The sequence below is a fragment of the Rosa chinensis genome, chromosome 7 (genome assembly GCF_002994745.2).
Source record: "Rosa chinensis cultivar Old Blush chromosome 7, RchiOBHm-V2, whole genome shotgun sequence".
Taxonomy (NCBI): Eukaryota; Viridiplantae; Streptophyta; class Magnoliopsida; order Rosales; family Rosaceae; genus Rosa; species Rosa chinensis.
Window position 1 is genome coordinate 5235846 of NC_037094.1, and position 133934 is coordinate 5369779.

The 133934-nt window shown below is 39.4% G+C and overlaps 12 protein-coding genes, 1 long non-coding RNA gene and 3 pseudogenes across 15 annotated transcripts; 10 read left to right on the forward strand and 6 right to left on the reverse strand.

Annotated features, from left to right (window-relative positions):
• The first annotated feature begins 4299 nt into the window (after positions 1–4299).
• Positions 4300–5324, forward strand: LOC112180516. The gene is made up of 4 exons (XR_002928342.2): positions 4300–4539; positions 4735–4863; positions 4960–5191; positions 5297–5324. It is a non-coding gene; the product is annotated as an uncharacterized LOC112180516 (long non-coding RNA).
• Positions 5325–7125: 1801 nt separating this feature from the next.
• On the forward strand, positions 7126–9298 carry LOC121050585. Its single transcript, XM_040511259.1, has 2 exons — positions 7126–9198; positions 9281–9298. Exons 1-2 carry the CDS (start codon positions 7126–7128, stop codon positions 9296–9298), a joined length of 2091 nt encoding a protein of 696 aa, XP_040367193.1.
• A 2280-nt stretch (positions 9299–11578) lies between these two features.
• Positions 11579–16556, forward strand: LOC121050399. The gene is made up of 7 exons (XM_040510153.1): positions 11579–11583; positions 13267–13282; positions 13619–14101; positions 14187–14411; positions 14524–14616; positions 15564–15683; positions 15793–16556. Exons 3-7 carry the CDS (start codon positions 13619–13621, stop codon positions 16261–16263), a joined length of 1392 nt encoding a protein of 463 aa, XP_040366087.1. The 5' UTR covers positions 11579–11583; positions 13267–13282; the 3' UTR covers positions 16264–16556.
• A 3094-nt stretch (positions 16557–19650) lies between these two features.
• On the forward strand, positions 19651–20897 carry LOC112179569 (protease Do-like 1, chloroplastic). The gene is made up of 2 exons (XM_024318029.2): positions 19651–19851; positions 19956–20897. Exon 2 carries the CDS (start codon positions 19963–19965, stop codon positions 20707–20709), a length of 747 nt encoding a protein of 248 aa, XP_024173797.1. The 5' UTR covers positions 19651–19851; positions 19956–19962; the 3' UTR covers positions 20710–20897.
• A 13075-nt stretch (positions 20898–33972) lies between these two features.
• On the reverse strand, positions 33973–36029 carry LOC112175163. The gene has a single exon (XM_024312826.2). It carries the CDS (start codon positions 35979–35981, stop codon positions 34032–34034), a length of 1950 nt encoding a protein of 649 aa, XP_024168594.1. The 5' UTR covers positions 35982–36029; the 3' UTR covers positions 33973–34031.
• A 2691-nt stretch (positions 36030–38720) lies between these two features.
• Positions 38721–40928, reverse strand: LOC112179557. The gene has a single exon (XM_024318015.2). It carries the CDS (start codon positions 40880–40882, stop codon positions 38867–38869), a length of 2016 nt encoding a protein of 671 aa, XP_024173783.1. The 5' UTR covers positions 40883–40928; the 3' UTR covers positions 38721–38866.
• Positions 40929–42537: 1609 nt separating this feature from the next.
• Positions 42538–45261, reverse strand: LOC112177292. The gene is made up of 2 exons (XM_024315594.2): positions 44387–45261; positions 42538–44102 (listed from the first exon to the last, which is right to left on the reverse strand). The coding sequence occupies exons 1-2, from the start codon at positions 45259–45261 to the stop codon at positions 42656–42658; spliced, it is 2322 nt and encodes a 773-aa protein (XP_024171362.1). The 3' UTR covers positions 42538–42655.
• A 3256-nt stretch (positions 45262–48517) lies between these two features.
• LOC112176406 (proline-rich protein HaeIII subfamily 1-like) lies at positions 48518–50599 on the forward strand. The gene is made up of 3 exons (XM_024314311.2): positions 48518–49670; positions 49803–49874; positions 50033–50599. Exons 1-3 carry the CDS (start codon positions 48719–48721, stop codon positions 50326–50328), a joined length of 1320 nt encoding a protein of 439 aa, XP_024170079.1. The 5' UTR covers positions 48518–48718; the 3' UTR covers positions 50329–50599.
• A 198-nt stretch (positions 50600–50797) lies between these two features.
• LOC112176407 (developmental and secondary metabolism regulator ve-1-like) lies at positions 50798–52459 on the forward strand. Its single transcript, XM_024314312.2, has 4 exons — positions 50798–51621; positions 51763–51834; positions 51950–52162; positions 52269–52459. Exons 1-4 carry the CDS (start codon positions 50886–50888, stop codon positions 52364–52366), a joined length of 1119 nt encoding a protein of 372 aa, XP_024170080.1. The 5' UTR covers positions 50798–50885; the 3' UTR covers positions 52367–52459.
• A 203-nt stretch (positions 52460–52662) lies between these two features.
• On the reverse strand, positions 52663–64957 carry LOC112176408 (DENN domain and WD repeat-containing protein SCD1). Of its 3 annotated transcripts, none has more exons than XM_040510718.1 (31): positions 64599–64955; positions 64418–64511; positions 63861–64062; positions 63644–63785; positions 63418–63518; positions 63267–63330; positions 62817–62930; positions 61941–62161; positions 61356–61410; positions 61166–61249; positions 60670–60865; positions 60443–60551; positions 59895–59958; positions 59754–59798; positions 58728–58803; positions 58526–58599; positions 58380–58430; positions 57940–58097; positions 57313–57360; positions 56611–56668; positions 56409–56492; positions 55996–56254; positions 55721–55875; positions 55560–55624; positions 55205–55328; positions 54537–54718; positions 54355–54426; positions 54093–54253; positions 53905–53946; positions 53188–53396; positions 52663–52988 (listed from the first exon to the last, which is right to left on the reverse strand). In XM_040510718.1, the coding sequence occupies exons 1-31, from the start codon at positions 64770–64772 to the stop codon at positions 52893–52895; spliced, it is 3579 nt and encodes a 1192-aa protein (XP_040366652.1). In that variant the 5' UTR covers positions 64773–64955; the 3' UTR covers positions 52663–52892. The 3 variants fall into 3 exon arrangements, with proteins under 3 accessions (XP_040366652.1, XP_024170082.1, XP_040366653.1); XM_024314314.2 differs by having other exon boundaries at positions 55721–55920; positions 64599–64952; XM_040510719.1 differs by lacking the exons at positions 52663–52988; positions 53188–53396; positions 53905–53946; ... (1 more) ...; positions 54355–54426; positions 54537–54718 and adding an exon at positions 54940–55105 and having other exon boundaries at positions 55721–55920; positions 64599–64957.
• An 8930-nt stretch (positions 64958–73887) lies between these two features.
• On the forward strand, positions 73888–78924 carry LOC112180123 (cytochrome P450 CYP736A12). The gene is made up of 2 exons (XM_024318628.2): positions 73888–74804; positions 77967–78924. Exons 1-2 carry the CDS (start codon positions 73992–73994, stop codon positions 78795–78797), a joined length of 1644 nt encoding a protein of 547 aa, XP_024174396.1. The 5' UTR covers positions 73888–73991; the 3' UTR covers positions 78798–78924.
• Positions 76232–77745, forward strand: LOC121050449 (cytochrome P450 CYP736A12-like). The gene has a single exon (XM_040510409.1). It carries the CDS (start codon positions 76503–76505, stop codon positions 77064–77066), a length of 564 nt encoding a protein of 187 aa, XP_040366343.1. The 5' UTR covers positions 76232–76502; the 3' UTR covers positions 77067–77745.
• Positions 78925–82747: 3823 nt separating the features above from the next.
• Positions 82748–86313, forward strand: LOC112177293 (annotated as a pseudogene).
• Positions 86314–92078: 5765 nt separating this feature from the next.
• On the reverse strand, positions 92079–94421 carry LOC112176619 (annotated as a pseudogene).
• Positions 94422–105753: 11332 nt separating this feature from the next.
• Positions 105754–108032, forward strand: LOC112178918 (cytochrome P450 CYP736A12). Its single transcript, XM_024317190.2, has 2 exons — positions 105754–106547; positions 107109–108032. The coding sequence occupies exons 1-2, from the start codon at positions 105867–105869 to the stop codon at positions 107940–107942; spliced, it is 1515 nt and encodes a 504-aa protein (XP_024172958.1). The 5' UTR covers positions 105754–105866; the 3' UTR covers positions 107943–108032.
• A 13307-nt stretch (positions 108033–121339) lies between these two features.
• LOC112177294 lies at positions 121340–123475 on the reverse strand (annotated as a pseudogene).
• Between the last annotated feature and the right edge of the window lie 10459 nt (positions 123476–133934).

A 133934-nucleotide genomic window follows, 5' to 3' on the forward strand; every position in this document is an offset into this window, starting at 1 on the left:
CTTTGGAATCATATATTCATAATCAGAAACAATATACAATTAGTTTCATTACTTGCATAATTGAAGTGGGGTTTAATTTATTCATATTTAATTACGGTCAGAAACTGCGAAAAAATTGTCAAGTTAATATAGTATAGGCAAGTAGCTAAATTTCCCAGTGGATTCGTATGGATGAATGCATCTGCTACAGCCTGTCAAGCTTTTCTATTTCTTTTTAGGTGTGAAGCCTGCCAAGTTATGGTAAGTTGCAATTACAAGTCCCAAGGACATGGATTCATATTACCAATCTATCCTTCACCAGTAACCTCCAGGTTGAAAGAAAGAAATTACTGGAAGCAAAGATAGTACCTAAATGGAGCTACAAAAAGTAACTTTTCATGAGATGATGAAGCAAATTGGTTGTCAAAGAGAGCAAGACTGGTTGTACCAAAAATAAGTGAGCAAAGGGTGTGATGCACTCAGTCCAGGCTTTCTTCTTCTGCCTGTCAGTAAAATCATACTCCATTAATGCTGGAATGAGCACACTGTACTCAAGAAAGAACACCATGTGGGAGAACTTAATGCATTGAATTGAGGTAACTATTGATCAGCAGCAAGAAAAACACACAGCTGATCAACACCAACATCACACTGATGCCACTCCTGATCAACGCCAGCACAAGCAAGAAAAACGTGATTCACAGTCTAGAGAATAACCGTCTCAAATTTGTTACAGAAACCTTCTAGAATCCGGTAGATATTTGTTAGAATCGAGCTAAACTTCCGCTCTTGATTATTGTACCTCATGTATATATATATAAAGGTGCCTTGTATCTGTAATTATGTGGAGGAAAATAAAATTGCTATTCTGTTAAGAAAATTCTCTCTCCAGTTTTTCATCAGTAACCCCACTTTCTCATTTCTTTTACACCAAACTATGCCAGCAGGAAAAGAAAGTTCTTTTTATTTTCCTCTGTTCGGTGTTTATTGGACATGCTACTAAAATGGATGTTCGTTTCTCATCTCTCTTGGCTTTTGCTTATTTTCATTGAAATAAAAGTTCATGCATCGAGGCCTCTCTATTTCTGTTCTGCTTCATGTATTGAGAAATTTCAGGTCTTTTGGTTTATGGGGGACCTTACATTTTCTCAGAAGTTTCAGTTTTCTGTCACAACTATTCCCTGCGTCTTTGATCTTTAATGAGTAGTCTCCTGTTTCAAATCTGTTTGACTAGTAATTGTTAGCCGTAATATTTCTATTTAATGACAGGTTCATGAAGCATTTCTAAATAAAGGGTGTTCTTCATGGGGTGTTGTAGATAATTTCTTCTACTCTTTTTTGCATTGAGTAGTCACCAGCTACCATCTTCTCAAACCCAAGTGCTTCTACAGCTAAGGAAGCATTTAAAGTATCCAAATCAATTGGAAATTTGGAAGGATCATACTATAGATTTCTGCTTTATATCTTCATATGCACAAGTAGACATCACATGCTTGGATAACCTTGTAATTGACTCAGAATCAAGGGTGATAAGCCAGCTAAAGTTAGTGGGTTTAATGGGTTTTCAGTTCCAGGCCAGACTTTATCAGAGGCCTTCTTATTGGATTATTTTGTTACTGTGGCAAGACTAAGCAGCTTGGAAGTCCTCAGTAGTCTTGTCTATTTGGGAATCTGGGTTTCAGACAAAATTCATAGGTTGACTTCCCTTGAATATCTGGATTTGAGTTCAGTCCCTCCTTGGATTGCTGCAATGGTGAAGCTTCAAATTCTGGTAATGGATAACAATTTCTTGAATGGCACTGTTCCCAATTGGTTTGGTTCACTATCCAATCTTTCAACTCTAAGCTCTAGAAATAGCCAGTTGAAAGGTCCATGCTACATCTCAGTAGCATAGGTAGCTTACAAGTAATTGATTTAAGCGTGAACAATTTCAATGCTGTATCACCTTCAATGCCAAAACGGTTGGTCGTGCTTTCCCTCAGCAAGAATTCCTTCTCTGGTGAGATTCCTCGCAACATTGAAAACTAAGCGCACTTCAACACCTTGACATGTCATTCAACACACTTACAGGCATACCTCTTGCTTCATTGTTTTCATTGCCAAACATCAGCTATTTGAATCTGGCTTCAAATTTGTTAAGTGGTTCACTTCCGGGCCATTTAAGCTGTGGCATTAAACTTGATTACATTCATATATCGAACAATAGGTTCACAGCTGACTTGCCTTCTTGTTTGGGACCTGAATCAGAAGAGAGAGTTGTGAATTTTGGTGGGAGTTGCTTATCTGTTAGTACGCAAAATCAGGAACCAGAGTCATTGATGCGCTTTTAGCAAGCGCGCAATTTAACCCTGAAATATCGTTAGTAGTATAAGCAAATAGGGATCGTTCTATTCCGGGGATTGAGGGTACACCTGTCATTGTGAAACAAATAAAGAAAAGTATTATTTATAAAAATAAAATAAAGAATAAATATATACAAGTGAACAAAATAAGGGGGGTTTAGGATTCTTAAAATTAAAATTAAAATAAATAAAATAAAGAAAACGTAAAAACATATATACAAGGGTGGAACGCAAGGAACAAAGATCAAAATCAATTCCATGTAATCAAATTCGATTCAAACCCTATAATTGTTCTTCCAAGTCATGAGAGAGGAGTTGATCATGTGAAACATTCGAAAGCAAATGATTTCCCATATTTTACTTTTCAATGCTAATTAACCTAAGCGAAAACACATAGATTAATCCTATCAAACATGCAATCAAGCCCTAGAAACCTAGTCAATCATGACATGTTCAACGCATTAGACATAGAGAAAGGCTATCAACTCAAGTGTACAACTTAGTTATGGAAAAGTCCACCTAATTGCAATCCTCTTCAATTAAATTCGATTCTTGTCCAGAACCTTTACTACTTTTGATTCAAGTTTACACAAAACGAAAAGTCGATTTCATGTTCTTAAACCTAGCACCAATTATATCAAAACCCTAAGTGTTTGCAACCACATAAGATTAAAATACAAAAGTTTTCTATCATGCAAATTTAATTAAACAAACCCACATAAGCAACATAAAAATCAACATATAGAAATCACAACTTTATCTCAAAACATATAAACGGGCTTTAAACTTTGCCCTTAACATTATTTGTTAACTAGAATTCATAGTTCTACAAATCTAAACAAAGAAAACCAAAAGAAATTACAAGGAAAAAGATAGAATTACACCATGAAGGGAGTGGATGATGAAGAGCTTGAGACGTTGATCTTGAATCTTTAAAGCAAGACTTCACTATCACGGCACAAGGTGGATGATGACGGCTAGGAGGCTTCATGGTTTCTTCTTCTCTTCTTCTCTTTGCTTAAAAATGCAGAAACTTAAAACTAGAGAATGGAGAGAAAAATGGAAAGGAAATGGAGAGACAAAGAAGATGAGATGGATGAAGGAAGATGTTTTAGAATGAGAGGAGAAAGTGTTTATATAGGGAAGAAAAAGAAGAGTGAAATGATGAGTGGAAGAAAAATAATGAAAGTGGAGTATGAAAGTGATTTGTAAAATATGGAAAAGAAAGAGAAATGATGAAATGAAAGCAAAACATGAAGGTGCAGCAACATGGAAGTGATGATGATCTATTAAAGAGATTGTAGAAAAAATATATCCAAGGAAAAAGAGAAAAACATCTAGCTTTCTTCATGTGGGTGGGAAACATGAATATGTGGTGTTGAGCTGTTTTCAGGTCAGTTTCTTCCCCTTTATTCCTTCAATTATTTCTCCAACAAGACTTCATTATATGCCTTCGACTTCTTCATATGAAATGTTCCACTATGAGTGTAGATCATCCTGACAAATTTTCAGAGCTTCAATCCATGTGGTTGGGCCCGAAATGCTGCTGGACCTCTTACAGGTCCAGTTTTCCGGTTTTGCTTCTGTAGAAAATTGGGCTGATTGTTTGAAGGCCTTCCACTCATATTTTTCTCTGGAACTCTTCATAAGAAATGATCCTTTGGGTGTCTAGAATGGATCTGGAAGGTTTCAGCTCATTTGAAGTTCATTTGGTCAGGCGGCCGCTCCTTCTTCTTTGCTTGGCTTGGTTTCTCCTAGCCGGAGTAGGAATATGTGTAAAATTGATCTTTTAGTACATTTCCATTTTTCTCCATCATTTCCAGGTAATTATGGACCTAACGCTCATTTCACCTTCATTTACTCCAATGTACCTAAAAATAGAAATTGAATTAAAAATCAATTCAGTTAAGGAATTAACTAAGCAAAATGTGAGGAATTAACTATTAAAATATCACATTAAAATGCTCCTATCAGTCATATTGCAATGTAGTAGTCACTAGTCAGTCCAAAGAAGAAACAATCTGGAGGAAAAGAGTAGGAATCTTGGTGGGTGTGGTTGTTGGAATATTTGTGCCTTTTAGTGCTTTTGGTTTGAGCTGTATCATTTTGTGTAGAAAATATCTCCCTCGGGGAGTATCGGAGCAGCATTTGCTGTATTAATCAGAGCAAGATCACCCAGTAGCAGTAGGGTTCTCCAATGAGATTCTAACAAATGCGGGTAGGTCATTCACTAACAAAAATGTTGGTCATTTTTCAGATTTTTTTTTTTTTTTTTTTTTTTTTTTTTTTTTTTTTTTAAGGAGAAAGGGATTAGACGATATTAGTTTCTCGGAGACAGACAATGCAGGGCACTCATTTTTCAGATTGATTAACATGTAGGCTAACCAAGTTGGCTTTTTGTCTATCCTATAAGGTTTCTTTCATAAGCAGCAAAGGCAAGCATGCTAGGTCTCCCAGGATGCCGATCACATTTTCATTAGAGGAGTTGGTGGATGTTACCAGAAATTTTGACAGCCTTTTTGGGCTTCGTTCATACGGGAAGGTATAGTATCAATTCAGAAATTGATGTATTATTATGCTCAGTTTGATGTGGACTTGACTGAAAACAATAGAAGCTTTAATTTTGATAGATATCCAGCTCTACAAAGGTAGATTAGAGAATGGGATCCAAGTTGTTATTAGGCGCCTACGTGTGTCAAACAAATATACAATTTGAAATCTTAAACTCCGGTTGGATTTGCTTGCCAAGCTTCGTCACCCGCATGCCTTTTAGGACACCGCCTTGATGGTGGTGGATATGATTACAGTGTGAACAAGGTGTGTCTTGTATCTGAGTATGTGCCAAATGGGACATTTCGTGCTAAACTCTGGTAAGTTGGGAAATTAAACAAGCAATATGTAATCTTCTCACTGAAATTCAGACCCTTATTTTCCAAAATTGTTACCAATATTACTTCCTCTTGATGTATGTGTAGGTAGATCTGAAAAGGTTCTCAACTGGCCACGGAGATTGTTAGTCTCATCGGTGTGGCCAAGGCTGTGCACTTCCTACATACTGGAATTATTCCTGGTTTCTTGAGCAACCAGCTGAAGATGAACAATATCTTGCTCAATGAGCATGATAATGCAAAATTGAGCGACTACGGACTGTCTATTGTCTCAGAAGAAACTGATATGTCTATGGTAGATCTCCCCCCACTGCAATTGGTCCTGATGTGCTTATGAACTTTGTTCTTGGTATTTTGTAGGCAAATGAAGGCCGTAAGTCATGGTAAGGTTTCCCTTTATTGAAGCAGTGTTGTCACTAGAGTCATTTTGTTTTTGAGAGTTAACCACTACTAGAAAAAGGCCCTAAGGGCACACATAAAATTGGGACAAATGAAAGATGTGTGCCTTTAAGTGAGCAATAGGCACATAAGAAGATATGTATGCCTTTTGTTAGAAAAGGAACACATGAAGTGTCCCCATTTGATCAAAATACCACATACACTTGCAAATATGTAATTTTAATCACCACATTCTCTCTCCTTTGTGAAAAGGGACAGAAGAAGTGTGCCTATATGATACAAATACCACATACCCACTCAAATACCTATTTTATCTCAGTCTCTCTCCCTTTCCATTGTGTATTGCGTCAAGCCTCAGAAGACAGAGAAAAGGGAGCGTATATTGACCTGAACTCTCTCCACTTCTTCACAACCTTTGGCGCCAACACACACATCTCTTCCCTCCATTTCTCTCTCATTCTTACCCAGATCTATTTCTCTCTCATTCTTCTCCCTCCACCCAAATTGTTCTTCTTAATCAATAATCAATTTTTTTCTCATCGCAACCAGCACCATGTGTCCTTGTTTCTAGTATTCTATCAAGTTCCCAGGTTATCTGAGTCTCCGGAATCGATCCCGTTCCAAACTGCCATCTCACCAATTTGTTCGTGGGTATGCAAAGAGCACCAAGCCTCACTTCCGTGGCCACTTCTTCTATGCGTTCAAGGTGCTTATCATTCCTCAATGACACCATAAGTTTGAAAGTAGGAAAATTAATTCTCATGCTTAATGGGTTTATTGGGTTTCAGTTATTGATGAAAACTAGTAATTAAATTTCAGAGTTTGGGACATTTCAGAGCAAAATTTTGCTTCAGTTCTTCCAAAGCTTGATATCTCTTATTTGTGGCCACCAACTCTATATTTAAGTTTATCAATGTTTCTTTGATGTTGTGCAGTGAAAGTAATAATTCCTTTGTTCATTTATAATTGGACTTGTAATCTGAGTGGAATACTTATTGTAGCTCAAAATTTGGGTTCTATTATCAATTGTCAATTCATACATTGTGTTTTTCAATACTATTGTGAATTTGAAATGTGAGTTCAGTACAATGAAATTTGAAGGTTGAATAAAGCTATGGTAATGTGATTTATGATTTACGTTATTAGGTTGTCAACAAGTTTCTTCGTCCTAAGTTTGAAAGGCATTTCAGTTGTTGAGCTGATTTCTTTTCTCATTTATGTTTCTGATTTGATTAGATTCATATTCAGTAATGCTTTTCATTGTTATGTTGAAATTTCTTCCACTTATGCCACTGTGGAAATTGTTTGAAAGTTTTGCTTTTCTATAGGTTGTAGATTTGTGGGTTGATTGGCAACTTTGTCTCTATATAATTCAAGGTCTCAGGCTTCTCAAGAGTGGATGTCATTTACACTACACATTAGAGCTACGACAGCGAGGGTGTTGCACAATCATTCTTACTGAAAACCATTGCAGCTGAAAGGTGCCCTTTTTCTTGTGCTGCCTCATTTTCAGTATTATGGATAAAGAATGGGTATTTTTGCACAGGCGTAGTGATGAATATTTGCTTGGTCTACGAGCTTTCATCTCCCATGCAGTGGCTGTTGCTGGGATTGATGGAAACATCAAGTGTCCATGTAAAGTTTGTGGTAATAGACATCAGAGATCAGCTACAGATGTTGAAGATCATCTACAGATAAGTGGAATGGATGATATTTATGCTAATGGTATCTGGGACAAGCACGGCGAGACGGTGCCTAATGTAACTGATGAAATTCACCATATGTTTCAGAATGAGGATATGTCCAGCTTGTTGGCTGATGCCTTTGGGATACATAATTATATGGCTGAACCTAATGTTGTTGATGAACAGTCCTCTCCTCCACAAGGGCCAACTCCCTATGCTGCCAAGTTCTTCAAAATGGTCGAGGAGGCCCAAACAGAATTGTATCCAGGTTGTGGCAAGTCAAAACTATTATTTTTGGTGCGTTTGTACCAAGTCAAAACTATGTTTGGTATGACTGATTCATGCTTGAATGCAATGTTGACCCTCATAAAACAGTGGTTCCCAAATGTGGATTTGCCTGAATCCTTTTACAAGGTGAAGAAGTTCATTACTGACTTGGGTTTGACATATGAAAAAATTGATGCTTGCCCAAATGATTGTATGTTGTACTACAAAGAACACGCTAATGATACGTCCTGCCATGTCTGTGGATCTTCTCGTTACAAGAGAGTTGCAGATTATGAGAATCCAAGTCGTTCTCGAGTTCCTCAAAAGGTATTACGGTACTTCCCATTGGGCCCAAGACTTCAAAGACTTTACCTGTCACGATATACAGCTGAGTCCATGATTTGGCATGTTGAACATAGACCGAAAGATGATGTTTTGAGACACCCGGCAGATTCCAAGGCATGGGAGCAGCTTGATAGTATTGACCCAACATTTGGAAGTGAAGCACGCAATGTTCGCCTTGGTTTGGCTAGTGATGGTTTTAATCCATTTGGCACAATGAGTCAATCTCACAGTACTTGGCCAGTTGTAATGTCAGTATACAACCTTCCACCTTGGCTCTGCATGAAGAAACCATACCTTATGTTGTCTTTGTTTATTCCTGGCCCTACAAGCCCTGGTAATAATATAGATGTCTACCTTCGGCCTTTGGTGGATGAGTTGAAAATTCTATGGGAAGAAGGGATACCAACCTATGATGCATTTAAGAAGGAAGAATTCAACATGCGGGCTGCCGTTATGTGGACCATTAATGACTTCCCAGCATACGCTATGCTTTCCGGTTGGAGTACTAAGGGATATAAAGCATGCCCTCATTGTGGCCATAGTACCAAGTCTTATTGGTTACCTAATAGTCAAAAATGTTGCTACCTAGGACATCGAAGATGGATTCCAATTCTGCATAGGTTTCGGAGATGGACAGTAGCATTCGACGGCCACCAAGAACATCATTTACCCCCCATTACCATGACAGGTGCACAATGTTTGCAAGAATTAAGCAGTTTGAGATTTCAGTTTGGCAAAAACAAAAAACAATCAGAGAAAAACCCAAAGCGAAAGCGATCAGCTGTGGAAAAGCCCTATGATGGACCATGGAAAAAGCAAAGTATATTTTATGAGCTGCCATACTGGAAAGATCTACTATTGAGACACAATCTTGATGTGATGCACATCGAGAAAAATGTCACCGACAGTGTGTTGGGGACCTTGTTGGCTATTGATGGAAAAAGCAAGGATACCTATAATGCTCGTATGGATTGTGTGAATCTTGGGATAAAAAAAAAATTGCATCCAGAGAGTGAAGGGGCTAGACCTCCGAAGGCAGCCTTCAACATGAAGACTGAGAACATGACCATGATTTGTGAAGTATTGGCTTCAAGTAAGCTTCCTGATGGGATGGCCTCTAACATTGCTAGATGTGTTAGAGTTGGAGAGAGAAAGTTAATAGGCCTTAAAAGCCATGATAGCCATATTATAATGCAGTATTTTCTTCCCTTGGCTATCCGATATGCTCTCCCTAAATATGTTGCAAGGATCTTTATAGAGTTAAGCTCATTTTTTCGCAACTTGTGTACTAAGGTGGGAACTGTTGCCACTTTCAATTCTTTGTCAAAACGGATTGCAATAGTCTTGTGCTTGTTAGAGCATTTAATGCCTCCAGCCTTCTTTGACGTCATGATTCACTTGCCAATCCACCTAGCTGATGAAGCTGCCATTGCTGGTCCAGTACATTTCAGATGGATGTTCCCAATTGAGAGGTGATCTATTATGCTACTTTCAGCTTAGCTTTATATTTGCATTAAATTAATTTGCAAGTATAGTTCACTTGTTTTAGACTTACACAACTTATTGTTTGAATCGGAGTTAAATGCCTCCTGCCATTTTGGTTTCCTAGAACTGCAAATCAGTCGATGCTTTATGGTAGAAGATAAAGGATGTAGATAAATATGTTTATCTCATTAGGTATTCTGTTATGACATGTAATGCCTCTGGTGATTATTCAAAACTATAGTTAAGCACACAGAAAATGCAAGCTTGCTGTTTACATGAATTAGCTGTAAAGATATTCCTTATTCATATCTCAAAAACAATGTTTCATCTTTTCTTTGCCTTCCAAGGAATTTGTAAATTTCCTTTGGGCTATCCCAAGCCCTCATATTAATAATTGGTTTCTCATTAACACGTCTCACCATAATATATTGATGTAATATTACAATGCAGATTTTTAGGAACACTGAAGAAATATGTTCTAAACAAAGCTAGGCCTGAGGGCAGCATTGCAGAAGGCTACATTGTGGAAGAATGCCTATCATTTTGCGGCATGTATCTTGGTGATACAACAGTGGGACGTATAAATCGGCCGGGGCGGAATGCTGATTCAACTGACAGTGGAAAACGCGTTGGGCTATCTGTGTTTGCAAATCCTGGAAGATCACTTGGTAACTTTAAATTATTCCAGCTAGATGATGCGGAATGGAATAGGGCACATCGTCATGTCTTGGACAATACACCTGAAGTTTGGCCATATAAACGGTGAGATTAATGTATTTGATATATCTGAATTAGATATTTTGTGGTCATTCCTCAAAATTATTTCCATTCCAAGCTATATATTTTTGTTATCTGGAAGTTCAATTTGGTATAGTCCAGTGAATTTTCAAAATGAATTTTAAATTAGATAATTATCAAATGATGTCGAGTAATAGGCTTACTTTTGGTACAGAGTTGTGGCTCTGCTGAATATTGTTCCAATGTATTGTAAATATGAGGATATGTATTCAAGTGTTTCAATTAGGGAATGTACTACAAGATGGGCTCCAAACAGCACGCAAACTTTTGGTCATAATGGTCTGTAATGTTTGATGTTATTTCTATCTAAAGTAGAATTCCAAGTCTTATACATGCATATGACTGATACTTTTGTTATAGGACCATCTACCTTCCTTAATGTACTTTTTGAATAGGGTTGTTCTTTCTTGGCTTGTTTAGTTTCCATATTGTGAACACTTTCCTTTATATCTCAGTTCATAAAAACAATATTTTGGAGTTGCTAGGGAGTATGTTGAACGTGAGACAAGCAATATAGGCCCACGTGTGAGTGCAATGGCTGCAGCTAATCAAGCAAATTGCTCTTTCCCTGCATACTTTGGTGACCTGGTAAGTGATTTTCACAGATAGCACGAGTTAATTGTTTGTTAGTTGACAACATCCCTCATTAGTTCTTGTATCACATAGTAATATTGGAGTATTTATTAACACAGATTGATGACGATTACATGAATGGAGTTGGTGATATTAGTGAGGATTTTTTAGCCCTAGCTAGAGGTCCTACCCGGTGGGCTAGGCATTGGACCAAGTATATTATGAATGGATATAGGTTTCATGTTAAATCTGTTGACGATGGTAAAACACAGAATAGTGGTGTGTTTGTCGAAATGGAGACAGATAATTATGCTACTGTCAATGATCCTAATCCTAAGTCTGATATGGTGGAATACTATGGCATATTAAAAGATATAATAGAACTGAACTATCGGAATGGCCGTAAAGTAGTGTTATTTGATTGTGATTGGGTGAACGGAAGGCTTCGTCGAAGTGGAATTAAGAAGGATGATTTTGGATTCACCATGGTAAACTTTGAACGGTTGCTACCACCTCCGGACACTTTGGTTTTTGGTGGACAAGCACAGCAGGTGTTTTATGTGCAAGATCCAATTGAGAAAGAGTGGCATATTGCGGTGAATACAACGCCTAGAGATTACTTTGCTATGGGGATGACAGCAGATCATGACCTAGTACCGCCACAAGAGTTAGACAATTCAATGATGGAGGATGATGAAGTAGAGGGAAGATGGGATATGACAGATATTCCGACAGCCGAAGAGCAGATGTGGTCTGAAGGTGAACCATGAATTTCCAGTTTCTAGGTGCTTATGTCTTGTAAAATTATGTCTCATTTTGTGTGTATTGAATGAGCCTGATTCAATTTGTAGACATCAATTAGTTTCACCTTATATCAGTGGGTTGATCAAGCTGGTGCAATGTGTACAATGTGTAATGTAATGAAGCCTTTTGGTACGTTTACCAAATCTAGTTATTATAATAGACATTTCAGTTTTTTTTTTTTTTGTATGAGTTATTCCAAATAAGGATGATAGACTCTTTTGCAAGTTATTAAGTGTCGATTGATCAAGGTGGATCCTAAGAGCAATAGATTCACAAGCACAACATGATTTTAAATATTCACAACATGATTTAGACTACCCTTAACGTTACAAACCAAAAAAAGTAAGAAAAAAAAAATGGCATACACTATCCTAAGTTGAAAAGGTGAACATAAACTGACATTATTTCTAAAATACATTAAACGACTCTTACTTTACATGTGTTCACCACGACCAACCATCTTTTTCGTACCAATCTCTTTCACTAGCTTCTTCTTTAACCCTACCTTCATCAATTGTAGTTCCAGCCTTCTTAGATGTCATGCTACAGACTTCTCCCTCACTTTCAGCATATTGGTCTCCATGATAATGAGCAGTACTAATAATCTCAGTTTCACCACTATTTGAATCCGTTTTCAGTTGTAGGTGTGCAGATGGAGTTAAATGAGGGCCGGTGCGTGGAATATTTGAAGCCGCACGCGGTGGCGTTCCAAATTGAAACACACAATTATTTGGTCGAGGCCTTGCATGTTCTCTACGAGCAACATCGATAGCTTGTTCGATACGCTCTTGTGATGTTGGTAGTGTGGGGACTAAGATTCTTAACATGTCTCGTGCATCGATGTGTGGCGGATTAGGAAGGGCCGCACTAGACGAGTTTGCAGGAGAGTGTTGACGTTGATTTTTCTCATTCGGTGCATCATCATAATATAGACGGCGAGATGATTTAGCACCGCGCTTCATTTTTTCACTATATTAATAAAACGAAAAAAAAAAAAAGTTCAGTTCAAATTTAGAAGAGATTTATAAATGAAAAGTATATATTAAAAAATTAGTAGTATTATCAAAATCATGATGAAGACTTCGGAATGAAATTTAAAGCCTTAATACATCCACTAGTAACCAATTACTACTAACCTTCAAAGAAATTGTTGATGCCCTCGATCCAAAGACTGATTTCTAATGTGTGGAATTTCTTGTGGGTTGGGACTTGGGAATGTTATTTATAGATACATTGGCCACTGATACTTTAACTAGAAAAAATAAAAGATAATTTAATAATTTTTCTGTTCACCGTTTAACAATTATAAATATAAGGAATGAGGCTTATTGGAATCTCTTTTTAATAAAGAGATGAGAATATTGCAGCCTTACAGTATCACAAGCCAAACAGTTCCAAAGCTAGGTCTTTTCATTGTTTGCGATAAGGGCGGGATAGTGCAACATTCCGCCACAAATTTGCCTTCCCGCATATAATTTTCGTTTCAAAAATGAAAAGATGGACACGCGTGCTTAATTGCTTATCATTCTGTCAATCAAACGAAAGGTGGACTTTCAACATCTGCACACGAGGATTGGTTTCTTTGTTTTGGGCGAAACCACTTTTTCAGAAAATTAATCTTCATCAAGTCGTCAATCTTGGAAGGCAATAGGCAAATTGAAAAGCTGGAAAAAGCATCTACAATCGTGCTTATCTTCAGAGGTGTCGGCTGGTAGAGGTACCGTTTACATATATTTTAGATTTACCTCTTTATATATGGTTTGTCTGATCTATCTGCCTAAAATTTTAATTAACTTGTGCAATTACATCTTTATGGAGTTAATGGGTTAGATGTAATGGACGTTGTGCACTGAGAATCTTGATGATTGTTGGTGGAATAGTTGAATAACAGGACATGATGTCTTAATAGTTAACCAATCTTTATTTGGTGTGTTGCTGTTGGTTACTTTTGAATCATATGGCCATAGGGTTTATTCATTCATCTGGAACCATATATGAATATATGCACATAACGATTGCAGGTTTGAGTAATCCAATTAATTGTTATGTGCAGATGAGTGATTATAACTTGCAATTCTTAGGCAACGTATCTGAAGTCAATGATAGGCAAGATGTTAGCCAACACACACAAAATGATGATGAAGGTGAAGAAATTCTTATGAGGATGATTAGGGGAGATCATAACATGACACCAAACCATGCTGATCGCGCGGTGAATGAGATGAATGCATCTAGAGGATCTATTAATAGAAATATCGGAGATATGAGATCAAAAACTGGACATGGGACCAGGAAGAGGGCTGGAAAAATCAAGAAAAAGAGGGGTAAAAATAAGGTTAACTTTGCTCCTTATGGCCCTGAGAAGATGTTGTTTAACAAGTTTGGGCAGCCGGTTGCGCCAGCTGAAACTGTTGCAAGGTTTTCAAGGTATGTAGGATCACTTGCAAGAGAACCTTCTATGTTTCCAATCAATGTACCTGACTTCAGGAATTTTAAAGGGACCGGAAGGGTTGAAAGTGCATGGGCAGAAATAAAGGTAATATGCATGATCTCTTACTGTGGTCTGAAATATGTACTGAATTTTATGAGGATGATTATTTACTTGTGGAGTTTGTATGTAGGCAAAAATAGATTGGTCTGAGCCACAAACTTTGGCAATAATGAAAAGAATTCAGAAGGTTGTGAAGAAGAAATTAAATGCGCGTTGGAGAAAACACAAGCACAGACTTTATGTTGACTACTATATGGAAGACAAAGGACATGCTGAACGATTTGTATGTCCAGATGGGGATGTGAATCAACTACAATGGCGTGAATTGGTACTTCATTGGGACAAATTTGGTGAGGTACAGTTTTCCCCATAACCATGATAGCCATATTTGAGTTTCGATCTCTATAGTTTTCAGCTTATAAATATAATGACAACTAAAAGTGAATGTGGTGGTTTGACAACAATAGAAAAAATCAGTCACTACCAAGAAGAATAGAAGTCAGTTGAAGGTGGCTGCAAACACCGGAACAAAGACATTTGCCCAAATACGATATGAATGGGTGAGATTTTAATATTGGTCGATCATCTGATATGGATCTTTTCATTGAAAACCTGATAGTACTACTGGATATATAGGCATACTAGTAGTTAAGTTGTAACAATTATTATCAGTTCATCACATTTGAAAGCATGCTGCTATATAATTATGGTGCATTTCATTTTCAATTAAATATATGCAAAATCATCTTCAGAAAGAGTTCCGGGATCATGAAAATCAATAATGCTATTTAACTTATGGATATATGTGTGTGTGTGTGTTCATACAAAATTAATCATGTCTCTGCATTTAAGGGCCGGAAGTAGGAGTAGTTTCTTGTTAAGCATGAATATTGGACTAATCATTTCAGTTCAAATGGATCAAGTTCAGACCATCAACATGATAATGGTCTCTTGTAGAGTAAAAGTCTGAATCTTAAAACTTTTGGCCTATTCCCAGATTTTAGTATTGACTATGTGCGGTTTGGAAAGAGTTGTTTTTGGCACAAACTTATTTAGTTACTTCTCCCATCAATTATGAAGTTCAAAAATGTAAAAATATGGCATTGCTTTTTGGTACAATCTTCTCAAAATTTTTGACAACATGGTATAATAGAGTTAAAATGTGTATTCATAGTTGCCTTCTGATCGTAAAATAAATTCATTGTGCTTTCTTATCCTATTGCAACTGATTGAAAAGTGTATTCATAGCTCGATATGAGATCTCTTTACATCATAAGGTCCCGGTTTAGTTTACCTATTGTCGCTGCACTTACAATGACTTTCATTTTAAACATAAATGTTAAAAGCATGCCTTCAGCTTTTACGGATCATTGTTCAAACAATCTGTTCAGGAGAAAACACATTTTCAAGAACCACTGGGGCACATTTTCAATTGATTGTACTTGGTTTTGCATCTATAGTTCTGGATTACATTTGTGGTTGATTATACAACATCATGAATTGGTAGGAACTTGCAAACGAAGGGAAAGAAATAGATCGCTGCACATTCTGGAGATTGATTCACAGCAAACCAAAGAAAGATGGTACTGGGACCGTGCCAATTAATGACGAAGCAGAAAAAATCTTTGTAAGTGTTGTGATCTTGGTTGTAGCTTAGTATACATGGTAGCTTAGTATACATGGTTGCTTATTTATGTAATTAGCTTACTTTAAATTAGTTTCTGATTTTGCTGCAGTTGGAATTGGATAAGCTTGAGCAAAGGGAGCACTTAAATGGTAGGGAGCTCACTATAGACTTATTGAATGAATTGTTTTGTGAGCAATTTGGACCAGAGACATATAATGCAGTTCGAGGGTATGGAGTGGGAGTAGAGTGGGTTGATGTTCCTGGAATACAAACTGCAAAGCCAGCAGTTTCTTGTGATGTAGCATCACTTCAGTATGAACTTGAAGCCTCACTTGCTGAGATCACGAGGTTGACAGAGGTAGCAGCCAAAAAGGATGAGCAATTGCAAGTTGTCCAAACTCAATTGAATAGCATTGAAACTCGTATTGGCAATCCCTTGCATAGTATAATAAGTGCTGGACCTGATACCATTAAGAAGCTAATAGCAGCACTTTCTGATATCGCAGAGAAACAACCTCAATCGATCCAAGAAATGCAATCAACTCCAATGGAAGGGTATGTGACTTTACTTGGACAGTAGGATGGAAACTGTAGGAAGTTTGTTTTGAAGCATATTGCTAGTATCTATGATTCATCTCAAAATTAGTATATATTGGGTCATTTTATTGACATATTGGAGATGAACTATATATATTTTGGGTAATGGCTTCTACCATATTAGATATAGCAATACTAGCTTGGGTTAGAGCGGAGATGAACTAATCATGTAATTATTATGGTCTGGGAGAACAATGACCACTTTTGTATATTGCTCTTGGATGAATGAAATCTGTGTAGGAAAGCTACTATTTGGATTTATGTTTGAAAAGTTTATTGAATGTACAAATGTGATTGTGTATTGTACAGCACCATATGTTTGCTCATGTTGGAGATATACAGGCACAGATGTTACATGTGTCCCCAATTGAAATAATAGGTATTTGTATTTATGTAAAAGGTGGTATACAAGGACCCACTATAATATGTATTTGTATTTGTGAACAGTACAAGTACATTAAGTTCAATATGTATTTGGATGAAGTTAGAATACAAGGGGTCTACATTATTATATGGGGACACTTGAGCTTGAGATATGTGTGCCATTTAGCAATAGGAACACAAGCAATAGGCACACACATGATATATGTCTCTATAGCTCAATGGGGACACATATTTGTCCCTATAGGTATCAAAAGGCACACATAATATTAGTCCCCTTAGGCCCTTTTTCTAGTAGTGAACCATGAGGATATATGCTATGTTCTTCAGGCAAATGAAAAGTATAGAGGATGATGCTTATAGCTTCGGATATATATTGCTCGAGGCTATTGTTGGAGCTTCCGTCTCTGTTAGAAGATCGAGAGGCATTCCTGCTAAATGATATGGTAATTGTAATTGATTAAATTCTGGCTCGTGATGCAAAGCTATCATCATGTCCCTCTATATTCCACATATTTTTGAAATTCGGTTGCCCGTGTAACTATGTAAGAATTGATTGATCATGATTCTGTAATTTGCAGGCATCTCTTAACAGCCAGGACGGCCGAAAGCAGCTGGTAGAACCGATAGTTCTAGCAACTTGTTCACAACAATCTTTATCAATTGAGATCTCCATAATGAACAAGTGCATTTCTCCAGAGGCAAGCCGGCCATCTTTTAAGGACATTCTTTGGAACTTACATCGTTGCGTTGAAATTTTGTGGTTTTCATTTTGTTCTTGGCAAAGTATAGCACTCTCTTGAGGCTACTACATCACCAAGAAATGTGCCTCAATACGGGGAAGTTTAATTGGATTAGTACTTGCAATACAAATCTTCTTTACTACTCTATATAATTCTTCTGTTAGTATGCAAAAAGGAGAATAAAAAAACCCAAAGTTTCCGGAAGCTTGAATCCATCTCAACAAAGAATAGGTAACATGTATTCTGAGAATCCTTATCATGGACTTGATCATCAGAGTAGGGTTTAGTTAGAAAATTACGTGTAAAATTTTATATTGAAAATTACCCATAACGTCTTATTGAAACTTATATTATCAATTTAGGAAGACAAATCAGACTGAAAGCAATTTAGGATACTTAATTAACCAGGGGAGTCTCACTAGCTCAGAGTTTCATTTCGGTGCAATGCCAGAAGATGATATGCGCTAGAATTAACCCTCAAAAATCGAAAACCGAAAACTGAAAAACGAAAAACGAAAAACGAAAACCGAAAACCGAAAACCGAAAACCGAATCACTGTTTACTAAGGCCAAAACATCGTCGTTTTGTTATAGGGTTCGGGACCTAGTCACATAATTGCCAAATCGTAGTGTCAATTTACTGCCCTAAGTTTTTAAAGTTAGCCAATTGCTACTCTAAGTTTTATTTTAGCCAATTTACCACCCTTTCATTAAATTTATTATTCTAAACTTTCAAGATTAACCAATTAACTTCATTATATTTTCAAAATTATTCATTTGGTACTTTATATTTTCAAAATTAATCTTTATTTGGACGAAGAAATAAACAAATTAATATGACGAAAAGGTAGCAAGCTAGTTAATTTTGAAAACATAAAGATAGCAAATTGGTATAAATAATATTTAGAGTAGCAAATTGACTAAATGTGAAAATTTAGAATAACTAAACTTAATGTAGCAAATTGACACCAAGATGGATAATTGACATTTTCCTTTCTTTCGTTTCTACTGCTACTATTCAGTGCACTTTGGGACTCGCCGCGGCCGGAGCCCTGACCGTCCGTCCGCCGTCGCCACTCAATTTCGAAGACATGAAGCCTCACGCAGTCAGCCGCTCTCCTTCTTTCGGTCTCTGAAAGGTAAGTTGAATTCCGCCTCGCGTCTATTTGATTTTCAACGATCTGAGCTGATGTTTAAAATCTATGTCTGTGTATGTAGCTGCCGGAGCTCCGACCGTCCGCCGCCACTCAATTTCGAAGCAAAGTACCAACCCCTAGATCTTTGAGCTTCTCCCAATTCCAGCTAAAATTACCGAAAGTCGGAAACAGGTGCCTCTCAATCTCTCATGCTTAGCCTGGCAATCTTGAGAATGAATGTTTAGACTGGTTGTGGAATAATGAGTGGCTGTAGGACTACTAGAGCTGAAGATTTGGGTGATAGGTTTTTGGGAGCAAGACCATTTTTTCTGTAGACTCTGTTTTGGAATTTGATAACTGATGTGGGATCGATTTGAATTAGTGTTATCACTGAGTGTTCTGTTTCAGATTCTATATGTTATCATTGGCTTAGAATTGTCATGTTATTGGATATATAAATCTGTAGATACTTTTGTACGTTGCTGTAGAGGATGTGCTCAAGTTCTTTTTGCTATTGAAGGGTCAAGCTAGCTCTGTTTTCCTAGGAATATGAGTGAATTGAGCACCATAAAGTGCCAGTTATTTTGTCCAGTGCTTGAGCTGATATATGAAAATTCAGATTATGTTCTTAGTAGCTCACTAGATTGTAGTTTTCCTTTGCTCCTTTTGGGTCTGAACTCTGTTTTGGATAGTACATTTTGATACTTGCTGAGTGGTTAATAGATTGACATTTAATTCTGTCCCATTAGAGCAGCTATGAATTTGAATGCTTCTCTCTGTTAATTCTGTCCTTAACAGATCACATAATTGGTATGGAATGACGAAATGTGCTGCTGGTATATTAGTTTAAGTGCTGCACTTCGAAGTGACTGCTTGCTGCACTTGTTTTGCTGTTTCTTTTTTCTGTTTTGCTTTTTCAATCTGCATTCTGCATTCTGTCTTCTTTGCTGCTGCACCATATAAGGGAGATCAACTGAACATTTAATTGTTGCTGCACTTCAAATTTAGTTTGCTGCTGCAATCTGTCTTCATTCTGCATTCTGTTTTGTTTTGTTTACAGATAATCAGCTATTAAGCCTCAAGGTTTTGTGTATTTCTGATATTCATTGGAAGTCGGTTTGTTTTGGGAATTTGATATTGATGCTGCGAATGCTTGTTCTGATAATCATTGGAAGTCGGTAGCCAAACCCTTAAGGGTCTCTCTCTCTCTCTCTCTCTCGCTGGACTTGAACCCTAAAATTAAGCACCGTGCCACAGTCACCTCTTTTGTCTCTCTCCTCTCTCTCTACTGGTTGGTCGACAGCTCTGTGAGGTATGCCTTCTAGCCTTCTGCTTTTACTCCTAATCTATTTAATCTTCTTATGCGAGAAATGATTTTTTCACTTTTAGATTTTAAGTGGGTATTTGTCATCTCAGGTGTGAGATGGCCACCACTTTCGCGAGAGCACAAGATGTCCCTCCATTCTCTCCCCTTTTAGAAACAGAGAAACCACCCTTCTTCAAAAAGATGAGAAATTCAGTTGTCGTTACTTTTCAAGTTATTTCAAAAAAGAGGGTTGGTGTTGGTAGTCGGGCTCGGGCTGGTGAGGATGAAAATGACATCCGATATGGGTCAGGTTTTGTGTTTAGTAGTGAAGGTCATATTTTGACTTGGGGGGATAACATCAAAGGAAACAAGAGCTCAAAGATACAGGTTCAATTTTTTCAGCAAAATGAACCGATAGATGCCAGTGTTGTTTATAGCCATCCAACAAAAAATGTGGCTATTTTGAAGCCAAAAGATTGTCTCCACCGGCCGGTTGCTTACGCTGAATTAGCTGATAATGAAGCTGAAGTTGGTATGGAAGTGTATTGCATAGGACACCCTCTTGGGCTGACCTACAATATGCTTATAGGTCAAGTGGGTTTTCCTGGTGCTAGGCAGTATGGCGAGTTTGTGGAATTAGATAATAACAGAATTTTGAGGGGCAAAGCAGGATTGGATGACAAGCTGGCCCTAATTCAATTGAATAACATTCATGGCAGTGATGCTATAGAAGGGGCACCAGTTTTCGATGCAAGTGGGAGAGTCCTTGGAATGCTAGCTTTTTGTCTTACGCTGTTCGACTTTGCTATTCATCACAAGGAATTAAAGGCAGTCATTGGAGAATTCAAAGGCAACAAAGGATGATTGTGGATTATGAAGAGGAAGACTGCCACTAGAAGATTTAATGTAATTTGAATATTTGGACTGCAAACTAATATGTTATGTAATTTATTTGATTATCAACTCAGAGGTTATATGTATGACAGTAAGACTGATATTTATGATATTTAATTTAATTTGCTTATTATTCTGCCTTTGTTAACATCCATAAATGGACTGTTATTTACATATGCCTTTGCTCTGATCGCCGAATGAGGTAAGCACTAAAACTTATCTCAGCCACAAACAACCTTCATGTATTGACAGTATGTTGTGAGAAGGCTCTCTCATAACCAGAGGACTACTTGCACCAGAGACTCAATGTAATGAAATGTAAGTGTTTAAAAACCCACGTCTTCTTTAATTGCTCCTTTCCAATTGTCTTTTCTTTTCATGAGGTGGAATTTTATGAATTGCAGGTTATTTTGGTTGGAGGTTAGTACTATATGACGATTCAGGGAACTACCTTTCAAACCAATTTCCCAATCAAACATCTTTGTATTTCTAGCTTTTTAAATTTATTCTTTGTATTTCTGTATTTCAGTTTACAGTTTATTGCACATATTTGGGCTAGAATTCTCAGTAGTCTAGTACAACATTTATGTTATGCAAAGGGAACTTGCTAACTTCCTCTGATGCCTTTTCAGCATGTGGAGCAAAAATGGCAGGATCTACTACAGTTGCTTTGAAAACAAATTTGCACCTTGGATTCCATTGCTCCCAGGAGATAAAGATGTGATATGCACTTTGCACCACTGCGCTTGCCATTTCCAGCAAGTGAGTATCTAAGCAACCAATTGTTGAAAAATATGATGGATTTTAAATATTTTGTAGTTTTTAGCATATATGGAAACACCCCAATTGGGCCTATGCGAACAATATGCTTCACCATTTCTTGAACTTGTCACACATTGGATAGATAGGGTAGTGAAGGATCTTGTTGTGTTTTTGGCTCATTGATACAATCTGAAAATTAGGGTTCAGAATTCAAATCCTAGTCTAGAAAGGAAAGAGGTTTGCGCGCAGCTTTTCTATAAGTTCTAGGAAAGTTAGTCTTTCAAGTTCTATTAGGATTTGTATTAAAAGCTTAGTCTATTAGGGTTAGGAATCCTAAACCCATGTTGTATCAGCAGCCTCCATGCCCTATAAATAGGGGCTGCAGTCAGTTTTCTGGAATAAGAAGACAGAAAGTGCAGAAAACTGAGAGTCAAGGTGATAGAGAGATAAGAACTAGTCTGAGGGGTTTGAGGGATCTGCAATAAGTACTTGTAAACTCCTAAATTCTTCATAGTGCTAGTGAATCTCTCAAGAGAGATCACGAAGTGGACGTAGGCTAAAGTTTTGGCTGAACCACTCTAAAATCTGCTGTGTTGTTTCTGTTTTCAGTTCATCTATTTTCTGATTTTGCTTAAGTAAAACACAAAGATCCTAAAGGGGGCTTACACAATAAGTGGTATCAGAGCTTAGGCTCAAGGTGTTTTGCGATGGTGAACGGCAAAGTCATTGTCGAAGCAGGAGATGTGAAACCGTCCATTAAGCCCTTTAATGGCAAGGACAACTTCACGCTTTGGCAGAGGAAGATGAAGAACGTTCTGGTTCAGCAAGAAGTTGATGAGGCAATTGGAAGTAAGCCTGCAACAATGACTGAAGCAGATTATACAAAGAAGAATAAGAAAGCAAAGAGCTCAATTGAGTTGCATCTTGCTGATAATGTCTTGCTTCATATTGGTGAGAATATGACTGCAAAGGAAGCATGGGAGAAGCTTGAAAGCGTCTACAGGGGTAAAACTATCAGCAGCAAGTTACTCTTGAAGGAACAGCTCTTTGGCCTCAAGATGGAGGAAGGAGATGATCTTAATGATCACATATGCAATTTTCAGAATTGCATATCAAACTTGGAGAAGGTTGGAGCAAAGATGGATGACGAAGACACGGCTGTCATGTTACTTCATTCGCTTCCACCTTCATTCAAGCACTTCAAAACCACCATGATATTCAAAGATACTATCACACTTTCTAAAGTGTGTGAGAACCTGGAATCATATGTCAAAATGGACAAAAATGAAGAAAGTTCTCAAGCACGGGGACTTTATGTCAGAGGCAAGGAGCGAGGAAGGTCCAGGAATAGAGGTGGTGGATTTGAAGAAAGAGGCAGGTCAAAATCCAAGGGAAAAGGCAAAGAAAAGAAGAATGGTTGCTTCGAATGTGGTTCACTTGACCACTGGAAAAGGAATTGCAAACAATGGAAGGAGAGAAAAGCGCAGATGTTAGGCGAAAGTTCCAAGTCAGCCAATGTCGTTGCTGGAAATTATAGTGACGATGGAGAACTTCTCGCAGTAACAACCAGCTCCAACGCGCTTAAATATTGGACCTTGGATACAGCCTGCACATTTCATATGTGTGCACACAGAGATTGGTACGACACATATGAAGAGAGGAACACCGGGGAAGTGTTGATGGGAGATGATTCACCTTGTAGAATCATGGGAATCGGAACAGTAAAGATCAAGATGCATGATGGAATTGTCAGAACGCTGGGAAACGTCCGACATGTCCCAAAATTGAGCAGAAATCTGATTTCATTGAGCACTTTGGATAGGGCTGGATTTTGGTATAAATCTGAAAAAGGACAGCTCAAAGTAGGAAAGGGACAAATGGTCTACATGAGGAGTGTGATGCAACCAGATAACATGTATAAACTTACGGGTTCTACGGTGGTAGGTGGAGCTGCAGTTTGTACGGAGGAAGACAAGACTGAGCTTTGGCATAAACAGCTAGGGCACATGAGTCAGAGAGGGTTGCAAGAATTACACAAAAGGGATCAGCTGGAAGGTGTAATGAGCTGCAATCTTGAATTTTGCAAGTATTGCACACTCGGAAAGCAGACCAAGGTGACGTTCAATGTGGGCAGCAGTGAGAACAAATCCAAAGGAGTATTGGACTATATTCACACAGATGTTTGGGGGCCTACACCAACAAAATCAAAGGGTGGAGCCAAATACTTTGTCTCTTTCATAGATGATTTTTCAAGGAAGGTCTGGGTATACTTTATGAAAACTAAAGACCAAGTTTTCACTAAGTTCAAGGAGTGGAAAGCTGAAGTTGAAAACCAAACAGGCAGAAAAATTAAGTGTTTGAGAAGCGACAATGGAGGTGAATATAGAGATAATCAGTTCTTACAGCTGTGCAAGGATGCAGGCATCACAAGACACTTTACTGTTAAGAAGACTCCTCAACAAAACGGTGTTGCAGAAAGGATGAACAGAACTCTCATGGAGAGAGAAAGAAGCATGAGACTTCATGCGGGGTTGCCTGAAATTTTTTGGGCAGAAGCGGTTAATCATGCATGTTATTTGATTAATCGATCACCTTCTAGGGCTATTAATTTCAAGTGTGCAGAGGAGGTATGGTCTGGAAAGCCCGTTGATTATTCCAACTTGAGAGTGTTTGGTTGCAGTGCTTATGCACATATTCCCAGCGATGAAAGAACCAAACTGAAACCAAAGTCCCATGAGTGCTTGTTCATCGGCTTTGAAAAAGGGGTGAAAGGTTATAAGTTGTGGGATATAGTCAACGACAAAAAGGTGATCAGCAGGGATGTAATCTTTGATGAGAAGACTATGCCATTGAATGAGGAGGTTAATAGCAAGAAGGAGAAGATGGCTGTTGTTGAAGAAGAAGCAATCAAGATTTCATTAGCTAGACCATCGGATGAAGATTCCCAAGTTTAGGTGGAGCAAATTGAGCGAGTAGGGAATGATCAAGGAGCTATTGAAGAAACAGAGCAGCAACAACAGTCACCAGTTAGGGCTCAGGTGGAGCAATCCCCACAGAGGGGTCGAAATTCCCCTATCCCACAAGCACCTGAGACATTTAAAAGAAGCATAGCACTTGACAAACCTAAGAGGAATCCAAGAAAGATACAAAGGTTAGGATTCGAACCGGAAGAAGATGTGAGTCATGCTCTGAGTATAAGTCAAGGAGATCCAACTACTTATCAAGATGCCATAGAAAGCGAAGAACGGGCAGGTTGGATTGGTGCTATGATAGAAGAGATGGAATCTTTGCATAAGAATTCCGTGTGGGAGTTGGTTCCTAAACCCAAAGAAAGAAAACTTGTTGGCTGCAAGTGGGTGTTTAGGAAGAAAGAAGGAGTACATGATGCTGATGCCATAAAGTACAAAGCACGTTTGGTGGCAAAAGGGTATTCGCAGAAAGAGGGAGTGGATTATGACGAGATTTTCTCTCCGGTCGTCAAACACACTTCAATTCGGTTATTGTTGTCTATAGCAGCTCAGTATGATATGGAGATTGAGCAGATGGATGTGAAAACTGCGTTTCTTCATGGGGACCTCGAAGAAGACATTTATATGTCGCAGCCGGAGGGTTTTGTTGAAACAGGAAAAGAGGATCTGGTTTGTCAGTTAAGGAAGTCCCTATATGGACTTAAGCAATCACCAAGGCAGTGGTACAAGCGTTTCGACACATACATGCTGAAAATAGGCTACACAAGGTGTCTATATGACTGCTGCGTTTACTACCATGTATTCGAAGATGGGGAGATTATTCTACTACTTTTGTATGTAGATGACATGCTAATTGCATGCAAGGATATGTCGAAAATTGAAGAGCTTAAGAAGAAATTGGGAGCTGAATTCGACATGAAGGATCTAGGAGCTGCACAAAAGATCCTTGGAATTGAAATAAGGCGGGATAGAAAAGCTGGGAAAATTTGGCTGTCACAAGAAAAGTACATTCTGAGGGTACTTGAACGCTTCAACATGGATGGAGCTAAGGTTGTTTCTATCCCATTGGCTGCACATTATCAGTTAAGTGCAAAGCAAAGGCCATCAAGTCAAAAAGAGATTGATGCGATGAAGGATGTTCCATATGCTAGTGCAGTAGGGTGTCTCATGTATGCGATGATTTGCACAAGACCAGATTTAGCTCAAGCATTGAGCGTTGTCTCTAAGTACATGTCAAATCCGGGTAAGCCCCATTGGGAAACAGTGAAGTGGATTTTGAGGTATTTAAAAGGGACTAGGCAGCTTGGAATCATGTTTGAGAGGAAACAAGAAGTAGCATATGTGGCTGGTTTTGTGGATGCAGATTATGCAGGAGACTTAGATAAAAGGAGGTCCACAACAGGTTATGTTTTTACTTGTGGAGGAGGACCTGTGAGCTGGAAATCAACTCTTCAAACAGTCACAGCTCTATCTACTACTGAGGCAGAATATATGGCATTAACAGAAGCTTCAAAGGAAGCTATTTGGTTGAATGGGCTGGCAAGTGAATTTGGAATTCACCAAGAAGGCGTGGTAGTGAAGTGTGACAATCAAAGTGCCATTCACTTGGCAAAGAATCAAGTGTTTCATGCAAGGACGAAACACATTGATGTTCGCTATCACAGGATCAGAGATTGGGTAGAATCTGGAAATATTATTGTGGAGAAGGTTCACACAAATGACAATGCTGCAGATTGTCTTACCAAGCCCGTTGCTGTAGAGAAGTTCAAGCATTGCTTGAACTTGCTCAGTGTCACAACATGCTGAGTTGTGGTGGAGCACCTCCTCACTTGAGGTGCGTTGAGGCAAGAAGAGTCTTGCCAAGGTGAAGGTTCTTGAAGGTTTGTTCGGGATTACTTCAAGAAGTTCAAGACATCCTGAAGGTTGCAGCAATTGTTTTGGTATCAACTCACCAAGGTGGAGATTGTTGTGTTTTTGGCTCATTGATACAATCTGAAAATTAGGGTTCAGAATTCAAATCCTAGTCTAGAAAGGAAAGAGGTTTGCGCGCAGCTTTTCTATAAGTTCTAGGAAAGTTAGTCTTTCAAGTTCTATTAGGATTTGTATTAAAAGCTTAGTCTATTAGGGTTAGGAATCCTAAACCCATGTTGTATCAGCAGCCTCCATGCCCTATAAATAGGGGCTGCAGTCAGTTTTCTGGAATAAGAAGACAGAAAGTGCAGAAAACTGAGAGTCAAGGTGATAGAGAGATAAGAACTAGTCTGAGGGGTTTGAGGGATCTGCAATAAGTACTTGTAAACTCCTAAATTCTTCATAGTGCTAGTGAATCTCTCAAGAGAGATCACGAAGTGGACGTAGGCTAAAGTTTTGGCTGAACCACTCTAAAATCTGCTGTGTTGTTTCTGTTTTCAGTTCATCTATTTTCTGATTTTGCTTAAGTAAAACACAAAGATCCTAAAGGGGGCTTACACAATAGATCTTCCTCTTAAAAAAATAAAAAAAATAAAAAAATTGACTTGAGTGGGTAGTGCATTTGATACTACCTACCTTCAGTAAGTTCCTTTCTCTAGAAGTAATCTTAGATCCCAAATACAGTTCCAAACCTTCTCAGGAACTTGGCACGATAAATAGACCAAGTGACCTGTTCCTTTAAGGGAACATTCCCCTCCTTAGAAGTAGGGCATTAGCCTATCTTCTGGATCTCGATTGTCAACAAGAGTTCCTTCTATGTATCAGATTGCAATCGTCTGGATATAGTAAATTGTTGATGGGTCAGGTAACATGAAAAGGGTGGGCAATGTATTAGAGGATATCCAGCTTCCAACATTGAATTTCATCTCCAAGTCAGACCTTGTTGTAGGAAAATTAGTCCTATACTGCTCCACAGGGTAGGCTCAGCCTATTCATTTCCAGGTTTGGTAGTTGCTGGAACATTTAGGACAGTGCTTAACTGAGACAATAGATCTGTAGGGGTGTTGGGAGAGCAATATAGACTACATATATCGAGGTTGACTAGCTGAACTGATGCACTGTAAATTACAATTGCAATTAGTGATCGTGATCATCTCCTCCAAATCTTGCTGTGTAATCCTTAGGATTATGAGAGTTGTCTCCAAAGAAAGATGTGAAACTTGGGGGCAAGACCTTAAGTAGAAGCCATGAAGGCTACCCCCATCACAAGACTGTTGGATTAAGGATGAGAAGACTTCTGTGCTGAATAAGGGGAGTCACCTTGTCTTAATCCTCTTGAAAAATTAAAAAATGAGAGGCAAAAGGAACTTTTCTATGCTCAGCTCTTGAAGAAAAGACGAGTGGTTGAGAAACCAAAGCCACCTCACACTTGCTGCTGCTATGTAGTATAGTAAATCCTAAGGGGCCTGATTAGAGTCAGACTTACAAAAACTGAGGAAGATAGAGAAAAATTGGCCACACAAGAGAACAGAATCAGACACATGGCAACAATTGGGACAGATATAGGCCTAGTGGTGCTCTTTCTCGAAGTCATCCTGGAGCTCTGGTACTGATTGCGCTACCAGCTCCTTGAATAGCCTGTGATGTTCTAGGATTTGGTGCCTGTCATCATGATGCCCGTAGTCTAGAACCAAATTTTAAATGGCTGTTTTGTATGTTGGTTATTTTAAGCTGTGTTTCAAGAAAATTATATTTCCATAAGCTACGAAACTCCCACTTGTAGTCAGGTTCTCGTAAAATTGAATTGTCAGATATATCATCATTGAGGTTCCGAAGCCAATTTGAAGAGTGGTTATCTGCTGTCTCTTGTGGATATTGATGCATTTGAGTAGGTCAAGAATGTGTGTTCTGAAGTTTTGCAAGTTTGCCTCCTTTCTTTATTTCTCTAAATTGTTTAGTAACAAATGGCAAAGCTAGTAAATATTTTCATGTTATTGGCAATTTGTAGTTGCTTGAATTTGTCAGCTGGAGATACTTTGAAATAATTGAGTTTAACCACTTCTTACTTGCCGGTGCAAATGTATTGATGGATGGTACAATTTTAGGAACCCAGAGGATCAATTCGGAGATGTTCAAATTTGTTTTATTATTTCTATAATTCTATATATCCATGGCATTCGCCACTCGCATTAGCTGAAGAAGTAAGTTTGAAAGGTGCTCTTGGTACTTCTTGCTAGTAGTCAGGTTATTGTATGTTGTGCAATGATTTGGCTTGTGATAGGTTTTCTAAGATAATCTCATTTGCTTGCACTAAATACAATACAAATTAACTTGAAAAAAGCTGTGCTCATTAATTTGCTTATTTATTGTGCTGGTTTCCTCCTTCCCTAGCAGGAAAAAGAGCAGAGGTTGTTTCAGAAGTGCAAAAGGAACTTCCAACAACTCCAGAACTGTTGAAAGCTAGGCCAATTAAATCAGGACGGTATGCGCAGCAGGAGGCTCAACGTACTGCACAAAGGTTGCTGCCCTTCTAAAGGTTTAGACATGGTTTTTGCTCCTTTTTCATATTTTGGAAGTGTATGTGATCTAGTCATCTAGTGTGGCCAATTTCTTGAACAATCCTAATGGCATTGGTTATACTAGCACCAGCACCACACAATGTGGAGATAGATGTAATTTCCGTGGCTTCAGTTCATAACTAATAGATAGAGATATGTTCAACCGTGACTATTGAATGACTCCAGTGAAATGTTTCAAGTTATAACTAAAGATTAACATAAATAAGTTTAAATTGTCTTATTAGTTTTACTAACTATGTGTGTGGAGTTTCCTTTAATGGCATATGAAAATTACTTTTATGATTTTATTAGGTGTAAAATTGTAGGAGAGGGAGAGAAAACTGCTGCTCATGAACCTGTAAAGCAGTGTTCAAAATAGAAAGATACTCCTGCAGTTGCTTCTTTAGTGGTTTCTTCCGACAAGAAGGTGGGAGTGATAGGGCAGCAGATGGGAGGAATGATGTTATTCCTCCTCTTTGCAGTGATAATAAGAGTCGAGTGAAGGTATTAGTTGTAAATCAAACTGAAGCTATAGATAGAGTTGAAACAATTCAGCATCTGCCCCCTTATGAATTATGAACAAGGAACTAAGCATCTGGCATCTGCAATCTATTAGGTGTTCATGATTGAAACTGAAGTTTGTGCTTGTTTGATCAGGCTTTCAATTCAAATGCTAAGAATGTCAATTAGTATTTCAAAACATTAATATTGAATAGGGTGAGGCCATTGCCACCCTGTCATCTTACTCAGTTCAACCCACCCCACATCTTGTGAGTATTTCCTTGTTGCCCTTGTGTACAAAGCAATCAAACAAAAAGAAAAATAGAACAAACCAAATGATAAGTATGTACAACACCAGAACTACAGCAGCCATAGCCAGCACACGCACGTACTTTGTGGCCTGTGGTGGAGGATGTAATCAACTCCTTGGGCTAGGAGGAGTCGTCGAGGCACATGCTAAAGATGGCCTATGAATGACTGCGTTGAATCCATTTTCTATCGCCTATAGTTTTGTCCAAAAGCTCTAAAAAGAACTTGATGCTGTCATTGTTAATTTCATCCACTATGCCTACAATGACTCAACAAAAGCAACACCATAGGTGAATTTGAAAATTTAATCGAATATGACTCTCGGATAAGGTCTATGGATCTTGAATTCTTGATCATCACATGGTACAATTATTCTCATTGCTGCAAGTTTAAGTTATATAATCTTCCGGTCTTCCCATTCATGTAGTTTTACATAATTAATATTGATTGTCATAACCCTATTGAAAATTAGTACTTCACTCATGATATCAGTGTGATTTAAACTCATACTCTCTACTATGTTAGTTAAGTTAGCTAACCAATAGGTCATGACTCATTGACAAATATTAGTTTCGTTTGTATTACTATTAATAGATGAAAATAGTAAAAACTGGGATTGTTAAGTAGTCTATACTTAAATTATTGTAAATATGTCACCAAGTTGGCACATCCATATAAACGCACATATACACCAAAGTGTTGCGTATATGCTTAGAAAATAACTAGTATCTCAAATCTTCTATACCCAGTTAAAAGAATAATAGACAGATTTCATGAGATTTGATTTGGTATCGAACAACGCACATGGATCTCATCATTCTAATGTGGAAGAAAGCATGAAAACATTAGAAAGAACACTTTCAGTGGGGAATATATGTAACCATGTAATACAGATCCAGGTTAAACCCCAAATTAGATGAAAAGGTACAAAGGTGGGAACAGAACCTGCAATATATGCTGATTGATATTTGAAAATGCAATATGTTATATGAAATTCACAAGAGAACTTGCAATATATGACAATATGATGATTTACATTCAGAAGTTTAGAATTTTCCTAAAGAAGATTTTGTCTGTTTCCAATAATAGTTTCCAGGCACATGACGTACATTGAATGGTCCTAAAGTGCCTGCCCTTTTCTTTTTTATCTCTCTTCAATTTCTGACTGGAACTGGAAACTATCAGTAGTCCTGCAAAATTCACAATGAAATTTTTTTTTTTTTTTTTTTTTTAGCAAACCTCGTCAAGGCGAGGTAAAAATATTATAAGAAAAAGAACATCTAGTACATCAAGACGGTGCAAGGGGAAGACAACAAACTTGCCCCTCAAATTCAAGACATGCCTCTTGAAGAACAACTAAAGCACTACAAACTAGCTAAAACGAAAATTAGGAAGACCTAAACGGTCTCGGGCACAAAAAGAAAGTGCAAATTGAGGAATAGAATCCCACCAAATCATCTCAGACAAAGCATCACCAAAATTAGCTAAAGCATCAGCAACTTGATTACCCTCTCTATAAATGTGTGAAGAACGAAAGTGCATATGAGAAATCCAATGAAGACAGTTACCCCACTCCACTCGAAGTTGCCAAGGCACCATATGAGGAGAGCGAAGGAATGTGAGAACAAGAGATGAATCAACTTCTAGCCAAACATGCTTCCAGTCCCAAACCCAAGCCAACTCAATAGCTTTGATTACCGCCATTACTTCAGCTGCAACAGAGCTTGGGATATCTAAACTGGAGGAGAAAGCACCAAGAACCTCACCCTTGTAGTCACGAAAAACTCCACCATAACCCGCACTCGGTGAGTTCATTTTCCATGCTCCATCCGTATTAATTTTAACCCAACCAATTAAAGGAGGATGCCAATTTACCTCTATGATACGGGGAGCAGGACGAGGTTTACAAGGAACCCCAAAGCGCTTAACTACAGAAAGATCTTGAATAGAGTTGAACATGCATCCAGTGGCTATGCGGCCGGAAGTATTTACATAACCTGAGATCATCCTACAAGCATGCATAGTATTGGGCACAATACCGTCAAACTTACACCTATTTCTTGTTCGCCAAATGAACCACAGGGTTGAGCAAAAACAAGCTATCCATAACTCCTTTAGTTGAGGGCTGCGACCAACTCTATGGCCCTTAAACAACAGCTCCAATAATGTGCCCGGAAGACCACCCAATTCAAATCTGCCCATCATGCAAGTCCATAGTGTCGCAGCAAAAGGACAATTAAGAAATATGTGCTCTAATGACTCACCCTGTTTCCTACAAAGCAAGCAAATTGAACCAAGAGAGACTCCACGTTTTTGCAAAAAATCATCACAAATGACCCGGCCTCGTAATACTTTCCAGACCAAAAGAGACATACGTGGAGGAACATACTTGCACCAAATTAATTTACACCACTCAATTGAAGCAAGTTTAGGCCTTATGAAGGTAAAGGCTTCTTTAGTACTAAGCGTACCTGATGAAGAAGGCATCCAAACTAAAGTATCTACTGCATGAGCATCCCTTGATATAGGAATATGTTGCTGCAAAAAATCACATAAGCCTGGGAGGTGGAGTTGAAGCAAATGTGGAAAGTTCCAAGCTCCATCTTCAATATACTCGGCAACAGTACCATTAAGATGATTGACGCTTCCAGCATGCAATCCAATTAAATCAACTAATGGTTTGCCAACAAAATTATCTCTCCAAAAATTAATATTTGAACCATCCCCAATTAGCCACCTGCTATTCTCAATTATGCTTGGCCAAAAGCGCCTCAACCCAGGCCAAATAGAAGAAATAGCATAGGAGCTCCGCAACCTCCCATCACGCCAAAACCGAGCACGAAGAAGAGTACAACCGTCAGAGGTAGAAGTAAAAATATCCCATGCTTTTTTGAGAAGAAAAGAGCGATTTAAAGCCACCAATTGCTTAAGACCCAAACCACCTTCTTCCACTGGATAACAACAATTCTTCCAAGCAATTAAGGGAACTCCACGTGAATCAATGGAACCTGACCATAAGAAATTTCGGCACCAAACTTCCAGCCGTCTAAGTAAAGTAATTGGCCATTCATAAACCTGAAAGCTGTAAGTCAGCATGCTATAAATCACAGACTTGATTAATTGTAAACGGCCGGCCATTGAAAGAAGAGAACCCATCCAACTAGAAAACCGAAGGCGAATCTTGTCAACAATTACTTGAAAATGAGATGTGCGAGGTTTACCACGAAATATAGGCACACCCAAATAGTGGTAAATTCGAATATATAAACTCTGAAAACAGCAGCATGAACCATGCACTACAAGCAAAGCCTTTTTGCACTTCTCTAGCCTCTGCCTTTAGCACAAATGAAACTCCTCAAAAGAGAGCAGCATTGTGATATCTAATGACAGCACCAATACCAATCCCGTACCCCATCTACATCGAATTTGCCCAAGACCAGCCTCGGAAGGGAACTCGAAAATCCCTCATCAAAGTACGAAACTAAGCCTGAAGGTTATACACCTCTACAATGATGATTACATATTTACATGTCAAAATAAACTCTGTGTTTCTGTTTCCAATACTCCAGCACAAAGATAGTTTTGGTTGGAAGATAAGTATATTTTCCATCTGCACAACCTGATAAGAACTAAGTCAACTTGAGAAATTCCAGAAAGCTTGCACCATTTTCATCATCTGCTTTTTTGTCCTTCAAATCAATCATTCTCAAGCATTAAAAGAAATATGTCATATCACACGAACGCAAGTCAATACTATACTGGAGATCAAGTTCTTTTGCTTCGGTATATGCATCCCTTTGAAGTTCATATGAACTTGCCCATCTACAAAAACAAATTGCCCGCGTGCGTGGACTTAAACTACATCATGATTCATTATATATTGTTTAAGAAATGTCAAGGGGTAACTCGGAGTTCTTAATTGGTATGATGGGGCTGCTTAGAAGTGTTCTGTTTCTGAATACACAAGTTTAAAGTTGCACATCCACATAAAGTTTATTTTCCCCTAGTAAGTAGTAACTGCCAAATAAGATTTGACCCAGAGTCCAACTTACTTACTCCCAAAGAACCCACGGCCCACCCCCCCCCCCCCCCCCCCCCCCCCCCCCCCCCTTAATTCAGTACCACATAACACCTAAATCAAAATAATTATCATGTTAATTATTTACATAATAGAAATGGAGCAAAAACATATGATTTTATTTCAATTCACTTGCTTTACACAATGCAAAAAACTTCAAAGTCTAGCATTATTGCCAACTCATATTTACAGGAGGATGTCAAACTAATCAACCAACACCAGCCTTTGATACTCCTCGCCGGAGATGGCAGCTTCCATGACAATATCCGGCTGAATTTGCTCAATATCATCATTCAAGAACATCTTGAGGGCATTCTTGGAGAAGCCACTCAACAGAGCCACCCCTGGTGTTGTTGCAGTCACCGGTGTAGACCCTGAGTCCCTGAGATTCCAAAACACGATCTGAGGCACCGCATCACCATACCCATTTTCCTTATACTTTCTCTGTATCACCTCATAATCGGTCTCCCAGCTCTGGGGCTCATTATCCTCCCTTCCATAATACCCATATCCATATCCCCTATGCCCCGAAGCCTCATCAAACTCCATGTCGCTGAACACAAACACCCTCTTTATCATCTGCTCCGGCTTCAACTTCCCCTTCACAGCCACTTGGAGAATCAGATCAAACACCTTTTGTAAATCAGTGTTCATCCCCCATTCCATCCTCCTCACAAACTCGCACTTGGAGCTAAGATCGTCGCCTTGAATCAAATGCAACTGAGGGTTCTGACTGAAAGTGATCACCTTTCCTTTCCATGGCTCTTCACTCAATTCCGACACCAACAGCCCCAAAGCCACACACACCTCCATAGGAGTCCCTTCCATGCTTCCGGACACGTCACACACAGCCATGCAATTCCTCAACTTGCCAAGCTCCACCAGGTCCTCCACCATTCTCTTCCACTGAAGCTCACCCACTTCCCCACCATCCTCATCGTTCAGAGAGGCTATGATCTCATGTGGAAGCAGAGCACCAGCGGCAATAGTGGCCTTCCCGGCTTTCACATCCTCCAAATACTTCTTAAACCTCTCTTCATCGTGCTTCAAGAACTTCCCCTTGTAAAGCTTCATGGCCACTGAGGCCACTCTCTTGTAGGGAATCTCCCCCCACTTGTTGGCACCCATATAAACCTCCGGCAGCTGCAACACCTTCCTCAATGGCACCAACACCTCCTTCCTCAGCCGGTCTCGGACTCTGTAAGCATAATGTGCATCCTCAACTCCTTCATATTCCGGATACAATTCTCGGGTGAAAATCTTCCTCGCAATGCTTTCGCAGAGCAATGTGGCTCGATCAAACGAAGAATCAAGCGAAGGACACCACTTTGCCGCCAGGCCTATCGTGTTAGTATTGTTGTTCTTGAGACTCTCCATATCATATTTCAAGCAGTCAGCGAAAAGATCCGAAACCCTGTCATGCAAGAATCTGTAATCCGGGTCACGCTGGTACCTTGCAACCGCCTTCTTAGCCATCGCAATCTTCTTCTCCAGCCTCGCTGCACTCACTTTCTCCTTCTCCAATCTCCGCTTCTCTGCCGCCATCTTTTCCCTTACATCCTTAGGCAACTTCTGCCGGCTGACAGCTTTGGGCTTGCCGACCTGCTTTGATTTATTCAATTTAGCACAACCGCCACGTCTGACCCTCCGGCGTCCAATACTAACTCGGCCAACCAGCCTCCGAATAGTCCGTTTTCGGCACTGCCAATCCATCTTTTGCTTCTCCCTCACGTCCTGGCCTTCTAGAAGGCGGTACAGAATCTCCGGCAAATCCTTGAAGTAACCGAATTCAGCCAAAGACGCAGCGTTGCACGCTAGGGTTTTGGGGTGATTCTTGTGGAGCCAAAGCGCCGCCGTGTAGAACCCTTCTTTATCGGACTTCCCCGTGCCACGTACGCCTCTCAGGTTGCAGATGAGCTTTAGGGTGGTCAGGGGATTGTAGGCCCAGGCGAGAGGGAGCTGTTTGTTGAGATAGGATGCCGGAGTATCCGGTACGACTTGGAAGAAGAGATCAAGGCAGGGGCTGCCGGAGGTCAAGAAGGTTGGGGAACAATTCTCGGTCAAGCCCATCGGGGGTCTTGCGCCGGAGTCGGGTTGGGCCGGTGGGACGGGATTGGTGACCTGTGGAGGGCCAAGAAGACTAGGAGGAGCCATTGGCAGATTGTGATTTGGTTTGAGATTTTTGGGGTGTTAGGGTTTTGCAGTGAATTCGGGGTTTAGGGTGGAATAGAGAGACGCCTGACCTGATATGCCCTTTTTATAGGATCTCATTAGTCATTACTTGAGCACCACGGTTTGTTCTCATTAATTTGTCACTACAATTATGACCGACTACTAGGGAAGTCTTGTAACAGACTTGGGTGAATTTCCGGTGTAATATGTTTAAGTAATTAAATTACGTAAATTCACACGAGGCATAGCCACTTCTTTCTTTCTACAAATTTTTCTTCATTAAAGGTCTAAGGAAAAAAAAAAAAAGTTGTTAAATATTATGGCTAATCTTTCAGACCAAGTTGAAAATTAAGACTTTGCCTATTTACAAATAAAATCCTCATGAGAAGCGATTCTTCTACTATCAGGCGGTTATACCAATAGATTAGTCGACCGTTCAATAGAATATGAAGATGACTGTATGTTTAAGTGTATATGTTTATAAGAAATTAAGTATAGTTCAGATTTTTCGCAAGCAACATCTATATCGATCAATTTTATGTTTTTGAATTGTGTTCTTCAAACCTCACTGTGAATAACATTGACAAGCCAGACAATAAGGTTTGAAACCAACTCTATGGACAAACAAAATTTGGTAATGAGCAAGTTTCAGAAGTATGAGTTCATGCTCCATTTTCTGGTCATTACAAAGACGAAGTGGCTCTCTTTTTTATTGCTTGCTTGTATACTGAGCGACTTTGATCTTGTAAAATCCACCAAAGCACTAAGAAGCCGTGGTGGAGCCTGCTCAAATTCATCAGTCAGAAACTTGACCACGATTGCATTCCTGCCCTATTTCTCTCTCTCAAGCCACTAGACAAAACATGAGATCATGAGATGCTTCAAGAAAATTCATTATCTTCACTGAAGGGAGATTTGAGCTTTAAAAGATCGATGAAGTGTGTGTGTGTGTATATATATATATTCTCTTTAGCTACATTCTATTTCTATTTGACCCTGAAATAAAATTCATTCAAACTACTATAAGAGCAAATTAGCAGAAACATAAACAAAACAACAATAGAACAATCTGCCCCAAAACACGACCATCTGCCAAGAGGGCAATAGGCAGGACACATCCTACTCTTCTCAAGACTATAAAGATGATGATGTTCATCTTACTTACACCAATGACACACAAGAAGCTTATTCAACTATCAAAAAGTTAGTAGAAAATCAAACAACAAGGATATTTTGTAGATCATGAGAAACCCCAATCTCCCATTTTCAGTGTAACTCTTATCTGCAATAGCTCAGGATTCAGTAGTGGACTTTTTGTATGCCTTGGCTATTTTGTCTGTAGGGTTCAGTAGTTCAGAAGGTTTTACAAGATCCATAGTCCTCAACTTAGACAAGAAACAAAACTAGACACTACACTCTAAAACCTCTCAAAATGGTAAAAAGAAAATCAATACCAGTCAAAACATATCCACAGAAATCTGTGATTTCACTACAGCAGCCAGAGGAATTACTTCCATAAACCCACAGGATCGATGCAATAAGAAAAATATAAAAAAAGTAAAAATTAATTTTCAAATCAAACAGAGTTACAGGCCGGAGCTACTATATGTCACGACTCAAACCGGTAAACCGATATGGATAGCCACCAAGTCCAGCAGATCTACTAGGCTTCCCATACCAAAACTGAAATGAAATAGGGTAGACACGTACACATCCTAACCACATCACCCAACCGTTATCAAAACCGAGCACCAAGATCTCTCAAGAAATCTCCTTCCCTATACGCTTTTGCAACAATTTCTAACTGCATGTAAAAGGTGAAGAATTCATAAAATTAAGGTGAATACAGACAAAGCAAGACCATCAAGAGATCAAATGCAGTTTACCCTGACATCTCTATAATTCTAAATTTATTAGAGTAATTGGTATCATTCGGTCTTTTATCTTATTTGGTTAATGGATTATCAAATACTCCAGGGATAACATTAAAGGAAAACAAATAAAACAACAATGATCCAGAAAGCATGCAGAATATACAAGAGCACAGACATTAGACTATGATATAAATGAAAGGTATTGATCAATTCTTCTTAAGTAGACAATGACAAAATTCCAGATCGAGTCAAGGTACTCACTTTACAACCGACTCCAAGTATCCTGCCTTGAACAGGGACATTAGAAGCATCGATCCCTAGGATACAGCATGCTAATAGGGGATAATAGCATGCCCATCAGGCAATCATGAAAACAAAGTATTTAACATGACCACAAGGATCCAAATTCAATTTAGCAGCGAAAAGCTGGACAAAGTCATAAACTAAGTTATAGAGGACATACTATCATAGCCTATTTACTAAGAACTGATAGGAAAATAAAGCAACAAAAGCAAAAACAGAACTAAATCATATATCCAAAAGCTGAACAATAACATCAAATTAAGAACAAAACAGAGAAAGCTATCTACATATCTCCAAAACCTAAATAGTGAGTATCTGAAGCAGTAGATAGAAAACTAATAAGGTTTATGGTGTCGAGGAAATTATTGCTGTTAACAAAAGGTAATGATCTCATTCACAAGATAAAGCAAATTTACATGCCTGAAGTTCCAAACAGAGCCAAATTAGATAAAGCAAATTTACATACCTGAAGTTCAAACAGAAGAAAGGGATAAAGGAAAAAAAAGATGCTTTTTTCATTTCACTTTCAGTTTTCTTGTACAAATGAAACTACTACTACCACTATCTATCCAACAAAAAAAAAAAAAACTACTAACTACTATCTATCCAAAAAAAAGAAACTACTACTACTACTATTTTTTTGGGTTTTTTTTTACACATGGACCTAAAAGATGGTGATGTTCCAACTAATCAATCCAGCACAACCAGCTTCTGATACTCTGGACCCGAGATTGCTGCTTCCATGGTTGTGTCAGGGCGAATCTCCCCATCATTATCCAAGAAGAGCTTGAGCAAATTCTTGGAGAAGCCACTCAGTAGCGCCACTCCTGGTTGAGTCCCAGGCACGGGAGTAGCCTTCGAGTCCCTCAGATTCCAAAACACTATCTGTGGCACCGCATCACCATACCCTTTCTCCCTGTACTTCCTCTGAATCACCTCATAATCAGTCTCCCATCCCCTTGGAACATCATTACTTCCGAACCGCCCATATCCATATCCTCCATAACCATAACCATAACCCGAAGCCTGATCAAATTCCATGTCACTGAAAACAAACACCCTCTTAATCATTTGCTCCGGCTTCAGATTCCCCTTCACAGCCACTTGGAGGATCAAATCAAACACCTTCTGAAAATCAGTGTTGCCTCCCCAGTCCATTCGCTTCACAAACTCAGACTTGGACCTTAGATCATTGCCTTGTATCAAGTGAAGCTGAGGATTGGCACTGAATGTGATCACCTTCCCTTTCCATGGCTCCTCATTCAACTCAGCCACCAACATTCCCAAAGCAACACACACATCCATAGGAGTCCCATCCATGCTTCCGGACACATCACACACAGCCAAGCAGTTCTTCATCGTGCCCTCCTTCAACAAGTCATCCACCACTCTCTTCCACTGAAGCTCGGCCACCTGCCCTCCATCCCCATCATTCAGAGAGGCTATGATCTCATGCGGAAGCAGAGCACCGGCCGCAATAGTAGACTTCCCGGCCTTGACATCCTCCAAATACTTCTTAAACCTCTCCTCATCATGCTTCAAGAACTTCTCCTTGTAAAGCTTCATCGCCACAGAGGCCACTCTGTTGTAAGGAATGGCACCCCACAGATTGGCACCCATATAAACCTCCGGCAACTCCAACACTATCCTCAATGGCACCAACACATCCTTCCTCAGCCGGTCTCGGACTCTATAAGCATAATGTGCATCCTCAATTCCTTCATATTCCGGATGCGATTCTCTTGCGAAAACCTTCCTGGCAATGCTCTCACAGAGCAGAGTGGCTCGATCAAAAGACGAGTCCAGAGAAGGACACCATTTCGCCGCAAGGCTAATCTTCTTGTACTGATTGGACTTCAAATTCTCCATATCCGATTTCAAGCACTCTGCGAAAAGATCCGAAACCCGTTCGTGCAAGAATCTGTAGTCCGGGTCACGCTGGTACCTCTCAACAGCCTTCTTGGCCATGGCTGCGAACTTCTCCTTCCGCAAAGCAGAGGCCTTTTCCTTTTCCGATTTTGCCCTCTCCATTGAGTTCAGCACCCTCACCTCCCTAGCCACACGGCTGTTGTTTCCTCTCCGGCCACCGCTCTTGGTTCTCTTTTTAGCACCGCCGCCGCCGCGACCTCCTCTGGAGAATGGAACCGCCGCCGTCAGAACCCTACCCCTGCCGGACTTCCTCTGCAGCCACTCGGACTTCAGCTTCTTCCTCACATCCTCACCTTCTAGAAGGCGGTACAGAATCTCCGGCAGGTCCTTGAAATACCCGAACTCGGCGAGGGAGGCGACGTTGCAGGCTAGGGTTTTGGGGTGGTTCTTGTGGAGCCAAAACGCCGCCGTGTAGAATCCTTCTTTGTCAGACTTGCCGGTGCCACGTACGCCGCGGAGGTTGCAGATGAGCTTGAGGGTGGTGAGGGCGTTGTGGGCCCAGGCCAGAGGGAGCTGCTGGTTCAGATACGACGCCGGAGTGTTGGGGACGACGTGGAAGAAGAGATCGAGGCAAGGATCGCCGGTGGTGACGAATGTGGCTGAGCCGTTCTCGGTGAAGCCCATTTGAGGCCTGGTGATCGGAGGCTGGGCCAGGTTGTTGTAATCGGCGACCATGAGGTCGATGAATGGGTCGCCGGAGGGGGCTTGGGCCTGTGGTTGTTGGGCCGCCGGGGTTGGGGATTGCCTGAGGGATGGAGGACCGAGAAGAAGAGCCATTGGAAATTTTGGGGTTTAGGGTTTTGGGGTTCAGAGAGAGGGGGTTTTGCCTTGTGGTAGTGAGAAGGAGAGCGGCGTCGTATGGTTTTTATATGAGTACGTTACTTGGAGCATATGAGTGCGTTACTTGGAGCTCAAGGAACAGTCTCATTTTTACTTTTCGAAAAACCGACTATTCAATTGCAAATGATTTTTCTAACCAATTGTTTTTGCAAATGGCTTTTTCAGCCAATAGACTTCTAATTTCTCAAAGGAGTTTTTTCAGAAAGAAGTCAACGGTCCCAAAGTCGGTTTTCAATTGAATTAAGCAGTTAGCCAGCTTTCGGTCTGGCCCAATTACCTAGGGACTCATTTTAAATTTTCAACATCGAATCTTGTTGGAGAACTCATTTTTATCTCGAATAACATCTCAAAAAAGAAATGTATTGTGGGTTGGATGATCGAAATCAATTTTATAAGCAAGATATTTCAATTTGATGCGACAACCTACTAGATGATCAGTAGTGATTGTCTTGCATGATCAGATAATTGATAAAGCAAACCCTACCTAGTTAGTTTCTTGTATTAGTAAATTGTTTATAAGGCTAAAAAATAAAGAAAAAATATATTCAACTAAATTGTTGTATAAAAATGATCCAGTCGGGTCGGTTCTTGTCAGAGAAAACCTTGAAACTGTAACCGAGTATGGCTATCCGTTTAATATTGTTGGCCCGACAAGCCCAAACAGCTTCCCATCAATTGGTTCTTCCTGACGTACGTAACAAGGAAAAAAAGAGAGGGGAATAAGAAGATAGAAACCCTCCAAGAAGAAAATTGAATTACATCTCCATGTCTATATTCAACTAACTTGTCAATGCGTATGCCAAATTATCATATGTCAAAATCCCAACTTCAGAAACAAAAAGTTGATCCATTCTCTATCAATGTTCAGAAACAAAGTACACGCAAGCATGTTGAGAGCCAAACCCTGGTTCATGAAGAAGTAATCTGTCAAATATTTCTGGAATTTTATTTATCCATTCGAGTATCTATACTATTATTCTTTGTTAGCCAAAGTAGACATGAAAAGACGACTAATTCCTTAGACCATAGATTATCTAAAAATATCTTTTAATAAATAGAGGACAAAATAACAAAATAAAATTTTAATTTATTTTCCCCTAAAATCTCTCTCTATAAGTTATAACTTCCCACTTCCACAGCAAAAGAGGTTTGTATTCCAAAACTCCTCACGTTTTCTCAAATGATTATTTTTTATTTTTTATTTTTAAAAATTAAACTCACACACAGAGAGTGTGTGTTTTGATCTAGTATGTATTGAAAATAACTCTTAAATCTTCGTCGGGAATTGTCAATTTGGAATCCGGCTAATATCGGTTGAAGCCATCCATGAACAAAGAATTGTACGTTTTCCATGGGGAAACAGTCACCCGAAGCCTCTTCATAAGAAGCTAATTATGTGATCCATAACCATCATAGTTCTTGTCAAATATCAATAACATCAACCGACTTGGAAATAACATCAAAATACACCCTAAAAGAAACACAAAAGTTACTTGAACAAACCCCAAAACAGAACAGAGAGAAAAAAAGAAACAGCATATTACATACCCAACTCTATTGAAGAACAGTTCAAACTATCTCAAAGACCTAAAGAAACAATGTGTAATTCAACATGATCAGAAACGAAGGAATTGATTCTTTCTTTTCTTTAATTTAAGAAAAATTAAGAAACACGAAAACAAGATCAGAGATGATGACGACGACGACCAATTAATCCACAACAACTAGATGCTGATACTCTTTCCCAGAGATAGCTTTTTCCATGATAAGGTCCGGCCGAATTTGGCCATCATTGTCCAAGAACAGCTTGAGTAGATTCTTGGAGAAGCCACTCACCAGCGCCACTCCATTTTGTGTCTCCGTTACCGGCGTAGACCTAGAGTCCCTCAGATTCCAAAACACTATCTGTGGCACTGCATCCCCGTACCCTTTCTCCCTAAACTTCCTCTGTATCACCTCATAATCAGTCTCCCAACTATTGCTTTTCTCCCTTTGACCACAATGATGATACCCCCAATAACTATCATAGAACTGTGATATATGCCCTGAAGCCTGATCAAACTCCATGTCGCTAAACACAAACACCCTCTTTATCATTTGCTCCGGCTTCAAGTTCCCATTCACAGCCACTTGGAGAATCAGATCAAACACCTTTTGAAAATCAGTGTTCATCCCCCATTCCATCCTCCTCACAAACTCGCACTTGGAGCTAAGATCCTCGCCTTGAATCAAATGCAACTGAGGGTTCTGACTGAAAGTGATCACCTTTCCTTTCCATGGCTCTTCAATCAATTCCGACACCAACAGACCCAAAGCCACACACACCTCCATAGGAGTCCCTTCCATGCTTCCGGACACGTCACACACAGCCAAGCAATTCCTCAGCTTGCCAAGCTCCACCAGGTCCTCCACCATTCTCTTCCACTGAAGCTCAGCCACTTGCCCTCCATCCCCATCATTCAGAGAGGCTATGATCTCATGTGGAAGCAGAGCACCGGCCGCAATCTTGGCCACACCTTCTTTCACTTCCGCCAAATATTTTTCAAACCTCTCACAGTCCTTCTCAATGAACCTATGTTTGTAGAGCTTCATTGCCACAGAGGCCACCCTGTTGTAAGGAAGTGAATTCCACTCTCTGTCAGTCATATAAAGTTCCGGCAATTCCAATGCCCTCCTCAACGGCACATAAACCTCCTTCCTCAGCCGGTCTCTCACTCTGTAAGCATAGTGTGCCTCCTCAAGTCCCTGATACTCCGGGTACAATTCACGCGGGAAAACCTTCCTGGCAATGCTTTCGCAGAGCAAAGTGGCCTTGTCGAAGGAGGAGTCGAGGGAAGGGCACCATTTCGCTGCGAGGCTTATCTTGTTTCTCTGGTGCTTCTTCAAGCATTCCATGTCAGATCTCAAGCACTCGGCGAAAACATCAGAAATCTGCTCGTGAAGCAACTGAAAATTGGAGTCTTGCTGATACTTGGAAACCACCTTCCTGGCCATGTCATAGATTCTTTCATACCTCAATTCCCTGACTTTTTCTTTTTTCAATCGGATCATCTCGTTCCTCTCAGCCTCCGTGTCCGCCTCCATGGACTTCAAGCAATCCCCAAACACATCCCAAATTTGTTCGTATAGGAACTTCAAATCCGAGTCTTGCTCATACCTTATTTTTAACAAGGACAAAACAAACAAAGTTAACAAACAAAAGGATATATTAGAGCATAATATAGGCAAAAATTACAAACAAATGTTTGTTAACCTGTAGCCTCATTTTCCTTTACGTTTTCCAAATTGTTCTTGTTTAGAGCATATTGTGAATAATGTAAACTTTTATTGACTGTTTGAATTATGAAAATACAATGTAAAAATTCACGCAGTTAGAGAATGGAGTGGTAAACTTAAATTATATTTTAAAATGAAGTACGGTGATTATCTTTTAAAACTTACCTAGCCACGGCATTCTTGGTCTTGTCTATGATCTTTTGATGCATCAGTTCTCTAGCTTCATCACTTTTCAGTTCGTCTCTATCCGCTGCCCATTCTGCTTGAACAGTTTTATACTCCTCCTTCTCGAGTTTTTTCTTGTTAGATTTGACGGCGATGAGTTTCTCCCAAAGCCTCAGCAGTTTAACATCTCTAGGTGGATGATCCGCCGGACCCATTAAATGCCCAAGCTTTAGTGACCTTAACCCGTCTACCTTACCCGGCCCCTTATAGAAATAGCGCTTGATCCTTTGCCACTCTTCCTTTTGGGTCTTCCTGATGTCTTGGCCTTCTAGAAGGCGGTATAGAATCTCCGGCAGATCTTTGAAATACCCAAAAGCGGCAACCGACGCTACATTGTAAGCTAGGGTTTTAGGGTGGTGGTTGTAGAGCCAATACGCTGCTGTGTAGAACCCTTCTTTGTCACACTTTCCGGTGCCACGTACACCTCGCAGGTTGCAGATGAGCTTGAGAGCGGTTACGGCATCGTTGGACCAAGCCAATGGGAGCTGTTGGTTGAAATATTCAGGCTTGGTGTCAGGCACCACGTGGAAGAAAAAATCAAGGCAGGGGTTGCCGGAGGTGAGAAAAGTAGGCGAACTGTTCTCGGTCAAACCCATTGGGGGTCGGGGGGAAGTTGACGTGGTGTTGTTGTAATTGGAGACCATGAGATCCATGAAGGGGTCGCCGTAATTGACTTGTGGTGGAGCATTGGTGGTGGGTACTGTTCCGATCTCTGGAGGACCGAGAAGAAGAGTAGGAGTTTGGGTTCTTGCCAAGTTGACATGGTTTTGGTTTGGTTTGGCGCCTTTGAGAATTGAGAGGATTTGTGGCTTCATGGAGGAGTTACAGCGTTGTGACGGCTTGAATCGTACGTGACCACCAAGGGTTTAAGGGTTTATAAGAAATGGTATTTTTTTTTTTTTTTTTTGGATCAAATAAGAAATGGTATCTTGGCCACCAAGGGTTTAAGGGTTTTAAGACATTTTAGTTACTTGCTCTCCAATTTTTTGGTTTTCTGATAAGTGCGGCTTTGGTACTTCTAATTTTGATGTAGAGCTTCGCCGTTTTAATTAGGAAATGGAATAATTGGCTCAAAAAAAGAAAAAAAAATTGGAATATTGTTTGTGATTAATTAGAGTATCAAGCTTCCTTTTCAAAACCAATCTACTATAAAATTTTTTTAATTATCACGGATAAGTACCCATTAATGTAGATCAGTTGGGTTAACAGGAAAGGATGATTAAACCTATATAATATATTTGTAGTAGATAGTATCTATATCAACTAAATTAGTGCGGGTTTTCTCAAGATAAAATAGTTAGAGGGATGAAGCAATGAAGATTCATCATACATCTATATAGACTATAGAGGAGATCAAGGAGAGTTCAGATAAGATTATCAGAAAGGATATTGATACCATGGGAAGCTATGTGTCCCTCTATGAAATTATATATATATATATTCCTGATGAATGTATTTTCATAGAGATTGATGTTAAGTTGACGAAGTCTAGCTAGTAGTGTACATATACTTTTCATTCAACCCTGAAACAGCGTTTGAGAACTGTGGGAAAGAGGAGGTAATGGCTTGAATCATAAGTTAATACTTACGTGGCATATAAATATAAATATAGAGGGTTTATAGAAAATGGTAACTTGGCTACCAAGGTTTTTAAGGGTTTTAGAATTTTGAATAGATTTCCTTTTAATCAGGGCATTCTTATGTCCATTATTTTTCCTTTCTGGTATCAACTTCCTAAGGAAGATATATATACATAAATGAGTGTCGTAACTGATTTCCAAACTAATCGTTTTATTTTCAGTCATCAAAAAAAAAAAAAAAAAACTGATATCCAAACTTGAAATCTATTGTGCAACATCTGAATTACATTCCTTAACCCTCATTTCTAATAAGCCGCGTCTCTTATTATAGATTAACTAATTAGGTTTTATGTAATAAGCCCGCACCATTATATGCCGCTTGTGGGTGTGGAGGCACTGCCCCGGCCTATCGATAAGTGTCATTATATACTGCTTAATTAATTGTCGGGTTGACGATGCAGCAATGGCCTGTTGATAACCTATGCTGCTTGTAAATGGAGCGGTTATTGGAGCCGATCTAGAGTTAGTGTTATAAGGATATATTACTTGTGCTCATCAAAGTAACAAGACCTAGCATGCAAGAGGGTTCAAATTTCAAAAGCTAGTGATGAAATCAATAGAGAGCTATACTCTCTGCTTAAAGCCATCTACTCTTACAACTATATATATATATATATATATATATATATATATATATATATATATTTCGAAGATAGAAGAGCACAATTGCTCCCTGTCCCCTCCTTACAACTATGTTAACTAGTTATAAGCGCTATATATATATATATATATATTTTTTTTTTTTGACTTTGTAAAGGGAACTTAAAGGCTTCATAAGCTCAAGATATACCTTTTTGGCATCGGAGTTCAAACCTAGGTTAGGGAGCACACTCAATTAGACAAGAACCACTAGGCCACTTGCAGTGATTATATATATATATATATATATATATATATAAGTTTTCAATATTGCTTTACGAGGGGTCTTCATCAAGTGGCGGTTTAGTTTCTTAATTAGCAATACTCGAGTTAAACTCTAGAAGTTGACTTGCCAGAGGTAAGTTGCTCGGTAATTAGCTAATGACTGTTTTGATAATGAAACACAGGCCAATTGGATATATATAATTATCTCAATGACTAAGCAAGTTCGTAGAAGTAGTTGAGTACGTAAATTAATATTGTGACTTCTCAAAATACTTTTTTGGGTCAAATTCTGGATTTTGTTTGATGGTTTGCTAGCTCATCAAAATCTCTCTCTGTTTTCAAAGGCAGAGAGCGGGTTACGAGTTTTGCTTTTCCTATGGGAATAATTATAAGTCACACCCTTTCCCCTGTATTTAGAAGATCAATTTAACCTTAAGTCTTACTCATTGTTAACAAGCCTCACATATAAGGTCTGACATTAAAGAATATAGATGGAAATAGTGGATCAGAAATGAACAAAAAAAAAAGAAAAAAAAATTAATGTCAAAGATATATCGATGTGTGTACAGATCTTTTAATTAAGAGATCAAGTGGCCAATTGAGGCAGCAAAGGCTGAAAATGTGTATGAACGGTACATCACGTTCTCATCACAACTTTCTTCCATGCAGTATTGGATCCAAAACTATCCCTATTGTCCAATACTAAAGCATATAACCACATAATGCACCTCAAATTTCATTGATAGATAGAAATAATGAAATGTGGCCGGAATAATGTCAACTAATATGGAATCAGTCAAATATTAAATCCCACTTGGGTAGGGTTGCGGCTAATGATTGATCGATTAGATAATAAGTCAACTGGTCCTGAGCCGCTTCTTGAGCCTAAAAAGAATTTAACTAATACAAAGTAAACCCTACAAACTAGATAAACACCCTAAACTTAGCTAATATCTGAGTTCCAACCCAAATTTAGGTAATAGGTCTCAACCCGACTTTAAGTTCTTTTTCAAAAAAAAAAAAAAAAAAAAACGACTTTAAGTCGAGTCTGGCTTAACTCCCATACCGGAAATTTGATCAAGGGTTTAAACCTATTATGCCTACCAAATAAGTAAATAAGCCAGAGTCTAATCGAGGGGCGGAGCCTATTAGCTAATGCATCCAACCAAGTTTTGTCACACTTCGAATCATTATTAGGTCAAGTTCCAATTTCCTGCCTTACTAAATAAGCCAGAGCTAATCAAGGGCGGTGCTAAATAAGCCAGAGTCTACCCTATGCAGCATGCAAAATATCAATCAATGGAGCTAGGTAGATACGTGACAGCCTTTTGCTGTTTGATTTTTTCCAAAGAATCTAATGACATTCTGGTCAAAGTAAACCCTTCCCATCCGCAATATATTCCATGAACATAATTATCACACACTACCACTACTACTCACCACGACTTTCCCTCCAGAAATTGAAGTAGTCAAACAATTAATCCCATCCTCGATCTCAGACAGATATACATGTATATAGTTAATTTTGTCGAGTGTTACTTTAGATTCCTTAGTTTTTGATTTGTAATAACAGATCGTTTGACTACAATTAATCCCCACAAAAACTAAAAATCGTAGCCAGCGAATGTTAATCACTTGCTGTTACATAACCCTAGTATTGGTAGTATATAATTAAGTTGTATGGTGCACTAGTCTTTTCATCCCGCAGCTAGCTAGCTCAATCTTCCTCTCTCGAGCTCTCAATAAACAAAGAGTACGGTAGAGGATAATGGAGGATGATCATCACACTCCAAATTACGAAGACCACCCCCACGATAATCAACCTGAAGCTCATGTGGAGGTACAAGTCGAACAATATCAATATCAACAAGTAGCGCTTGAAATTAGCGACAATAGTGGAAACTACGACCAAAACCAGCAGCAGCAGCAGCAACAACAACAGCAGCAGCCACCTCAGTATCAGCCACAACCTCCACCACAAGGAGGCCAACAACAACAACAGTTCTTCCAGCAGCAGCAGCCGCCGCCGCCGCGTCAACCATCTCATCAGCCGCCTGTACAATTCCCACCACAACAACCACCACCGCGGCCGATCCAATACTTGGCTCCACAGCCGCCTCGCCCTGTGCCATTCCCTCTTCAGAGCCCACAAAACCAAAAGTACGCAAACCAGCCTCCTCCTCCAGGACCTACACAACAGTTCCCACCGCAAAACCCTCAGTTTCAAGCTCAACAGCCGCCTTATCAGCCACAGCCACCTCAACAGTTTCCACCACAGAATGCGACCCCTAACCAACAAAACAACCCTTTTGGACAACCACCTTCTCCGGCAAAATATCCTCCGCAACCACCTTCTCCGGTGAAATATCCTCCACAACCACCATCTCCGGTACAATATCCTCCTGCAGCAGGTTCGTCTCAGCCTCCTCAAGGCTACAATGACATTCCCCAACCTTCAAAGCAGCATCAAGCGCCGCCTCCGGTGCAAGTGGGCTATAATAAGCCTCAGCCACCCCAACAGTACCACCAGCAGCAACAATACCAACCACAACCACCACAGCAGAATCATTATGCAGCTGCTCCTTCTCCGGCTCAAGGAGTTCCGATGCAGGCCCCTTACGGGCCGCAGGGAACGCCTATGACTATGAATATGATGAACCCAATTGGCACTGAGGCTTGGAAAACCGGGCTCTTTGATTGCATGGATGATCCTAATAATGGTAATTATCATCTTAGTTCCTCTAACCCTGTCCATTACTTATCTAACCACGTGCACTACTTCCTCACGATCATTGATATTTACTTATCTACCCAGTCAGGTTTATGACTCCAAATGTGTTGTGACATTTCAGCTCTCATAACGTTATTCGTACCATGCTTGACTTTCGGCCAGATAGCAGAAGTTGTGGATAATGGCACTACCTGTAAGAGAAATTCCATCAAATATAGTCATGAATGCTTCTTTTACTTACAACATTAAGGTCTTCTTGTATCATTTCACAAGATTTCAAGTGGGATATATACACTACTAATTAATTAATTACTGCCTGAATTAATTCACTAATTGTGTGACGTACTGCAGCATGTGGTACGAGCGCATTGCTGTACGGCTTGGTTGGAGCGTTCATCGGAGTGCCATTCATAATGTCATGCACTTATCGCACGAAGATTCGGAGCAAGTATGGGCTAGTTGAGACCCCTGCACCTGACTGGGTCACCCATTTGTTTTGCGAGCCATGTTCTCTTTGCCAAGAGTACAGAGAACTTAATTTGAGAGGCCTAGACCCTTCTATAGGATGGCAAGGAAATGTGGCAAGGGCCATGCAGCAGCAACAACCTAAGATGATGACGCCTCCAGTGAACCAAATGATGAGGTGATCAATCAGTTGATACTGATCGAGTGATCCGTTCAGAAAGTTTTTAATTTCAGCAAATGTTCATGCCTTTTTCTGTTTTTTTTTTCATGTGATGTTTTCAATTACTAATAAGGTGGATGCCATGTATGAAAATGCAGTGGTTCATCCTTGTAATATCCTGAACGGTTTGCCATTTTTCATTTACTTGAATATTATAGAGTGAAGGTTTTGTTTTGGTAATGTATAATTTGTTTACAAAATGCTGAATAGATAAGTTCATTGAATGATTCAAATTTGCAAGGCTGGGACATTAGTATCTCTCTTTGGGCAACAGGTTGGATATTGCTAATATTTTTTCCTATTATATTCTAATTATTGAAGTCTTCGGTGGAGTCTTTGCACTGGTTCTCACCGCACAAAGTTGCGATTGTGGGTTAACTTTACCGTGTAGAAAGCGAGGGGCTGTCCTTAGATCTCTCTTTTGTATATAAAAGAGGTGCTGGGGTTGTTGACCTTTGGGTCTATTGATGCTGTAACCCCTCTTCCATCCACAGCATAGGACGTCCTGGGGTTGAACTCATGGGACGTCCTGAGGCAGATCATGATCATCAAGCATCAAGTTCGAACCAGGCATTTCATCAAACAGATTGCGAACAACATTCCGAGAAGCCTGAACACCAAGTTTTGCCTCCAAACCCCACTCATTGCCAGACCTATGTTTTAGGGCGTCCGTCTGGGGCAGAGAATGAAGATCATCATCAACAACAAGAACAAGTCCAGCCTACAGAGCACATTGCACCTCGAAACTCGCCCGCTGATTCCCAAGAAACTCAAGCAAATCAAACGCATCAACAAGAGCCGCAGTCGCCTTATCACCACAATGTGCACTACTATTTCCCAACGCCCAACCCCCATCATGGTACTAATTTGACATTGCATAATTTTCCTAACCAATATGCACCACGGGGCCAAGTACCCCAATTCCAAGCAATGCCTCCAGGTTTACGGCCATATCCGACCTTATATCCTTCTCCTCCTCCTCCTCCTCCTCTTTATCATTCTCAACCTTTAAACAATTATAGTGGATCACAGCATGTACAACAAGTAGTACTGCACCCTCCTCCGGCTGCCTACAATTATCCTTCTAGTTCTAGGAACCCCCAGCCCTGTGTAAATTACAACAATTTTGCAGCAACTGGTATACCCATGATGCAAAATGTACAATACCTACCGCTGCTGATGCCTCAGTCCGCTACCGGCGAGGGTACTACTTGGAAAACAGGGCTCTTTGATTGCTTACTTGACCCCCCAAATGGTAATATTTCTATCAATGGATTACTTCATTAGCGGTTTTTTTTTTTCCTAGCTATATATATATGTCCAGGAATAAGACTCATGAATGTTTCTTTGTCGAAAAAAAAAAAAAAGACTCATGAATGTTCGTTGTATATTTCAGCTATAATGACAACGTTATGCCCATGTTGGACGTTCGGTCAGATTGCAGAGATTGTTGATAACGGTCAAACCTGTAAGTCTTTTGCATTTGAAATCATCTCCATTGCTTAACTAGTGCAATTACAATGAGTAATATTCAGATTGATCTAATTCATGGCTCATGTTCATCTGTTGTGCTACGCATACAGCCTGTAGTTGCAATGCTCTGATATACATGGTGATCTGGTGTTTCATCATGGTGCCATGCTTGTTGTCATGTACATACCGAAGAAAACTAAGGAACAAACTTGACCTGCCCGAGAGCCCCGGTCCCGACTGCATCATCCACTGCTTATGCGAGCTGTGTGCTCTCTGCCAAGAACATAGGGAGCTTGAGCTCAGAGGCCTCGACCCTTCATTAGGTATGCGAATTACTACGTTTTTATTAGCCTTCATATATAAGTTGTAACCCGCTTTGCATACAGAAACCGACCGGAGGTGTTTCATATGATAATATTGTATGTGCAGGATGGGTAGGAAACATGGAGCAACTTCAGAGGATGCAACAAAAGAGACAAGGTACAGTGGTTGTTCCACCAATGACTCAAAGAATGACGGGCTATTGAGAAAGGCAAATTTTGTGATAGGTTTCTGCTCATATCAGCATTATCAACATTATACATGGTCTTTTTGGTATATTATTTGCATGCTTTACGTTATGGGATGCTTTTTTGGTAACACATGCACTTATTTCCTAAGTAGGAGTGTTAGTGAACCCTCGAATGTGAATACAAGATATTTTGTTCCAGTTATCTCCTGTTCTACTTTCGGTCATAGTTTGCAGTCGGCAAAATATGTGAGCTGTTTCCGGTTCCAAACCTAAACACATCAAATACCTGAGAAGAAAAAAAAAAGGTTCACGGGAATGAAAGATATCATACTGACATGAATATACACTATCAAGCAAGAATACACCATTCATATACAACAGTACAGGGGGCAACATTGCCCCCTTGTTCTTCCGTTTTTGGAAATTCCGTAAGTAGGTACAACCAGACAACTTTGATCTATTTCCACATATTGTTTTTTTGTTTTCAAAATTACCTATGACATTCACTATTCATATTCAAACAAAATACACAAATGCAAGACTTAGATGTTTATGGTGGCTTCCCATAGCCGAAGCTGGCCCTTGCGATCACCACTGCATATCCTTTTTCTCTCAAGGTCTGTAGCAACGCATCTTACCTGGATAGCAAAAGAAAGGGGGGAGAAACTAATCATCAACCACCAAATCAATAAACTATCTGCCTAATCATTTATCACCAAATACATAATGCTAAAGGAACCGACTATTATGATCAGAAAGAAATCAAAAAGCATATTTGCTTCTAAGAATGATGTTGCCCCAGTGCAGCAAAAGCAAAGCACTGAGTATATTGCGTACCACAGCAGCTGTTCTTTGTGGTGTTCGGTATAGTTGCCACCCAGCCATTTTTGATCCCGTACTAGAGAAGCCGCCAAGTTTCTCTTGAGGCCGATGAAAAAGAGACATGGAATTATCAGCTGCTCCGATTCCTAACCAATGTTCCGCAGCATTGATGGACAATATAGCAGCAGTGTGAACAGTAACATTTTTTACACATCTTATACCTCCTGCATATACATAACAGTTAGTTGCACGCAGAAAAATAAACCGAATCTAGCATAATGTTCAATGTTGGTTGAATCATCCCCAAACATAGCAATAGCTTTATGAATATGCATAAATATCAATTGACTTGTTCAAAAGTCCACATCCATATACAAGCATAAAATAATACTGAGTATTCACTCAAATTCATTCATAAACTTTTATATTTTTAATTAGTATATTATATCAACTTACAATAGTGGTAAGTCAAAAACACAGTTTAGGGCTAAATAAAAAATCGATTACCAAGGTAGACTGAACTTATTAGTTTGCTGATTTATTTTTACCTACTGAAGTGAATATTAATCATCCCTTGACTTTTCAGTGAAGTCTCTGCCTCTGATTATTGAAAAACTAAATATCTATACATTTTTTCTTTGAAGTGGGAGAAGATAAATACTTAGACTAAACCCATAGAAAATTAATATCAAAGAATAAGAGAAAACAAGGGTCAAGAGACTGCTAATGTACCTTCCACATTTTCCCAAAAGCGAAGTAAGCCATCCGTTGAACCTGGAATCAGAGATCAGATATTACAGTTCTTATTCATATTGGCTGAAGTGTGAAAAGTTAGCTACCAAAAAGGAACCTAGAAAATTAATGATAAATCATGCAAACCAGAGTAGCGTGCATAAACGAGTTTTACATACAATACATACCTGTGATTATTCCTCTGTCAAGTGTGGAGTACTCAACGGATAATATTGGGCCAGCATGGCATGCAAGAACAGCATCACATGTTCCTCTGGAAATGGACCACATTCTTGCAGTCCAATCGTCACTACCAGTAACCACTGTGTCCCCCACCATTCTAATTGACCTATATTGGCATACATATTTGGCTTACTTAATGCTAATCAAGAATAAACAGGCTTAAGAAGAAGAAGAAGGAAAAAAAAATGGTAAGCTTCTTTAGCTCACCGGATCCATTTTGTGTGCCCTAGAAGCTTGTGCATTTGCCTACCGGCACGAATGTCCCAAATGTTAGCAATGCTGATAAAAAAAGAACTCAAATGGATTAATTTCAAGGATTTAGTTGGACAAATTATTTTATTTCAAAATTTAAAGAAGCAATGGATCATTGTGAATTTCAATGTACATACGCATCTCTACCACCAGCAGCTAGGATTCCTGTGGAGTCATCATATTCCATGCATAGGACGGCACTAGAGCAACGACCAACAGTTGCCACACAAGTATCAGTTCTAACATCCCACATTTTAACAGTTCCATCATGAGCAGCAGTAAGGACACGTTCCCCTGACAGCATGCGAGCACAGCTAATCTACAAGGCCCGACAACATCTACTAAGTTTTCATGTATTCCTAGTATGAAATATCAATGCTGATGGAAATAATGGTCATTTTCTTGTGGCATATACCCCTAAACCCAACACTCTAAACCTTTCATCACATATAGTGACAACTATGATCACAAAAGTTATCTCACCACCAAAGTGATAACAAAAAAGGTAAAAAAACAATACAAAGATAAACTGAGAGCGCATGGTAAATATAAGAGGACACCTCTTCAGCCAGTTCATGTTTTATGTTTCAACTTCATTGGTACACGTTCCAGATGAAACAATTGAGTATGTCTGTTTGATTATCTTTGGAGTCTATGCTTTCCTTCTTGGTTTAAGGATAGAACTATAACAGTGATTAAATTGCGCCTACAAAATATGTTGCCTACTGTCAATTAAACTCTCCGCTCTGCAGAAACCTCTGTGGTCAGACAACTAGTAACGTAAGAAGCAAATAAGTAAGCTAACCTGTGCATCATGGCCTTTCAACTCTTCTAGAAGCTGAGTAGTTTGCTTATCCCATACTAAAACAGATTGATCATCTGATCCAGATACCACCTTTCCTCGATCCGAACTTATTGCACGGATGGTTCTACAAATAAGGCCAAAACCAAAAGAATGAGAGAAAGGAAACAAAGCTAACTCTGATTAGTCATTACAGCAAATGGTACAGCCGTTAAAAAGAAAGTGTAAAATGGAACCCACTGGCATTAACAATAATTTATACTATTGTTATTTGTTTTATTTGTTGTGTTTAAATTGGTTATCTTATCTGTACAATAATGATAGCAATAACAACAAGAATAGTAAAAAGAGAACCTACCTTGTGTGTCCTTTCAGGGTTGCCCGGAGTTCGTTACCACGAAAACTAGGATCCCAGATCTTAACCTGAAAGATTGCTGAAAGAATTAATATAACTCTTTATAGGATAGACTCTTGTGAATGGAGTAATATGATAGAAGCAACAAAAAATGCGAAGCTCACTGTGCAGTCTGTGCTCCCACTGATGAAAAAACCTGCGTCTTCACGGTCACCCACTAGATCCCAAACTTCCCTCCTTGTTACACAATGTAGAGCAGTGATAGGACCAGTATGGCCTCTAAGTACTCGAACATTGGTTTGGGTTTTCTTCTGTCCAGCTGCAGATAATTCTCGTTTACGAGATGTCCCATTTTCATTTGTAGCTTCATGACAAGAAATTATGGTGATGAATCGAAAAAACATAAAATGCAAGCAACTAATTTTAGCAACTGAAATACCTGAAGAGCCACCATCAGAAGTCCATTTGCGAACACGACTGAAAGAGTTTAATCTGGTTGAATTATCCCTGCTGAACATGCTCTGAACCCAGCTCCTCCCAACACCGGAGGCCTCGGCAGGTTGCTGACTCTCAACTGCGGCATCTTTTGAACGTGGAGATGCTAATCCATGAGACATGGATTGGGCCTTGAAAGAACTGATTCCCCAGTAACCAATTCGTAGTTGTTGAACATGCGACAATAACCCCCTCAGCTTTATCTGAAAACCAGTGAAAAAGTTAAGAAACATCATCAGTTTATGAATTCAAGTGGAAAAGTGAAAGAAGAGGAAGGGGCAATAAAATAAAATAAAAAACACAAGGATACTACTGTAACTTGAGTAGAAACCAAAAGGAAACAAAAAATTTACTTACAAATTGTGTGTATCCAATGTTGTTCTTCTCAGCTATTGTTTCAATCATGTACCATGCATCAAGATCAGGAAGTCCTAGTCCAGCCTTCATGATGATATAAACCAAATTTGTTATTATTAGTCTTTTATGCTCATATTACAGAAAGTAAAGGAAATAATTAAGAGGTGCCAGGAAAAGTATAAATAGAGAAGAAATACAGAACCATGTGTAATTCCACCAAAGATAGCTGATCAGTCACCAAAGAGGCATAGTTGGCCGACCTGTAACAACAATAGATGATAACAGTAAGCAAATACTACTTTGCAACAGATAACATTTCACATGGCACCCTAGAAGTTTCTTGTTTCTTGTGCACTAAGCAGGAGAGTAAATAATATTGTGGCATAGTGATCTAAATGACAACAAAAGAAAAAGAAATACTTATATAGTATCCTCAGCTTCAATGGTACATTTTAATGTCAAAATTCTTAGTAACTAGATTCTTGATGTTTGTAAATAATGGTATTTTCAAGACAAATAATGAATTATTCACTGTTTTTCTGATTAGTCTTGGTTTTCCTAACAATCTACCCAAAAAAAAAAAGTGTATGGGAGTAGGAATTGACAGATATTGGGACCAAATTGTACTGTGTCAATTTCAATTTAATTGGTTGAATAAAAAAATTTCATTGAACAAATCAAACATGACTAACTACGCAGTGGGGCAAGACCACCTTAAGGCTATGAACATTTAATCGCTATAATTTGCATTATGTGCACCCAAAAGCCCGTCCAATTTATGAGATGTTTAAACTTACAGACACCGCATAAGTGTGCACTCATGCAATCACAAAATATCGGATAGATCATAAGTGCAGAACACAGGATGGAGTAGTCTAAAAAATAAATAGTCTAAAATTCTTACTTGTTTGAAGACCGTTCCATTAGACAGTCAAAGTAGCTTTCCCAGAAACTGCAATGATAAAAAAATAAATGATCAGTTTTTCATTAGGAGGGGGGAGGGGGGGAGACCGATAAACATTAGATAGAGAGTTCTCTAACATAAACAGTGAACCATCAGCCCACTTTGTAATTAACTAATAGGACAATTAAACTGTAGGGCAATTAGAATAGGATGAGATGGCAAATTTTAGATAAGTTTAGGTTTCATGTGCTGCTAGCATGTTTCTTATCAATAATATATCATTCATTCGTTCCTCTCACAATTCTTATATATCCCTGCACTGATGATGAATTCCAACAAAACCATTCGGTTTACTTAGTTACACCTGATATTATATAATAGTTCTGTAGCTCTGAACACCAAAGGAGACTGAAACTGTAATGACTTATTCCATGTTCTGCAACTGATCGACACATATAAGACCTTTTTTTTTTCAATTTGAGGTTTGACCTAAGCATTAAAATTGATAATGTGATGGTCCAACAAGAAGAATTAACAACTGGTTTTTAAAACGGATAAGCAAAACTTATAGACCATCACAATCAGTTGTTTGAAGAAACTGGGGCCCAATGACTTGTAACAACATACCGTAATTCCTCCCAAATGGACAAAGATATAAGATGACGCTGAACATAATCTGAAACATTATTTCCATCCTTCTTAAACATTTCAGCAGACACTTCAAGGGCATCTCTGATGGTCATCCAATCATTTCTGGACGTTGCACGACTGATAGCTGTTTTCAGCTGAACTTAAACATAAATTAGTGTCCAGAAAAGAAATAACAGCTTAACAAAAATTACAGTTTATACTCAAAACTGTGTGTAGGACGAAACTGTTATCTAGTTTTAAAATGGGAACAGGACATGTTTTTTCCTGAACTACAAAGTATCAACACTAGGTAAAAGAAATGATAAAATCGGTGAAGAACAATTGAAAACATAGCTATGGCTTTTAATGTTGCAAAATCTCAAACTGTTATTATTCCTAAATCAGATCTCTTTTGAATATTGAGTTTGAATTTGTACCAGTTCCTTCACAGCGATGAATTGTTCTTCAGTCAACTGACAGTGCCATCCCTGAGAGCATATAAAACCACTATTAATATACTTAATGCTTTATGGATACTTCTGGAAGGCAGAGAGAACCATGAATGCTTTCAAGAGCAACATACCGAATTTATGTGCTCCCTTATACATTCAACAAACCCACTGCCACCAATTCCTTCTGCATCAGATTCAATTAAAGCTGCAGAGACAATATATTAATGGACAGGCCCGTTGGAAAGGTCAAGCAAAATATACTTTCAAGAACTAGACATCAGAAGTTTGCCTCATCATAAGACACATGAGAGTTCATTACTCAAAGAGGCATACCAAGGATTGTTCCATATTCAAATGAAGAGAGAGGATCATCAGTAGGTCCCAGTTTTAGAAGACGCAGCCACAGACCCTGCTCATCAAACATAATTACATTATTTTTTTTAATAGAACATAATTACATTATTATATACCAAGAATTGTAATTGTCAAAAGGACATCCATTAGCATTAAGCAACACCCAGAAGAATCAAGACCATCAATCCTATATTTCTAATTCTCTTTTGCTTGTAATCTTGAAAACTAATCAGAAATCAAATCATTTACATTTTTTAAAGACTGTCTTACTAAAATCAATGAATAGTGACTAAATAGACCAGAGTTTGGTGTACCACATTAAACAAACGATGTAGCAGTTGATGGGCATTTATACATTTAACAATACTAAAGGGACCAAAAGATTGCAGGCCAATGTTTAAAATGCCCCACCATGCGGTACCAAAATGTGGTCTGCTGAGCATTGTCCAAAATAAAATTTATAAACCTTTAGAACATTGATAACATTATCATAAAAAACAATGGTGGACCCCCATTCTAACAGTTTAAGTTTCCTGAAACAGTGGTAAACAAAGGGTTGAGATATGAAAAACCGTTAAATCCCGAGTACATATCTCTGCAACTGCATACTAAATATGGCCTATATTTACTATGTAGGTAATATTTACTAAAATAGTATTATTGATTCACAGTTATGTTGTCAATATTTCTGGAATAAAAATTAATAATAATAAACTCCTATAAGCTGATAGTTTAGCACCGTTAACTACATAATTTTTTTTATAACTACATAATTTTTTTTTACATCGGGTCAATATTTCTTTCAAAAGAAATGATAATAAACTACTAGTATAAGGTCATAATTTGCATGATTAATGATGTACATTAATTTATTTTGATCCAATCTGTAAAACCAATAACAGATTAATAATGTAAAACAGGACAACAATGGCCAAACACAAATGCACATAAGTATGTAAATTTAACCCCAAAAATAAAAAATAAAATAAAATAAAAACACTGTACCTGCAGCTTAACTTTTATGTCCAAAACCATACATTCCCTTTCAGCCTGAATAACCATTAACCAATATTACATTAGTTAATGAAAGCTCTAAAGTACAAATACACCTTAGTGGATAACATGTTGAAGGAGTATAGGACTTACAGCCCGCTCCAATGGAGTTAGAGTTTCAGATTTGGGGTCTTTACCAGGAAGGACAGAAGGTGAGCTGAGAGAGAACGAAGGAAAATTAGAAACAGCATTAAGATGTATTTTAATCAGCCTGCAACTCTAAAAAGCAATTTTATTCATCATATTCAACTTCAAATGGCCATCTCTTTTGGCTCCCTTGCGAGCCACGATGAATGTAACTAGAGTCCAAAATCCAATTACTCCAGTACTCCCAAATGAATGCAAGAGAAGATTTATTACATATATTGCCACCATTATTTACCATGCATCAAACTACTTGCGTGCAAACTACTCCTATGAAATGTGATTGCCTTTACTGTATAGCAGGAATTGGTAGCGAAGGTTTGTAACAATTCTTTACTGTCTATGGATCCAATTACAATTTGTCTCCTATAGTTTTCAGATATTTCAAAGATTCCCACATCCCTTACAGCTCTAAAGCATATTTATTTCCAGATTGACTGAAAACAACAATCATGAACAAAATGTGATATTCATCTACAATAGCGTACAATTTATACCTAGCAGATAAACCACTTGCTGCAGCAAGAATTTGCTTCCTCTTTTCTTCTTCCTCTTCTGTCCTAATGTTTGAGGGAAACCTGTCATAAGTGTATGTACCACCTGACCCTAAGAATCCAGAGAAAAGGAGATAAAAATAAACACCATAGCAAACTTAAACTATCTGGAATATTTTCTTCTCTTCATATATCTTGGAATCTTAGATCAACAGCAACATCAAATGTACCTGATGTTCCCACATCTGTATCCGCAATTGTTATAATCTCAGGCTCAACTGAATTTGAAGGAAGAATTGAAATAGGATTTTGTCCCCTTCCCAGTGCATCTTGTAACTTGTCAAGTAGATTATTGTTGTTTTCATCAGAACCCAAACCTCTTTCCAGATAATCCATGAAACCATGTGATTCCAAAAATTGTGTCAACTGTAAATACCAACAAAGAAATAAGTATACCACTAGCAGCGAAAGGTCATATTTTCAAAAAAATTAAAAGCAAAATTAATAAGTGATCCTAATAATTAAAAAAAATTGCATTATGCACACGCATATTTTCCTTCTGACTGACAATTAAGAATAGTAATTAAATAACAATTACAACTAATAATCACAATTACAACTAGAGTGGTAATAACAACTACTATAATCATGAGTATAGCTATTATATGTAACCCATAATTAATCAAAACAATCAAAGATCAAGAGGGGTGCTATGAACAAGAATACCATGGGTTCTGGGGGTTGCTGAGTTGACCGAGAGCGCATCTTCAAGAATGCTTGAACATTGAAGACGTGAGTAGCAGAAAGTTCCTTCGGGTCAAGAACAATTTAACCAAATAAATTTCAAGGAATCTATAAATATGAACTATTAAAACCAATTCACGTAACATCGGAAATAAGATAAAGAGCTTCATACTATGAAGTTCCGATAGCCACTTAAAAGTGATGCAAAGAACTTTAAGAACACTAGCCTGCACAAGAAATCAAAGGCAAGGAATAAGAACCCAAGCTATAATGTTGCATACAAAGTATAATCTGTTCATATGAGTACTTACCATTGAAATATATATATAAACGAGAAATTGCTATCTAAGGATATACTGCATGTCTAATCAAAGAAAGGCATTTCTAGTTCATATTCCAAAATAAGTGGAAAAGACTAACATCAAAAGAGTGTATTCTTGGATTGCTTTGAAATTCTGAAGATAATATTATAATTAAATGCTCTCAAATGTGTAGAGGCACTGATTTAACTATTTGGTGCTTCTGATTATGTGGAGGTACTGAGTTAAGCAAGGAAAAAAAATGGTGGGGTTGGTCGTCATCTTATAACAGAACTTCAACTAGACAATAGAAGTGTTGCTCTTACAAGGCATCAACATCATAGATTTTACATGGACAAGAAAATGACACCATCCATCAAATCATTCTACCGAAGTACTTATACAATTGAGGGAAGTAATAAGGACTCATAAAGATTTGACTTGGCACCCAACCTTACCTAAGTTGTAGGTCATGATCCTCTCCCCAAGGTTTGTTGCCAAGTTTAGGATATTGCTCGGATGAACTGAAAAGAGCATCCTTCATCAGATCTATCCCCACAACATTGGGATACAATAGCTGCGTTATTTCCTGACGCAAACAGCTTAGTTCTGGCTCAGGAATAGAAGGTATATCTTCTGTTGTTGTGATACGATTGAACTCAAGGTCCACAATAACTACCTAGAACCATAGCGAAAGACAACAAAACAAACAATACACCAGTTTAGTTTCTTGTGTGGTAAGAATTTGCAATCTTTAAAGACCCTGAAAGTAGAATTCACAGAAAACAAAAACAAAACAACCCGGGAAAAATGCAGTTTGAGGGATTTGCAAAGCTGTAAAGAATATAAACGCGAAGCAACAAATACCATACCATGATGGATACTTGCCCAAATACAAATAGAATCAAGAATCAGAATCAATTTAAAAGGGGATTCCCAACATATTGTTAGCATGAACGTTTCATATACATAATAGAAAAAAATTGTTTTCTCTTCATTATTTAAAGAAAATTTCTATTTCCCCCGTCGCATAACCAATTATTCATGATTAACTAGATCATTGATCTACAGAAAATATCCAAGTACCAAGTCCGCCCTCAATAAAAACCTCTTCAAAAGTAGAGGAAGCTCTTGGAAAGAGCAAAGAAAAACCCTGTTCTTCTTCTGTAAAGAATTCGTCCAATATTTTAGGACCTAATCTTACCCAAAAAAAAAATGCGTAGAGTAGTTTTATGTTTGCTAAAATAGATAAAATACAGAAAACATAAAAACTACAAATATATTTTTCAACAAATATGTATAAACAAAAATGCAGTTTCTTGAAAAGAACTTACACCATCCATTGCTAGAGTAGATGTATCAACACCAGAATGAAGACCCATCATATACGGCGTAGGGGCATCAATATAGTCTACTCCACTGAAAAAGAGTAACGGAATGTAGACTTGCTTCCACATAAAAAAACATGCACAAATTAGACAAGAGTCAAAAACAAGAAGTATCAGAAAATACTAAAGAATTATCAATTTCATTATTCAAATATAGATATATTTGAAAAGAGAAAAGCTATATTCTTTGGAGAAGAAATGAAATCTTTAATAAAGAAATAAAGGAGATCATAATACAAAATGGACAAGAAGTCCATCATGCACAAAAGACCTAAAGCAAAAAGAAAGCCCACTAACCCAGCCTAAGCCTACAAGAAACAAACTAATTGAAGCATATGTGTTGAGCAACATCTTTGCCAGGGAAACAAAAAGCAGTTGACTACGAATGAAGCGTACCTGCCACCGAAATGGATAAATTAAATAGCAAATGGCTTCTGATGCAAGGGTCAAAAGTGAATATCTGCCAAAAGTAGGACAAAAAGTTAACTAAAGGACGCGGGAGTACACAGCTGAGAAAGCAAGATGAGAACTTGTGTCAGATTCGTACTTGTGTGATCGGATCAAAATCCTCCTTTCAAGCAGCACGGCTGTGAAAAATTTAATTAAGTTGTCAACATCTAGACACTGTACCAACGGCTGAAATGATATCTGCATGAATGAAATGTAGTACATGACAACCACGTCAATATTCGACAGCAGCAACAAGTGCATTTACAACCAGCAAAATGTAGAAGCACACAACTGAGAAAGCAAGAAGTAGTTAGAGGCTGTACATCAACATAAGGGAGCCCATCCTTCGGTGGAGTCTCCACAGAAAGCAGACAATTGTCAATAGCAAACAAAACTCGATCTTTTCCAGGAGTAGGCAGAGGTACATTGGATACCATAGACGCAATAATATCCCATAATGGTTTGCTGTAAATGTTGCAGAAACGTCAAAGCAGCAGGAGTATCAAAGACCACCAAAACTTACCACCAAGAGATTCTTACCTGCTTCCACTAGAGGAAAAACACAGTGCAAACAACTCCTCCAGTACATTTTTAAGTAAACGGAGACTAGGTGACCGCGAAACTAGACAGATACATTTGTCAGCAAACGAATTTGCCGGTATACAATAAGCTTCAGCAATATCCTCACTGACCGGATCCCGGAAAGCAATGCAACTAACGTAGATTTTTGACCCATCACCCTCTGCACCAAATTACGAACCGCATTTAGAAAGAGTATTGCTAGGCTACATGCACTTAGAAAGAGTATTGCTAGGCTACATGCACGAAAACTAACTCTAGGAACAGAAGAAAAGATACCGAATGGCTCTATTTTAAGGTTTGTTTAAGCATACTAATCGAAACAACCACCTCATCTAATGGATCAAATTTCTGCTAAAGCTTTATCCTATACCTAATTAATCTTTGTTCTAGCTTCCAAGCAACAACTCCAACTTAAACTAGGAGATATCTCTATGCGATTCCTCCAGTTGAATAACAGTGAACGACATCGTTTAAGAGCACAATGCAAAGAGTCCAGAGCTCAAGGGCATGCATACCAGTTAGAACAATGGGATAGCTCCGTGGAAACGTCGTCGCATCACTGGAATCAAATCCTGAGGAGTAGAACGAAACGCCAGCCGGCAACACACACTGAAAAACCACAAATGAAATTGAACACAGCCGATTCCGGCGACAAAAAACAAAGCAAAAACCGGCGTCGTTTTTGGTACTACTTACGGTGGGGAGCTGAGGCGGCGGAGGAGGGTAGAGAGTGTGGTTGGCGGGAGGGAACTGGTCGAGCAAAGACGGCAGGTACATTTCGGCGAAGCCGTGGAAGCCTCTGGCGCCGTCGAGGGTTCGGATCTCCGGTCCGATACCGCAGACGACGAAGTGCTCGAAGATCTGAGCCATTAGATTGGATCAACGATCCACTCTCTCTCTCTCTCTCTCTCTCTCTCTCGAATCGGAGAGAGGGCTCTGAGATTGCTTATGATTCAATTCATTTCAATCTCGGGCTTATGATTCGTAGTGGTAAACTTGTAATGATTGTTTTACCAGAAGCAGAGTAAGTTTTCGGATCTTCATTATAACTGTAAATCGGTAAATTTGAATCGATGATGATTTCACTTTTGCGCTGGGAGTTTGTACGCAACTATTTGGGTCGGGTCGAAGAGGGTGTCCGAGTCTAAACTTGGGCCTAATTGCAGTCGGCTCAATAGACCTGCGCCTATGTCCCCAATTTCATGGCCCATATAGGGGCAAAAAAACCTATTTTTCAAAGGTTTTTTGTCTATTTACCTCATTTTTAGATATTTTTTTCCCATTAAGTTTTTTTAATTTCCTCCTACCCAAAACACTCTAAGAAAGTGTTTCCTAATACCCCATTAATGTTTTTTTCTAATACAATTTTACCCTCACCTCTTTCTTATTGAGAGAGAGAGAGAGAGACCATAGGAGACTTCGCCGGAGCCTTGTCACTGGCCCCCGGATTCCAGTCACGGGCCACTGGATTTAGGTCAACTTCACCGAATTCCGGCGACCAGCTGCCGGAATCCGGTCACCGGTCGCCACTCGCCAGACTTTTCTGAAAACCTCTCTAGAGGTCCCCAAAAAGGTCACTAAAAAGGTTTATTGCCCCAATAGACGTCTATTGGCCGCCAATAGAACTTTCGGTCGTCGGAATGGAAACTAATTTTCCTAAAATGAGACAAAATGACAAATAAAACTTTGATTAAAGAAAAAAAACGAGGAGATTACATCAATTCAAAACGTATATTGCCCCCCAATAACTTTTTAACAGGCTTCTATTGCCCCAATAGAACCTTTTTTTTCTTTTTTCTTTTTGGGCTTCTGAACCAATTTACCGAAAAAAAAAAATTTGATTTGGGCACCTAGAGAAAAGCTCTAGGCCCCAAATCATTGTTCTCCTCCGCTACCAGCATACCAGATCAATGTTCTCCTTTGCCACCTGCCTGTGTCGAGCACCAGAGGTCAAGCTCGAGCACCAAATCTTGTCGGAGATGAGCTGTGATTTTGATTTTGTGATCGGCGAAGCCAATCAACCGACGACTTCCGTCTTCAGCACGAACTCGCCGCAAGCGATGGATGGCACGAACTCCGAGCTGGCTGCACAAACCAGAACTCCGACCTAGCTACACAGAGGTGACATAAAGGAACTCTGAGCTCGCTGACTGTACCATCGATGGGGCCGGCTACAAGAACTCGTCGCCGTCTTCTGGGCTGCACAAACTCGCCGCCGACTGCACGAGCTCAAGTTTTTGGGCTGCATGACCATCGCCGACTAAGAGAGAGTCAGATCGGAGGGGAGAGAGGAGATAGAGCTCGATGGCATATGGTGTAATTTATTAATTTGACTGAGGATAAAATTATTTTTTTAAGTTAAATTGGGTAGTGGGAAATAAAAATCTGTTAATGGGGAAGTGAGATAACTTTAGCTCATTAAATGATTCTTATCGTCATGACTGATTATCTTTTTCAGGTTGTTGATGCAATTAGCTAAGTGGGGCCTAATCTCTACTAAGTGGAGCAGTGGCGTAACTACAGTAAGGCGAGAAGGGTTAAATGACCCTTCTCAATTTTTGAAATTAGAACATGATTGGCTGATATATACACAATTGCATACATATCTTATATTTAATACCATGTTTGACCCTTCTGAATTCTGACATAAAGACAAAAAAATTGTTTTTAAATGCTTTGGCCCATTCACCCACAAGTTTTGACGGATTCCATGATAGTCTAGGTTTTTAATAAATTTAATTAGTCCTATATATACACACACTTTATTCATACCATAGTAGTTTAGGTAATTAATTAATGAATAATCATTTAGTTCTATATCTATATAATTTTTTTTTTTTTTTTGAAAAGGGGTTTGGAACCCAGCCTAGCTGGGAGGCTCAGCCCCACGCCCGGTTTCATTTATTATATTAATATTAAAATTTTGCAACGGAGGGGGGGGACGTAAAACCTGAACCCCGTGCTACAGAGAAACAACTACAATAATTCTCGTAGAGAACATCCTGAATAATAACAGGCGTCCCATCTAACCAAATATCATCAAGTGCACCCCAACTAGCAAGGTGAGCTAGCTTATCAGCTACACCATTTGCTTCACGGTAAATGTGTCGAATTCTAACTGACCGAAAAGCACAAAGATAATCCTTACAATCATCTAAAACTCGACTTACCTCAGAGAAATTTAGGTATATACACTTTGTTTTTGTCTCCTATTCGTTCTCTCTACACTGTTTTCTCTTGCATTTTTTTTCTCTCCTCTTCTTCTTCTTCTTCTCCTTCTCAGTGAAACGGCAAATTTCTTTAAAATTATGAAAGCCTTTTTGAAGAAATGTCATAAGAGAAAAGCGTGTTTTTTTAGTATTATTATTTTTATTAGTATTATTATTTAAATTCTAACCCTCCTAATTAAGATTTCTGGCCACGCCAATAGAGGTGCTTTTTTAGTGCCAAAGAGTTTCACTAAAATATAAAGTGTCTAAAATACTTTTCTAAGATGTCATTTTAAATAAATAAAAAACTCAAAATGAAATTATCTTAAGGGTAACAACAACAAAAAAAGACTTTGAATATGAAAAAATTGAAGAAATACGGGCAACTTCCACGTTTTTCATTTTTTTTTTTAATATAACAAGACATGCAACGAGTGCTAATACTAATAAAGCTTATTAAATTCAGTTAACACGTATTTCCATAGGATCTCAAAATACAAAATTTCTACCACACACATGTTGGCATATATACAGAATATGACGGTGCGTAAACCATAAACAGTCTTTCTCTCTTGTAAGTAACTTATGATTTACATATCGTCAGATTTTATGTGTATGTGGTTGACCTTCCCTCAAAATAAGGGATAAAATCATGAATAGTACCGAAGTAAGGCCCACTACGAATTTCAAAACATAAACTTTGGTACATCAAATATTAAGCCCGACCCAATATACGTACACGACGTCAATGACTCCGTCAGACGTCGTGCCATTATGCACATATAATGAAGGCCAGAATAGGTTTTTTCATTTGTCAAGGGTTTCCTCTCCCTCACTCTCTCTGACTCTCCCCCTCCCTCTCCCTCTCTATCTCTCTATCTCTATCTCTCTCTCTCTAGAATGGCTCTGCAACTCCAGGAAACACTGAAGGAGGCAACTGTAGTCTACAAGGGCCTATCTTCCGGCAACCTTCTTCACACTTCTAGCTCTGCTCTTTGCCGCTTACCATGTCATTTATGAGCTTTTTGGGCCATCCAAGACCCACTACCGCCTCAGGAACTTGGAGGAGATGCAGCCTCTACCGCCGCCGGTCCAGCTCGGGGAGATCACCTCCAACGGCTCCAATCCCAAGAAGTCTCTGCTCATGGCCATCAAGTCTCAGATCTATTGGTGAATTTGCAATTTTCGATCTCTCTCTCTCTAAACCTCGCTCACCAGCTCTGATACCCATAACCCACTTCACACCTCTAAGATGCTCGCTTTCCGCCTTTTCGGAGCCGACCCAGTTGCAAAAACCAAGCACCAAGCTGTTTCCGGCCGAGGTACTCCTCATCTAACTCTTGTTGCAGTCAATTTGGGTTTTAGTACAATTTATGCACGAAGATTAAGCAGGTGTGAGAGAGAGAGAGAGAGAGAGAGAGAGAGAGAGAGAGAGAGAGAGAGAGAGAGAGAGATGGGAGAGCTAGGTGCCCACGGTAAGAGGACAGAGGACCGAGTGCTCAATAGTAAAAAAAATTGAAGAGACTGTTTTACCCCTTGAAATACGACAGCTGGCATGAAACTAACGATGTCATTGACGTCGTGTATATTTACTGGGTCGGTTTTAAAACCTCATGTACTAAAGTTTATGTTTTGGAAATTAGTGTACTGAAATTCGTAGGGGTCCATAGTTTAGGACCACTTACTAAAATTTTCCCTCAAAATAAACTAACAAGCAATCGGCTGGATGTGTTTCACTAGAATAAAGTTTTAATTTTAATGACCTAGCTAGGCCCATAACTTTCGTGCGTCTTCGAATTGAATCTGGAATTATATGCTGCATAATCATATTTTGCATTACATATTTTGGTATAATCATATTTTGGTCCAGAATTCGGTGCTTCCGTACGTCATTTCCTACCTTCTTATCAATCATATGCTGCAATACTTATTTTGGTATAATCATACTTTGCATTAGGGCTGGGCGTCCGGACCCGAAAGACCGAGGGCCTGACCCGAACCGATTGAAAAAGCTCGAATCAGTTCGGTTTTAGATTTGAAATTATCGGTTCGGTCTAAAGCCCAACCCGAATTGAAATTTTCGGTTCGGTCTCGGGTTCCATATTTTCAGGGCCCGAAAGCCCGAACTGAACCGAATACTGTAGCACATGCCACATGTCAGTCTATGATTGGGTGTTAAAATAATAAGTTAAATATTAAAAAAAAAATTAATACACAACCCTAAACCTAAAGGCCTCTGTGTCCTCCACTAGTCCACTCCAGAGAGTCCTCGAGTACTCGACACTTCGATAGACGACAGCCTCCTCTCTTTGCTTGCCCCAAATCTCCCTCAGTCCCTCTCACTCTCTCAGTCCCTCCTCTCTTTCTCTCTCTCTCTCTAGTTTCTCTCCAGTCTCTCTCTATCTAGATCGAAAGGGCGGCTCGCAAGTTGGAGACATTGGTATTGGATCTGAGCTTGAATTGGATCGGCGGAAGGAAGACCCAACTAGCCATCCGGTGTGTGGAATTAGGGTTTCGATTTCGTTTTCGGTGGAGAAAATTCTGATGGGCGATATGGGTTTTCGCGATTGATAAGGGAATTGGAAGGGTGTGGATTGATAAGGGAAAATCATGGTGAGTGTTCGATCTATGGTGAGTGTTGGAATTGAAGGCGCGATCGGGATTGGGGAAAATGCAAGGCTATGCATGTGATGGGAGGGGAGGTGAGGAGAGGAAACGGAGTCGGCACATGTTGACAAGCTCCGGCCTGGGAGCTAAGTATGAGTTCTCAAGACTCTCGTTCTCTGTGTTCCGCCGTTGAAGCTTCAAAGCTCTTATTACGCCTTCACAAACAAAACCCACTTCTCTACTCTTACTGCCTTACTGGTATGCAACTATGCATTCAACATCAACTTTTTCTCTCACTCACACCCCATATGTGACTGTTACTTCTTTTATATATTTGGATGTTGCTCTTTGGCTGGGTTTTCTTCGTTCTTATTTGCTACTTTATTTTGATTCTTGAGTATGTGATTCCGGGACTCTTGGACAGTTGGACTCCAAGAAATCGAAGAGGGTCGGGTTTTTGGTGCTCTTAGAACGAACCAAGTCGAATCTTGCTCAAAATTTTTGCAGTTTCTGGTTTCTGCTTTTATATGATGATTGAAACATAAGTCAGTGTGTTCTTTGCAAAAGTAAATACTATAAGGTATACAATAGTGTATGATTTACAATTTGATATCAACTTGGTGTGTCTCTATTTGGATTTATCTAATTGTGTTGTAAACTATATAAATTTGTAATAATGCATGATTACTGTTATGTTAATGAGATAATTGGATATGCATTCTAGTCTTCCAGGTGCCAAAATGAGTGGCAAATGACAGGCTGCAGAATTGTATTTGGAAAACAGGGAAAACAGGCAAACATTCTTGAACTGGAAATTGGGCCCGAAAAAAGCCCGAAAGCCCGAACCGGCCCGAACCAGTTCGGTCCCTGTCGGTTTTCATTTCGAAAAAAGCCCGAACCGGCCCGAACCGAAATTCTCAGTCTCGGTCTCGATTTTACTAATTTTCGGGCCCGGCCCGACCCGAGCCCAGGCCTACTTTGCATGCATGAACGGATGTACCAATTAATTAGAAGGAAGCACAATTAACGTGCTACCCTGGCATATGTACCTTGACTAGTTGTCTATAGACTATAGTTTCACAGACACAATGAGTCCTTCAACAATGGCCGTCCTTATAGTCTTCCTCGTGTTCATCTGGTTTCTCATCACCACGGCCAACCTACCGCCTTACTCTTGTGTGATTTCATGCATGTGTCTCAACATTCACCCATCTGTTATGTATTGAGTAGCTTTAAGATCGATATGTACGCAGTGCAAGGTTGAAAATTAATAAAATGATATTATCAGTATTACATGCTTTTTTTACTAAACAACAAACTATAATTAACCATACTCTGGTTAATATTACATGACCATCTCAGCATACTAAACTCAAATGTTCATTGTGCATGAGCGGTCCAGAAAAAATAGCGCATGGTTTCCGAGTAAAGAGCACACGAGAGGGCTCTGAGATCAGCTGGCCGGTTCTCTGCTAGTCTCTCTATTGGAGAAGATGATTGCTTAGTTTATGCTTGTGTCAAGGGATTCAATTCATTTCAGTCTCTTAGAATGGCTAATGGTTTCAATTCAATTCATTGCTTAGTTTATGCCTGCGCTCAAGCTCGCGATCTGTTTCGCTAAGATGAGGTTTAATTTCATGAGCTATGCTTGAGCTTAAGTTTATATCAAATTATACTTTGCACACAAGATCATATAAGACCCTCCATATAACCAATCACTTGTTTTGTGACTTCACTTCATAAACAGTCCATCCATCCAATAATGACTTGATCAATGATAGAGTACTCATGATAATGTCATTCGGCAGATTAAAACATATAAGATGAGAGTGAATTTACCAAGCTCAAAGAACATTAGCAGAACCTCAAAGTAAATATACCTTGAACTAGAAGAAATCTTACAATTATACATTTATATGTCGACCACATAACTTATATTGGTCCCCAACCGTCCTTCTTAAGTCTTATCAATCTTAAATGATTTGTTGCATTATATTATTTTGTTTCTTCATTTTAACATGTCTAATACTAATTAGGTATCAGCCACGTACAGTTGTATGTGCGTGCACGGCTTCCACGGATTAAGGAATATGCAGTATCACATGATTCACATATTCACATGTCTATTTAGGGTCTGCTGTCTGTAGACGTTAATTGCCAGGAAGGACCAAGGACGTCAAATAAGTAGGTGAAGAATTACGTACTATGACGACCAAGAATCTGAATCGATCCTTCATATATAAATATAAGGGAAAAATTCATGAATAGTACCTGAATTAAGACTCACTACGAATTTCAGTACATAAATTTCCAAAACATAAATTTTGGTACATGAGATTTCAAAACCGACCCAATAAACATACACAACGTCAATGACGCCGTTAGTTTCGTGCCAGCTGTCGTATTTTAAGGGGTAAAATGGTCTCTTCAAATTTTTTACTTAGAGCACCCAGCTGTCTCTCTTCTTTTATTCTGGGCACCCAGCTCTCTTACCCTCACTCCTTTTTTGTTTAATTATTTTTCTAGTTTTTCTCTCTCTCTTCTTCTACATCTCTCTCCTCCTCTCATTGAACTCTCAAAAACGACGATTTTGGTCCCTTGCTTTCTTTGAAGATTGAAACAAACTGATGAATGATTTCCAGCACTTTCTGTTCCTACAAAAACTTAACAAAGGCACCAAATTTCCAATCAATAAGTAATCCAACAAATTATACCACTCCTCAAACCTTAAATTAAATATATCGCAAGGAGAAAAAAAAAAAAAAAGAAGAAGAAGAAGAAGAAGACTAGGATTAATCTGAGCTGAGCGACTCACCACTATACCTTTGAATTAGAAGCCTCTAGTTTTCTTATCTGGGTTGCTTCATATCTCTGTTTCATTGTGGTCCAAAAAAATATACACCCTCTCATCACCATCTCGTCAAACAACAACAAGAAGAAGAAGACCCATTGCCCTCATCCCTTATAGACTTTCCTCTATAATTCAAGTCTTCGATTTCCATGATTCTAATGAAGGTCGATTAACAACAGAAACAACGAGAACTATAGCACCTTAGGTACAATTACACGAACCCAAAATTCCCAATTCATTGAATTCATGAATCCCTAAGCTTCTGGGTTTGGTTCTTCACCCAGATTTCAGCCCATACCTCCGACGCACTGATTGGAGTCACTCTCTTCTTCTCCGCTCCAATCTCCACAGCTTTTCTTTTCTATCTCTACGATTACCCGAAACCCATCCCAGAACAAAACCCATTCTATTTTTTCTTTTTACCTCCGCCTTCTGCTTCTGCTACATCACTGTCAACACCTGTGCAATCCCAAGCCTCACAACCTTAATGTAAAACACATCAAGCCCACCTGATTCACAAAAACAAATAAACCAAAATCGAAAACAAACAGAATTAGGGTCTTACATCTTGGAGAGCTTGTTGGGTGCTCAACCGGTGACCTTGGCGACACGAAGGAGGGCTTGAATTGAGGCCAGGGCGGACTCCGTGAGAGCCTGGGCACAGTGAAGATCGGCCCTCGAGGTGGCTGAAGCGGTTGTGGATGTTGAGGTGAGGGGCTGTAATCGAAGGTGGTGAAAGGCGGTGTAGAGGCGTGGTTATCGATGACAACGAAAAGAAGAAGGAAAAGAGATCCCAGAGTTGCAGAGCCATTTCGAGAGAGAGAGAGAGAGAGGAAACTATTGACAAATGAAAAACCTATTCTGCCCTTCATTATATGTGTAATGGCACGACGTCTGACGGAGTCATTGACGTCATGTATGTATATTGGGTCGGGCTTCATATTTGATGTACCAAAGTTTATGTTTTGAAAATTTATGTACTGAAATTCGTAGTGCACCTTACTTCGGGTACTATTCATGATTTTTTCCCTAAATATAAAGTTATAAACCCTAGCCGGCTAGCTTAGCTAACATTTTACACAACGTCGAGTCGTCGACGTTGTTCTTGGACGGAGAATGAACCCCAGGTATCTCGACGTTGTTCTTGGACGGAGAATGAACCCCAGGTATCTAGCTATAGCTAACAGATAAATTCTACATCCACCCCAATAATGCATCATTGCATCATATTAAGGGAGTTATATATTCAGTAGCTTCCAATATATGCAGGTGCCGACCAATAAAAATTGGATTCGACAGCTCAACGAAATTGCTCGCTTACAGGCGATAAAATAAAAAGTTAAAAACTAGCTCAGAGGTGGGGGCTCACAATTCCACCACATAACTGTGTTCCTGCCGCCCGACTGTTGGTCCATATCATCAATGCCTCAGAAAAGCACGCAGAATCTAACTGCAGATACATGCACTGATACACGTTTATTAATCTATAAATATCTATCTAGTTTCACATGTTTTCCAAAAGAAAAAATCTATCTAGTTTCAACAGACACAATGAGTCCTTCAACAATTACCATCCTTCTCCTCTTCGTTGCCCTCATCTGGTTTCTCATCGCTGCAGCCTTCTCAAAACCAAAGCACAAGAAGCTACCTCCTGGACCTTTGGCACTACCGGTCATTGGTCACCTTCATATGCTAGGCAATCTCCCACATCGCAGCCTCCAACACTTGGCCAAAAAATATGGACCCATAATGTCTATTCGCCTTGGGAATGTACCCACCATACTAGTCTCGTCCCCGAAAGCTGCAGAGCTATTCCTCAAAACTCATGACGCCAATTTCGCGAGCAGGCCGACAGTCCAGGCCTCAGAGCACCTAGCTTACGGCACAATGGGCCTGGCGTTTGCCAAGTACGGCCCCTATTGGCGCCATGTGAGGAAGCTCTGTACCCTCGAGCTTCTTTGTCCCTCGAAAGCGGAGGCTTTTGCGCCGCTGCGAAGGGAGGAGATAGAACTGTTGGTGCAGTCGCTGAAGAAAGCTGGAGAGGGAGGTGAGGTGGTGGATGTTAGTGACAAGATTTATGGCGTTGGTGAGGATATAACGTATAGGATGATATTGGGTTGCACAAGGGATGATGCTAGGTTTGGTTTGAAGGAGATTGTTCACGAAGTTTCGTTGTTAACCGGGGCATTTAACGTAGCTGATTTTGTGCCCTGCCTCGGTCCATTTGATTTTCAGGTACCAACTCCTTTTCCTAATACAGTAATTCCAGTCCAGTCCACTACTGGAACTGTCTTTAATCGTTCTCTTTATTTTTTTTTTTGGGGGTGGGGTCCGTTTTTGGATATATATTTTTTTTAGGGGCAAGACGACAGTAGAGCCTTTACACACGCACCCATGCAGTGTATCACAGCATTGCCAGACTAATCACTGCACTGCAGACGCACGAACTTTGGGTGTTAACAAACTCATGTCCCTCAAATCTGCTGGCCACAGGGTGGAGCTGGGAATCGAACGCTAGACCTGGAGATTCCAGACTAGGCCGCTCGTCCACCACACCACACCACACCACGTGGTTGTCCGTTTTTGGATATGAGTCACTATCAAAGATGTCAAGGACCACTCACTTCGTTTGCAGTCGCTGTCTTATGGTCCCACGTTATCTCTATGTGGTTTTCCTACGATAAGCAATTAAGCGAAAATACATCTCAATTTATCACATTTCGACGCATAATACTTTGTCCCTATAGTTATGAATCATGGTGCTCACAGTTTGGAATCAAATTAATCAATAAGTTTTCCATTCGAAGCTACGTTCTTACTTCTATTTGCGGTCAAAATTTTCAGCCCAGCCACCCACACACTTTTCTTCGTATATATCAAAATCTAATTTACTTTCAAATTCTTGAAACTAAATTTTTTTAGTAATTCAATGACCTCTTAACTTCAAAAAGATGAGTCAATAACGATGTGAGTCACTTTAGCTTAGGGTATTTTATGTTGAACCCATTTGATACATTAGTACCAAATTACACTTTGATCGTTGCATTTGTACTTGTACGAAATCTGGATGGCCTAGCGAAGAGTCCCTTTATGCAAAAGGGGTAAAATAGTACATAGCAGCAGGCAGACCATATAGTAAAGTACACAATAATAACTTAAAAGAAGGATCGCAATTTGACGGTCCTTAGGCTCCCTTCATCTTTATTATTTTACCTGTTATTGTCCTTCCTAATATAACATTGATTGTTTTTCAAGCATATGTCTATCTAGTTTCATATACAATGGAATCTTCAACAATGGTCATCCTTGTCATATGCACGGCATACATATTTTTTAACTACGCCTTGACAGAAAATTGACTGAAATATGCTATTGGAATCCATATACTGCATTGATTATTTTTAGATATAAAGAAAATCAACAATTTATATCACATTACCGCAATCATGGGCATGCATTGGATATTTTATCTGGGTTTTGAACTAATTTAGTTGTACGCACGTTACCTAGAGTGTGACAAATCTTTTTTTTTGAGATCGAGTGTGGGACTTGTGCCTACCGTTTACCTCCAAAGAATTCATATCACCTAACTTCTTATATAATTAAAACAAAATTGGCTTTTGAACCAAATTACAGTTGATGGTTGAAATTTCTTTATGAGATCCAACGCCCATCTGAAAGGTCCATTTGCTGTCGAGCCGAGGGTTGGTCCTTTAATATAAATGAGTCATTGAGCTTGTCATGACCCATATATCCCACTCTCTCTCAACTTCACAAAATCCAGAATGCCAGAAACAATGATTCCTTCAACAATAATGACCATCCTCCTAGTTCTCCTCACATGACTTTGGTCACTTATCTCTGCCTCCTCAAAATCAAAACACATAAAACTACCACCCGGCCCTCGGATTGCCAATAACCAGAAACCTCTATATGTTAGGCAACCTCCCCAATCGAAGCCTCCAACAATTGGCCAAAAAATATGGACACATCATGTCCATTCGTCTAGGCAATGTTTCTACCATGCATACTACCATAGTAGTCTCCTCCCCACAAGCCGCAGAGCTATTCATCAAAACTCATGACACTAATTTCGCCAGCAGGCCCAAAATCCAAGCCTCAGAGTACCTGTCCTACAGCACAAAGGGCATGGCCTATTCCCAATACGGTCCCTATTGGCACCATATGAGGAAGCTCTGCATGCTTCATCTCTTCTGTCTAGCAAAAATGGAAGCTTTCACGCTGCTGCCAAAGGAGGAACTGGGAGTGCTGGTAAGAAAGCTGAAGAGAGCTGCAGAGGAAGGTGGAGTCATGGATATTAGTGAGACGATTGGTGTGATGAATGAGGACATAACGTATAGGATAGTGTTGGGTTGTAAAAGGAATGATATGTTTAATTTGAAAGCCATTGTTGAGGAAACGCTTTTCTTGACTGGGGCTTTCAATATATCAGATTTTGTTCGTTCCCTTGCTGCACTTGATATTCATGTATGCTAATCCCAAGCTCCTAACTCTTTTCCCATAGGCAGCTCTCTTTGATGGTTAATTAATATCCGAACTGATGCAATGGTAGACAATTCCGGCCAAATCTTCTTAATTCTACATTATTGTTTTCATGTATGGAGCTGGTTTACCATTACATATACCATACACTAAACGATTTGAAATTTTAAACTGGAACCCGGTTGTATAGCAGTACAGGTGAGGGCACTTCTAAGACTTCTTTGTTTCTATGAACTACTTGATTAACAAAGTAGACGTCAACATAACGAACCTAGTTTTGGGAAAGTAACCAGCAGATAGCCAGTAGTAATCAGTTCGGAGTAATCATTGAGTGATTGAAGATGTGTGAATAAAACTTCACTTCTCGAATCACAGTAGAAAAAAGCACAATGGTATTAGACTATTAGGATTTGTTTGAAAGTTAAAACTATATTAAAGATGCTTTAGTAAATTGATCTGTGGTCGATTAATTTTCCCATTTTGCTCAAATTGAGATAGTGGAAGAATCACACAAACCTAAACCTAAAATGACTTCCCAATATTGCACGTTTTCATTATCAGAGGTAGAGTAATAGTATATGACACGTATTAAGTAAATTAATTAGATCAAGAGCTAGAGCGATCACCATTTATTGCTCAAGTGCAACGAATCTTATAATTTGTTCTGCAGTAGCTATCTTGTCCCTCAATTAATTAACAAACTGATGTAGGAATGGAAATTTTGTTCACACATGTTCAATTACTTGGTGCACATCCTTGATCCTTCCAGCTAAAGTTTAGCTGGGTAGCCTTTTTCTGGTGATCTGATCTTGGAGTAGATAACATAATAGAATAACATGCATAGTACTATCACTACTATGGAATCTTAATGATGCAATAATTTCTTTCTCCCAGGGATTGACCAAGCGCTTAAAGAAAGTTAGCAAGACGATCAATCAACTCTTGGAGAAGATAATAGATGAGCATGAACAAGTTGCCAACACCAAGAGTGGGAAACAAGGCCATGAGGACTTTGTAGACGTGTTGCTTGCGTTAACGAACCGACCGTTGAACCAGAATGATGAGCAAGTACACTTCTTTGATCGAACAAATGTGAAAGCCATCTTACTAGACCTGATAACGGCGGCTTTTGATACTTCGGCCACATCGATTGTTTGGAGCCTTGCCGAGCTCTTGAGGCATCCAAGGATCATGAAGAATCTCCAAGAAGAGATCCAAAGTGTGGTTGGTATGGACCGAATGGTGGAAGAATCTGATTTGCCCAAGCTGGATTACTTGAGTATGGTGGTAAAGGAGAGCTTCAGACTACACCCAGTTGCACCGTTACTAGTCCCACATGAATCCATCGAGGACATTACCATCGATGGATATGACATACCCAAGAAGTCGCGGATCATAGTAAACATCTGGAGCATTGGAAGAGATCCTAATGTTTGGTCAGAAAATGTTGAGGAGTTTTATCCTGAAAGGTTCATGAACAACAATATAGACCTCCGGGGACATAACTTTCAGCTCATCCCATTTGGGTCTGGGCGAAGAGGGTGTCCGGGTATGCAATTAGGGCTAACCACAGTTCGACTAGTTCTGGCACAACTGGTTCATTGCTTTAACTGGGAGCTCCCAAATGGCTTGCTACCTCAAGACTTGGACATGTCCGAGGATTTTGGCTTATCACTGTCAAAAGCCAAACACTTGCTTGCTAAGCCAACGTACCGTCTTACGTAGGTTATTTTTTCAATGTAATTTTTTGATTAAGGAATCTTATGTAGTTTGTTGGATCTCAACAGACATTCATCCATAGTTTGTTGGATCTCAACGAGCATTCATCCATCTATTATTCTGCAGCTTAAACAAATGTGCGCAAATGCAATTAGTATAATGATTTCATCAGTAATATTGTTTGCATCATGAATCAATATGTTCATTAGAAATGCACTTGATCAAGGTACTCGAGACAAGTTTCTTAGGCCGGAACTCTAATTATGTAAATACGATTTACAAATTCACTCTAATTATGTAAATATCACTTACAAAGACATTTTGAGCTTGTTTTGTTTGGCAACCTTACAAATGAAGAACAGCTCCGTATCAATCTTCTAGAAAAAAAATAAATAAATCATATACTAGGTTGATACTGGGTTGTACAAAGAATGATGATATGAAGGGAATAATTGAGGAGCCTCTTCACCTGAGCATTCAACATAGTTGATTTCGTGTCATTCCTCGGTCTATTTGATTTTCATATACCAACTCCTTTTCCTAATATGGTAATATCAACTCACCAGCGTCTTATTTGTTTTTTTTCTTTTTGTCTTTTTGGAGAAATTACCAAAAATCTACCTACACACGCTACTACACTTGCTTAGCAACATTTGGAAGACAATTTTATCAATTCACACTAAAGTTATGGACTCAAAATAAATTGCTGTAACATGCTAGTAGGTGGTAGTTGGTTTTATTGGTTTTCCTCTTTTCTTGTTCGTCTTTTTTTCTGATAAGTAAGAGTTTGGATAATTTAGATATAAATTTTATTATTTATATTTTAAAAAAGTAAATTATCATACTAATTTTCTATTTGAAAAAATTTAAAAATTCGATTAAACTTGCACACATTTATTTATTTATTTTTTCCTGTAACATGCTAGTAGATAGTAGCTGTTTTATTGGTTTTCCTCTTTTCTTGTTCGTCTTTTTTTCTGATAAGTAAGAGTTTAGATAATTCAGATATGAATTTTATTATTTATATTTTAAAAACATAAATTATCAGACTAGTTTTCTATTTGAAAAAATTTAAAAATTCGATTAAACTTGCACACATGAGCGATATCGTAGGAGATGATCATACATTATCATTCTTTTTTATGAAGTACAACGCCCAGCTGAAAAGTCCATTTGCTTGGAGCAGAGAGTTGATCCATTAGTAGTCGTGACCCATATTTCCCATTATCTCCCTCAACTCCACACGAAACAGAAGGCCAGAAATAATGAGTTCTTCAACAATAATAGCTATCCTCCTGGTTGTCCTCACATGCCTTTGGTCACTCGTCTCTGCCTCCTCAAAATCAAAGTTCAAAACAAAAAAAAACTACCACCCGTGTCACGCCCCGAATTTTGAATAAGAAATTCAAAATCCGAAACATGAATAATTACAAATACAAATACCAATCTAAAATTTTCTTTCAGAGTAACACGCCTCACACCACTCAATATTACAATACCCAACTCCTCAATTTCTTATTACAGCACACTATTACAAATTCCAAATTTATAAGTTCAAAATGAACATAACGAAACTCACAATAACGCTGTAACTCACATGCCACTACTCTAAGCAGCCTGATCACCTTCTCGATTCTCCTGACCTGTAAGATTTCCCGCTACACAAATATATAATGTGTACCGGGATTGCAACAACACAAACCCGGTGAGCTTGACAGCCCGTATGAGTAAACGAAAGGATTGCAAAATTTTAATATAACAATTTCAACTCAAGCAAGTGAAATTGTAGAAATATCACAATCACAACGACCACCCCAAAACCACATCACTTTCTCACTCTCACATATATATATATATATATATATATATATATATATATAGACACTTATGAGTTACTCTCGATTTCGCTCATAAGGTCACTCAACATTTTCTCACTCTCACATATATATATATATATATATATATATATATATATAGACACTTATGAGTTACTCTCGATTTCGCTAATAAGATCACTCAACATTTGGCAGACAGACTAGAGCTCTAACTGATCGCAACCACCAACTCGGCGCGAGAGCGCGGTTCACGATTTAATGCTATTAGTAACCACCAGCCCGGTACGAGAGCGTGATTCACCAATAGATGCCATGGTCACCCCTGTGACCTATTGATCTCCACAGATCAATATATCTCAACAAATCAACAATTTATTGTTTCTCAACAATAAACATAACACCTCACTCAATATAAAATTTCCTCAACACAACCCAACAACACGTATATTTTATCAATAATAAAATATGTATAAAGACATTTGCACATGTATTAACAACTATAAATATTATGGCAATAAATATAAATATTTAGAACTCCGGTTCGTGAATGAACCATGTGCGGTTTACTCACCTCGATACTCCCGCTGCGTCTTCAAATTAACACAATCACACCAAACTCGCCCGCCCAAGTAAAAACCGTTAATCACCTAATCATAAGTGACTTGAGTTTAGCCAACAACTCACAAAATAAAATAAATGACAATCCAACAGTCGGATCGAATTTATACGATGATCCAACGGTCAGATCAAATTAATCGATGATCCAACGGTCGGATCCTCACGGATCACCCTTTGGATCATCCTCCTGAAATTATCACAAAGATCCAACGGTCGGATCTTCCTGAATCGCCTTTAATAACATCTCCTCAGATTTATAAGAAAATCCGACGGTCGGATTCTCACGAATCGCCTTCCAAAACACCATTTCACCATTATACGAAGATCCAACGGTCGGATCTTTGTCCGTGACCACACAAAGTCATCGGGACAGTCATAAGATCAACATATTTAAATTTCAAGTCCATCCAACGGTCTGATCTTCACAGATCACAAATCGAACGATCGAAATCGATCGAAGTCGTAAAATTCATAACTAAATCATACGATATCGAAAAATTGCGTATAATATATCAAAATGATCGCATCGAAGTATAGAATCTAAAAATGTATAGAAACTGTCCCTGTGACCCCCGGAAGTGGCCGGAAATGTCCGCCGGAGTTTGGACAGGGCCGCCACCGACCACCGCCAATGGTGTCGGGGCCAGGCTGCTCCTCTTCATCTCATCAAGACCAACAATTTTCCTAGCTAGCATGAAGTCTGAAAATGAACGGAAGTGGTCGAAAATTACCTAGAACAGTTTGAAGGTGGCCGGAAATTTTCCAGTAACCGGCGAAGAAATGCAGAAACCGGCGAGCCAAGATTTCGACGTAAAAACTTCAATTTCAGGCCTCGATTCCTTCTGATGAGTTGTTAAGAACATCAAGGTGAACTCACTGGTTCAAGAATAAATCAAAACGATGCACTACAGCTCGAGATATCACGATCGAAAGGTTTTGGTGTTCGATCGAAAACCGGCCGAGCTCCGACGAACGTGAAACCCGTCACTCCAGGTGCGATCCTTCTAGTATGATGATCAGCAGGTTGAGGCGAGTTCATGGAGCTAAGGATCGGAAGTTTTGGTGGCAGGAGCTAGGAGAAAACCGGCGTTGACTAAAATCGAACTCAAATCGAAACAAGATTGCCGCCGCCGTTAGAGGCAGCTCCGCCGTGCAAGGACACTTCTGGGAGTTTCAGGAGGTTGAGGTGAGCTCGAGGATGAAGTTCGGTGAGGATTGGTGACCGGTAGCTTGAGATATCATTCAAGGAACCAAAACGAGCTCAAACCGGCAGAGCTTCCCGCCGCCGTTGGTGGCCGTTTCGCGGTTCAAGACTGCCTCTGGAAGCTGCGCAAGGTCGAGGCGAACCTATAGGAAGTGGTCTGGTCTTGATTGGTGGCTGGTGGAGGGAGAGAGAGCTTGGAGAAGTTTTGCTATGTTTTTGGGTGGCTTCGGCAGGGAGAGAGAGAATGAGAGAGTGAGAGAGAGATTTCTTCTGCTTTCCATAGTGAATGATTTTCAACTATGCGTAAACACGTAACCAAATAAAGCACTGGTCTTGATTGATCCACTAATGCTTAAATCATGGAACACCATACCTTGATCAAAGGTGTTTGCCACCCAATTGTTTTTATTAAAACAAAGCAACCGGGTATTACAACCCGGCCCTCAGTCACTGTCAATAATCGGAAACCTCCACATGCTAAGGCAACCTCCCCTATCGAAGCCTCCAGCACTTGGCCAAAAAATATGGACCCATCACCCATCATGTCCATTCGTCTAGGCAATGTTCCTACCATAATAGTCTCCTCCCCAAAAGCCGCAGAACAATTCCTCAAAGCTCACGACACTAATTTCGCCAGCCGACCCAAAATCCAAGCCTCAGAGTACATACCCTACGACACAAAGAGCATGGCCGCCTTTTCCGAATATGGTCCATATTGGAGCCATGTAAGGAAGCTCTGTATGCAACAACATTTTTGTCCCGCGACAATGGAGGGTTTCACGCCGCTGAGAAAGGAGGAGCTGGAGCGCTGGTGAGAAGGCTGAAGAGAGCTGCAGATCGAAGAAGGTGGAGTTGTGGATGTTAGTGAGAATATTCGGGTGATGAAAGAGGACATAACGTATAAGATGGTGTTGGGTTGTAAAAGGGATGATAGGTTTGATTTGAAAGCCGTTATTGAGGAAACGTTTTACTTGGCAGGGGCCTTCAATATATCAGATTTTGTTCCTTCCCTTTCTGCACTTGATATATATTCAGGTACGCTAATTAATCTCAACTCTTTCCCATAGGCATTCCTTTTTGATCATTCATTATGAACCGATGCAATGGTAGGCTAGCTCCGGCCAAAAGTTCTTTAATTCTATATTAATTATTGTACGGAGTCGGTCTATCATTTCATGTATCAGACACCTGAACTATTAAAATTTTCAAACCAAGCACACTACATCTTCTTGGAACCCAGCTTGCATTTCTTTGTCACTATGAACTACATTAGGATCAACAAACTAGAAATCTAGAAGTCAAACGCAGGCAACCAAGTTTGACTGTTCCCACTTCAGATTTATTGTTATTTTATATTTTTATCGATCTTATTCTTGAGTACATTTTACGCATAAGATATTAAGAAGATAATGTATTTTGTTGAGCCAGCTCCTGCTCACGTTACTTTATTTTTGTTGATGGGCACATTTTATGATGCATTTGTTGCCTACCTGCTAACTGCTAAGTTAGCAAGGTAGGAAAATTCTATAATACATACCAGTATCTCATACACAAATTTACAAATGTGACAACAAATTTATTGTCAGAGTGGTAATGTTGAGTCATATTTTGTGTAATCTTAGTTCTAATAATGGTAATTACACCTCTTACGACATTATTACAAGCTTTTGAATAAATTCATTGTCAATGTTGTAATTTTTGTTTAACTATATGTAAATAGTATAAATGAATATGGTAACTTTTGTTCTCAAAGTTATAAATTTGATTCAAATAATTGTAATTTTTTGTTCAAATAGATGTAAAATGAGTGTATGAGATACTGATATGTACCATAGCTTGTCTCAGCAAGGTAGCCTTTTCCACGGTGATTTAATCTTGGTAAATGAAACATAATATTCATAGACTCTAGTTTAGATTGCCTAAACGTATATTTTCTACCATATATTAGGGTATTGGATAGCATTGATTATATTTTTCTACATTAATTCTGTTTTTATTTTGAGAAAATATATCAGGGATTGACTAAGTGAATGAAGAAAATTAGCAAGACGGTCGATCCGCTCTTGGAGAAGATAATTGATCGACGAGCACGAACAAGTTGCTAAAACAAAGATTGGGAAACAAGTCCAGCATGAGGACTTTGTAGGCGTGTTGCTTTCCTTAATGAACCAACCGTTGAACCCAAATAATGAGCAAGTTCGATCATTTTGATCGAACAAACATGAAAGTCATCTTACTAGACATGATCATGGCAGCTTCTGATACTTCAGCTAATTAATCAATTGTTTGGAGTCTTTCCGAGCTCTCGAGGCATCCAAGGATCATGAAGAATCTCCAAGAAGAGCTCCAAACTGCGGTTGGCATGGACCGAATTGTGGAAGAGTCTGATTTGCCAAAGTTGGATTACTTGAGTATGGTGGTCAAGGAGAGCTCGAGACTACACCCAGTTCGTTGCACTGTTTCTTATCCCACGTGAATCCATCGAGGACATTACAATGGATGGATATGGCATACCCAAGAAGTCGCGAATCATAGTTAATTATTGGAGCATTGGAAGAGATCCTAATGGTTGGTCCGAAAATGTTGAGGAATTTTATCCTGAAAGGTTCATGAACAGCAATATAAACCTCTGGGGACATGACTTTCAGCTTATCCCATTTGGGTATGGCCGAAGGGGGTGTCCGGGTCTGCAATTAGGGCTAACCACAATTCAGCTAGTTGTGGCACAGCCAGTGCCCTACTTTAACTGGGAGCTCCCCACTGGCATGCTACCTCAGGACTTGGACATGTCTGAGAATTTGGCATATCAATGTCAAAAGCCAAGGCCGGCCCAGAGGGCTGCTACCTGAGGCAGCCGCCTCAGGCCACCCGTCTCCGGCGGGCCTCGGCCAATTTTTTATTTTATTTTTAATTTTACATATATATATATATATATATATATGTTGTTGATAGGAGCATAAAATGTGACGTTTATAATGTTTAAACCCTATATTTTGCTAAGTTATTTCCTTTATCTTGATCAATTTAATTTAGTTAGTGTTTTTACAGGTAAAATGGAGATCTACTCACACTAGGAGACCTGTGGAAGACATGTGGAAGCATCTAAGAAGTCTCATGAAGATCATTACCGAATTGAACACAAATTGTGCTTTAAAAATCAAATCCATTACAGATTCGGAAAACTGCCACTGCAGATCAGTCAACTTCAACGGAGTGTCAAAAATCGTTCAGAGCTCAGAAAATTATGATCTTTATATGGATGGAAAGCTACGGATGTCTAGTTTCCAGAAATTTTTACAGCTCGTCGATATCTATTTTCTAGAAGAATTTATGACCGTTTTAGTATACTGAGGTCAAGTCTGCCGGAAATCTATTTTGTGTCAAAGGAGTTCTAACTCAATTTTGTTTCTTCATCATCTATCTTAGTTTGTTTTCAAACTTGAGTACCATTTGGACAGAACATTTAGATTGTTATAGTATAAATATATTATAGTATAAATATATATCTTGTAATAGGTACTTGAGTGTATAGATAAGTACTTGAGTGTGTAAATATAGGTATGAAGACTTGTGTGGCATAAAGTATATGGGGAAGCAACAAGCATGGCAGCTCTCATAATTTCAGCAACCATGTGAAGCTGCAGCTATGATCATTGAAGCCACTATAATGGACTTCTTACCATTACATTCACACTACAATATATTCCTATAAATACCCTCTTTTGTGAGAATAAAAACATCTCTTCCTTCACCCATTTCATCTTCTTTGTCTCTCCATCTTCTCTCCATTTTCCTTTTCATTCTCTAGTCTTCTAGTTCTGCATTTTCAAGCAAAGAGGAGAAGAAGAAGAAGCCGTGAGTAATCCTAGCAACCATCGTTCCACCTTGTGCCGTGATAATGAAGCCTTGCTTTCAAGATTCAAGATCAACGTCTCAAGCTCTCCATCATCCACTCCATTCACGGTGTATTTCAATCTTTTTCCTTGTAACCTCATTTGGTTTTCTTTGCTTCGATTTGTAGAACTATGAATTCTAGTTAACAAATAATGTTAAGGGCAAAGTTTAAAGCCCGTTTATATGTTTTGAAATAAAGTTGTGATTTCTATATGTTGATTTATATGTTACTTATGTGAGATTGATCAATTGATTTTGTTTTATGGAAAACTTTTATATGTTTTTGTTCTTTGGTGCGCAACTTAGAATGATTGCATATAATTGGAGCTAGTAATTAGGTTCATGCTTTGTGACCCTAATTCGAATAAGTAGTAAAGGCTTTGGACAAAAGTCGAAATCAATTGGTTTGTGTTATTGAATAGACATGCTTTGTGTACTAGGATTAATACAATTATTGACTAAACTTTCACTTGCTCTTAATGATTTGAAACTTGAGTTTGCATGGTTGCTTTGATTGTGTGAAACCTGTTTTCAAAATATATTGGTTAGGTGCTTTGCTTGATCAATTGTGTAAAGGGAAGTAAAATAAGGGACATTGGTTGCTTTGATCTTTGTTTCTTGGTTGATATATTCTCGTCTCATAGATAACCAACTATTAGAATTGTAACCGGATTTCTTGCATATGGATGTAGTTTTGATCTTTGTTCCTTACGTTCCACCCTTGTAAATGTGTTTTTACATTCTCTTTATTTTATTTAGTTTAATTTTCGAAACCATAATTCTTAAACCCCCCTTTTGTTTAGTTATTTGTATATATTTATATTCTTTATTTTATTTTTATAAATAATACTTTATTATTTTAATTCTTTATTTGTTTACACAATTACAGGTGTACCCTCAATCCCCGGATAGAACGATCCCTATTTACCATATACTAACGATGACATTTTAAAGGGTTAAATTGCGTGCTGCTTTACAGCGCGTCAGTTGTATAATTATATATTTTACTTTCGCCCGTATTAAGCACTGGGGCAGCGGTGACAAAGTTTTGCTGCTGTTTGCAGCGCGCCAGCACCAAGGTTCGAGTCGTAGTGGCTTCTTTTTTTGGTCTTTTTTTTTAACTTTATTAATTTCTTTGTAATTAAACGTTTTTTGTTCCTTCTTTTTCCAGCTTCTATGGAAAGAATATTTTGAAATTGAATACTAATGTATTTGCCCTTTGTTTTTCATTGGTTTCTTTTGTAATATTTAAATATATTTTGTTCTTTCTTATTTTTTCAACTTCTAAGCGAAAAATTATTTAGAATTGAACACCTTATTATTATTATTATTATTCTTTTTTTGCATTACAATTAATGTAGGGATTCAATATACATATATATATATATATATAAAGTTTGTTCGATTATATAATTTTTTTATATGAGGCCACATTTTAATTATCGCCTTAGACCTCCAAAATGTCAGGGCCGGCCCTGTCAAAAGCCAAACACTTGCTTGCCAAGCCAACTCACCGTCTTATGTAGGTTGTTTTTTTCGTTGTAATCTAGATAATTAAGGAAACTTATATAGTTTATTAATTGGATCTCAACAAACATTCATCTATATTTTATTATTCAGCTGAAAGAAATGTACGCAATGCAATTAGTATAATGATTTCAGCAGTATTATTGTTTGCATATGAATCAATATGTTCATTGATCAAGGTAGTGGAGAGCAAGTTTCTTAGGCCGGAACTCTAATTATGCAAATACCCCAATATAAATTCATTTTGAGCTCGTCTTGTTTAGCGAGCTTAAAACGAACCATAGCTTCTTATTTTTAGGGAAAAATCATGTACTAGGATGGTACTGTTGGTGCAGAAAAATTCGGAAGATTTCTCCACCTACTTTTCTGACTAGAGTGGGTGTTAAGCTTCGCGGTTAATGTCTTCACATCCTTCGAATTTGAGTTAGTGTATGTAAGTCAAGTCGGAAGATGAAAGGGGGTACTTGCAAATTAACACACTGCAATCTTCAATTGCCTCACCTAAGGCTTGCTTTGCTTAATGCAATGACAGTACAAGGCAAAGAACCTTGCCACTGCAACTAAGTTTGCCAGACGACTATTGGAGACGAACCCCACCGTTGAGAGTTAGGCAAAGTTACCCATGCAAGTGCTACAGGCGGCAGAGAAGAATATGACTGATGCTTCTGAACTGAACTGTGACTTCAGAAATCCATTTGTGACTTGGGGGCAACATATGTACCAATTTAGTGATTTACCGAGGACATAAGGACGTCTCTTGCCGTTACTGTAGCTCACGGTTTGTGCCAAGCCAAGAAGGGAAGCTCTGTACTGTTCAGGCATGGACACAAGGGTATCGCACACCTCAACATTTTTTTTTTGATCAAGAAGAACTTCATTAATAAAAACGAAGATTACAATGAGAAGCGGAACAAAGCTTAAGAAAGAAAACTTATCCCATACTAGACTTCACAACCGAAGTCCATACTGACGCACTGATGAAGCCAACTAGGCCCCGACTCCCGACTCTAAACACAATAGAGGCTGACTCAACTTCAAGACTTCTTTTGCCAAAAGATGAGCAACCATGTTGCAGTCACGCTTAACAAAACGCCAAGTACAGATACTAAAGGACTTAACTAAAAGTTAACTTCCTTAAGGATATGACCTTCCGAACTAAGATCCTCACTTTCAACATGCAACGTGTTCAAAACTGTTAGCGCATCACCTTTCACTTCTAAATTAGTAAAACCAGCATTACATGCTGACCCACCTCAACATTTTAGGGAAAAAAAAAATGTTAAATACTGTTTATTCCCTAAACTTTTAGTGAAAAAACACTTCAGTCCCTCACCTTCTAATTTGACATGTTTACTCCTTACACTCTCAATTTCTCACCCAATAGGTCCATTCTGTCTAATCTCTCTGTTAAGTGGCTGACGTGGCACACAGCTAGACGCCAACTCAACACGTTATCAGCAAAGTGAATGATAAATTGTCGATTATGCCCCTGGCTTCTAACCTTCGTTTTCGATCAGTTTTCTGATCAGCTTCCTTTCACCCACTCTCCTCGACATGCTCCCAATTCCATCTTTCATATTTCTAAGCTCATGAATCCCCAACCCATTCTTACGCTACAAAGATATATTCTTATCATCTCCACCACTCACCACAACCAAATATGCAAAATCATAGACCACATGGAACGACCTAGTAGCCCAGAAAATTCACAATAATTTCACCTAAAAATATGCTAAATCACAACCTACATTGAAAAACCTAGTAACCCACATTGAAGACGAGATCCTAAGCCCAGCTCATCCTCTCCGCCTCCATTGACGTGTTGGTGATATTGTCTTTGAAGGAAGACGTTCGGTCTCTGCCGTCGGAATAGAGCGTGTCGTGGCGACTGGAAGTTTGTGGGGCTTAGGTAATCAACACAAAATTGAGCCACCAATCAGAGAAACAAAGCACCAACCTCAACCTTTCAAACATAAATAGAGAAAGTTCAAATGCAAAGATTAAATAATTTCCCAATATCCTTATGCAAAAGCACCCAATTCGAAACCAAATCCTCCAGAAAAGCTTTCGACTCCTCCGACGCTGGTGGCTGCTCCTCACTGGCATCTTCCATGGCACTCTTCTTTGATTGAAGCATCACCGGAAGCTTCAATGCGCATCCCAGATCAGACCGGTTGACTAGAATCCTAGGCTCGTTGACGTAGCTACACTGCTGTTGGGAGTTGAAGTTAATGATCAATTGAGCGAGAAGATCAGCCCTAATGCTCCGATCGAATGTTATGGCGGTCCGGCTCCGAGGAGATCGGACGGGGAAGGCGCAGAATCTGCAGCTTCTTCTGAGCAGCTTTTGAATTCCTGCCCATCTTCTTGCACTTCTTGCGAGCGAAGGGTATGGCGGTCCGGCTCTGAGGAGATCGGACGGGGACGGCGTCGGGGTTGTCTTGGTTTGAGTCGGGTTGAGGCTTCATTTGTGGTTCTGGAGGGGGTTGTAGGGTGAGTGTTTTAAATTGGGAATTATGGTTCTATGGCTCCTCTTCCTCCTCTTCGACTTGGGTCATACTCTGTCCAAAAAAAAAAAAAAAGAGATGGAGGAAGTCAAGGTTAAAATAGGTATTTACTCTTAAAATGAGTCCCATCAAGCTGAGTTAGCATCAAAGAATTAGCCACGTCAGCCACTTAACGGCACAATCTAACGGAGAGTTAACTGAATGGACCTATTGAGTGAGAAATTGATAGTGTAAGGAGTAAACATGTCAAATTAGAAGGTGAGGGATTGAAATGTTTTTTTAGTAAAAGTTCAGGGAGTAAACAATATTTAACCCAAAAAAAAAAAAATTATACACACACACACACACACCAAGTTATAGCACCCTCAAGCTTCAGGTAATCGAAGAGTACAACTTAAGTAGTTGAATTTGTATTAACATTGAATATTTAACTTTCAATTATTTCAATTTTCTATTGTTAGATTTGAGTAACAAAATGCATTTTGTGGATGATATTTTAGCAAGTGTTATGCAATTAAGATATTCCATCAAAACAAAGTAGACTTTGCCAAATTTTTAAGAATAATTTTTCTTGCCAGCATAAGGTAAATTTAGCCCTCCTCAAATCTAATTCCTGGTTCCGTCCTTGGTACTGTTTGTGATCTTGTAGTGGTTGGGGCAGATGCTTCGGGGTTGCTATGTTCTCCATCTCAGATTCGATAATCAAGCTACATGACTAGGAGGATTCATCCTTTTTGCAGCAGTTGTGGTCGTGTCGATTGATTTATATCTGCTAGTAAATTGGTAAGAAATACTACAGAAGAGTTGACATTCATATGATTTGTTTGCAATTTTTTTCTTTCTTGGTCTTTTCCAATTTCCTTTCTTTGAATAGCCTGTGCCAGTAAGAATGGATTGAACATGCCAAACTCTCGGGGGCTTTTTATTCTCCTGAGTTGTTTTGCAATTCTGTAATATGATTGTGCATTATCCAGTTGAAAAGCCTCATGGATTAGGTTTTTGAATTTATTTAATATTTGTGCATGGGGGTTGTCTAGAGTACTTGGATGTTTATCATAAACTCATTTACATATAATTGAACCAAAATACAATTTAGTTGAACCAAATTTACAACATTAACAACAAAGTTATCACATTCACATATAATTGAACCAAGTTACTACATCGACAACAATTTGTTCATAAACTTGTAAAAATATCGTAAGTGGAGTAATTACCTATAATAGAACTAAAATTACCCAAAAAATAACTCTATTTACCACAATGACAACAATTTTGTTGTCAGATCTGTAAATGAGTGTATCACATACATATAGGTACCGTAGAATTTCCCTTTGTGCATGTCTTATCCACTGATTATCAATAGTTAGACAGCATACTTGATTGCCATTAATGTAGTCTTAAATGCGTGTTTTTCTGTTTTGTAGACAAACCATGAGCTAGACAAGCGGGCAGAATGATGCTCTGTTTTCGGAAAGTAGGTGCTATTTTTTCTTGACCAGTGGGTGGTGTATTACTCAATAGTGAACATTTAAGTCTAGTTTGAGCAATTTTTTTTTTGTTGAGATGGTTATGTAATATTAAGCAGAGTATGCTCACAAATATTAATGGTATAGTTACTTTTAAATGGTCATGGTTATAGATTGTTATTTTCATGATAATGCAATCATATTTGAGAAATCGCGAATTGTGTTGCTTTCAATAGTACTGATGAAACCATTTTATTAATTTTCACTCATGCTTGCATTGCACACATTTCTTTATGCTACGAAGTAGTGGATAGATGAACAAGCTACAGAAGACGGTAGGTCGGCTTAGCAAGCAAGTGTTTGGCCTTTGACATTGATAAACCGAATTTCTCAGACATGTCCAAGTCTTGAGGTAGCATGCCGGTTGGGAGCTCCCAGTTAAAGCAGTGCACCAGCTGTGCCAGAACTATCCGAACTGTGGTTAGCCCTAATTGCAGACCTAGACAACCTCTTCGGCCAGACCCAAATGGGATGAGCTGAAAGTCATGTCCCCGGAGTTCTATATTGTTGTTCATGAACCTTTCAGGATAAAATTCCTCAACATTTTCCGACCATACACTAGGATCTCTTCCAATGCTCCAGATGTTTACAATGATCCGCGACTTCTTAGGTATGTCGTATCCATCTATTGCAATGTCCTCGATAGATTCATGTGGGACTAGTAATGGTCCAACTGGGTGTAGTCTGAAGCTCTCCTTGACCACCATATTCAAGTAATCTAGCTTTGGCAAATCAGTCTCTTCCACCATTCGGTCCATGCCAACTACAGTTTGGAGCTCTTTTTGGAGTTTCTTCATGACCCTTGGATGCCTTAAGAGCTCGGAAAGGCTCCAAACAATCGATGAGGCCGAAGTATCAAAAGCCGCCGTAAGCATGTCTAGTAAGATGGCTTTCACATTTGTTCGATCAAGAAAATGAACTTGCTCATCATTCGGGTTCAACGGTTGGTTCATTAATGAAAGCAAGACGTCTACAAAGTCCTCATGCTTGCCTTGTTTCCCACTCGTAGTTTTAGCAACTTGTTCATGGTCGTCAATTATCTTCTCTAAGAGCTGATCGATTGTCTTGCTAACTTTCCTCATTCGCTTAGTCAACCACTGATATACGTAGAAAAATATAATAAACCACATCTAATACATTAACATACAGTAAAAAATATACACTTGGGCAATCTAGACTGAAGTCTATGAATATTATGTATCATAGTCCAATCTTGATAGTCACCATGGAATAGGCTGCCCTGCTAAACTTCAGCAGGAAGGCGACAAGTGCTTCACTGTGAGCAGGAGACGGCTTAACAAATTACATTATTTTCACAATTATCTTAAATATAAAATAACAACGAATCAGAAGTGCCTAGCAGCCTAGAGGAAAAGGAAAGATAATATATGATTTTCTACCTGGCGGCCAACAAAGACGACTTTGAAAAAGGTTACTACTGGAATTTCACAAAACTTGGTTTCCTATGTTTGACTTCAAGTTTCTTGATCCTAAATTCCTAATGCAGTTCATATAGAGACAAAGCTGGGTTCCCATGAAGTTCTAGTGTGGTTGGTTTGAAATTTTGAATAGTTCAGTGTCCGAAGACTAACTCCATATATAAATGCAATAATATAAAATTAAATAACTTTGGGCCGGAACTAGTCTACCATTGTATCGGTTCATAAATGAATGATCGAAGAGAAAGGAAATGCCTATGGGAAAGAGTTGGATTAATTAGCATACCTGAATATCAAGTGCAGCAAGGGAAGGAACAAAATCAGATATATTGAAAGCCCCAGCCAAGAAAGACGTTTCCTCAACGATGGCTTTCAAATCAAACTGATCATCCCTTTTACAACCCAACACCATCCTGTACGTAATGTCCTCATTCATCACACCAATATCCTCACTAACATCCACAACACCACCTTCCTCTGCAGCTTTCTTGAGCTTTCTCAGCAGCACTCCCAGCTCATCCTTTCTCTGCGGCGCGGAAGCCTCTATTTTTGCTGGACAGAAAAGCTGAAGCGTACAGAGCTTCCTTACATGGCGCCACTAGGGACCATATTCGGAAAAGGCCATGCCCTTTGTGCCGTAGGATATGTACTCCGAGGCTTGGATTTTGGGCCGGCTGGCGAAATTAGTGTCATGAGTTTTGAGGAATAGCTCTGCGGCTTTTGGGGAGGAGACTACTATGGTCGGAACACTACCTAGACGGATGGACATGTGTGTCCATATTTTCTGGCCAGGTGTTGGAGGCTTCGATGGGGGAGGTTGCCTAGCATGTGGAGATTTCCGATTATTGGCAGTGACCGAGGGCCGGGTGGTAGTTTTTTGTGTTTTGATTTGGAGGAAGCAGAGATGAGTAACCAAAGGCATGTGAGGAGAACCAGGAGGATGGCTATTATTGTTGAAGGACTCATCTTTTCTGGCTTGGCTTTCTGTTTTGTGTGGAGTTGCTGAGAGGGATAATGAGAAATATGGGTCATGCAAGCTCAGGGACTCGTTTATATTAACGGACCAAGCCTCTGCTCCAAAGTCCAAACAAATTGACCGACCCTCTGTAAATATTCAGTTGATCGAGCAAGTTCTGTAGATTTTGACTTGAGCAAAATTCTTCAGAAACATCATAACATAATTGATCTTAACATTTTGGGTGTGATAATTTACGTATGACGCAGTCGGATTGATAACTAGGTTTACCAGCAATAAACCGAACCATGTTACCTAAAGTTCTGTTAGTAACCTCTGTCTGACCATCCGTTTGAGGATGGGCTGTGCTACTACGGTTCAAAGATGTGCCAAACATCCTCCACAAAGTAATCCAGAAATGGCTAAGGAACTTGGTGTCTCTGTCAGATGTAATGGACTTGGGTACTCCATGCAAACGAACCACTTCCCTGAAGAACAGTTTAGCTATATTAGAAGCATCAGCAGTCTTCTTACATGCGATGAAATGCACCATCTTAGAGAACCTGTCAACTACCACAAACACTGAATCCACTCCCCTTTGGGTACGGGGTAAGCCCAACACAAAATCCATAGCAAGGTCCTGCCAAATATCATCAGGAACAGGTAAAGGGAGATAAAGACCTGTATTTTGGGACTGACCCTTAGATACCTGGCAGGTGTAGCACTTTCTCACAATAGTTCCTGCATCATTCTTCAACTGTGGCCAGAAATACCTCTCCTCAAGACTAGCAATAGTCTTGTCTCTGCCCAAGTGCCCACTCAATCCTCCTCCATGCAGATCTCTGATCAGTTTTTCCCTCAATGAAGAACTAGGGATACAAAGTCTGTTGCCCTTGAATAAATATCCTTCATTCTCATAAAAATCTGCAACTGCATTGTTATTGCTGCACTAGGCCCAAATTTCTTTGAAATCAATATCTTCCTCATACAAATCCTTCAAGAGATCAAACCCCACAATCTCCTGAGCTAAAGTGACCAGTAAGGACGCCCTCCTACTCAAAGCATCTGCGACCCGGTTAAGAGTACCAGATTTATGTTGAATCACAAAAGGAAATTTCTGTAGAAAACTCACCCACCTTGCATGCATTTTATTCACAGTTTTCTGGCTATTGAGGTACTTCAAGGCTTGGTGATCGGTGAACAGTACGAACTCCCTCTGAATCAGGTAGTGCTCCCATTGCCTCAATGACCGGAACACCGCATAAAATTCTTGGTCATAAGTACTCCACTTCTGACGAGCTTCACTAAGCTTTTCACTAAAGAATGCTACTGGTTTCTTCTCTTGTGACAGCACAGCACCTGTTCCCACGCCACTAGCATCACATTCAACCTCGAATATCTTGTCAAAATTAGGAAGAGCAAGAACTGGTGCAGTACAAAGTTTCTCCTTGATTAAAGCAAAACTTTTCTCTTGTTCCTCTCCCCATTGGAATTTGCCTTTCTTCAAACATTCAGTAATAGGGGCAGTAATGGTACTGAAATTCTTCACAAATCTTCTATAGAAAGTAGCTAAACCATGAAAACTCCGCACTTCAGAAACTGATTTTGGAGCTGGCCATTCTCTTATTGCTCGTACCTTTTCTTCGTCAACCTGAATGCCTTCTTCTCCAACCACAAATCCCAGAAATAATAACTTGCTGGTGCAGAATGTACATTTTTTTAAATTGATGTACAGTTTATTCTCCTGTAAAGCTTCCAAAACCTGCTTCAAATGCACCAGATGTTCTTCTTTGGTCCTGCTATAGATCAGTATATCATCAAAGTACACTACTACAAAGGAACCTGTAAAAGGGCGAAGAACCTGGTTCATAAGCCTCATAAAAGTGCTGGGTGCATTAGACAACCCGAATGGCATAACCATCCACTCGTACAAGCCATCCTTGCTCTTAAAAGCTGTCTTCCATTCATCCCATGGCTTGATTCGAATCTGGTGATATCCACTTCGAAGGTCTATCTTGGTAAACACTTTGGAACCTTCTAGCTCATCAAGCATGTCTTCCAAACGAGGAATAGGAAACCTGTACTTCACAGTTATCTTGTTAATGGCCCTGCTATCAACACACATCCGCCATTGATTGCCCTTCTTAGGAACAAGGAGGACTGGAACTGCACAAGGACTCATACTCTCTCGAATGAACCCTTTTTTCAACAAGTCTTCAATCTGCTCTCTCAAAATCTCATTCTCCTTGGGACTCATTCGGTAATGTGGCAGATTGGGCAAGCTAGCTCCAGGCACCAAATCAATCTGATGTTGAATGTCTCTCATAGGTGGCAGCTCGTTGGGTAACTCATCCGAGATCAACTCTTCAAAATCTGCCAACATATCCTGTACTTCTTTGGGAATCACCACTTCTTCCTTTTCTGCAGACAACAACCCCTTTATCACCACTGGACAGAAAACCTCAGATTCTTTAAAGGCCCTCTCCATCTCAAGTTCACTGCTAGATAAGGTCAGGAAACTCTCCCCTTTCTTCACATCAGATTTCTCAAATTGACACACAGGAGCCATAGCAATTTTATGGTTATTCCACATAAACAACATCACATTGTCCCTGCCTTTATAAGTAATATCCACATCATATTGCCAAGGTCGGCCAAACAAAATATGACAAGCATCCATATCAATAATGTCGCACAAAACTTCATCTTTATAATGCTTACCAATGGATACCGGCACTTTGCAGGATTCAACAACTCGAACTTGTGGACCTTTCTTGACCCACCCGAGAGAATAAGGTGCCTCATGAGGCTGCGCCGGTAACTGCAAATACTCCACCAGTTTCTTGGCTACAAAATTTTCGCAGCTCCCATTATCCACAATTAAATTACACACTTTGTTATTAATGGCACAAAGTGACCTGAAAATATTGCGCCGCTGCCCCTCTTCTTTAGGACATAGTAGAACCCGCTGCAACACAATGTTAACCTTCTCAGGGGATTCCTCCTCCGCAAACTCAGCTCCATCATAATCGCCATCCCTCCTAACATCTTCTTCATCCTCATCATAATCATCTATAAGGGCAGTTTGTCTCCTCTCAGGACATACATTAGATCTATGCCCAGGCTTGTTGCATCGATAACAGACATCCCCTGTAGGTCTAGCATAAGGATTATTGAACCTCTGATTCGGGGCTCTATTTTGGACACCACTAGAATTGTTAGAACTGCCCGCTCCTTTAAAAGGAGGATTAGAAGCTTTAAAGGCGTTTTCTGCTCTCTGCAGCGTAGTTGTACCTTTGGCAGTTGAAGCATTAACCAAATCTGCACTCCTTTGGTAGTTATACCTCTGGAAAGAAGAAGCTCGAGAAGGTTTCTCCAACAACTCTGCTTTCAATGCTAGGTTTGTCACTTCGGCCATAGTATGAACAGTTTGCAACCCAATTCTCTCCTGAATGGAAGGCTTCAACCCACTGATATAGCGAGCCACCTTCTGGCCTTCAGTTTCTCCCAATTCATTACGCTCTGAATAGCGTAGGAATTCAGCCGTATAATCAGCCACCGTCCTAGTTCCTTGGACACATTCAATATACAGCCTATATAGAATCTGTTCATAATCATCTGGCAAGAACCTCTCCATCATCAACTGCTTCATTCTTCGCCATGTTCTAACACCCTGCTTCCTCTGTTTCTTTCGAGTGTTCTGCAACTTATCCCACCATACTGCAGCAGTACTCTTCAATCTCCAGGCAACATGCTTAACTTGTTTGTGCTCGGGCACTTCCATAATCTCAAAGAATCTGTCCACCTGAAGCTGCCAATCCAAGTAATCTTCTACACCCAAATTGCCCGAAAAGAAAGGAATTTCGGCCTTGACTTTGTAATCCTGGTCAGCTTGTCCATGTTGCTCTTGTTGTAAAATTTCTTCTTCCGGCTCAGATTCTGATGTATTATCAACAACTTCACCACGTGGAGCCCTAACTCGCTGGCCTCCTTCCCCATCTCTACGCCGATTATTGTTGTTGTTGTTGTTGTTGTTGTTGTTGTTGTTCCTCTCACCCAACAATCCACGAATTTCTCCAATCTGATTATTCATGGAATTGATGGCAGCGGTAAACGCTGCTGTAAGAGCTTCAATATCAGATTTCGTAACTTCACCCATTGCTACTAAGGCAAATAAAAGAGACAGGGAAGACCTGCTCTGATACCACCTGACGCAGTCGGATTGATAACTAGGTTTACCAGCAATAAACCTAAGCAAAAGATTCTGGAGTCCACCAGAGATAAAAGAGAAAATCTCTATTTTATTGATTAAAAGATGAAAGATGCGTTCTGCAGCCGCTTGCGGCTGCATAAATAAGAGAAAAGTACCCTAGGGCGACTAACAACGAAACCCTAAGGCCCATGGATAAAAACGAAAACAATCCAAAAATAACTAAGAAAACCAAAAACGGGTAAAATAGAAAAATGCCTTTTTGAGGCCCTAAACGATCCCGAAAGCCCGAAAAATGCTACAGCTCATTGCAAAGCGATGAGTCTTGTTTCTGGCGCGATTCCCTTTCCGGAAAGGTAAGGTGCGTCCCAATCAGACACCGAACTGCCATTTCCTGTCTACTAGTCACTTTTCGTTTTCCTCCTTTAGCACGGTCTAACTGTTGCTCAAATTGAGCCGCCATCCTCTCTGCATCAACGTATTAAAAATACACATAATAAGGTCCACATCTGGATTATCTATATTTAGACTTGTAAAAAAAAAAGAACAAAATAAATGAGAAAAATCAATAGAACTGCTGCTAGCATGTTTACCCCTCTTTAGTTTGAGTCAATAACTTTAGTGTCAGTCAATAAAATTACCATCCAAATGTTGTTGATCCCAGATGATATTTTTAAATCAACTTTAGCAACGTAGGTAGATTTTTGGTAATTTCTCGTCTATGAAAAGGATCCAAAAAAAAAACTAAAAAACAAATGAAGACATACACCAGTTACCAGTAGACTGGTGTCACCGTATTAGGAAAAGGGCGTTGGTACCTGAAAATCAAACAGACTGAGGAATGAGACAAAATCAGCTCTGTTGAATGTTCCAGTCAACGACGTAGCAACTAGCAACCTTAGTTGTCCTATTGTGATTTGTGACCAAACCTTATCATTATCCTTTGTGCAACCTGGTACCCGGGGAGGTGAAAATTTTAAAAACAGTTTGTCACTATATGAACTGATTGAGAGGCAGCTTAATTTGTTTGAGAAAAACTCAAAATCTCCTTGAGCTAAATCCAACTGAGGAGAAATTTCTTTGAGCTAAATTCAAATGAGGAGAAATCTCTTTGAGGAACATTCAAGTTAGGTGAAATTTTTTCGAGACGGATTTAGGATCCGATGTGGAATCCCCTTAAGACGGATTCGGGTGAGGAAAATCCCCTCATGTGCAATCCCCTCGAGGCCGACCTAATTGAGGTGAAATCAAGTTCTAAACTTCTAATCAAGACACGACCTGATCTATTTGGGGAGCGCTGAGAAGTCTAGACCTTTTTGAGGAAAAATCCACTCGATGTGGATTTGGACAAGGTGGAACAAGTCAACAGAATTAGTTAGCTCGGCTGAATCAGTTGCAAGCAGGAAATACTCCCCCACGTTGTCCTGAGAGTGGTGTAATGGATCCACTAACGCATGACTTGCGGACCTAACACACCACTATGCGCACTAGTCAAGATATTCGATCAAGCTCATCTATAAATACTTTGTAAAGTGAACATTCGAAGGAAGCAATGAATCTCATTTATACCAACTACAATTCAACACTCACCGACTTAGGGATCATAGTATCCTTTACAGCAGGGCCATTCCGTGACAGAGTGAGGCATAAGGAAAAATTTAGAGAGACTTTTCTAATAATTTTTTCCATTGAAAAAAAAATGTCAGTAAAACTAAGTTCAAACTAAAACATAGCAGATTATATAAACAAAATAAAAAGTAACAATGTCAATAAAGAACAATAGAACCTGATTTTTTAATCACAAAAATTTGGACTTCAAGCCTTGACGGTTTGTTACAATTGTATCAACTATTTGAATTCTGATTATGAAATTAGAACAGAAGATGAAATTCAGAATTGAGTAAGAGGAAGAGAAAGATTGCTTCTATGCGTCTATGAGAGTCTGTCAATAGCTTAAATAGACATAAAAGGAAGAAATGTTACTGTTTGTCTTTGAAAGAATCATAGGGAAATCAAAAAAATTTCAGCCGCCAGTGTTTCATTTTTGCCCAAATTGGTGAAAGTGAGAGCAAAACTTTTAGTTATCTTCCTTCTAATCCCAGAGTGATGGAGAAAGAGGAAAGTTTGGGGTGTTTAACTTACAAATACAGAAGAAAAAGAGGAAATTTTAAAGCCTCACGGAGTCACGGGTTTGATTTTATCGGTCTCGGCGTCATCTTCTACAGACTGCAGTCCTGCGTCTTTTTTTTTTTTTAACATATATATTGGCATTTTGAGATGGAGGCCTTCCCCAAACTGACGCTCAATTCCCCAAACTATACTAGCAAATTGGTTTTGCTTATATGATCAGTATGTCGCCAAACATTTTATAAACAAAAGATGACAATGATATACTTTATAGCTCTCTTTCTAATTTTTGTTATAGAAATGCTATTCACGCACAGTGTCTTTGCCTGCAAGTTATCAATGCTTGTTTGTGAAATCTGTTGATCTGTGTAGTCGTATTTATGGGTTTGGGTCAAGTAGCTTGAACTGGCTACTTGGAAAGAAATATTGGGATGGCCTACAGTAGAAGAAAAACTTGGGTACCAGATTTGAATACATCGATCGTCCCTATATCTGTTGTAATGTAATATACAGTAATGGGAGACATCCTCAGGTCAATTAATTGATTGTCTGTTATGCTTTGTGCAGTCTCCATTTGAAGCTTCTTTTTCCCATGAAAGACAGTAGAGAAAGAGGGGGTTTATTTACTGGGAAACTTAGTCAAATGCCCCTGATGTGGAAGAGGGATTTGCTCTATTTATATATTTTGTGGATGATTAATGGTTTGCTCTTATTTTTTTACATATATTCTTTTTATATTGATAAGGCTCCAATGGCCTTAATTCTTCCAGAGTAGTTCGTTGTAAATAGATGGAGTTGATTAGTGGCTCAAATGGACTAAATATATACGTACATGATTAAAAAGCCAAAAAAAAAAAAAAAAGCAAAAAAAGTATTAAAAAAAAAAAAAAACCAAAACTGGGCCGAACTGAACCGAACCGCTCAGTTCGGTTCGGTTTTCGGTGTCAATTTCTCAAAACCCAAAAACCGAACTGCACCGCACCGAACCTAAATTCGGTTCGGTTTTCGGTTTAGGCTCGGAACCGAACCGATCGGAACCGAACCCACCCCTACTAAAAGATGACTTTTTGTTCGGGTCAAAATTTGAGAAAATTTCCTTTATGAAAGTCGTAGAGAACGTTAAACCGAGTCCGTGGACATGTGGTACACTTAAATAGGAATTCGTATGTGAAAGTTATGGCCGAAAATATAAAAGTTACTGTGGTAAGTTGCCATTTTTGGAAACCTACCCAGTTTACTCTCTCTTCTTCCCCGATCTTTTTCTCCTCTTCGGTCCGATTCTTCCTTCTCCGGCCGACCCACGACAGAATCCGGACACCGACAAGCTTGCCTCTTCCTCCTTGTCACATCTGTGGTGGTGTTTTGCAGTGATTCGGTCGGAGGAGCTTGATTTTGAGCTGTGAAGTTCACTGTAGCCGATCGGAACATTCGTCGATTTTCGGCAATTCCGGCCATCCCCGGCCACCAAACCGGCGTCGAAGGTTCAGTTTTTGCCAAGGATCATTTTGCCCCTAGCCTTGAGCCATGATTTGCAGTGTGGAGGTCGAATCGACGATTTGAAATCCTAGGGTTCTTGGGTTTTTCTAGAAAAACTTCACCAGCCAATTTCTATCACTTACAGGTAAAATTGGAACTTGTTGTAGTTGTGAAAAATGCTTGGACTGTTGAGTAGGCGGTGCTGCCAAAATTTGGTGACCATCGGAGGTGGTGGCTATCGGTGCGTGGGCCCCACGAGCCGCCACTGTGGATGGCGCGTGGAAGCGCGTGGGCTGGTTTATAATTCCTGTTTTGGCCCAATTAAATCCTATAAATGTTGTGGAGCTTGTATGTGAAGTTTGGTGGGAATTGAAGGAGTTTTGTATCGATTGTGTAATTCCGAAGTTTAGGTTGTCGATCATTGAATTATGAGAATCCGGCCGTCAGATTTCTCTCGGTTCTGCCCTAGAATCTTTAAACTAATGAGTTGGTATTAAGGGTGAAGTTGGATTAAATTGGAAAAGAAATTGGAAGTTTGATTTAGGAGAATAAGATATTAGAATCGTATTTAATTGCCGAATCTTTATTCACGAATTATAATTGTGTACAGGGCGAGATACCGAGCTATTACTCGATGAAGGAACTCGTATGCGTGATCGCCTAAATAGTACTGTGAGTGGACATTTATTTTAAATTAAATGTGCATGCAGTATATTATTATTTTCCGATTGAGGTTTAATTTATTATTTGAATTATTGAGTGTTATGATTTTATGAGCTTGATTTCTTGAGATTTAGTATGCTCTATGAGTTACGGGATTATTAGTGAATTTCCTTCTCGAGGGCTTTCAATAGATTTTCAAGCTATTTATTGATGAGTTTTGAGTTGGGAAATGATTTTCGGAAAGTGTTTGATTAAGAAAATATAGTGAGAATTAATGATTTCGAATATCGATTTATATGGTGATTTATGAGTATGAATGATTTAGCAAATATTTGAGCATGATCGAATTATCGAGATTTCTTGAGTTTTGAGCTCCACACTTACAGCTTTGAAGTTATATTGAGATTTCTTTCCGAAAACATTTATTGATTTACCGAGGATTTATGCTTTCGAGGATTTATTGAGATATTGAGTTTTGAGTTTTGAGTTATCGAGATATTCTTAAGTTATACTTTCGGTGAATTATTGATGACTTATTGGATTAATAACGGGTTTCCTTCCGAAAGAAATTATTTTAAGGAGGTTGATTCCAGTTTATTGAGGAGGCAACTAAGTCAGCGCATGCATGCATTACCTAGTCGGCAGTCCCTTCTAGGTAATAGTCTGGTCGACAGTCCCTTCCAGATTACATCCCGGTCGGCAGTCCATTCCGGTGAGTCACCTGGTCGGCAGTCCCTTTCAGGTGACATGAGGTAGTTGGTCGGCAGTCCCTTCTAACTACCTGTGGCTAGTTGGCAGTCTCTTTTACCCACCGCCTCCTATTCCGGTTGACAGTCCATTCCGATGCGTCACCTGGTTGGTAATCCCTTCCAGATGACATGAGGTAGTCAGTTGGCAGTCCCTTCTAACTACCTGTGGCTAGTTGGCAGTCCCTTCTACCCACCGCCTCCTATTCCGGTTGGCAGTCCCTTCCGATGCGTCATCTGGGTGGCAGTCCCTCCCAGATGGCATGAGATGATTAGACAGCAATCATTTCTAATCCTCAAATGAGTTTTCTTGAAAAGGATTGTGTTGGAAATATTGTGAAATCTCGCTGCATGTCGGTTTTGTTAACAAGATGTTTGAAATATGATTACTTATATGAGGGATTGGAGATTTTAAGAGATTGCAAGATGTTCTATTTTACGTGATTAAGATTGCAGTAAAGACGATGATTAAGAGTGTTTCCAAGATTGTTACTGCATGTGCGTTTTTAGAGAATAATTTGGGAAAGCATTAAGTTTTACTTATACATTCGAAATTACTTATTTTTGTCCACTCACTCTAACGGTTTTTAAATGTTTTCCCCTGGGCCTTTTGGTTTCAAATACCCAGTTTGCAGGCTAGTTTAGCTTGAGGTCGAGCGTACTTGGGGTTGAGGCATAGCTGTCATAGCTTCCGCATTATAAAAGTTTCGGTCATTTATCTTATATTTTATCATCTTGTACGCTTGTACATTAGATTGCTCTGATAACCCATGATATTAATATTCTTAAGTTCAGAATTGTTTATGAAATGGGAGATGTTGTGATATAGGGAGCAGGGTGGCTCTAGAAGAATAAGGGTGGATTATTTTAGAAGTGTAACTGTCTTCTACAGGTTTTTGGGTAGTCCACTTTTAGAGAGAGTTCCGCCAAATTTTTGGTAGAATTTTTTCTGAGGTGGGCCCCGCAGGGCCACTTTGGATTTCAAGAAGCGGGTCCTGTCAGCCTGGGTCTGCAATTAGGGCTAACCACAGTTCGGCTAGTTGTTGTACAGCTAGTGCACTGCTGTAACTGGAAGCTCCCCACTGGCATGCTACCGCAGGACTTGGACATGTCTGAGAATTTGGCATATCAATGTCAAAAGACAAACACTTGCTTGCCCAAGCCAACTTACCATCTTATGTATTTTTTATTTTTTTATTCTTCAGCTTAAAGAAATGTGCGCAATGCAATTGGTATAATGATTTCTTCAGTATTAATTATTGTTTGTATATGAATCAATATGTTCATTGATCAAGGTAGTCGAGAGCAAGTTTCTTAGGCCGGAACTCTAATTATACCACATTACAAATTCCTTTTGAGCTCGTCTTGTTTAGTGAGCTTATAAACGAACCATAGCTTCTTATCTTTAGGGAAAAATCATGTACTAAGATGGTACTGTTGGTGCATAAAAATTGGGAAGATTTATCCACCTACGTTTTTGATTAGAGTGGGTGTAAATGCTTCGCGGTTAATGTCTTCACATCCTTCAAATTTGAGTCAGTGTATGTAAATCAAGTCGGAAGATGAAAGGAGTACCTGCAAAAGATACTCTGATGCCCAAGTCAATGAGTGTTGAATTGTAGTGGGTACACCTCGAGAGGATTTCTCCTCAAGAGAATTTGGACTTCTCAGCGCTTTTCAAATAGATTAGGTCGTGTCTTGATTAGAACTTGATTTTACCTCAATTAGGATAGCCTCGAGGGGATTGCACCTGAGGGAATTTTCCTCACCCGGATCCGTCTTAAGGAGATTTTACCCCACCTAAATTCAGCTCGAGAAGATTTTACCTCATTCAGATTTAGCTTAAAGAAATTTCTCCTCATTCTAATTTAGCTGAAGGAGATTCATCTCAAACAAATTAAGCTGCCTCTCTATCGGTTCATATAGGGACAAACTGTTTTTAAAATTTTCACCTCCACAGGTACTTGCACAAAGGAAAATGATAAGGTTTGGGCACAAATCACGATGGGACAACCTAGGTTGCTACGTCAACATAGCTGCTTTTGTCTCATTCCTCGGTCTATTTGACTTTCATGTACTAACTTTTCCTAATACAGTGATACCAGTCTACTGGTGTATGTCTTCATTTGTTTTTTTTTTCTTTTTTTGGATTCTTTCATAGGCCGAGAACTTACCAAAAATCTACCTACATTACTAAAGTTGATTTAAATATTTACAGAACGTTGGTCAATTTGTTTGGAGCAGAGGGTTGGTCCGTTCGTATAAATGAGTCCCTAAGCTCGTCATGTCGTCCAATCTTTCCCATTATCTCTCTGAAATCCACACAAAACAGAGAGCCAGAAAAGATGAGTCCTTCAACAATAATAGCCATCCTCCTGGTTCTCCTCACATGCCTTTGGTCACTCATCTCTGCTTCCTCCAAATCAAAACACAAAAAACTACCACCCGGCCCTCGGTCACTGCCAATAATCGGAAATCTCCACATGCTAGGCAACCTCCCCCATCGAAGCCTCCAAGGCCTGGCAAAAAAATATGGACACATCATGTCCATCCGTCTAGGCAGTGTTCTGACCATAGTAGTCTCCTCCCCCAAAGCCGCAGAGCTATTCCTCAAAACTCATGACACTAATTTCGCCAGCCGGCCCAAAATCCAAGCCTCAGAGTACATATCCTACGGCACAAAGGGCATGGCCTTTTCCGAATATGGTCCCTATTGGCGCCATGTAAGGAAGCTCTGTACGCTTCAGCTTTTCTGTCCGGCAAAAATAGAGGTTTTCGCGCCGCTGAGAAAGGATGAGCTGGGAGTGCTGCTGAGAAAACTCAAGAAAGCTGCAGAGGAAGGTGGAGTTGTGGATGTTAGTGGGCATATTGGTGTGATGAATGAGGACATTACGTACAGGATGGTGTTGGGTTGTAAGAGGGATGATAGGTTTGATTTGAAAGCCATTGTTGAGGAAACGTTTTTCTTGGCCGGGGCTTTCAATATATCTGATTTTGTTCCTTCCCTTACTGCACTTGATATTCAGGTATGCTAATTAATCCAACTCTTTCCCATAGGCATTTCCTTTCTCTTCGATCATTCATTTATGAACTGATATAATGGTAGACTAGTTCCGGCCAAAAGTTATTTAATTTTACATTAATTATTGCATTTATACATGGAGTCAGTCTTTGGACACTGAACTATTCAAAATTTCGAACCAACCACACTAGATCTTGATGGGAACCCAGCTGCACTCCTTTGTCTCTATATGAACTACATTAGGATCAGGATCAAGAAACTAGAAGTCAAACATAGGAAACCAAGTTTTGTGAAAGTTTCAAAGTCGTCTTTGTTGGCCGCTAGGTAGAAAATCATACATTACCTTTCCTTTTCCTCTAGGCTGCTGGGCACTTCTGATTCGTTGTTATTTTATATTTTTATTGATCTTATTCATGTGTACAGTTTTACAGTTAGCAAGGTAGCCTTTTCCATGGTGACTCCAAGATTGGACTATGATACATAATATTCATAGACTCCAGTCTAGATTGCCTAAGTGTATACTTTTTACTATATGTTAATGTACATATTTTTCTACGTATATCAGGGGTTAACTAAGCGAATGAAGAAAGTTAGCAAGACGATCGATCAGCTCTTGGAGAAGATAATTGACGACCATGAACAAGTTGCTAAAACTACGAGTGGGAAACAAGGCAAGCATGAGGACTTTGTAGACGTCTTGCTTTCATTAATGAACCAACCGTTGAACCCGAATGATGAGCAAGTTCATTTTCTTGATCGAACAAATGTGAAAGCCATCTTACTAGACATGCTTACGGCGGCTTCTGATACTTCGGCCTCATCGATTGTTTGGAGCCTTTCCGAGCTCTTAAGGCATCCAAGGGTCATGAAGAAGCTCCAAAAAGAGCTCCAAACTGTGGTTGGCATGGACCGAATGGTGGAAGAGACTGATTTGCCAAAGCTAGATTACTTGAGTATGGTGGTCAAGGAGAGCTTCAGACTACACCCAGTTGGACCATTACTAATCCCACATGAATCTATCGAGGACATTGCAATAGATGGATACGACATACCTAAGAAGTCGCGGATCATTGTAAACATCTGGAGCATTGGAAGAGATCCTAGTGTATGGTCAGAAAATGTTGAGGAATTTTATCCTGAAAGGTTCATGAACAACAATATAGACCTCCGGGGACATGACTTTCAGCTCATCCCATTTGGGTCTGGCCGAAGAGGTTGTCCAGGTCTGCAATTAGGGCTAACCACAGTTCGGATAGTTTTGGCACAGCTGGTGCACTGCTTTAACTGGGAGCTCCCAACTGGCATGCTACCTCAAGACTTGGACATGTCTGAGAAATTCGGTTTATCAATGTCGAAGGCCAAACACTTGCTTGCCAAGCCGACCTACCGTCTTCTGTAGCTTGTTCATTCGTCCACTATTTCGTAGCATAAAGAAATGTGTGCAATGCAAGCATGAGTGAAAATTAATAAAATGGTTTCATTAGTACTATTGAAAGCAGCACAATTCGCGATTCCTCAAATATGATTGAATTATCATGAAAATAACAAACTATAACCATGATGTTTAAGTAAAAATGAAATTGCAAAGAGAATTGTGTTGTATTATTGATAATAGGAGCCCTTTATATAGGGAGTTATAGAGTACATGAAAGGTAATAGAATCCGAACATAACTAGAAAATCTAGAACCTTCTCCTATTACAACTTTACGACTAAAAACCCTAGTTTGAAGAGGCACACATGATGTCGACATCCTTCAACACTCCCCCTTATGCTGCTTAAACTTGGTGATGATGTTTTGATCGTTGCCTCACTAAAAACCTTGCCAGGTAACAAAAACCCTGTGGGATAAAAATAACCCTGGTCGAAGGGCAAAAAGAGCACAACACGTCTTTCACTCTTAGAGATCGAACATGTAGACATCATACCTCCCCCTGATGTCAATATCTCCCCCTGATTGCAACAATCATGGGAGTTCGGATAACTTTCTTAATCCGATGGTCTTCACATGTTTCTCGAAGGTGGATTTAGGTAATGACTTAGTAAATAAGTCCGCTACATTATCCTCAGATCGGATTTGATTCACTTCAATATTTAGAAGTGCTTGTTGTTGCTGATTGTAAAAGAACTTAGGCGATATACGCTTGGTGTTGTCGCCCTTGATGAAACCTAATTTCAGTTGCTTAATACAAGCTGCATTATCTTCATAAATGCATGTAGGTTCATCTGTGGTACACTTCAAACCACAAGTTCCTCGAATATGTCTAATTACAGACCTTAGCCATATGCATTCTTGCACGGCTTCATGTATAGCAATAATCTCGGCATGATTTGAGGAAGTAGCAACAAGGGTCTGCTTTGTAAACCTCCAAGATATTGCAGTGCTTCCCATGGTAAAGACATAACCAGTTTGGGAGCGACCTTTGTGAGGGTCAGAAAGATACCCTGCATCAACAAAACCCATCAAAACATTTTTGTCATTTTGATGGAGGGGTGAAGGAGGACGTCAGCCACCATGGATGGCATCACTGGCATCAACATCACGGAAGGTGGCATTTTGCCTTGTGGGGTCCGATCCCACACTCCCATTATTTCTTTTCTCTTTGTAGGGATAAAATAAGCCCATATCAATCATACCTCTTAAGTATCGAAAGATTGTCTTTATACCAATCCAATGGAGGCGTGTTGGTGCAGAGCTATGTCAAGCTAACAAGTTTACTGCGAACGAGATGTCTGGTCTTGTGCATTGAGCTAAGTACAATAATGCGCCTATTGCACTTAGATATGGCACTTCAGCCTCTAATTAGTCTTCGTCCTCATCCCTTGGACGAAATGGATCTTTTCCGGGCTCAAGACTACGACCGATCATGCGAGTACTCACAGGCTTCGCTTTATCTTCATTAAAGCGCCTTAGTAATTTTTGAGTATACGCTGACTGATGGATCATAATCCCATCACTACGGTGCTCGAGTTCTAGTCTGAGACAAAACCGTGTTTTCCCAAGATCTTTCATCTCAAATTCAGATTTCAAGTATTTAGCAGTTTCCTTTAACTCATCTAGAGTTCCAATTAGGTTCATGTCATCGACATAAACTGCTACAATTGCAAATCCGGAACTTTTCATTTTTATAAACACGCATGGGCATATTTCATTACTGACATATCCCTTCCTAATCAAGTAGTCACTTAGACGGTTATACCACATCCGTCCGGATTGTTTTAATCCATATAGTGAGCGTTTCAATCTGATTGAAAACGCGCTCTGTGGTTTAGATCCACTTTATTTGGGTAATTGAAGTCCATCTGGAACCTTCATATATATATATATATATATATATATATATATGAATCTAGATCCCCATAGATATATGCTGTAACCACATCCATAAGCTGCATGTCAAGTTTTTCGGAAACTACCAAATTGACAAGGTAACGGAACATTATAATGTCCATTACGAGAGAATATGTCTCCTCATAGTCAATTCCAAGGCGTTGTGATAAACCTTGCACCACCAGGCAGACTTTGTATATAACAACCTCATTTTTCTCATTATGCTTTCTAACAAAGACCCATTTATGACCAACAGGCTTTATATTTAGGGGTGTCAGCATTATAGGCCCAAATACCTGTCTCTTTGTTAGTGAATCCAATTCAACCTGGATCGCATCTTTCTATTTAGGCCAATCTGCTCTTCGTTGACATTCTTCAACGGAGCGAGGTTTGATATCATCGTGTTCTATAATTCCTTGAGCAATAGAATATGCAAACATATCATCAAGGATAATAGAATCTCGATTCAACATCTCATGTACACTAGTGTAATTCATGGAGATCTCCCTATTCTCTGGAATTGATTCTAACATTGGAGAGTCCCCCAATGATGTCTCTTGGACATAACCATAATCCAGAATATCTTCATGAGATGGGTTATTTATGTCGATGATTAATGAATCGTTTTGTGCCAAACTCGCTTTCTTTCTCGGGCGAGAATCCATCGAACCTTTGGGCCTCCCACATTTCCTTGCCGGGAGCTCGGCCTGAGCCACATTGCCATCACCATTAGTGGTGGCGGTGCCATGCCCAATACCCCTATGGGTGGCACCATGTCCAAGATTTTTAGGGACATCAATCATTGCAGGCACGTTTGCAGCAGGTATATGTGATCTTGTCACTTTAGCGATATCAGAAAATGCATCAGGCATAGAGTTTGCTACGTTCTGAAGATCAAGAATTCTCCGCACTTCAATTTCGGACTGTGCGGTTCGGGGATCAAGATGAGACAAAGTGGGGACATACCACGACAATTCCTGTCATTCTTGTTGAACATTATTGTTCTTATCTCCCCCTAACGACGGAAAGACTGTCTCATCAAAGTGACAATCCGCAAATCTAGCGGTAAATAGGTCACCTGTCAAGGGTTCTAAGTAGCGGATAATGGTTGGAGAGTTATATCCAACATAAATGCCTAATCGTCTTTGAGGTCCCATTTTGGTGCGCTGTGGCGGCGCAATTGGCACATACACTGCACACCCAAATATGCGTAAGTGTGAGACATCAGGCTCATATCCAGTAACCATCTGGGACACATAAAAGGGTTGAGTGGCAGTAGGCCTCATTTGAATAAGCACAGCTGCATGCAATATTGCATAGCCCCAAGCAAAAACAAGGAGATTGGTGCGCATAACCAATGCTCTAGCGACCATTTGAAGTCTTTTAATAGCAGCTTCTGCGAAACCATTTTGGGTGTGAACATGAGGAACAGGGTGTTCAACCTCAATCCCAATGGACATGCAATAGTCATCAAACGTTTTTGATGTAAACTCTCCAGCATTGTCAAGACGAATTGACTTAATGGGATGGTCAGGGCGGTGAGCCCTTAATTTAATGATTTGTGCTAGGAGTTTAGCAAATGCAGCATTTCTTGTGGACAAGAGCATGACATGTGACCAGCGTGTCGATGCATCAACCAACACCATAAAATATCTAAATGGTCTGCAAGTTGGTTGAATATGTCCACAGCTATCACCTTGGATTCTTTGCAAGAATGGAATGTTTTCCTTAGTGTCATTTGCAAAGGATAGTCTAGATCCTAATTTTGCTAAAGAGCAGGCTTTGCAAAACGAAAGATGGGCTTTAGAAGCAACCAGGGAAGAATCCGGTTGAGCCACGAAGTCACAATTGACTTTAGAGGTAGAAAAAGGTACCAAGGAGGCATTGGTGGCGTAAATACCACTTTTGGGCCCCAGGGGGTAGGCTGCGCCAGTCCGACCTTGAACCGAATTTTGGTTCTGACTTATTTTCGTTTTGAAAAATGGATGTCTGTGTGAAGTCTTTAATATACGGATCATCATCTCACGACCTGGATATCCCAAACGGTCATGCCAAAGCCTATATGTGTCAGAATCCAATATGTCATCTCTCATGACATGGTTGGATTCAATAATTTGAATAGTGGTTGCATACAGCCCATTAGAGCGACACATAAGTTTCTCTAATACTCGTTTATGTCAGTAGCCATTAGAGGTGATGCAAAGGAACTCTTATCCATTCTCACAATGTGTTTCCACATGAAAACCATTGCCTCTAATATCTTTAAAACTCAATAGGGTTCTTCCAACCCTAGGAGCATATAGAGCTTCGATGACATTAATACTTGTGCCATTTGGCAACATAAATTGAGTTGGTCCTCGACCATGAATCAATTATGATGGTCCAGCCATCGTAGTCACTGAAGATCGACTAGGCGTCACCCATAGAAATAGTTGCCTATGATTGGTGCCACTATAGGCCTTGAAATACAGTATGTGTGATGCCACTATCAATAAGGCATTCCAACTTTCTAGGAAACATACTAAAAAATAATAAAGTTCGGAATTAAAACATGTCCATGACATTGAATAATAATACGATACTTTATTAATAAAAATAGCCAATGATTACATCAAAGGTCCCAAAAGTCTAAGCCAAAATAAAGAAAATCAAACTTAGACAAATTGTAGTCACTCAGTCTGTTTGGTAACTCCAATCAAATATGACTAGGAAAGTAGAGAGAGATGTTGGTGGAGCGAGGCTCTCTTAAGTACCACTAATCTCAATTACTTTCCTAGACATCATATTTCATTGGGTGCGCCACATAAGAAAGAGTTAATACAATTGTCATTTATTGACTAAGGCATATTGCCATTACAAAATTCTTGGAAAATAAAAGGACTATTCTAATCAAAGTTTGCGGCATCCTTGTGCACTTCATCTCTATCTTTGAAATCCTCTATGGTGAGATTGACATCTTCACCATCTTCTTCTTCTACAAGGTAACTTCTTACTCCCTCAGGTCCCTGTATGCCCTATATCTTGCAGCTAGTTGCTCGCTTGCCTTGCATTGCTTGAACCAATGCTCACTTGATCCACATTGATGACACACATCATTGTGGTTGCCTCCCTTCAGTTGAGGTGCAAGTTGTGGGTGTTCCCTAGGAGGGTTGGCGCCACCACCACAGCCAGGGATACCACGACCACCTCTCCCATGTGTGGCATTGCCACCACGTGTATCCACACCAAACTTGTGGTTTCCTTCCTTGTTAGGGCGGTTATATGGACCCATACATCCCGCATGTCCCTTATTAGGGTTCCGCTCCTTGCGCCCTTCTTTGGGTGCATTATAATTCGCCTTATTAACGCTCTTAGTTCCAATGGGCCTTGAATTATAATTCCTCACGAGTATGTTATCATGTTTCTCAGCTACAGATATAGCATTGATAAGCTGATGAAACCTCGTGATCCGTCCAGCATTGACCTCGGTACGATATTGCTTTGATACCACAATGGCTGAAACGAGGAAGGTGGAGAGAGTTTTCTCAATTAGCTCTTGCTCTGTGACAAGTTGTCCACAAAATCTCAACATGGATTGTAGGCGAAGAGCTTCTGAATTATATTCAGCAACAAACTTGAAGTCAGCGAAGCGTAGATTGTTCCATTGAACCTTCAAGTTAGGGAGAAGGGAATCTTGGACATTGCCAAAACGCTCTTCTAGTGCTACCCATAGCTCTCTTGCATCTTTGATCGACATGCACTCCAATATGAGTGCTTTGTCCATATGACGTCGTATCAAAATGGCTGCTTGAGCATGCTTTGTAGGTATTCGTGTGAACACGAGATCCGAGTTAGGTTCCTGGATTATGGGTAATATTCCCTTTGAAGTGAGGTGGTTCTCAACATTGGTTACCCAGCTATGGTAATCCGAGCCTGTTGACTCAAGCATGGGAAAGTCAACTCTAGATTCATTCGACATCCTGAAAATAAGAAGAGAAGATATATTAGTTTTGGAGCTAAACTTCTACGAAAACTGCAATAATAAGATTTCCGAGCTATGTTACCAAGAAATCAATTTCCAAGAATATTTGGATTAAACCAAACAATGATGTTTTAATATGGTCACAACTTGATGCTTGCGGACGCTCTTAGTCCGAATATTATGAACACTCTTAGTTCATTGATTACGAACGCTCTTAGTTAGTTTATTATGAACACTCTTCGTTCATTGATTACAAACACTCTTAGTTCGTTAAGCGTGAATCCCCACAATTTCGCTTATTAAATACTCGAAACCATGTTCGTACTATACAAATCTGCAGCAAATAAAGGAATTTACAGACAAGAAAGCATGAACTTTAATCGTAAAAACTTACTTGTTGATTCGGGGTTTGGGTTACGCGCGTGTTGATGCAGGCGTGATGGAGCGAAGCTAACTGAGGAGATGATGAAGCCAGGCTTGTAGTGGGTCGGATGCGCGGGGCAGCAAGGGCTGTAGATGCAAGGGCAGCAGCGAGGCTAGCTTCTACGAGGGTGTTACACAAGGGTTGTAGGCGCACGGGCGCGCTGGGTGTGCGTCAGAAGCGCATGGGGGGTCGCTAGAGGGCTGGCCGGAGTGCAGGAGCACGGATTGTAGGGTAGCAGGCAGGGACTTGCGGCAGGGGCTGCAGGGCATGCGGCAGGAAGCTACAGGGCTGAAGGCAGGGTTACACGGGCTAGGGCTTGCGGTAGCTTGCGGCAGATTTTTGGTGATGATTTAGGGTTTTTTTCTTTTTCTTTTAGGCTAGGGTTAGGGCTAGTGCTGATAACGTGTTTAAGTAAATAAAATTACAAAGAGAATTGTGTTGTATTATTGATAATAGGAGCCTTTTATATAGGGAGTTACAGAGTACATGAAAGATAATAGAATCCGAACATAACTAGGAAATCTAGAACATTCTCCTATTACAACTCTACGACTAAAAACCCTAGTTTGAAGAGGCACACATGATGTCGACATCCTTCAACACATGACCATTTAAAAGTAAGTACCATTAATATTTGTGAGCATACTCTGCTTAATTTTACATAACCATCTCAACAAAAAAAATTTGCTCAAACTAGAATCAAATGTTCACTATAAGTAATACAGCACCCACCGGTCAAGAAAAAATAGCACCTACTTTCCGAAAACAGAGCATCATTCCGCCCACTTGTCTAGCTCATGGTTTGTCTGCAAAACAGAAAAACACACATTTAAGACAACATTTATGGGAATCAAGTATATTGTCTAACTATTGATCATCCGTGGACAAGACATGCACCAATATTAAATCAATTCATGAACCTTATCCATGAGGCTTTTCAACTGGATAATGCACAATCATATTACACAACTGCAGAACAGCTCAGAAAATTAAAAGCCCCCGAGAGTTTGGCATGTTCAAGCCATTCTTACCAGCACAAGCTATTCAAAGAAAGGAAATTGGAGAAGACTAAGAAATAAAGAAATTGCAAACAAATCATATGAATGTCAACTCTTCTGCAGTATTTCTTACCAATTTACTGGTAGATATTAATCAATCGACACGACTTGCAACTGCTGCAAAAAGGATGAATCCTTCTAGTCCTGCAGCCTGATTATCAAATCTGAGATGGAGAACATAGCAACCTCGAAGCATCTGCACCAACCACTGCAAGATCAAAAACAGTACAGAGCTTCCCTTCTTGGCTTGGCACAAACCGTGAGATACAGCAAGGGCAAGAGACATCCTTCTGTCCTCTGTAAATTGGTACATATGTTGCCCCACAAGTCACAAATAGATTTTTGAAGTCATAGTTCAGTTGAGAAGCATAAGTCAAATTCTTCTCTGCAGCCTGCAGCACTTGCCTGCGTAACTTTGCCTGACTCTCAACGGTGGGGTTTGTCTCCAATAGCCATCTGGCAAAGTTAGCTGCAGTGGCAAGGTTCTTTGCCTTGTAGCAAACTGTCATTGCATTAAGCAAAGCAAGCTTTAAGTGAGGCAATTGAAGATTGCAGTGTGTTTGTAGGTACCCCCTTTCATCTTCCGACATGACTTACATACACCGACTCAAATTCGAAGGATGTGAAGACATTAACCATGAAGCTTTAACACCCACTCTAGTCAGAAAAGTAGGTGGAGAAATCTTCCGAATTTTTCTGCAACAACAGTACCATCCTAGTACATGATTTTTCCCTAAAGATAATAAGCTATGGTTCGTTTTAAGCTCGCTAAACAAGACGAGCTCAAAAGGAATTTATAATGGGGTATTTGCATAATTAGAGTTCCGGCCTAAGAAACATGGTCTCTACTGTCTTGATCAACGGACATATTGATTCATATGCAAACAATAATACTGCTGAAATCATTATACTAATTGCATTCACTACTACAAAAAGGTCATCAGACGACGGTGGATTTGTGTTGTGTGATGACCAAGCTCACCGTGGTCTAAGTGAGTGTTGTGTGATTGAAAAATCAGACAACGGTGATTTCACCGTTGTGTGATAATAGTTTTCTCAACAGAAATGACTATTTCCGTTGTGTGAGTTCTGCGCAACATGTGCCTGGCATGGCATGCGCGGCGATGCCTCGGCACATTCAGACGACAGAAGATGAAATTTTACCGTTGTCTGAGATTCATAACACACAACAGGTATGACTTATTTTTTGTTGTCTGAGATTCATAACACACAACAGATATAACTCATTCTTTGTTGTCTGAGATTCATAACACACAACGGATATAACTCATTATTTGTTGTCTGAGATTCATAACACACAACGGATATAACTCATTATTTGTTGTCTGAGACTAATAACAGACAACGGATATAACTTAATATTTGTTGTCTGAGGTAAGTAACACACAACTGAAGTAAAATTATCTCCCTTGTCTGTTAATTACTTAGACAACAGTGATCATTTTGTTTCTGTTGTGTGTTATGAATCTCACACAACAGAATTTTGTTTTCTTTTGTTGTTGGTTGTTAGTTCACACAACAACTATATTTGGTTATCCGTTGTGTGAATATTGTAATCAATTGGGTACCAACCAGTGACTGTTGTAGGAGAAGCCTCAATTTTGAACTCTTTTATCATCATACAACACATGGTTTTGCATTAAAGAGTTGCATGACTGAATATTAGATAGTAATTAACACATAAACAGTACTCTAATCCATATCATTCAATCACCATTTTTCAAACATCCATACATTCAAGATAGATAATGTACCAAACAAGAAATCATTCCTAACTACCTATACATGAAACAAAAGCTAGTATAATATCTTTTCGCTTCAACGAAGTTTCCTTTTGAAGAAGGAGAATGGCAGTCACAAGAGACTTGGCATTTGGCCTCTCACGAGGTTCATACTACAAACACCATGATGCTAACCACACCAGCTCAATTCCTGGGATCACTCTTTCTGGGATCACTCTTCCTGGGGTCACTAGTTGCTTTCCAAAGTCCACCCATTTATTCTTTGTAGCCTGGGCGCAAGCTATTTTGAAAACTGATGCATCAAACTTTTTCTGCATTAAAACATCCCACCAGGAATGGAATGAAAAAGTGGAGACGGGGGAATGGAATGAGAGTGACAGCCAACTTTCTGAGGTCAGAGTTAAGTTGCCCAGGGAACCTCAAACAGCAAGTCACACCAGACATGGTAGCAGAAATCAAATGGTTCAAATCGCCAACTGTACAAAACATAATCAATAATCAGAACTCCAATCCAAATATCAAATGACATCAAAGTATGTATAAACATGTTTATATATCAAAATACCAATTCAACAATTAAAGCATATCAGTCTGTACCAACATGACCATATATCAAACACCAATTCAATAATAAAAGGATATGACAATTTATACAAAGATAGCCACATATGAAATAGCCATCCAACAATCAAATGATATCACAGTTTGCACCAACATAAATATATACCAGAAACCTAATTCCACAATCAATAGATAGCACAGTCCCATCCTTGCAGAAAGTTACCAATTGCTAAAAAATTTCAAATAAGTACCAGCAATTGTAGCATTGTCCCATCCTTGCAGAAAGTTACCAATTGTAGCAGCAAAAGCCACAAGCGCAGCTCCCTTCATGTTTTCACCAATGAATGAATGTAAACCCCAATCTCAATCAAACCTGAAAACTGAAGCACCAACATTGTAATGTCAGAATTAGGAACCACACGAGTGCAACTTAAACAAGGTGATTAAGACAACTAAAAAAGAGTATAAGGGTTCAGAGCCGCCGGGGCCTAAAACCTTTGGCTGTTTACCATCTGGGAACAACTCTGTCACAAGTTGTTTGAGCTTTTTCATGTCTTTGGCATATTGTTCAGCTTCTATTCTTGCACCTACCCCACTCCCACATAACTCGTTTCCTGTAAATAAGCACTAAGCAGAATCCCTAACAACTGATATTATAACTAATGACATACTTCAAAAGTATAAACAGAAAGGCTAGTAAAAACAGAAACAAAATGAAGAAATTATACCATGAAATTAGATTGCTAGTGAGGTAAATATGCAGTAACCCAACTTTAGATAACATAATTCTCGTACGAGTCTGGTAACTCAAAGCTGGTAAAAAAATTCATACACGGGCACTTGATGCATGAGATAAAAGATACCAAGAATATTAATTTTACAATATGTATATGTACAGTAGCAGATAGACCTTTAACCTTTGGTCTGAAGCAGACAACACTGACTACCTATATATCTAAGGTTTGACAATATACTAAATAATCTACAGGTTGGGAGGAGAATATCCTTGCCTGGGAACTTTGAAGCACTATAGCTGGCGGTTGCTTTGGAAACTGAGTTGTAATTGTTAAATGAACCTATACAAACGAAACTCTCATAAGCTTGGCCAATAAATGTGGAAGATCAACTAACAAGTGCAAGGATGCAGCAAATACAATAAGTTTCATATAACAATAAGGCCAACTAATACAGTATAACAATATCTATTTTTATATTTAGAGTAAAAGAGCATTATATCTCACCTCTGGAGGAAAACTCTCTATATGATCCTTCTCTTTTTCCATAACAGCAGGGGAGATGAACAAAGGAAAGTAGCAATTTTTAATCTTCATTTTCTTTATTTCTGCATCGAAGAATGCCTACACATCAATAGAACTGTGAGGTAAGCAGCTGTGCTGGAATTACATTACGATGGCAAATTGTCAAATGAATAGATAAATTAGCAAGCAAAAGCTATTAAAATACTCAATTAGAAGCTACTGGATAAAGTTCATAACTTTGAAACTGGGGATGGACATATCACAAGTTCGGCACCAATACTAAATTATACAAGTGCAATGTGTGGTAGTCCAAGATCAGGGGTTTACATAAGGATGCCACTAAAAAGTAGCACTTGGTAAGACAACTAGAAATAAAACTAGGGAAAAAGAGTCATCCGGCGACCCCCTAAACACTAGACAAACGCATATCACAATGCAGACACCAGATAGTTTTTTACTAGCTCTACAAGCGAAAGAAGAACACAATTAACAGATGAAACTGCATCACTAAACATCAAAAGTATACTTACTTGCATGGTCTCCCATATTGCCATTGTCCATGGCCTCAAAATATAACAACCAGATATGTCATAGTATTCAATCATCTCACCGAAAACAACAACCTGCACGGAACAAAAACAACACCCAAAAATCTCGCTTACACTTGTTCAAATAAATTGCCGAACACAACCTAGTTCAAAGAAACATAATACCTCCGAATACCACTCCCCAAAATTCTCATCCTTCTTCTTGGTCAAACCGAGGCCGGTTTCTTTCTTCACCTCCTTCTTCTTCCCCCCTAATAATCAGTAACAAATTCCGAGCTAAGCTCACAGCAAAACGAAATCAAAGTAAAAACCCGAAAACCGAGAAACGGAAAAGCAAGGCAAACTCACCACCACCACCACCACCTCTATGCTTGACTTTCACCTTGGCATTGGCATTAGGCTTCTTGTCATCGGTGTCAGCCATGTCCTGATTGTTCTAACCTAAAATTGGAGCATATCATACACACCACAATTAGGGCTCATTCAACAATTCTTAGCAGTTAAAATTCAGACCCAGAAGAACAAAAGCAGACACCGGGTTGAAATCGGAAACCAAAAAAAAGAGATTTAACTTTGGTATTTCCAAGTTTCTGGCAATTCGAATTTTGGTTTAGTAGAAATGAAGCAAAAGAGTTTAGGGTTGAAGAAGCTTATGCATTACCTTAGCGAGCAGAGGGAAGTGAAGAGCGAGGTGATTGAGCTGAGCTACAATCAGAGGAGGAGAGCTCTCTGAAGACATGGCGTGCTTTGTTGCAGACTGAGAGAGCGGTGGTGGTTGTGGGTGGCGGGGCTTGAGTGACAGGTCGGTGAGGCGAGAGAGAGTGAAAGCCCGAGCTGCGGCCGCCATGGAACAACCACGAGAGACTTGTGGCCTCGTGTGGTGCCTCTCGAATCTTGGGGGCTCGATTCTTGAACTTCGGCTTCCATAGTGTTCCTCTTCTTCTTCTTCTTCACTCTTTTGATCGGATTCTTGAGCTTCGGCCATGGTTACAGACTTGTAGATCGAGATTGAGAGAGCTTTCACGAGAGATAGGGGTTTCGCACAGAGATAGAGAGAGAGAGGATGGTGAGAGAGATCCAAATAGACTGGGATCCAAATAGACTTAGGGTTTGTGAGAGAGGATTAAGAGCGGACCGAGATTTAGGGTGTGTCTGAGAGGACTGAGTTTCATTTCATTTTGTCGAGAGAGTTTCAAGAGTGTGGGAGGTATAATTAAACTTCAAATAAATTCTCAAGTGACTCACACAACACAAACCTAACAAACTGTTGTAAGAGTGCACTACAAAAATCAAAATGCCAAACACATGGAGGGAAATATACCGCGCCCATAGCATTTTGGCTTAAAATGTTGCCGCTTATATTCCAACTTCACACAACAGAAAAGTATAACTTCTGTTGTCTAATTTCTACAACTTGCACTAGGTTTACCTTGTGGAAGACATTCAAGCAAGCTTCCTCAAAATTTGGCATCCAGTTTTCAATCACACAACGGAAACCTCAAGCACCGTTGTATCAAGTAGCCCAAATTTCAGATTTCAAGAGGCAACCAAGACTCGAGAGTGGAGGGAAATCTGCCGCCCAATTTTTAAGGCTCAGACGACGGACCATGCTTAATTCCGTTGTGCAATGTAGTTCCGATAAAAAAGTTATCACTTTGTTGGCATTCACACAACAGAATATAATCAGCACCGTTGTATAGTAAAACTGACTTCAACACACAACAGATGATTTGTATTCCGTTGTGTGATTAGTGTTGTGTGATTAACTTTTTGTAGTAGTGATTGCGCACATTTCTTTCAACTGAATAATAAAAGATGGATGAATGTTTGTTGAGATCCAATAAACTATATAAGTTTCCTTAATTATCTAGATTACAACGAAAAAAAACAACCTACATAAGACTGTAAGTTGGCTTGGTAAGCAAGTGTTTGGCTTTTGACATTGATATGCCAAATTCTCAGACAAGTCCAAGTCCTGAGGTAGCATGCCAGTGGGGAGCTCCCAGTTAAAGCAGGGCACTAGTTGTGCCACAACTAGCCGAACTGTGGTTAGCCCTAATTGCAGACCCGGACACCCCCTTCGGCCAGACCCAAATGGGATGAGCTGAAAGTCATGTTCCCAGAGGTCTATATTGTTGTTCATGAACCTTTCAGGATAAAATTCCTCAACATTTTCCGACCAACCATTAGGATCTCTTCCAATGCTCCAATAATTAACTATGATTCGCGACTTCTTGGGTATGTCATATCCATTGATTGTAATGTCCTCGATGGATTCATGTGGGACTAGAAACTGTGCAACAAACTGGGTGTAGTCTGAAGCTCTCTTTGACCACCATACTCAAGTAATCCAACTTTGGCAAATCAGACTTCCACAATTCGGTCCATGCCAACCGCAGTTTGGAGCTCTTCCTGGAGATTCTTCATGATCCTTGGATGCTTCGAGAGCTCAGAAAGACTCCAAACAATTAATTTGGCCGAAGTATCAGAAGTTGCCTTGATCATGTCTAGTAAGATGGCTTTCACGTTTGTTCGATCAAAATGAACTTGCTCATCATTTGGGTTCAACGGTTGGTTCATTAAGAAAGCAACACACCTACAAAGTCCACATGCTGGCCTCGTTTCCCAATCTTTGTTTTAGCAACTTGTCCGTGCTTGTTGATCAATTATCTTCTCCAAGAGCGGATCGACCGTCTTACTAATTTTCTTCATTCGCTTAGTCAATCCCTGATATATTTTCTCAAAATAAAAACAGAATTAATGTAGAAAAATATAATCAACGCTATCCAATACCCTAATATATGGTAGAAAATATACATTTAGGCTATCTAAACTAGAGTCTATGAATATTATGTTTCATTTACCAAGATTAAATCACCGTGGAAAAGGCTACCTTGCTAACTTAGCAGTTAGCAGGTAGGCAACAAATGCATCATAAAATGTGCCCATCAACAAAAATAAACTAACGTGAGTAGGAGCTGGCTCAACAAAATACATTATCTTCTTAATATCTTATGCGTAAACTATACTCAAGAATAAGATTGATAAAAATATAAAATAACAATGAATCTGATCAAAGTGGGAACAGTCAAACTTGGTTGCCTGTGTTTGACTTCTAGAGTTCTAGTTTGTTGATCCTAATGTAGTTCATAGTGACAAAGAAATGCAAGCTGGGTTCCATGAAGATGTAGTGTGGTTGGTTCAAAAAATTTAATAGTTCAGGTGTCCGATACATGAAATGATAGACTGACTCCATACAATAATATAGAATTAAAGAACTTTTGGCCGAAGCTAGCCTACCATTGCATTGGTTCATAATGAATGATCAAAGAGGAATGCCTATGGGAAAGAGTTGGGATTAATTAGCGTACCTGAATATCAACTGCAGCAAGGGAAGGAACAAAATCTGATATATTGAAGGCCTCTGCCAAGTAAAACGTTTCCTCAATAACGGCTTTCAAATCAAACCTGTCCTCTTTCATCACACCAATATCCTCACTAACATCCACAACACCACCTTCCTCTGCAGCTTTCTTGAGCTTTCTCAGCAGCACTTCCAGCTCATCCTTTCTCAGCGGCGCGAAAGCCTCTATTTTTGCTTGACAGAAAAGATGAAGCGTATAGAGCTTCCTTACATGGCGCCAATTGGGACCATATTCGGAAAAGGCCATGCCCTTTGTGCCGTAGGATATGTACTCTGAGGCTTGGATTTTGGGCCGGCTGGCGAAATTAGTGTCATGAGCTTTGAGGAATTGTTCTGCGGCTTTTGGGGAGGAGACTATTATGGTAAGATATTGCCTAGACGAATAGACATGATGGGTGATGGGTACACATTTTTTGGCCAGGTGCCGGAGGCTTCAATAGGGGAGGTTGCCTTAGCATGTGGAGGTTTTCGATTATTGGCAGTGACTGAGGGCCGGGTGGTAGTTTTTTGTGTTTTGAACTTTTGATTTTGAAGAGGCAGAGACGAGTGACCAAAGGCATGTGAGGACAACCAGGAGGATGGCTATTATTGTTGAAGGACTCATTATTTCTGGCTTTCTGTTTCGTGTGGAGTTGAGGGAGATAATGGAAAATATGGGTCATGACAAGCTCAGGTACTCATTTATACTAATGGATCAACCCTCTGCTCCAAGCAAATGGACTTTTCTGCTCGGCGTTGTACTTCATGAAAAGAATGATGATGAATGATCATCTCCTCCGATATCGCTCATGTGCAAGTTTAATAGAATTTTTATTTTTATTTTTCAAATAGAAAACTAGTATGATAATTTACGTTTTTAAAATATAAATAATTGTTTAAGGAAAACTGAATTTGGAGGGAATTGAGTCGTTCTTTCATTGATAATATGGGTCTCTTTATATAGAGGATTACAAGTATAGAGATAGAGTTGTACATGAAAACATAATCGTACATTGATTGGATATCTCATAAGATTCTCTGAGAATATCTCTAATATAAACTCTATTTCAACTAGAGCAAGTAACCTTGAGTTTAGGCCAGACACATATTCTGAATTTACTTGAACACTGCCCCTTATGTGGCCCAAACGTGGTGCTCCTCTCGTTGCCTCATTAAAAACCTTGCCAAGTAACAAAAACTGATAGGAGCATAAAATGTGACGTTTATAATGTTTAAACCCTATATTTTGCTAAGTTATTTCCTTTATCTTGATCAATTTAACTCAGTTAGTGTTTTTACAGGTAAAATGGAAATCTACTCATACTAGGAGACCTGTGGAAGACATGTGGAAGCATCTAAGAAGTCTCAAGAAGATCATTACCGAATTGAACACAAATTGTGCTTTAAAAATCAAATTCATTATAGATTCGGAAAACTGCCTGTGCAGATCAGTCAACTTCAATGGAGTGTCACAAAATCATTCAGAGCTCAGAAAATTATGATCTTTATATGGTTGGAAAGCTACGGATGTCTAGTGTCCAGAAATTTTTACAGCTTGTCGATATCTATTTTCTAGAAGAAGTTATGACCGTTTTAGTGCACTGAGGTCAAGTCTGCCGGAAATCTGTTTTGTGTCAAAAGAGTTCTAACTCAATTTTGTTTCTTCATCATCTATCTTAGTTTGTTTTCAAACTTGAGTACCATTTGGATAGAACATTTAGACTGTTATAGTATAAATATATTATAGTATAAATATCTATATCTTGTAATAGGTACTTGAGTGTATAGATAAGTACTTGAGTGTGTAAATATAGGTATGAAGACTTGTGTGGCATAAAGTATATGGGGAAGCAACAAGCATGGCAGCTCTCATAATTTCAGCAACCATGTGGAGCTGCAGCTATGATCATTGAAGCCACTATAATGGACTTCTTACCATTACATTCACACTACAATGTATTCCTATAAATACCCTCTTTTGTGAGAATAAATACACATACCTTCCTTTATCCATCTCATCTTCTTTGTCTCTCCATCTCCTCTCCATTTTCTGTCCATTCTCTAGTTTTCTTGTTCTTCATTTTCAAGCCAAGAGAAAGAGAAGCCATTCAATACATCAATTTCCTAGCCGCCATCCACCCTTGTGTCGTCCCTAGAAGATTGCTTGCTTTCAAGGATCTTCAAGTTCTTCGTCTCAAGGCTTTATCATTCATCTTTCAAGGTGTATTATATCCTTTCTCTTGTTTTCTTTGTTTGATTTTGTAAGACTATGAATTCTAGTTAACAAATAATGTTAAGGGCAAAGTTTAAAGCCCGTTTATATGTTTTGAAATAAAGTTGTGATTTCTATATGTTGATTTATATGTTACTTATGTGAGATTGATCAATTGATTTTGTTTTATGGAAAACTTTTATATGTTTTTGTTCTTTGGTGCGCAACTTAGAATGATTACATATAATTGGAGCTAGTAATTAGGTTCATGCTTTGTGACCCTAATTCGAATAAGTAGTAAAGGCTTTGGACAAAAGTCGAAATCAATTGGTTTGTGTTATTGAATAGACATGCTTTGTGTACTAGGATTAATACAATTATTAACTAAACTTTCACTTGCTCTTAATGATTTGAAACTTGAGTTTGCATGGTTGCTTTGATTGTGTGAAACCTGTTTTCAAAATATATTGGTTAGGTGCTTTGCTTGATCAATTGTGTAAAGGGAAGTAAAATAAGGGACATTGGTTGCTTTGATATTTGTTTCTTGGTTGATATATTCTCGTCTCATAGATAACCAACTATTAGAATTGTGACCGGATTTCTTGCATATGGATGTAGTTTTGATCTTTGTTCCTTACGTTCCACCCTTGTATATGTGTTTTTACATTTTCTTTATTTTATTTATTTTAATTTTCAATCTTACAATCATAAAACCCCCTTATTTGTGTTTACTTGTATATATTTCTTTTCTTTGTTTTATTTTTGTAAATAATACTTCTTATTGTTTAATTTCTTTATTTGTTTACACAATTACAGGTGTACCCTCAATCCCCGGATAGAACGATCCCTATTTACCATATACTAACGATGACATTTTAAAGGGTTAAATTGCGTGCTGCTTCCCAGCTCGTCAAAAACCCAGTGGGACAAAAATAACCTCGGTCGAAGGGATAAAAAGAGCACAACACACCCTTCACGTTTTGAGACCATACATATAGACATCCCCCCTGATGACTACAGTCATGGGAGTTCGGATAACTTCCGCAAACTATGCTACTAACATGTTCCTCAAAAGTGGAATTTAGGCAATGACTTAGTGAGCAAGCCTGCCATACTGTCCTCATATTGAACCTAGTTCACTTTGATCTTGAGGAGAGTTTGTTGTTGCTGATTATCCTTGGTGTTGTCGCTTTTGATGTAGCCTTGCTTCATTTGTTCAAAACAAGCAACATTATCTTAAATGCTCGTAGGCTCATCTGTGGTAGACTTCAAACCACAATTTTTCCAACATGCGTAATTATGGATCCAATCCATATACATTCACGAACCACTTCATGAAGAGCAATGATCTCTGCATTATTCGAAGATATAGCAACTAGAGTCTGTTCTGTAGACCTCAAAGATATCTTGGTCTTTACCCATGGTGAACACTTAACCAGTTTGGAAATGACCTTTGCATGGGTCAGAGAGATACCCAATATCAGCAAAACCTTCCAAAACACATGTCGTTTTGGGATGGGGATAATGGACGCAGGCCAGTGTTGGCGGCGTTCCTGGTGTGTGATAGGTACGAATCCATCATCTTTCTGTAGGGATAGAACAAGCCCATATCAATCGTACATCTCAAGTATCGAAAGATATTTTTTACATCAATCCAATGTCATCGCGTTGGCGAGAAGCTATATCTAGCTAACAAGTTCACTACAAATGAGATGTCTGGTCTTGTGCATTGAGCTAAGTACAATAATGTGCCTATTGTACTTAACTAGGGCATTTCTGCCGGCCCCTAGCGCATCTTCGTCATCATCCTTCGAACGAAGAGGATCCTTTTCAAGATCAAGACTACGGACGATCATAGGGGTGCTTGAAGGCTTGACCTTGTCAAAATGCCTAAGCATCTATCAGCACGGTGCTTAAGTTCCAAACCGAGACATAATCATGTTATCCCATAATCCTTCATCTCAAAATCGGATTTCAAGTGTTCAGCGGTTTTCCTTAACTCTTTAAGGGCTTCCAATGAAGATCATGTCCAACATGAATAGCGATAGAATCTAGAACTTGTTGTAGAAATGCGTGGGCATATCTCTTCCCAATAAAGTAGTTACTTTAGTGAGCGTTTCAATCTTATTGTAAACGCGCTCCGTGGTCTAGAGCCACTTGACTTGGGTAGATGAAGTTCACCATGAACCTTCATGTATATTCCTTATCTAGATCTCCGAATGGATACGTAGTGACCACATTTGTAAGCTGCATGTTCAGTTATTCAGAAACTACCAAACTAATAAGGTAGTGGAGTGCAATGACATCCATTACGAGAGAATATGTCTCATCGTAGTCGATTCCAGGGCGTTTTGTGGGAAGCCTTGCGCCATAAGGCGAGATTGTCATCTCTTTTTCTCATCATGCTTTCTAACAAAGACCCATTATTCAATAGGTTTTATGTTAGGAAGTGTTGACATCACTGGCTCAAAAACCTTCCTCTTCGTTAGAAAATCCAACTTAACCTGGATCGCATCTTTCCATTTAGGCCAAATCTCTCTACGTTGGCATTCATTCATCAACAGAGCATGGTTCGATATCATCTGACTCAACAAACTCATGCACAACGAAATGCGCAACTACATCATCAATTAGGATAGAGTTTCTATCCCACATCTCATGTACACTAGTGTAAGTTTCATAAAGCTCTATATTTTCAGGAATAAGTTCTGATGTTGAGGCGTCCCCCAACAATAACCATAACCCGTAAGATACTCATGAGACGGATTTTGAGTGTCGATGATAAAAGGATTGGAATGTGCCAAAGTATCATTCGAAATCACGGGCCTCCCACGCATCCTAGCTAGGGCCATGACCTATAACGCCAGAGTGCCACTTTCTTTGGCATTGGCGCCATGCCTACCTCCGTGTAGGATGACGCTACGTCCTCTCGTAGGGACGTCCTTCCTTGCAGGCATGTTTGCAGCATATTTGTGTGATCTCGTCACTTTAGTAGGAATCGGGATGAGACATAGTGGGGATAGACCACGACAATTCCTGTCATTCCTGTTGAACATCTATGTTCTTATCTCCCCCTAACGATGGGAAGATTGTCTCATCAAAGTGACATCTGCAAATCTAGCGGTAAGGAGATCGCCTAGCAAGGGCATGAAGTGGCGGACGATTGTTGGAGTCTCAAATCCAACTAAGTTGCCCATTCATCTGTAAGGACCCATTATAGAGCGTTGTGGCGGCGCAATTGGCACATAAAGGCACACTCAAATATGCGTAAGTACGATACTTGTACCCAGTCACTAGCTGTAACGCAGAGGTAGGTTGAGTGGTGGTAGGTCATAGACGAATTAGCATAGCTGCATGCGATATTTCATCACCCCAAGCGGATATAAGGAAATTAGTGCGCATTACCAATGTCCGGACTACATCGTAGTCTTTTCCACGAGACCAATTGGGTGTGTTTATGGGAATATAATGTCCAACATTAGTCCCAATGCAATAACCATTGAAAGTCTTCAATGTAAACTCTCTAGCATTGTCAAGTCCAATTGACGGAAGAGGATGATCCGAGGAGTGAGCCCGTTGTCATATGATATGTGCTAGAAATGTAGCATAAGCAGCATTTACAGGTGGACAATGGCACAACACGTGACCAGCGTGTTTGCGTATCAACCAATATCATGAGATATTTAAACATCCGCAAGTTAGTTGAATCAGTCCATAGAATCCCCATGGATTCTATGTAAGAACATAATGAGTATTTTCATACCCTTTGCATAGGACTGTCTAAGTCCTAATTTCCCTAAGGAACGGGTTTTGTAAAACGAGCGAGAGGCTTTAGAAGCAACCAATGAGAATTTTGGTTAGGCTATTTGAAGCAAGTTGGTGATTGCAGCATCACCTAGGGCACCATCACCATGATGGACGCCATCCATGGCGTCATGGATATAGACTGGGCCAGCCCTAGGCTGGTGGTGGATGGAGGCGGTGCCCTAGGCAATTGCTTTGGTCACACTTAGTCCAGAAATCAACTTTTGATTCATGTTTCATTGCGCTCGAAAGAAATGATGTCCATGTGAAGTCTTTAGTAGACGGATCATCATATCATGACTAGGATGATCATTCCTATCGTGACAAAGCCAATATGTGTCTAAATCCAAGAGATCTTCTCTCATAACTTTTATTGGATTAATAGCTCGAATAGTGACATAGAGTCCACCAGAGAGACACAAAAACTTCTCTAAGATGCTCCTTTGTTCGCAATCATTAGAGGTATTGCAAAGGAACTCATTTCCTTTCTCTACATGCGTTTTCGCATGAAATCCGTTGGATACTCATAGGTGCGATTTTCCCTAGAAGCGTAGAGAGTTTTTGCGACAATAATCAAGGTGCCTTTTGGCAAGGGGAACTTGGGTTATTCCATGTCCTTAAATTAATACTGATGTCCCAACCATCGTAGTCACAAAGTCATATGCTCATAATCAAAATGGAGTCATAATGAAAAGAACTCAAAATTTTATTCATAAACCAACAGAGTTACATCATTGTCTCTTTGAACAAAGGAAATCTAATCCAAAATGCTAGCTAATGCAAAACAATGGTAGTTGTCTAACTTCTTTCGGTAATTCCAAAATAAATGTGACCAGGTGAGTAGAGAGATGTCGGTGGAACAAGGCTCGCTTAAGTACCACTAATCTCAGAACCTTCCTAGACATCGCACTTACTTTGGGTGAGCCTACTTTGAAGAAAGACTAAACCATTGGCATTTACTACAAAAATATATGGCAATTGCCTATTACATCTCTTGGAAAAATAAAGACTTAAACAGAATTGGCGACCTATTGATCCCAGCCAAATTTGTAGTCTTCAACCCTTCACTCTAGATCATCTTCTTGATCTTCTTGTTCCATAGAGTGAGCTTCTCTTACTTCACAATATGCTTTGTAGGCTGTGACGATTTCTTCACGAGCTCTACAAATGTGTGCCCAATGATCAGACACTTCACATCGAGAACATACATCTCTTTGCTCAAACTCCATTGATTGAGGTGCTTTGAAAGCGTCATTTAGATGGCTCTTAGTGTTGGTGGCGCCACCAACATGGCCAGAGGCGTTGCCTCCCTCTCTCTTTCCACGTTGGCCTCTTTGGTTCCGTGTTCCCCTATATTGGCGGTTACCTTCCCAAGTAGAGCGATTATATGGACCAGAAAATCCAGAAGTATCCCTAAGGTTAGGGTTTCGCTCTTGGTGCCTTCTCTTAGGGACGCGACTATAATTGGATTCGGGAATATGCTTTATTTCCACGGATCTCGAATTATAGTTCTTCACAAGGATGTTGTCATGCTTTTCAGCGACATTCATAGCTCCAATGAGCTCATGGAACCTTGTGATCCGTCCCGCAGCAACATCGATTCGATAGTTCTTAGCAACCATCAATACAGAGAAGGGGAAGGTAGAGAGAGTCTTCTCAATCAACATCGCAAGTGTGATCTCTTTACCACAGAATGTCATTCAGGATTTAATGCGAAGTGCTTCCGAGTTGTAGTCAAGAACTGACTTGAAATCACAGAAGCGGAGGCTATGCCATCTCACTTCTAGGTCAGGAAGAGAATTATCCATATGACTAGTCATTAGGATGATGGCTTTCACCTTATTTGCCTCTAAGGCTGCTCTATTTGCTTCCAAAGCTTGAGCTTGCTCAACAGTTAGCACGTCCTAGCTCTGCTAGAGAATCTTATCCAGGATTCCATCAACCTTGAGATGCTGGCGGACATCACGAACCTACTTGTGATATCTAGAGCCAGTTGTTCCCAATGGAGCAAAGTCCAATTTGTTCAGGTTACTCATCCTGAAAGAGAACAAGAAATTAGGGTTAGTTTCGGAGCGTAAAAGGCTACCATGAAAACATATAAAATTTCTGAGCGTAGTAGCTCCCAAGAATTTATGAATTTCTGAGTGTAATCGCTTCTAAGAAATTAAATTCCAAGAGGTATTGGATTAGATCGTAACAATGACGTAAGTGGTCGATCATAAATTCTCTACAAACTCTAAGTTTGGAGATCTCAACAAGCTCTAAGCTTGGAGTAAGCACGAACCCCCATAGTTCGGCATAATTTGGTCTCCCCTATGATGAAGAAAGGGGGGTAGAAGAAGGGAGGTTGCAAGTTCCCGAGAAAAAGAAGAGAAAAGAAATAAAAACTTAAAAAACGGGAACTTTTAGTAAAAAATACCTAGAAATAGGTCGCCGGGAAATTTGACAAGAAAGTGACCGGAAAAGTTGCCGGAAGTCGTTGACCGGAGGACTGACCAAGTTGCTGACGTGGCAGATCCGCTGATGTGGCTGCTGACTGTCTGATGACGTGGCTGCTGACGCGGCAGAGATGATGTCAGCGTCTTGTGCTGCGGCTTGGGCTTCTGGGCTGCGGCTTGGGCTCCTGGGTTGCCGCTTGGTTCTTCCCTTTTTTTTTCCTCCTCTCTGTCGGTTTTTCTGATGGAATTTCAATCTGCCGGTTCAGCTAGTTTTTGGTCGGTTTTTGTAAGATTTCTTCCGGTTCCTGAATCTTTAGATTGGTAGGTATCTGCTGAAAAAATTTGGTTGAAATTGGATGTCCATAAGATGGTGAACCGGTGGAATATTTGCTGCGGGTTGGATCGAGTTTTCAGTGGCCCGTTCGGTAGGTTTTCGGCTGATTCTTGGGTTGGCGCAGCCGGTTCTGGACTCCTGGGATTGAATGCTTCAAGGTGTGAGGTGGAGGAAGAAAAGGCTTCAAGGTTTTGTATTCAGATTCAAGGTTTTAGCTTCTTGAATCAGAGTTTGGTTATTTGTTTCAGGGTTAGGGATTAATGCTGATAACGTGTTTAAGGAAAACTGAATTGGGAGAGAATTGAGTCGTTCTTTCATTGATAATAGAGGCATCTTTATATAGAGGATTACAAGCATAGAGATAGCGTTGTACATGGAAACATAATCATACATTGATTGGATATCTCCTAAGATTCTCCGAGAATATCTCTAATATAAACTCTATTTCAACTAGAGCAAGTAACCTCGAGTTTGGGCCAGAGACATATTCTGGATTTACTTAAACAATAATAAAATTCACATCTGAATTATCTAAACTCACAAGAAAAGAGGAAAACCAATAAAATAGCAACTACCTACTAGCTAATAAAGTAATCTGGAGTTCACATCCAAAACCAATTAGCAATGGATAGAGTGGCCAAAACCCTTATAAACCCATAAACAATGTCTCATTTTTCCTATGTGGGATGTATAAATTCTCAACACGCCCCCGCACATGTGGCAAATTTTCAAGTCATACACGTGAACAACTTTTGGGTGACGTGGAGCTCGTGTAGCAGTTAGGCATGCACACGTGGACCTACTAGCTGATAAAGTAACATGAGCTTCACATTCAAAATCAATTGGTAATGGATGGAGTGGCTCAAACTTTTATAAACCCATAAACAAAGTTATATTTTTACCCATAAGCAAAGTTATATTTTATCAATATGGGAGTTATATTTATACACATGCTCTGATACCATAATAAAGTAATCTGGGGTTCACATCCAAAACCAATTGGTAATGGATGGAGTGGCCCAAACTTTTATAAACCCATAAACAAAGTTATAATTTTACCCATAAGCAAAGTTATATTTTATCAATCTGGAAGTTATATTTATACACATTCTCAACACGTTGTGAGCCCCGGAAAAATGTGTCCAGCCTAGTGGAGATCGTACGGTAAATTATTTAACGATCTCGATAAACGTTAAGGTGTTCGAGAAATTTTTCAGAAAATTTTATAAAGTGAAATCCGCGATTTAAGAGTTGGATAATAAAGTATACGACACGACGAGTTCGTGGAAATTTTCGGGAGATTTTTCGGACACCCGAAGTGTTTATAATGAATTTCCGAAGTTTGGAAATTATGGAAATTCATTTAAATAAGGATTAAATACTATTTACTCCCTATACTTATAGGGTTTCATCATTTCAGTCCCTGACCTTCGAATTTCACCTAAAAAGTCTCTGAACTCTCAATTTTCTCCCAATTGGTCCCTGCCGTCAAAATTTTCTGTTAAATTTGCCAAAAATGTCTATTATGCCCTCACTTTTATTTATTTTTTAAAAATTTATTTTTCTCTCTCTTTTATTTCTTTTTTTCATTTCACCTCTTGAAGGTGTGTGGATTGGAACCATCTTGATGAGGAGATGAACAAAAGGATGCGAGAAAGCCGGAAGAAGAAGAGGTAAAAAGAAAAAAAATTAGAGGAAGATAATTTTTTTTTTTGGAAGTAATTGAGGGTATAATAGACTTTTTTAGGGGAAGATAACGGAGTTTTTGACGGCAGGGACTAATTAGGAGGAAATTGGGAGTTCGAGGACTTTTTAGGTGAAATTCAAAGGTCAGGGACTGAAACGATGAAACCCTATAAGTATAGGGAGTAAGCAGTATTTAACCCTTTAAATAAAAAGAAATTTCTGCGGAGCAATCTTGGCCATCCATCCACCCACCGTTTGATCATGGCCGTTCACTGTTAATTGGACAAATATATATATATATATATATATATATATATATATATATATATAGGTGTTGGATTAGATGGAATATCCAGATTGATCGAGAGAGAGAGAGAGCTCGGTGCTCTCTGACCAGGACACAGCCACGACCCAAGAGAGAAACCCGACCGGAGTGACGCCGTCCGGTCACCGATCGACAACTCACGACCATTGATCTCTTCCTCTAGTCGTCGCCGTCACGCCTGTGGTCTTCGATCGCCCATGCACCGCACGAGGAGGGAGAAACGATAGTGAGAAGATCTGACTGCTCCGGCGAAGTTCAGCAATTTCCGGCCACCAGCTGGGCTGC

Excerpts from the sequence above, each read along its gene's own strand:
- LOC112176407 (XM_024314312.2), top strand. The coding sequence starts at position 50,886 with ATGGGACGTCCTGAGGCAGATCATGATCATCAAGCATCAAGTTCGAAC. Across the intron at positions 51,835-51,949 it reads TGTTGATAACGGTCAAACCT|CCTGTAGTTGCAATGCTCTG; the intron begins GTAAGTCTTTTG and ends CTACGCATACAG. Across the intron at positions 52,163-52,268 it reads AGGCCTCGACCCTTCATTAG|GATGGGTAGGAAACATGGAG; the intron begins GTATGCGAATTA and ends TTGTATGTGCAG.
- LOC121050399 (XM_040510153.1), top strand. The coding sequence starts at position 13,619 with ATGAGTGATTATAACTTGCAATTCTTAGGCAACGTATCTGAAGTCAAT. Across the intron at positions 14,412-14,523 it reads ATTGGGACAAATTTGGTGAG|AAAAAATCAGTCACTACCAA; the intron begins GTACAGTTTTCC and ends TGACAACAATAG. Across the intron at positions 14,617-15,563 it reads CCCAAATACGATATGAATGG|GAACTTGCAAACGAAGGGAA; the intron begins GTGAGATTTTAA and ends ATGAATTGGTAG.
- LOC121050585 (XM_040511259.1), top strand. The coding sequence starts at position 7,126 with ATGGATAAAGAATGGGTATTTTTGCACAGGCGTAGTGATGAATATTTG.
- LOC112175163 (XM_024312826.2), bottom strand. The coding sequence starts at position 35,981 with ATGGCTCCTCCTAGTCTTCTTGGCCCTCCACAGGTCACCAATCCCGTC.
- LOC112176406 (XM_024314311.2), top strand. The coding sequence starts at position 48,719 with ATGGAGGATGATCATCACACTCCAAATTACGAAGACCACCCCCACGAT. Across the intron at positions 49,671-49,802 it reads CATGGATGATCCTAATAATG|CTCTCATAACGTTATTCGTA; the intron begins GTAATTATCATC and ends GTGACATTTCAG. Across the intron at positions 49,875-50,032 it reads TGTGGATAATGGCACTACCT|CATGTGGTACGAGCGCATTG; the intron begins GTAAGAGAAATT and ends GACGTACTGCAG.
- LOC112177292 (XM_024315594.2), bottom strand. The coding sequence starts at position 45,261 with ATGAAGCCACAAATCCTCTCAATTCTCAAAGGCGCCAAACCAAACCAA. Across the intron at positions 44,103-44,386 it reads ACCAAGAATGCCGTGGCTAG|GTATGAGCAAGACTCGGATT; the intron begins GTAAGTTTTAAA and ends GTTAAAAATAAG.
- LOC112178918 (XM_024317190.2), top strand. The coding sequence starts at position 105,867 with ATGAGTCCTTCAACAATAATAGCCATCCTCCTGGTTCTCCTCACATGC. Across the intron at positions 106,548-107,108 it reads TTACTGCACTTGATATTCAG|GGGTTAACTAAGCGAATGAA; the intron begins GTATGCTAATTA and ends TACGTATATCAG.
- LOC112180123 (XM_024318628.2), top strand. The coding sequence starts at position 73,992 with ATGCCTCAGAAAAGCACGCAGAATCTAACTGCAGATACATGCACTGAT. Across the intron at positions 74,805-77,966 it reads TCGGTCCATTTGATTTTCAG|GGATTGACCAAGCGCTTAAA; the intron begins GTACCAACTCCT and ends TCTTTCTCCCAG.
- LOC112176408 (XM_024314314.2), bottom strand. The coding sequence starts at position 64,772 with ATGGCTCAGATCTTCGAGCACTTCGTCGTCTGCGGTATCGGACCGGAG. Across the intron at positions 63,331-63,417 it reads ATTTTGATCCGATCACACAA|ATATTCACTTTTGACCCTTG; the intron begins GTACGAATCTGA and ends TACTTTTGGCAG. Across the intron at positions 54,427-54,536 it reads GCTGCTGGTGGTAGAGATGC|CATTGCTAACATTTGGGACA; the intron begins GTATGTACATTG and ends TTTTTTTATCAG.
- LOC112179569 (XM_024318029.2), top strand. The coding sequence starts at position 19,963 with ATGGCCACCACTTTCGCGAGAGCACAAGATGTCCCTCCATTCTCTCCC.
- LOC121050449 (XM_040510409.1), top strand. The coding sequence starts at position 76,503 with ATGTTAGGCAACCTCCCCAATCGAAGCCTCCAACAATTGGCCAAAAAA.
- LOC112179557 (XM_024318015.2), bottom strand. The coding sequence starts at position 40,882 with ATGGCTCTTCTTCTCGGTCCTCCATCCCTCAGGCAATCCCCAACCCCG.